At 44.1% G+C, this 144,179-nt stretch overlaps 1 pseudogene; it reads right to left on the bottom strand.

The window, feature by feature from the left end:
• Nucleotides 1–41,144: 41,144 nt before the first annotated feature.
• Nucleotides 41,145–117,847, bottom strand: LOC141086081 (uncharacterized; annotated as a pseudogene).
• Nucleotides 117,848–144,179: the final 26,332 nt, after the last annotated feature.

The raw sequence follows: 144,179 nt of genomic DNA, 5'->3' as shown, positions 1-144,179 counted from the left end.
GGCAAACCGCTTTTAAAGCCAGAGCATCAGGAAAAAGTTTTGTCTTACATTGCTGACTCAGCCTCCAGCTCTATCGCCTCCTCTTCTTCAGTTGTAAAAAGTAAAAGCACTGAGTCGTCATTGGAGGCTCATGTTCATGAACCACACCTTTCCTTGTGTCCTTCACCCCAACCAAGATTGAAGGATGACGCAGGCCATACTACTGATTACTCCATGGAGCTGTTTTCACATACCATGCCTGGATTATCAAGTCAAATGGTGAATTACCCAGGCCAAGATGAATCTGACATGGAGTGCACTGATGCACAGCCGCTGATGGATGATTCTGCTGGTACATTCACTCAGAGCACTACATTGTCCTCGCAGTGTACAGAGCCAGATTCTGACCCTGATGAGACTCAGGTGCCCCTTCCCGCATACTATACCACCATACACGGTGACACAGAGGAAGGTGCACATGACATAGAAGAGGAGGTGATGGATGACCCAGTTGTTGACCCAGATTGGCATCCATTGGGGGAAGAGGGTGCTGCTTCCAATAGCTCAGATGAGGAGCATCCACAGCAGACATCGACATCGCAACAGCTGTTATCTGGCAGGCCCGTAGCACTCCAAAGACAGGTTCCAAACATCAAAAGAGTTGCTGGACAGCTTGTCCAGAGGGTCAAAAGATCACAGCGTGCAAGGCCGCAAAATGTCTGCCAAAGTAGGAAGAGTGCAGTGTGGAACTTTTTTGAACAAAATCCTCATGATCAGGCCAAGGTTATCTGTAAGAAGTGCGCAAAGACCTTTAGCCGAGGGAAAAATCTGAAAAATTTGAATACCAGTTGCACGCTTAGACATTTAACCAAACCTCAAGTGCCACATGTGCAACTGATCACAACGAAGGTAGTCAGCAACGCTACATTGTTTCCCCCACTGTAAGCCCACCGGTTAGCACAGCAGCAAATGTTGAGGTGTCGTTGCAAGGCCACAGCAGTCAGGGAATCCCACTGTTATATCAACGAAAGACTGATTCTAGGCCATCAGAAAGAACACCAACTCCATCACCATCATCAACCCTCTCTCAGTCCACCCTGTCCACCGCTACTTCCACCATATGCAGCTCTCAAGTCCAGCTCACCCTCCCAGACACTATGAGTAGGTCAAGAAAGTACTCAGTCTCTCATCCGCGTACACTGGGTTTGAACACCCACATTGCCAAACTAATCTCGTTTGAGATGATGCCCTTTCGGTTGGTGGAAAGCACAGCTTTCCGCGAACTCATGGCCTATGCAGTACCACGCTATGACCTACCCAGTCGCCACTTCTCTCGCAAAGCCATCCCAGCCCTCCACCATCATGTGAAAGACCGCATTGTCCATGCACTCAAGCAGTCAGTGAGCGGAAAGGTGCACCTCACAACTGATGCATGGTCCAGTCGGCATGGCCAGGGCCGTTACGTGTCCATCACTGCGCACTGGGTTAATGTGGTGGATGCAGGGTCCACAGGGGACAGCGGTGGTGGGACAGTGCTGCCTAGCCCACGGTATAGGAAACAGTTGGCTGTAGGCGTTCGACCCTCCTCCTCCTCCAGAAGCGAAAGCTCGTCCACAGAGCGCAGTCGTACGAGCACTCCATCTGCAGCTGCCACTGTTGCACACGATGTGTCCCCCTATCGAGCAGCTAGTGGAAAGTGTCAGCAGGCTGTGTTGCAGATGATGTGTTTGGGCAACAGACACACCGCCGAGGTGCTGGCCGAGTACTTGAAGCGACAAACTGAGTCATGGCTGGGCAGTGTACATCTTGAGGCAGGCAAGGTAGTTAGTGATAACGGCCATAATTTTGTGGCAGCCATAGCCCTTTCAAAACTCAGCCACATACCTTGCTTGGCTCACACCTTGAACCTGGTGGTGCAGTGCTTCCTCAAAAATTATCCGGAGTTAACAGCCCTGCTCCAGAAGGTGCGAAGACTGTGCGCGCACATCCGCCGGTCGCCTGTACACTCCGTTCGTATGCAGAAGCTGCAGCGATTGCTCCACCTTCCCAACCACCGCCTCATTATCGACATTGCAACAAGGTGGAACTCCACCCTGCACATGGTGGAGCGGCTGTGCGAGCAGAGGCAGGCCATAATGCATTTGTGGGAGGATACACGGCCAGGCACTTTGAGAGCAGACATGGAGTTGACAGGTGTGCAGTGGTCGAAGCTGAAAGACCTCTGTAAAGTCCTTCAGTGTTTTGAGGAATGCACACGGCTGGTAAGCGCAGACGACGCCATCCTAAGCATGAGCATCCCACTTTTGCGTCTGCTCATGCAAACTTTGACGCACCTTAAGGAGCAGGCGTCTGCAGCCAATGTTGATGAGGAGGAAGAGGAGGAGGGAATCCTTGATGACATTCAGCCATTGTCTGCTCAGGGACCTCTCCTGGAAGAGGTGGAGGAAGAAGAGGAGGAGGAGGATGATGATGGGGATGATTACTTAGGGAAGGAGGATGCATCTCGTGGGGCAAGTGAAAATGTTGGCGTGGCAAGGTCTGGTACAGGGTTTGTGCGTGACTGGAGGGATGTGGATTTGCCAGAAAGTGCTCCTCCACCCAGCACTCGCAGTGCATCATTGACACCGGGAACATTGGCCCACATGTCAGATTATGCCTTGCAGATCCTAAAAAGGGATGCCCGCATTGCCAAAATGATGAACGATGACGACTACTGGTTGGCCAGCATCCTGGATCCACGCTATAAAGGCAAATTACAAAACATCATGCCACAGGAGAACCTTGACCTAATATTGGCTAATAAACAAGCAACTCTGGTAAATCGGTTGCTTGAGGCATTCCCAGCACACAGCAGCGGTGATGGTTCTCACACGAGCCGTACGGGCCGGGGGCAGCTTGGCAGAGGTGTTTGTGGTGCACACAGCAGAAGTGGCGTTGGAGACAGGGGTTTCATGACAATGTTGTGGACTGATTTTTCAAATACCGCTCACACAACTGGTAATACTGCATCGATGGAAAGTGACAGGAGACAGCAGTTGTCAACTATGGTTACAAACTACTTTTCCTCCCATATCGATGTTCTCCCACACAGGTCATTCCCCTTTGACTATTGGGCTGCTAAACTGGACACCTGGCCTGAATTGGCCCAATATGCCTTACAGGAGCTCGCTTGCCCAGCTGCAAGTGTGCTATCGGAAAGAGTCTTCAGTGCAGCTGGATCAATCCTGACAGAAAAAAGGACCCGTCTGTCAACCCAAAATGTGGATGATCTAACCTTCATTAAAATGAACCATGCATGGGTTTCCAAGGATTTTGTCCCACCTTCCCCTGATGACACATAGGGTGACAGAAAAATGGCTTGCTTTGGTCCACCTCTTCCTGGGACTTCACCTATTTCGCCTTTTGCATCAGCTGAATGTCCAACATCAACATATGCCACTTTCTAAAACTCCCTAACTGTGCTGCCTCCCCCCCATGGCCGGGGTCACCACCTAGCGCACGACACCGTGCGAGTGCCGTTGCCCTGGACAGGTGGGTAGGCCGACTCTTGGGCGCGGGCACTGGCACAGGGTCCTTCATAGTGCAATCAAGTGTCTCTGACGGTGGTGGTGCACACCCGCCGTCAGACACACCGCTGTACTATGAGGGGCCCAGTGCCAGTACCGATGCCCACGAGTGGGCCCCCCTTGCTTGGGCAGGGCCCCAGCATTTGCAATCTTTACCTCTCCCTGCTCCTCCGCTGTGTAATCTGGGCCGTCAAATCCATACTGTGCCTGACACCGTCTGAGCCTGCCTCCTGATGTATAGACATATATTTTGAATGTGTACGCTATCCATACATGTTATCCGGGGAAACGGTACCCTTTCTAACCTTTGTGCAATCACGTGCAATCCATACTGGGCCTAACACCGTCTGAGCCTGCCTCCTGATGTATAGACATATATTTTGAATGTGTACGCTATCCATACATGTTATCTGGGGATACGGTACCCTTTCTAACCTTTGTGCAATCACGTGCAATCCATACTGGGCCTAACACCGTCTGAGCCTGCCTCCTGATGTATAGACATATATTTTGAATGTGTACGCTATCCATACATGTTATCCGGGGATACGGTACCCTTTCTAACCTTTGTGCAATCACGTGCAATCCATACTGGGCCTAACACCGTCTGAGCCTGCCTCCTGAGACATATATTTTGAATGTGTACGCTATCCATACATGTTATCCGGGGAAACGGTACCCTTTCTAACCTTTGTGCAATCACGTGCAATCCATACTGGGCCTAACACCGTCTGAGCCTGCCTCCTGATGTATAGACATATATTTTGAATGTGTACGCTATCCATACATGTTATCCGGGGATACGGTACCCTTTCTAACCTTTGTGCAATCACGTGCAATCCATACTGGGCCTAACACCGTCTGAGCCTGCCTCCTGAGACATATATTTTGAATGTGTACGCTATCCATACATGTTATCCGGGGATACGGTACCCTTTCTAACCTTTGTGCAATCACGTGCAATCCATACTGGGCCTAACACCGTCTGAGCCTGCCTCCTGAGACATATATTTTGAATGTGTACGCTATCCATACATGTTATCCGGGGAAACGGTACCCTTTCTAACCTTTGTGCAATCACGTGCAATCCATACTGGGCCTAACACCGTCTGAGCCTGCCTCCTGATGTATAGACATATATTTTGAATGTGTACGCTATCCATACATGTTATCTGGGGATACGGTACCCTTTCTCACCTTTGTGCAATCACGTGTAATCCATACTGGGCGTGAGAACGGCTGGCGAGCTGTTAAGCAAGCTACAGCACCTGTGGTTTGCACACGTAAGTTTTTCATTTTTTCAGGAATGACGGTTAGGCCTAATTCCGGAACTGCAGTTGACCTGCACTTACTGGGAAATCATTGTTCGCGGGTAATAATTGTAATCAGTGATCCCCATCACTAACGTTGTTCAGCGGGTTATCTGCACCTGTAAGCGACAAACGCTGGCCTTTTCAGTGTAGCGCACATGCAGTCACGGACATGTAAGGGCATGACACACCAGTTATTGGCCAATCTCATGTGCCAGAGCCTCACGTGTCCCTCTAGTAAGCCGGACTCGGACCGCGGGGCATGACGGAGTCTCGTTAGTTAACGGAATTAAGCTTGCAATGTGTGCATCTGTTCTGTAGCTGGCATGGTTGAGGTTTCCCAGGTGTAATCGAATTTAACCGTAGGCTCCACTCCTGGTGGTGCCCTTCTGGACATTCCTTTAAGGTTCAGCTTTGCAACCATACTGCCCACGTAAAACAAACACTTTGCCTTCATGAACGCTGTTTGGAGGGTCATGACTCGTGGGAATAACGCCGCCCAATCAGTTAACCTGCTAGAGAGATCCTTCGTTGCTCCCAAGCATGACATCACACTCCCTAGGAAGAAGGTAATGCCACTGTGGCGACCGTACTCCTGGGGGCGACACAAGTGCACTGATGCCCAGCCACTGCTCGATGAATCTGCTGGTACATTGACCCAGACCACTACATTCCCCTCGCACGCTACACGACCTGAATCTGACCCTGATGAAACTCAGGTTACCCTTCCCATATACAGTTCCATCTTACACGGTGACAAAGAGGAAGCTGCAGATGAAAGTGCAGGTTCGGCCCACCCGCCATCAGACACACCACCGTACTATCAGGGGCCCTGTGCCAGTGCCGTCGCCAACGAGTGGGCCCCCCCTGCTTGCCCAGGATCACAGCACTTGCAAAGTTGAAATACTGTGCAGTGAGATGGAAGATGGGGACGACGAGGAGTCCAGACAAGTACAGGGATTCCCTAGCGAGGAGACTTATTTGATTGTTTTCAATGTTGGGACAGCAATTTTTGGGGAGCACTATACTCTGGAGAATGATAGATGGGGCCCACCATACACTGGAACATTCCAAAGGTGGACATCAGACACTGGAGCAGCATTTACAGGGCCCATTATACACTAGAGCATTAGAAATGGGGCCCATTATGTTTGGAGCATTATTTGGGCCCATAAGACAGTGGAGCTTCATCCATGGGGACCAACATATACTGTAGCATTATGTGGAGCTCATCATATACTGTTTCAAACATTATATGGGACCAATGATTCTGTATGGAGAAATAGATGGGCCTCGTCATGAGATGTAAAAAGTGAGGTATTTTTCATTGTACTATACCGCTATTTCTCTGCTGTATCGGAGCATGATGAGTTGTGGTATGTGTTAAAGGGGCGCTCTTTCGCCCAGGGCACATGAAAACCTGCAGCCAGCCCTCCCCCCCACAACTTTAGCCAAATAACCCCCATTTTTCAGTGCGTAACTTGTATTATGAAGTTAATTAAGGTTGACAAGCTTAAGTAAGAAGAATTGATGCTTTTGGCATTCAAATGGGCACTGTAGGTGTGTTTCCTGTCCTCCTCTCACTGCCGACTTTTATTCCCCATTGACTTACATTGGGTTTCGTGTTTCGGGACGACCCCGACTTTTCCCTATAATCGGACGATCTTGCTCGACCCGACTTTTGGAAAAGTCGGGTTTCACGAAACGAAACGCGACCCTAAAAAACCAAAAGTCGCTCAACTCTACTTATGACCATATGATATTTCATTTTTTCTTTTTTAATAAATTTGCAAAAATTTCTACATTTGATTTTTTTTTTTAAGTCAACAATGGGGTACAGAGTGTACATTAATGAAAAAAATGAACTTTTTTGAATTTTACCAAATGGCTACAATAAAACAAATAGTGAAAAATTTAAATGGGTCTGAATACTTTTCCTATCCACTGTAAAACCAAGAGATTTTCCTCCAGCACACTAACTGCGGTAAGGGGTTAACAATTTAACTAATTTGTACAATGGGCTGAGTTTTATGTGGACATCCATAGAGCGGGTGGGCGGATATCCACCTTATCTCCACACTAGGGTGTGGTCTGGGGCTTAAGTACCTGGCATCCAGAGACAGCAGCGTTCAATATCTGGAGAGAAACACTCCAGAGAAGTTGTGCTGGAACGAACTTGAACCATGTGTGTTCTGCTACAGTGAGCAGGAGGAACCCCGCTCTCAGAAGGACTGTTCTTTGTGCTTCAATTTTGTTTTGTCTTCCTGTTTTGCCCAGAGGGCTGTATTTCATTTACTGTATTTTGGTTTACGCTGCCTATAATAAGCCAACTGAAGTTCTTAAAGAGACAGTGTTCCTATGTTTACCTCCCTGTACAGCCGAGTGAGCAGATCTATCTATCTATTGGGAGGGGTTGACCCACTTGACTGTTTCCTCAGTTTGGCAGAGAATCACCTTCTGGTTTATTGAGTACTGCATAAACCTTGGCAGGGTTCAGCAAAATAAACAGAGCCTTGGTGGCATAACGGTAAGGCAGGAGTCACACTTAACGTATAAAACAATCGGTTCGATTTTGACGGACAAGAATCGCATCAATGTTTCGTGAACAATGATCCGTATGTAACCCGTTTGCAATGCGAGAATGCGATTTCCTTGCATCTAAGGATCCGTATGACATCGGTATGGCATTCGTATGGCATCCATATGGTGTGATTTTATCACAGCCTTGCAAAATGGACATTTAACTGATCCATGGCCTCAAATATTCATCCAAACATATATACAGTGTGTGTATATATATATATATATATATATATATCTTTATATATATACACTCACTGGCCACTTTATTAGGTACACCTGTCCAACTGTGTGTTAAGACTTAATTTCTAATCAGCCAATCACATGGCGGCAACTCAGTGCATTTAGGCATGTAGACATGGTCAAGACAATCTCCTGCAGTTCAAACCGAGCATCAGTATGGGGAAGAAAGGTGATTTGAGTGCCTTTGAACGTGGCATGATTGTTGGTGCCAGAAGGGCTGGTCTGAGAATTTCAGAAACTGCTGATCTACTGGGATTTTCACGCACAACCATCTCTAGGGTTTACAGAGAATGGTCCGAAAAAGAAAAAAAATCCAGTGAGCGGCAGTTCTGTGGCCGGAAATGCCATGTTGATGCCAGAGGTCAGAGGAGAATGGGCAGACTGGTTCGAGCTGATAGAAAGGCAACAGTGACTCAAATTGCCACCCGTTACAACCAAGGTAGGCAGAAGAGCATCTCTGAACGCACAGTGCGTCGAACTTTGAGGCAGATGGGCTACAGCAGCAGAAGACCACACTGGGTACCACTCCTCTCAGCTAAGAACAGGAAACTGAGGCTACAATTTGCACAAGCTCATCGAAATTGGACAGTAGAAGATTGGAAAAATGTTGCCTGGTCTGATGAGTCTCGATTTCTGCTGCGACATTCGGATGGTAGGGTCAGAATTTGGCGTAAACAACATGAAAGCATGGATCCATCCTGCCTTGTATCAACGGTTCAGGCTGGTGGTGGTGGTGTCATGGTGTGGGGAATTTTTTCTGGGCACTCTTTGGGCCCCTTGGTACCAATTGAGCATCGTTGCAACGCCACAGCCTACCTGAGTATTGTTGCTGACCATGTCCATCCCTTTATGACCACAATGTACCCAACATCTGATGGCTACTTTCAGCAGGATAATGCGCCATGTCATAAAGCTCGAATCATCTCAGATTGGTTTCTTGAACATGACAATGAGTTTACTGTACTCAAATGGCCTCCTCAGTCACCAGATCTCAATCCAATAGAGCATCTTTGGGATGTGGTGGAACGGGAGATTCGCATCAGGGATGTGCAGCCGACAAATCTGCGCCAACTGTGTGATGCCATCATGTCAATATGGTCCAAAATCTCTGAGGAATGCTTCCAGCACCTTGTTGAATCTCTGCCACGAAGAATTGAGGCAGTTCTGAAGGCAAAAGGGGGTCCAACCCCTTACTAGCATGGTGTACCTAATAAAGTGGCCAGTGAGTGTATATATCTTTATATTTCATAGAGATAGATAGCCGAATTGCCGTTAATTCATTTGTCGGCTTCTGTAAAATCACTGCTGAACCAGACAGGGTGGGAGACATGATTTGCATACAGTAAACCCATGCAGAACAGTTAGATTTATATATGTCAGTGTCTAATACTGTTAGTAGTATGTGTGTGTAACGTTTGGGACCTGTATGTATTTACTAAAAGAATGTATTCACGGAAAAAACTGGTGTGGACTCCCGTGCAATTTTCTGTGCTAGAGAGGGAAAGTCAGTGACTGAGGGCAGATATTAATAGCCTAGAGCGGGACCATGGCTATTGCCCCCCCCGGCTAAAAACATCTGCCCCCAGCCACCCCATAAAAGGCGCATCTCTAAGATGCGCCAATTATGGCACTTAGCCTCTCTTTTCCCACTGCCCTGTAGTGGTGGCATATAGGGGTAATAAGGAGTTAATGTAACCTTTCCATTGTAAGGTGACATTAAGCCTGGCTTAGGAATGGAGAGGTGTCAATAAGACACATGCCGAATAAAGTATTTTTTAATGAAATTAAAGAACACACAGTTTTGCCATTTTTATTCTTCTGCTAAATCCAAATGATGCCCTCGATCTCCTGTAAAAAACACAAAATAAAAAACCAACAATATACCATACCTGTCCAGTGAAAAGTCCCACGCAGTAATCCATATTTGAGGGTTAAAAAGTTTACAATCGGGAGTGGTGCTAATGCTAGCTGAAAAACCCAGCGTTGCCCGGGCATAATAACTAACTGTGGTTAGTTATAACAAATTATAATGATTATATTGCACATAAATTAGAAGGTGACGGGGTGCTCACTGCTCCAGTCTGGTGCTCAGAAGAAAAATTAGAACATATTATAGAGAAAACCTCGGCACACAGTATTGCATGAATCCAATATTTATTCTTCCAGAAAAACACGTATCGTTGGACCAAGATAATACAGACCAAAAAAAAAAAAATCGACGTTTCGGCTATTCAGCCTTTCTCAATGCATAAACAGAGGTCCACATATAACACGATTAAGAATCCCTTCACAGTCAATTCATATGCGTGATCAGTGAAAAAATCCTTCACCAAAGTGTCCGTCCTTGAGGCATAACGGCAGACGCCAGTGTGAGTGAGTAAATCAAACTTCTGTGAAATCACACTGTCCAGTTAGGAAGCAACACTGATTGACAATCAATTTCACATGGTGTTGTGCAAATGGAATAGACAACAGGTGGAAATTATTGGCAAATATCAAGTCACCCTCATTAATGGAGTGGTTCTGCAGGTGGGGTCCACATACCACATCTCAGTACCAATGCTTTCTGTCTTATGTTTTGGTCACTTTTGAATGTTGGTTGTGCTTTCACACTCGTGGTAGCATGAGATGGACTCTACAACCCACACAAGTGGCACAGGTAGAGCAGCTCATCCAGGATGTCACATCTATGCGAGCTGTGGCAAAAAGGTTTGCTCTTTCTGTCAGCGTAGTGTCCAGAGGCACTACCAGGAGACAGGCCAGTATACTAGGAGATGTGGAGGGGGCAACAACCCACCAGCAGGACCGCTACCTCAGCCTTTGTGCAAGGAGGAACTGGAGGAGCACTGCCAGAGCCCTGCAAAATGACTTCCAGCAGGCCACAAATGTACATGTGTCTGCACAAATGGTTAGAAACTGATTTGAGGATGGTCTGAGTGCCCGACGTCCACAGATGGGGGTTGTGCTCACAACCCAACACCGTGCGGCCCTCCAAAGAAATGCCACCCCACACCATTACTGACCCACTGCCAAGCTGCTCATGCTGAAGGATGTTGCAGGCAGCAGATCACTCTCCAGGGTGTCTCCAGACTCTGTCACATCTGTTACATGTGCTCAGTGTGAACCTGCTTTCATCTGTGAAGAGCACAGGGCACCAGTAGCTGTAATTACTACCCCCATCTGTGGACGTCGGGCCCTCAGACCATCCTCATGGAGTCGGTTTCTAACCGTTTGTGCCGACACATGCAGAACCACTCTTTTACTGAGAGTGTCTTGATAATTGCCAATAATTTCCATCTGTTGTCTATTCCATTTGCACAACAGCATGTGAAATTGATTGTCAATCAGTGATGCTTCCTAAGTGGACAGTTTGATTTCATAGAATATTGATTTACTTGGAGTTATCTTCTGTTGTTTAAGTGTTCCCTTTATTTTTTGAGCAGTGTATATATATATATATATATATAATATATATATATATATATAATATCTGGTTTTACTTTTGCAATGGTACAGTATATTATTGTATTTGTACATTGAAAATTCATCTATGGAAACAATAGTGGTTGACATTTCAAATGAAACTTGGTGAATAGAGATATGTAATTAGAATGATTTTCCTTTTTAAATTAAGGCCTATATTGGACAGATATACTTTCTAAAATTGCTTATTAAGCGTTTAGTTAGTAGGGTGATGGAAGGAGACTGTATGCAGTAGATACCTCCTGGCAGATATCTGGTTTTGCAAGATCAGCAGTACATGAGTTGTCAGTGTAAATTATATGTATATAGTGCATAAAAATGAAATATCGTCACTGAATGTGGTCTCTGCTCAAATAAAAACCAAATAACTTGGTAACGAAAATTACAGTAAAGAATTACATATCTTGGCAATTATGAGAGCTGACTTGTCAGATCTAGATATCTGACTCAGGCACTCTACTCTTTGTTATGTACCACAGAAAATACTCATGTTTGGGTAGTCAAGAAATTAATTGTTCTTTAATCCTTTAGTGACAGCGCTAATTTTGACCTTAATAACCAAGCTAAATTTTACAATTCTGTCCTTTGTCACTTTATGTGGTAATAACTCTGGAACACTTCAACATATCCCACTGAATCTGAGATAATTTTTTCATGACATATTGAACTTCTTGATAGTGGTAACATTTATTTGATATGATTTGTTTTTATTTATGAAAAAAATAAAAATTAGCCAAAAATGTTGAACATTTTGAATTTTTTCAAACTTTTAATTTTGTGCCCTTAAATCAGAGAGTTAGAGCACACAAAATAGTTAATAAGTAACATTTCCCACACATCTACTTTACATCAGCACAATTTTGGAAACATGATTTTTTTTGTCAGGAAGTTATAGGGGTTAAAAGTTCACCAGCGATTTCTCATTTTTTCAACAAAATTTACTAAACTATTTTTTGAGGCACCACATCAGATTTGAAGTGACTGTGAGAAGCCTATGTGACAGAAAATACCCCAAAGTGAGAGCATTCTAAAATTTGCACCCCTCAAGTTGTTCAAAACCACATTCAAGAACTTTATGAGCACTTCAGTTGCTTCACCAGAACTGAAGCAATGTGGAAGGGAAAAAAATAACATTTAACAAAATGTTAACATTTTTTCCCCCAAAATTTTCTTTAGACCCAAACTCTTTTATTTTCACAAGGGTGGCATGAGAAAATGGACCACAAAATTTGTTGTGCAATTTCTCTTGAGTACGGCAATGCCCCTTTTGTGGTGGGGGGGACCACTGTTTGGACACACAGCAGGGCTCAGAAGGCAAGGAGCACAGTTTGACTTTTTGAACTCAAAATTGTCTGGAATTGAGAGCAGATGCCATTTCACATTTGGAGAGTCCCTGATGTGCCTAAAAAGTGGAAACCCACCCACATTGAATATGTCATCATTAGTATTGAGCGCAAGTGCTCGCAACTCCAGCTTGCATCGGGTGCTCGGGTATGCACCAGGTGCTCGGGTATGCACCAATTATCATGGGTGCTTGAGTGACATGCTTGAGTCCCTGCCCCGCATGTTTCGCAGCTGTTAGACACCCCCCAAAAAATGCAGGAATCTGCGATACTCCTTGCATACCTGAGGATGCAATGCAAACTCTAGTAGTGAACTTGCGCTGAACACTAGCTGTCATATCGTCATTTGAGATGTGCAGACTCCTGGATGTTCAAGTCCATCAGGTTCGGCCAAACATTTAAAAAATGTTTGGGTTTCAGAACAGGACCCGGACCCTATTCACTTGAATGGGGGTCCAGAACATCCAGTGTTTCACACGCTGTCATGTGCATGACAGTGCAGCAAACATTGCCTCTGATCGATGGTAAAATCACAACTGGTCAGACAGCTAGGGTTCCCACGCTGTCAAAGGAAGGATTAGGATATGTTACTGCCCTTTTTAATGTTTGCAGTCCAAGAGGTACCGCATTCTTCAACGTGGTTCTCAACATCTATTATACTGTAGGCATCCCAGTGGTATGCTCAGGCAGCACAGAGCCGAGCATATAATAGGCTACAGTTAGGTCCATTAAACAAGGGGATCAGGTATTAGTTTTAGTGTCCAACGCAGAAAGTAAGCTCATGGCCAAGTGTCAAGGGCCATACGAAGTTTGAGAAAAGGTTATGGAAGTGAATTACAGGGTATATCAGTCCAGGAAGAGGAAACCTGAGCAATTATATCATGTAAATCTGCTAAAAGTATGGAAAGATCAAGAATGTATGGTTGCAGATGCGACTCTGGTTGTAGCATCTGGGAACCCTCCGACACCGGTTCGGAAGGCGGCCAGGGATGACGTAAAGATAAGCAACGTCCTCTCCAAACTGCAGAGAAGGGAGGCTACGGGCATATTCTTGGAAGTGCTTGGTCATATATCCGTGATCCACCATGACATTGTAACTGAGCCTCAGGTAAGGGTTGTTAGGAGTCTGATTTCTTCCTCTCCTATGATGAAATCTAGACCCTTGCATTCTGCAGTCCCCTGCGTTTCATCTGCGGTAGAGGAGATTGCAGAGGAGAGAGCCTCTGGAGAGAGTTGCCGCAAGGCAAAGTCCTCTGTTCCCTCCACTGAGCATGCTCATGGGACGAGCTCCCATTTGAGTTCGGGAGTCACGTGCTCAGGTCCTGTGTCGAATCCTATTGGCTCCTCCTATCTCAGCAGCTAGCGTCCTGCATCGCGCTTGCGATTGAGCGGTGCCATATCTGCGGCACAGTTGACGCCGCACTGCGTTTGCAGTTCTGGGCGCTCGCAGTTGTGACACCACGGACATTATTTTTACGGTAGGTCTAGACGGAGTAGTCCTGACATCTAAGGCTACTCCTGTGACTAAGGATACCGTGACTGCATCGCTGGGGTCTGTGACCTTGAACAGACACAGCGTTTTCTGTATTGTTTATGCCTGCAGCTCTGTGCAAATAACAGAGATTGCTCCAGTGCACAGTGGTGCAGTTTAACCCTGTGCACAATACCGCCATAGTGCTCTGCCTCTTCTAGCAGCGGTTTTTCCATCTGCCGCACGGTGGACCCCGAGTGGCGAAGGCACTTTATTTAGTTTTTATTTAGTGTCTTCCGTCACTCCTAACAAGGGTACAAATGAAACTGTACCAAGGTTGAAGTGAAACAAATGCTCCAGCTAGGAATTATTGAGGCATCCCAGGAGTGAGTGGGCTAGTCCTATTGTACTGATTCCAAACTTAAATGGATTGCTACGATTTTGTAACAATTTACAGAAATTGAATTAAGTGTAAAAATTTGACCTTCATCCGATGCCCTGGGTCGATGAGCTGATTGAGAGACTGGGGCAAGGCCACTATTTCATGACGCTCGATCTGACCAAAGATTATGGACAGGTTCCTCTGACAGAATCGGCGAAAGAAAAGACCACCTTCATAATGCCGGAGGATCTATATCACTATGTCGCCTTGCCTTTCGTGTTACATGGGGCCCTGGCCAAGTTCCAAAGGCTGATGGACATAATTTTAGAGCCCCATCAAAAGTATGCGTCGGCATACTTGAATGATATTATCATCTATAGTACCGACTGACATACCCACTTATCCCAGGTGTAAGCAGTAGTTGATTTGCTCAGAGCTGTGGGCTTAACGGCGAACCCCCAAAAAATGTGCAATAGGTCTCGAGGAAGCCCAGTACTTGAGGTACGTGACTGGCGGTGGGACTATCAAACCAAAAGTAAACAAAATCGAGGCCATCCAAAACTGGCACCGTCCTCTTACTGCGAAACAGGTAAGCGTGTTCCTCAGCATCATTGGGTGTTACCCATTGATTTATACTTAATTTTGGTGGGAGATCAGCACCTTTGACCGATCTAACAAGTGGAAGAAAATCGGTCATGGTTCAGTGGAAGCCTCAAGTGGCGAAAGAATTCCATTCCAGGAAGTTGACATAGTACGGACAGCTCATCTTCACCGGTCCCAACTTCAAGAAAAGCTTTAACGGAGATGGGTGCCTTTGAGGAAGACCTAGGAGCGGTTTTGTCACAGTATTAGGAGGCATTGCTAGTATTTACTTAAATACTGGTACTGCCTCCTATGAAGTAATACAGCAACAGAACCACCATTATTACATGAATACGTCATCAGACCTGCCATCAGTACATGACTACAGTACCAGAACCAAAATCAGTACATGACACAGCATAGGAACCACCATCATTACATAAAAACATCATCAGGTCCAAACTCAGAACAGGAATACATTACCAGAGCCACCATCAGTACTTGAATGCAACACTGGAAACAAAATCAGTACATACATACATCACCAGAATTACCATCAGTACATGAACACAGCAATATAATCTCCAGAACTACCATCAATACATGAATAAAGCACTAGAACCACCATTAGAACATAATTATATCACGGTGGTTCAGTGGATAGCACTGCAGCCTTGCAGCGCTGGAGTCCTGGGTTCGAATCCCACCAAGGACAACATCTGCAAGGAGTTTATATGTTCTCCCCATGTTTGCGTGGGTTTCCTCCCACATTCCAAAGACATACTGATAGGGAATTTAGATTGTGAGCCCCATCGGGGACAGTGATGATAATGTGTGCAAACTGTAAAGCGCTGCAGAATGCTAGCGCTATATAAAAATAAAGATTATTATTATTGTTATATCACCAGATCCACTATCTATAAGTAAATACAACATAAAAACATCAGTGTATGAATGCAGCAACAGAACCATCATCAGTACACAAATACATACATACTTAAAACCAACATCTGTAAATAAACACAGCACCAGAATAATTATCAGCACATGAATACAGCACCAAGCCATTTACACCACAGTGCCTTATAGGTAACGTCTTTATTTGGAGTTGTTTTTATCTCATTGGTTTCTATCTGGTCATTTTGTCATGATGCCTTTTGACATCCACAGCTTGTCTCAGCATACTTGGCTCTTCTCTTGCAGTATATCGCCCTTAAAAATGGAATTATAATACACCTGAATAAAAATAAGTACCCATGTTGTGTCGTTTTGCCTTCATACTGTCTTCTAAAAATATTAAACAATGTCCCCGTTATTAACTACGACCCTCTCACCATCCACCCTTATGAGCTATAACTGACAGATCATCTGCCATATGAACTACAACCTCCACATAGTCTGCCCTCATGAACTATAACTGTCTTTTATACAGGTAATAAGTTCAAACAGGTGCAATTAATAAAAGTAATGAGAGAAGAGCAGTAGGGCTTCTTAAAGAAAAACTAAAAGGTCTGTTAGAGCCAGAATTCTTGCTGGTTGGTAGGTGATCAAATACTTATTTCATGCAAAAAAAAATGCAATTTAATTATTTACAAATCTTACAATGTGATTTTCTGTTTTTAATTTTTAGATTCTGTCTCTCACAGATGAGGTGTACCTACGATAAAAATTACAGATGTCTTTGTAGGTGGGAAAACTTGCAAAATCCTCAGTGTATGGAATACTTATTTTCCCCACTGTAAATTATAACAACCACACTGTGGTCCCCTCTACTGTTTCCCCTTATGCTGTCTCTATAGCCACAGTGCCTCTCCACACAGTCCCCCGCGCTGCTCCCTCTAGTTTGAGCTCATCTTACATTGTCCTCTCCACACTGCCCCCTCTATATACTGTATCCCCATCGCTACAAGGCTCATTCTCTTGACTTAGGAAAGTCTGACTGACGGCTTTCCGCCGACTGCTGCGACAACGTCAAACCTCTTCTTCTCTTCACCATGTCGATCTCCAGAAGATCCTAAAATTAGGGCGGGAGGGCGGGACGATTCCGGACGTCTGCAAGGTAAGGAATGACCATCCCCCCACAGTTCTGCCCTATATATCCATCCCACAACTGACCACTCCCTGCCAACTCACATTACACCATAAGCCCCATAGCTCCATCCCACAACTGACCACTCCCTGCCAACTCACATTGCACCATAAGCCCCATAGCTCCACCCCACACCTTCCCCACAAACACAAAAGCACTACACCTTAACCCTTCACTAACCCTCAGGCCTAGCATCCCTCCTTAGTCATGTGCGCCCTCCCTGTAGCCCCTTTGGGGCAGGCGTCCGGGCTTGCCTTGACTTAGGAAAGTCTGACTGACGGCTTCACTGTAATGACCCATCCCAAAACCCACACTTACCCCTTCTTAACTTAAATAAGACATGACTGTGTGACATTGGATGTAAAAGGCCACAGCAGCCCCGTTTATTAACACCAAACAAGCAATAACATTTTATCCATAAACGTAGAAATATTCCATAAACATAACCACCAGCAAAAGGAGGGGGGGTAAATGAAGAGTCCATTGTACATGATTGCAACACCAGCTCCACCACGTGCCCTCAGCCGCACCACACCGGCTCGAGGACACCCAGCCGAGTGTTGCCCAACCAATGTCCTGCTGGGACCCAGCCCAGCAGGGACCCACGTTAACATGCCCCGCTGTGACCCAGCACAGCAGGGTCCCACGTTAACATGTCCCGCTGTGACCCGGCACAGCTGAAACCCACCTTAACCAAGTATACCATTGCACCACCAGGGGTAACCCGCTCCTGCACTGGGTTCACCCCCCGCTCTTTGTGCAATCCACCGACTTCAAATACCCCCCTCCTTTCCGCCACCGCGAGCACGTATGACACCTTGTACGTGCGAGTACCACCACCAAAAAACCCAACCCGAGCCGACTCTGCGGCTCGAGTAACCAATGCTTCTGTACCAAGACCAATCGATCAAAACTGATCCCCATTAGACCTCACAATGCCAACCTACACCAAACCACCAGTACAACAGGGTCAGCCACACCCAAGACCTGCAACTAGCCAACCGCATCGTCCAATCCTATGCACCGCCTGCGCGACCAGTCCCCAACCTGAGCCGCCGCCTCTGCCCCGTTGAGACCGCAACATTGCAGGCGCCTCCGAAAATTGCACTTCACCTAATAATTAATCAAAGCCAACCATTATTGCCGTGAACTAAAGAACCTACATTGGTTCCCCAAACCTCTGATAGATTCTTGAAAATGTGCCCAGTAAAACCCACTATGTAGTCATTCCAAACAGGAGCCCCTATGAACAACAACACGAGCACGGCTCCCAGGCAGAAAATTGCACTCCACCTGATAATAATCAAAGCCAACCATTATTGACGTAACAAAAGAACCTACACTGGTTCCCCAACCTCGGACAGATTCTTGAAAAATGTGCCCAGTAAAACCCACTATGTAGTCATGAACAACAACACGAGCATGGCTCCCAGGCAGGAAGAAATGAACCACAGCATTCACGCCCGATGTCTCAGATCAAACCCCTTGACGCCCCAGCGACCAAGTCTCCACCACACACGTGCAGTACCAAAACGCTGTTGGTCCCGTCAACCCTGCGTGATAGCATCGATCTTAAAATATCCACCCAACTCGAAAACATAAACCAATCCACCCCGGAATCATCACGACCCGGAAACGAATTAATTGTGTGCATCACCCGTGCACTTCGAACCCAGAATCACAACACTACTGTTGCCACCCTCTTACCAAAAGTGAGATGTACTCTGCACCCATTCCCCGCTGAACTGCGGACTCGACACTACTCACAAAAAGAAAGAAAAGCGACTCCACACCACCTGAAGTCCAGGAAAACTCAGACACACATCATGTCTCCCGAAAACCCCAGACACCATAAACCCGGGCCATCCGTCAAAACATTGCACTCACCGGTGCCCGATGCTTGTCCACCACTCAGCCTTAAAGCACCGCAAAAAACACCCCCAAACGGAGCACAGCCCCAGACGATTACCAGGTCCTTAGAATCATTAAAAGTCAATGCACATCACACTAGCTTCCCATGCCACGGCGTACCACCAGCCCGACATTAATGAAAGTAATGTTATAGTTGCAACCTGCTCACCCACTACCTAAAGTACACCTCCCCCGCAGCTGCACTGCACCACAACCGTGTCCCCATAATACCAGCCGGTCCTGACAAATGCGCATAACGGAATGAATGACATAGCCATGTATTGCCGGACGGGCTACACCCACGCGGGAGACCATTCACACGGCCATCGAAACAACATGTCCTGCCTCATGCTCTATACAGAATTCCTGACAAATGCTGGATAAACAAACCGCTCACCAACCAGGACCCCCGAGACCAGTAAAGCACACGCTGGGTTACCCAACTCAAATGTTGCATCACCCTTGTGCAACACTTCACCCTAGCCTCCCGTCCGGGGGCACCCAAAAAGAAAAGACTCTAAGGAGAGCTGTATACCCAGAAGGCAAAGCAGTGCCAGCTGCACCCACAATAAACCTCCTAGCCCATCGTAACGAAAACTACCCACTCTGTATAATCTCCTACGTAGCTGCCATCAACGGCTGTAACAAATACCACCTGATACAGTCTGCCATCGGCAACCCTAAAGAACCGCAGAGAGAACCCATCAGTCCTTACGTACAAAAGTTGTTAAAACTGCCCCTGGGCAGCCACGACCAGAAAATTACCGTAAGAACGCCATATGACTGCAGATCATGCAAAAGCCCCCAGTGGCTCGTAGACCCACGTATTCAATAACCAAACTCGACCCACAAAACAGCAGCGCGATATACACGGGAACCCAATAACGACCCCCGACCTAACACGATGTACTCGTTAACCTCGTTGACTTATCCAAACACATGATAACCGCAAATACGCCCTGAGCATGAAGAAACCCTAAGTAGTCAAGGGTTGGACCATGAACAGAAAATAAGCACACCACCTTCCCTAATACCAGATAATCCCTTGTAGTCCCAGGTTGGACCATGAACAGAAAATAAGCACTCCACCATCCCTAATACCAGATAATCCCCGACTACCACACAGAAACCAAACCACGGACCTCAACAATCACACATTGACCAACCATAAAACCCCAGCTCCACGCAATATCTACGTACCACAAGAAATTAACCAGGAAAACAAATCCGGTAAAAGGTCAACTCCAAGCCCCCCGGGGGAAATGTCATCCATTGCTGCCAGAAAGGCAGGTTCCCAAAAGATCTGCCGTCCCAAGCATCTCGACCTCTCCTGAACGTCTGCCGCAACAAACCATAATGCCCCTAGTGAACATGAAAACCCTTAGTACACTCAAAGCCCCTATTGGAGAACTGAACCCGGACTGAGGCATATAAATAAAACACACCGTAATGAAAACTCGACCACCTACCCCCTCACCTCTGACCAGCAATAGCACACACCCCACTGTAACGTGAAAGATTAAGCCGCCCGGTGCACTCCCCAAACTGCTCACCACGTCAGTGAACTGCCATCAAACCCTTATCAAATACTAGGCGTGGCGATAAAACTGCTCACAACATCAGTGAACTACCATCAAACCCTTATCAAATGCTAGGCGCGGCGATAATCCTCCAGCCAAAAGACCCTATGTCTATAACAATAAATCATAAAACCGGCATGGATATGGCTATCCACCACCGCTCTGCCAATATCCATATCACCACCTGAATTACTCACAAACCGCCATGGAATCACCACCAGTCATACACAAAGACCCAGAGAATGCAAGCACAATTATACCAACCAAAATAAAATGATGTCGTCACCTATAGATATACCCACTATCATAAAAGCAAACTAGCATGAAAATAAAAAAACCTCCCAACACTCATGAAGTGCACAAAACAGCCTCCTGGACCACAAAGCAACCATTCCCTCACAGATTCGAACGCTGTCCACATGGACCAGCCGCGCATCTTTCTGAACCCCCAGACAAACACACTACCACCCTAGTGCACCCGAAACCATACGTAGCAACACCCTTCCCAACCAATATAATCTAGACATTAATAAAGGTTTAAGTGTGCCTTAGTGAGCCTTACTTACTATAGATATACCCACTATCATAAAAGCAAACTAGCATGAAAATAAAAAAACCTCCCAACACTCATGAAGTGCACAAAACGGCCTCCTGGACCACAAAGCAACCATTCCCTCACAGATTCGAACGCTGGCCACATGGACCAGCCGTGCATAGTTCCAAACCCCCGTGACAAACCAACTACCACCCTAGTGCGAAACCATACGTAGCAACACCCTTCCCAACCAATATAATCTAGACATAATAAAGGTTTAAGTGTGCCTTAGTGAGCCTTACTTACTATAGATATACCCACTATCATGAAAACAAACTAGCATGAAAATAAAACCACCCAACACTCATGAAGTGCACATAACGGCCTCCTGGACCAAAAGCAACCATTCCCTCACAGATTTGAATGCTGGCCACATGGACCAGCCGTGCATCGTTCCGAAAACCCGTGACAAACCAACTACTACCCTAGTGCGAAACCATACGTAGCAACACCCTTCCCAACCAATATAATCTAGACATTAATAAAGGTTTAAGTGAGCCTTACTTACTAGGCTGTCTCCGCGGAACCCCACGGAACAGCCGTCAGGTGTCCTCCGCATCGAGCACCGCAACTGCGATCTTCTCCATGGATCTACGCCGACTGCAGCCCTCCTGGGCCGCAGCGCCAGCTCCCAGACCGACTGTCCGTCCGGGAACGCTTGGCAAAAAGTCACCGGCTCGGAGCCTCAAACAGGGGGGGAGGTTGGCACTCCAGCCGCAGGCAACACCTCCTGAATCTGGCACCCAACGCCGGGGGAACGCGACGCCGGACCACATGACCTGTGGCCCTTGGCTGCTGAAGGGTGGCCACATGACCGTGCCACCGCCCGCTTCCCCCCAGCGCCGCGAGAAAGGAAATGAGGCCGGTGACGTCACACACCACCTCGCCACCGGGCTCCTTGCCGCGTCACGTCACCGCCGTCCACCGATGCCGATGACCGCGCCGGGTCAGGTGACCACGCCGGGTAACGTGGCCGCGACGTGCGCGTCACCACTGTGTGCCACGATCCGAAATGGAGGGGAGGCCGGCCACGTCACTCACCGCCCCGCTGTCTTGCTGCCAGCTTCTTGACTTCTGGCTCCGGCCCCGCGATGTCTTCTGCAACAGGTCTGCTAATGGGGCTCAACCTCCGCTGCAAACTTAACTCCGGGCTGAGGTGCTCAGGAGGCCGTGATCGTCGCTGCCGCTTCGGAGGCAGAGGGGTCCCATCTTCTCCGCCGTCGCCATCACCGGACCATCGCTGCAGCTGTTCCTTCATCCACTGCTGGCCGCGCTGCTCCATCATCCTCTTCATTTGTGCCACGAGGTATTCCATCTTCTGGATCCAAAGATTCAAGCTGAAGTCCCAGATGTGAGGGGCTGACGATTCCGGACGTCTGCAAGGTAAGGAATGACCATCCCCCCACAGTTCTGCCCTATATATCCATCCCACAACTGACCACTCCCTGCCAACTCACATTGCACCATAAGCCCCATAGCTCCATCCCACAACTGACCACTCCCTGCCAACTCACATTGCTCCATAAGCCCCATAGCTCCACCCCACACCTTCCCCACAAACACAAAAGCACTACACCTTAACCCTTCACTAACCCTCAGGCCTAGCATCCCTCCTTAGTCATGTGCGCCCTCCCTGTAGCCCCTTTGGGGCAGGCGTCCGGGCTCGCCTTTACTGTGCCTCCTCTGTATACTTCATTTTCTCTATACTGTGCCTCCCTTCTATACTGTCCCCGCACATTGTCCCTTTCTATACTATGTCCAAACACACAGTAATCTCCAGCGATCTCAGGCAGGAAGGTAGTTATAAAAAATATTCCTTTATTTCTTTTCGTTAAAAGAACATGTTACAGGTAGTAGATACCCCAGTGGATGGTAACAAATCCAACGCGTTTCAACTCAAAAGAGTCTTAATCATGAATTAATCCATGGTAATCTCCATGATTAAGACTTTTGAGTTGAAACGCGTTGGATTTGTTACCATCCACTGGGGTATCCACTACCTGTAACATGTTCTTTTAACGAAAAGAAATAAAGGAATATTTTTTATAACTACCTTCCTGCCTGAGATCGCTGTAGATTACAGTGTGTTTGGACTTGTATCCGCCAGGCCAGGGCAGCTCCATGGGACAGTGTGGTTCCTGCTATCCGGAGGACGCTAAGGCTACTTTCACACTTGCTTTTTTTTGCAGCGCGTTTTTCGCGCAAAAAAAGCATTGAAAAAACGCATACAAATGCTGCGTTCTTTTCAAGCATTTTTATGCGCATGCATGAAAAAATGCAGCGTTTTTATGCGTTTTTAGTGCGTTTTTACCGCGTTTGCGGTTTTTTTCCAACATTAGTTGGCCTCACCAAAAAAATCAAGATAGGGTTAGGATTAACACTAAACCAAACCATGACTTTACTAACCCTAACTGCTAACCCTAAACCCTAACCAAACCCTACTAACCCTAACCCTACTAACCCTAACCCTAAACCCTAACTAACCACTAACCCTTAACCAAACCCTACTAACCCTAACCCTAAACCCTAACTAACCCTAAACCCTAACCCTTAACCAAACCATACTAACACAAACCCTAACCCCCCTTAACTAACTCTAACCCTAACCCTTAATTTCCATTGACTAACCAATGGTCAACAAAAAAACGCATGCGCAAAAAAACGCATACATGCGCATGCGTTTTTTTGAGGCAAGTCGGACGTCCAAAAAATGCAACAGGATGCATTTTGTGCGCCCGAGCGCACACCACAAAAAAAGCATGCGCGCAAAAATGCATACAATCGCATGTGTATGCGCACATAAGCGCATCCCATCAAAATATGGGAAAAAACGCATGCGTTTTTTAGCGCTAAAATACAGCGCAAAAAAACGCAAGTGTGAAACCAGCCTAAGGGATGAGCTGAAACATTTTTTTCTATACTCTGACCTCACTCTCCACCCCTCTTCTTTGAATCTTCGGCTCCATGGAAAGCTTACCTTCTCCGCTGTGTTCATTTCCTCTGTGGTGCTTCCTTGACCTCAGCAGAGTGATGAGGTCTTATCCACTACAAGTCGGGGTGGGGAGCTGATGAGCGCTCCTGTGCCACTGTTGTGCCAGCGCACCACTTATACCTTCAATTGTATTCACATCTGAAGAATACAATTTGTGCCCCGAGCACACCACATAATCTGTTCGTCTTTTTCTCCTAATGGGATATGAGTATAGGATTTTGGTAAAAGGACTTGTACAAGTGAATTTCAAAGCTGTCCACAAGCAGCAGTAATAATACCAAAATATCTAAAAAAAAAATACACTCACACCCACCTCTTCTCCCCTATCCAGCTGTCTCCCCAATTCTGCATGCTGGTCTTCTGTTTACACTGGCTGCATCCATCGCAACCCATACACCCACCAATCACTGGCTGAGGCTGTATATGCATGACCGCTTTTGTCAGTGATTGGCTGCAGTGGTCAAGTGCAGTATACTAGTTGTGACTCCTCCAGTGGATAAAACTGCAATGGAACAGCAGAGAGTGAGTATTTCTTATTTACATATTCTAGCAGTAGCACTGACTGTGGGCAGCTTTTTAATTAACTTGGACAAAATAAGACCAAACTTAAATGGTTAATCGGTCATTATGAGTGCATGTGGAGAACCAGACATACCAGTTGCTAAGCAGCGTAATACTGAGCTATACACAAGCAAAGAGGTTTTTTTTTTCCTACCACTGTACATCCTATACTGAATATTGCTAGATGATCAGATTATTGTTACTAGCTGCATTTACACTGAAAGATAAGTGAATTAACAATTATCAAAACACTTGTTCATCTGGTGAAATGATCTCATGCCCAGGGCAAAATATCCTTGTTCTTGGCAGAGCATGATTCTGCTTATACAGGACTCACACTGCAGAGAACCATGGCGCTCTGTGCGGACCTCTTATCGCTCAATGAACGTCATTTTCTTTGGTCTGTCTGTGTAAACAGGCATTTAAATGTTCAGCGATAAGTAAAGGTTTTACTGATCCACAGTCATATTGTGAATGGACCTTTAGGCTGTGCTCACACATAGTTTTTTTTGCGTTTTCGCTGCGATTTTGCTGCGAAAATGCAAAAAAAAAAGCATCTCATGCAATCCTATGTGATTCCGCACATGCTGTGCTAATACTGTGGATTTTTCCGCTGCGGAATTGCATCGCGGAAAAATACGCAGCATGTTCATTTTTTGTGCGGAATCACAGGAATGCATTGTTCCGCTTACTTTGCATGTGGCTGTGCACACCATGCGAAAAGTAAGCAGAACATTTGTGGATGGTACCCACGAGCTGGAGGAGAGGAGACTGTCCTCCAGGCTCTGGGTACCATATCCCTGTAAAAAATAGAAAATAAAAAAATCGTGATATTCTCACCTTCCGACGTCCCGCGCAGCCTTCCCGGGCCTCAGAGATGCTCCCGGCAAGTCCCGTTCCCAGTGATGCCTTGCAACAATGACCTTCGATGATGTTGCGGTCTCACGAAACCATAGTGGTCTCGTGAGACCGCGACTTCATCAGAGGTCATCGTCGCAAGGCATCACTGGGACCGGAAGATGCCGGGAGCATCGCGATGATCGGGAACGCTGCGTGGGACACCGGAAGGTGAGAAAAACACAATTTTTTATTTTTATTATTATTTTTAACATTAGATCTTTTTACTACTGATGTCGCATAGGTAGCCTCAATACGTTTGACGAGTGTGACTAACCTGTCAATCAGTTTTCCAAGCGATGCTACAGATCGCTTGGAAAACGCTAGCATTCTGCAAGCTAATTACACTTGCAAATCGCTATTTTTTCTGCGGGAAATAGGCGGGAATTTAAAATGCGGTTTTCTCGCATATTTTCCGCGGGAATTCCACACGTGTGCACATAGCCTTAGGCCTGTTTCACACATCCGCTTTTCAGCTCAGTTGTAATCCGCGAAAATGGCGGAAACTGGATCCGTCGGCAGATTGACAGCAACGTGTGGCACCGGACCACTGTTTTAAAGGATCCGGCGAAGGTTGAATTTTAAAGGAACCCGTGCCCGGAAAAAAGGAGAGAGAGACAGAGAGAGAGAGAGAATTTTAGCGGCTCCCGGGACAGCATTTCAGGGTTAAAACTGCGAGCTTTCACCTTTCGGGCATGCGCAGTTAAAAATAGCGGATCGTCAACCAAAAAAAACATTGCAGTGTCCGTCTGATCCGCCGGGAGCCGCTAAAATTCTCACAGATCGTCAAAAAACGGACCCAACGGACAACCATCAGTCAAAATCTGCCTCTAATGCAAATCAATGGGGGAAAATAGGATCCGCCCCTTTTTTGGCGGATCCTTTTTTTAATAAAATTGGCGGATTTTGACTGATGACCAAAAACGGATGTGTGAAGCAGGCCTTAGGCTCGATACTCACTGAGTCTGGGCATCTAGCCAACAGTATTAGATCTTTTTACTTTATCAGACCCTTACATCGTTCTGGAGGACTTTTAGCCCACTCTTTTTTACAATGTTACTTAAGGTTTGTGGGAATTAGTTTATGGACAGCTCCCTTGGGTGAGGTTTGGATTTTGACACATTGTAATACCTTGATTTTTTCCTTGGTTGTCCATTCTGATGTAGATGTGCTGGAGATCATTGTCCCGTTGTCTAACTTAGTTTTGGCCAAGCTTTACTTTTTGGATAATTGGCCTCACATTTGATTTTAGAACACTTTTCATGCAGAGGAGTTCATAGTCCAATCAATGACTGCAAGTGCTTGTGTCTTGTGGCTGCAAAACTAGCCCTCATCATTAACCCTCGACCACAGATTGTATGAAGTATTTTTGTGATGTACTATGTTTAGTTTTCACCCAATGTGGCTGTGCTATGTTCTTTATAGAAAGAAGAGGGTTTTTTCCTTGCAACCCTTCCAAACAAGCTATACTTCAACATGTTCCTAAATGTACTGTCATGAACTTGACTTTGGGGTGAATTTGCTGGGTTGTCCATTTGTGGATAATCGTTCTCACTCTAGACTGACAGACTCCATATTGTTTGGGAAGGGACAGCAACAATTTTCTTCTCTAAGATCATTGCTGATGCATTTGCTCCTTGGCATAGTGTTTAAATGTGAAAGATCAGCAAAGTGCCAAAACTGTGCTTAGGCTGCGTCCACATGCAATGGTCAGCCTTAACCTCTGGTGCTGCCGGGACAGCGGTGAGTCTGTGACAGCCGCTGCTCTTAGTGCAGTGAGGGGTGACTGTAATTGCACTGGGCACGTCTGCATAAATGAAAACTAGAGGCTTCCGGGTGAAATAGATATAGTTAATTTCCTCCCGAGGGAGGAGGTGGTGTAGTGGGTGGGTAGGGCAGCACTGTCAGCAGTGGCGGATCTTAATAGGGGAGGATGGGGCGGTCGCCCCAGGCCCAAGGTTTTTTGGGGGCCCAGAGGCCAATCCGGAGCCGCCGCCGCAGCGCAATTTTGGCTTCCCCCAATAGTCGTGTGTCGTGGCATTTGTCGGCGGCTGCGCTGCGCTGAATGGCTGGTTCAGTCACCTGATCCTCCTCCCCTCTCTCCGCAGCGTCCGCGCTCATTCCGGCCAGCAACTGGCATCACGTGGCTGCATCAGAGTGACGCTGGCCACTCACACTCTGGCAGCGGCTCCTCTGTTCCCTCTCCTTCGTTGGTGTCCATAGATACAGCGGGGCCCGGCAACTGACAGCCCAGCCGACGCCGTGTATCACAGGAGGAAGAAGAACTCTCTGGTGCCTGGTGGACAGTGTTGCAGCAGCAGCAGCACTGCCTGTTCCTCACCTCTCCGAACTTGGGGGTAAGTCGCAGCAGGGTGGGGCGGAGGTATGTCATGACTGACTCATGTGGATGTGGGGAAAAACACTCTTTGTTATACATGTATTTTAGCCCTATGTTGATTTCTCATTAAATATTATAAACTGAATGTACATTTCCTGCCTATTGATGATTACCCTCTAAGAGTACACCGCATAACATCTGGGCCTCCGTCCTTGATCGCCGGCACACGTGTTTTAGTTGCCTACCACATCTTTCTCTCACCTACTTTATGAGGATGTGGGGGGCATGGGGGGGTGGGCAGAGGGGGGCCTTGGTCAAAAGGGGTGCCGGGTGCCCAGACTTTAGGAACAGCCTTGGACCAGTGAGCAGTGGACTGCATGCATTATGTAACGTAACCCATTCAGGTCCTCACATCACGTCCCCTATGGCCAGGTTCACATTGGGCGATTTTGTGCGTATTGGCCGTAGGCCTACAGCTTATGTGCAACGTCTTTTTAGGCCATGTCCACACGTGGCGGAATGGTGGCGGGTTTTCCGTACGGACCCGCAGCAAACCAAGTGCTGCAGTCCGTACGGCTGTCAATTCCCGCACGGGGACCGCAGCGCTCAGCTAGCTGTATTTATGCATGATGGCTTCAAACTGCACAGGTGAGAGATCCTTTTCAAAACTTAAACGAATTAAAAATGAGTTGAGGAGTCAAATGGGACAAGACAGACACAATCATCTCTCTTTAATGAGCATTGAACAAGAGCTTTTGAAGAGTCTAGAACTCTCAGAAATCATCAACGACTTTAGCACCAAAAAATCTCGCCGAAAAAGTCTGTGAGCAGTTTATGATCTTCAGTGTCAAAAAAAAATCCAAGTTTCTAGTCCATTAAGAAATTGTCGCCTGTGCTCATTGCACTTTTCCTGTTAGGCTACCACCCACACAGATATATCTGTATAGATAAATAATTATGTTGAATTATTGTTTAATATTATGTTTACATGTTCTTATTTGCACTTACATGTGGTACGGTGAATGTAGCCTTATGTTTACCTTGTATGAAGAAATACAGGCCAGTATATACCACATTATATATTTTGACTGTTGATTTTGAGGAATATTTCACATTATTTATTTTGTTTGACCATACAATACAATTTCTTGTGAGAAAAAAGTAATTTTTCTTTGTTTCTATGGTCTAATAAATGTTACAATTTGTATACCTAAAAATCAGCATATGCAGTGTTTTTGTGAGAAGAGCCACAAAATTTTGACAGAAAATGTTTTCCTGGGAAGGGGGGTACTGGGGCCCAGGTTTTATGAACAGCCCCGGGCCCATGGTCCACTTAATCCGCCACTGACTGTCAGTCAGCCGGGTACCTTCATAACGCTCTTAACTATTAACCCTCCGTCAGGAACAATGGATCTGACAGGCGCAGCTCTTCTACTTTCATTTCTCCCTTCTCACCAGATTTTCAGGAAACCCCCTCCTTCTAGATAGTCTCCTGGCTCTAGCTGCTGTGTGAAACCTGATACCACAGTTGGTCTGCAGAGCTTCAGGAAGGATGATATAGCTGTGCTGGCTTCTCAGGCTCATTGGTCCTGAACACATCACACTCTATAAGGTTGTTATTTAATGTTTTTAGTCATTACTATTGTTTATTTAGCTTGTTTTATGAATGGATAGAGAAAGGTTTGTGGATATTTCATATAAATAAGGCAGATTTTCTTACAAATGAAAGTGTACTTCTCAGGAGTTTTGAAATTTGTGTATATCAAAGTTATTACTTTTATGTTGAGTAAATGGGTTTGTTTTGCACCTGATAATGTGTAGTCTCTTTTATTACATCCCTATGAAGGTCTCTGATCACTTTTAGATCACTGAAATTGAGAGAATTAGATATTCTAGGCATTTTTCTAGCCTGCGCTTGACAGGCACATTGTTCCATTACGAGTTAGTGCGAATATTGTTCCTGATGGAGGGTTAACCAACATACACAGGATTATGGTACATTACAGGTATCTAAATTATTAATAAGGACATACAGGTTATAGACTGCTGATAAAAGTAGGACTGTTATGGCTCATAGCAGATGCCTTTTTCTTGATAAATCATTTTTTATCACTTTATATAAATGACCTCTGAGGACACTGCCTGGAAGATAACTCCAGAGATTATGGTGTGTAATGGTTACCAGTGTTATCAGTGTGGTGTGTAATGGTTACCAGTGTTACCAGTGTGATGGCCACTCTAAGCTCCTGATCTCACCGCAGAGCTGTGTGTGATTATACCTGTCACATCTGCAGGTTTCTCTCAGCTTCAGCTCCTATCTCACAGGCAGACAGGGCTGTAATATTGTTATAACGCAGCAGAGCTCAGAGAGCTGCAGAAAATGTGTTTGCAAGAAGACAAATTTAATTTCTCCTGTTCTATGTTAGTTACTTGTCTCATTGGTAACTCCCCCTTCCTGTAAAATAAGCTCTGGGGGCAGAGTTATCTATCAGGAACCCTCCGCCCCGAAGCCTGGAAGATGTCACTTATATAAAGTGATAAAAGATGACTTATCCACGACAAGGCATCTGATATGAGGCATACAGGCATCAATCTCCTCAGCAGTCTATATTCTGTATGCCCATTTTTATAGCTTAATGTGGTGACAGATTCCCTTTAATATCTAACTTTTGTTAACTCTTTGTGGGGAGAAACTGAGAAAAAAAATAAAATTCTGTTGGTGTTTTCTAACATTTTAAATTGTACACTTTCATGTGCTGCATGAATAAAGTGTTATTCTGTATGTTGGTACAATTAAGGCTAGTTTCACACTAGCGTTTAAACGACGCGTGCACGGCACCGCTAAGCCACGCCCCCTGCCGGCTCCCTGCCCGCCCCTTCCTGTTATCGCCTCCTCCGAGCGCAGAGGGTTGCATGCGTTATGCGCACCCTATCTTTAGCATAGGGTGCGCAGGCCGTGCGCAACTATGAATATAGCGTGCGCTGCGCATTTTTGGAGGTGCGCCGTGCGCGCTGAACGCAGCATGTTGCATTTTGGCGCGCAGGGGGCGTGGCTTAGCGGCTCCGTGCGCGCGTCGTTTAAACGCTAGTGTGAAACTAGCCTAAGGCGATAAAACATGCCGTAAATAAATCTATATAAATTATTTATTACTTTTGTGCATTTCATTTGTTCATTTTTATAGATTTTTGATTTATTATTACTTTTGACAGATTCAAGTTATTTCAGTCATCATTGTGGGTTTTTCTGTCATTAAACGAGGGGTACCAACAATTTTGACCATGTGTGTATATGATAAGATGTATTATTCAGTGGAACCATATTAAGGCCGGTTTCACACGTCAGTGGCTCCGGTACGGTGGTGACAGTTTTCTGATGTACCGGAGACACTGACACTCATAGACCCATTCAAATTAATGGGTCTATGTACATGTCAGCGTGTTTTCACGGACCGTGTGTCTGTGTGCAAAACATGCTGACATGTGTGTTTTTGAGCAACAGCACGGATCACACGGACCCATATAAGTCAAAGGGTCCGTCTAAACAAGTACCGCACACGGTTGGCGTCCGTGTGCCATCCGTGTGCATTTTAAAAGTCATAGGGTTAACATTGAAGCAAATTGTTTCAATACACGGACACTGACAGCATATGGACAGCACACGGATGCCACACGAATGTGACAAATTGACACACGGATACGGATATCTCCGGTACCGTTTTATCCGGTACTGGAAATATCAGGACGTGTGAAACCGGCCTAAGATACATGATTTATTGATTTATTTATCACTTTTTATTTGACAGCATTCACATAATGATATGGGCGGTTCCATGCTGAGAAGGAATATTTTCAAAATTTTCAAATATTTTGGAAATAGTTAATTTTTTGTAAGTTGGTACTTCATTATACATGACATAAAGTGGCAACGCTGTTTCTTTCAAATTCCATATATTTCCAAGATGGCAGAGGGTTGCATGTGAACACCTACTGTTCTTACTGGAATCATACAGTAACAGGCTATATTGGTAAGTGGATTACTATTAACTAGCAACATGCATAGCTTAAGTTCAGTAAATATAAAAGAAGTACTGTTAGGAAACCAAAATACTATAATATCTTTGGTTCTGTAAGATTATCGTTTACCAGAAATTTTGCACATATAAGTTACCAAAAAGAGAAAAAGTTTTTGTAGGATTGAGAACTAAGCACAAATTAAGTTGTAACTTTCAGAGTTCTTATATTGCATAATGTATTAACTATTCACTAAGTTTCATGTTGCTGCTAAAAGTTTCTCAGTTTCTGTATGAAGTAAACTTATTGTAACGTAAGTTACCATTAGCCTTGTAACGTAAGTTACTTCAGCTTTTCAATGTAAGTTACCTGCCTTTCAATTTTTGGACAACACTTAGTCAGCTTTTTGAAACAATTAAATTCATAATTTTGATGTTCATTTTACTTTATATTATAAGTATTATTATACTTTATAATATATTATATATAGTATATGTATATATTACTATACATTATATTATAATATAATATATTATATTTCCAAATTTCATGCCATAGGGTATTTTGCAGGCAAATTGGCTTTAGAACCACTAAAAACATGGTCTATTACAATGCTAATAACTACAAGTACCCTGATATTAAATACAAAGTTGATGACTGGGTTGAAGTAACGTATGATGGCAGAAAGTATCATGGAGTGGTTACTGAGGTTGTACGCGATTAGATGAAAGTGAAAACCATGGAAATCTATGGCAAGAATAAAAATACCTGGAAATGGCCATCTAAAGATGATGAAATTTATTATGATGTCTGTCAAATTTTAAGAGAGGTTGATCCTCCCGTGAAAATGGTTTCTAGGGACATTTGGGAATTTTTTGATTAGCTAGGAAGTTAAAAGAGCAGTGAGCACAAATTTACATCCTTGTGGAAGTTCTTCATTAGCTGTGTCGGAATTTATTGGACTGGACCACATATGTAGACCTAGATTAAAACTTAGTCTACATTATAGAAAAATATTCAGAATTGAGAGTCCTCAGTGGTTGATACCTTTTAATGGCTAACTGAAAAGATGGTAACACATTGCAAGCTTTCGAGACTACTCAGGTCTCTTCATCAGGCATAGACTAATACAACATCTAAAGAATCACATATTTATACACAACACAGCACAGAAAAAATTCAATAGATAAGACAAGTGACGTGAAGCAGAGCTATCATTATGGAGGAGTGATAGACAGTTATGGCCATAAATATTGGAACAGTTCATAGATAAGGAGTATTTAAGTTTTATAGTCCTCTGATTGCGGTCTGGTTCTGTGTTGTGATGCGCCCACAAAGTCATAGGAGCAAATTCCTTAATTTATGTAAAAAGACATAAATCCATGTGACACATTCATTTCTGCACTTAGTGTGTCAAAGGTTGTCATGAGTTTATACTCCCAGACCCTTCTGTCTCTCTGAGATTTGAAATTACCTTTCAAAATCAGTAATTTCATGTCCATGGTGCTGTGATCAGGCATACAAATATATATTTTTCTATCTACTGGCTAACACGGTACAAAGATATACATCTTTCCTGTAGTCCTACATTATGTAATTGATCAACGGTCATATTTTGTAATTGAAATTTCCACTCTGCAAAAATGTTGACAACTGAAGTATGAATATTGAGTGATTACATTTTTATACTAAATTTTAGTCTACATATGTAGTTCACACCAATGAATTTACATGCAGCCTATGTTTTGTCTAAATAAAGTCAGTTTGCTTTCTCAAATATGAACACTGACAAAGTTGAACACATGCTTTGTTTTGTAACGTAAGTTACTATATTGTGTTGTAACGTAAGTTACCTACATTTCTTGTAATAAAAACTGTTGCATTTAACTTGAGAGGTTAAAATAAATTTGTTAAAGTTGCTTGGACTATGGTGTTTTAATACAATAAAAATAGGTAGTGCTTCTCCCCGGTTTACCAGAACAGAACATTTGGCAGTCTCCTGATATGGACAATTGCCTTTCCTTTTTGTGTAACATAAGTTACCAAGTAATAACACTGTATTTTGTATTTAATTTGTATTGTTGAAAAATCAAACTGTGTTGAAATCTATTGAGAATAGTGTAATGTACAACATATATTCACTCATTTTTGTGCCTGCCTTCAAAGAACAGTCTGTAGCCATAAATAACTCAGTGTTTGGCTTGTGAATGTAAAGTAAGTTACCATGGAATCACCCATATTGTTTTAAAGGTTTGACATGGGCATACATAGAAATCATAAGGCCTCAAAGCAAATGTCCTATCTGGGCCCCCCTGTGTCCCATCACCTGAAAAAAAATTATTCACGGTAGAAGGCGGAGGCACGGCCCATACATAGGCACAGTCAGAGAAGGACAACGTTTAAAAACACAGGGAAATATATTTTGGTATGTACAAAGAAATAGTGCTGTCATACTGCCCCCAACACAGTATGTTCCCATAGCCCCCATCTCAAAATGATGCCTCTATAGTGCCACTCACAGAGTATGATGGGCATATGGTTACCTGGTTTCCCACTCACATTATAGGGACGTGACTATCAACACATTATGATGCCCACAGTGACCCCCCAACAAAATATTCCTCGTAATGGCCTCACAGACCTCATTCAACTCCCTAAACAGTATCATGCCACCACGGCCACCCACACAGTATGATGCCTCCACTTCCCCAAATAGTATGAAGTCCTCACAGTCCCCCATACAATATGATGCCCTTGCTTCCCCCTATACACACAGTCTGATGGCCCTATACACAGAATGATGTCTACTCAGCCCCAACCATGGAGCTTAGTGTCCCCAACATACAGTCAATATCTCCAAAGCTCGCCCCTTGAAACACAGTATGATGTCACCAATTACCCACACACAGTACTTCCACACATCACTCCAGTGTCTTGCTTACACATAGTATGATGCCTCCCACAGACCCCTAAACAGTTTGATGGTCTCTTTAGTTCACCACAAAGTGTGATGCCCTTTAAGTAACTCTCACACACATAATCATTGCTCCAGTGTCATCCTTACACACAGTATAATGCCTCCCAGAACTGCCTCACACAATATAATGGCTCCCGCACAGTATGATGACCACCCCCCACACAGTAGGATAGCCCCATGAGTCCCTCATATAGGTATCTGATATCTTAACAAAGACTTTCAGTCGAAACGCGTTGATCTGTTCACACGCGCGATACACCCGACAATATGTGCCATTTTCAATGTTTTATTTGATGGAATAAAAGCTAATTTATAACTGTTACCAACATCGCTGAATCCTTCCTTCCTGCTCATCTAATCTGTATCTTCTCCCGTTCAGTTTCATTCCATTGCTTCTCATGTTTCCATGTACAAATGAGAATACTGATGATTCCTCTATGCTGTGACATCCCTTCAGAAATTTGTATACATCTATTAATACTCATCAGCCTTCTTTTTTGCAAGCTAAACATTCCAAGATCCTTTATACGTTCCTCAGAGGACATACTTTTCAGTCCGCTCACCATTCTGGTAGCTCTTCTCTGAATTTGCTCCAGTTTTTTAATGTGTTTTATTAAAATGTGGTATCGAAAACTGGACACAGTATTCAAGATGATGCCTGACTAAGAAGGAGAAGATAGGGGATAATTACTTTACGTGATATAGACTATGCTAATACTTTCTAGAACTGTGTTTGCCTTTTTTAATGCTGCATTACACTGTTGACTCATGTGCAGTCTGTGATCTATTAGTACACCCAAGTCTTTTTCACACGTGTTGTTGCTTAATTCTATTCCTCCCATTCTGTAGGTTTAATTTTCATTTTTCTTGTCCAGATGTAGAGTCTTGCATTTCTCCCTGTTAAATATCATTCCAGAACCCCTGGCAAAAATTATGGAATCACTGGCCTTGGAGGATGTTCATTCAGTTGTTTAATTTTGTAGAAAAAAAGCAGATCACAGACATGGCGCAAACTAAAGTAGTTTCAAATGGCAACTTTCTGTCTTTAAGAAACACAAAAAGAAATCAAGAACAAAAAATGTGGTAGTCAGTAATGGTTACTTTTTTTAACCAAGCATAGGGGAAAAATTATGGAGTCACTCAATTCTGAGGGAAAAAATTATGGAATCACCCTGTAAATTTTCATTCCCAAAACTAACACCTGCATAAAATTAGATCTGCTCGTTAGTCTGCATCTGAAAAGGAGTGATCACACTTTGGACAGCTGTTGCACCAAGTGGACTGACATGAATCATGGCTCCAACACGAGAGATGTCAATTGAAACAAAGGAGAGAATTATCAAACTTTTAAAAGGTTAAATCATCACGCAATGTTGCAAAAGATGTTGGTTGTTCAGTCAGCTGTGTCTAAAATCTGGACCAAATACAAACAACATGGGAAGGTTGTTAAAGGCAAACATACTGGTAGACCAAGGAAGACATCAAAGCGTCAAGACCGGAAACTTAAAGCAATAGGTCTCCAAAACAGGAAACGCACAACAAAACAAATGAGGAACGAATGGGTGGAAACTGGAGTCAACGTCTGTGACCGAACTGTGAAACTGCCTAAAGGAAATGGGATTTACATACAGAAAAGCTAAATGAAAGCCATCATTAACACCTAAACAGAAGAAAACAAGGTTACACTGGGCCAAGGAAAAGCAATCGTGGACTGTGGATGACTGTCATATTCAGTGATGAATTGTGAATCTGCATTGGGCTAGGTGATGATGCTGGAACTTTTGTTTGGTGCCGTTCCAATGAGATTTATAAAGATGACTGCCTGAAGAGAACATGCAAATTTCCACAGTCATTGATGATATGGGGCTGCTTGTCAGGTAAAGGCACTGGGAAGATGGCTGTCATTACATCTTCAATAAATGCACAAGTTTATGTTGATATTTTGAACACTTTATTAATTCCATCAATTGAAAGGATGTTTGGGGATGATGAAATCATTTTTCATGATAATGCAAGCTGCCATAGAGCAAAAACTGTGAAAACATTCCTTGAAGAAAAGACATATGGTCAATGTCATGGCCTGCAAATAGTCTGGATCTCAATCCAATTGAAAATCTTTGGTGGAAGTTGAAGAAAATGGTCCATGACAAGGTTTCAAGCTGCAAAGCTGATCTGGCAACAGCAATCAGAGAAAGTTGGAGCCAGATTGATGAACAGTACTGTTTGACACTCATTAAGTCCATGCCTAAGAGACTGCAAGCTGTTATATAGCCAGAGGTGGTGCCTCAAAATACTAGTGATGTGTTGGAGTGTTTGTTTTGTTTATTTTTCATGATTCCATAATTTTGTTCCCTCAGAATTGAGTGATTCCATAATTTTTCCCCTATGCTTGGTTAAAAAAAGTAACCATTACTGACTACCACATTTTTTGTTCTTGATTTCTTTTAGTGTTTCTTAAAGCCAGAAAGTTGCCATTTGAAATGATTTTAGTTTTGTGCCATGTCTGTGATCTGCTTTTTTTTCTACAAAATTAAACAACTGAATGAACATCCTCCAAGGCCAGTGATTCCATAATTTTTGCCAGGGGTTGTATTAGTCACTACCCATTGTTCAAGCTTATCTAGATCCTTCTGGATCCTTTTTCTGTCTTCTCTAGTTTTAACTATCCCTTCTACCTTTGCATTATCTGTAAATTTAATTAGTTTACCTTCAGTTCCCTTATCGAGATCATTTATAAAATTGTTGAACAACACTGGGACCAGGACAGAGCCTTGTGGTACCCCACGTGAAACACTTTTCTTGGATGTGCAACCATTTATTCCCATTCTTTGAGTACGATCACTGAGCCAGTTATGAATCCACCTAGCTGTAGTCATGTCAATCCCATACGTGGTCATTTTTTCAATAAGGATAGTATGAGATACTGTTACCACCGCCGTGGCCGCCTGGTCCATCTCGGCGTGCTGCGTTCCTGTGTCCCGTCGGGCTGGTGGGATAGGGTCGCACCGCGGCTCCTCCGTGCTTCCGATCTCGCGGCCTCCCTTTGATTCCCTCTGATAGTGCATGCGCCCTGCACTCCTTAAGGTTGCGGCCGCGCGCTTGCCTGATGCCTTATGCTGCCTGACCCGGAAGTATCGTCATCCTCTGGGGTCAGGTATATCAGGTGGCTTCCTGGCGCCTGATTATTTCTCTAGCACTTGTTCTGTGCTGGTGTTTACTCAGGTCTCAGTGCGCTTACTTGTTTGCGATCTGCCTTGTCTCATACCCCGTGCTTCCCTGTGTGCTCCCTGTCTTGACCTGATCTCAGTACTTTTCCCTGTTGGTACTCTGCTGTCCTGGATCCTCATACTCCCCTGTGTTCGCTCTGCCTTGTACCGTTCAGGGTGCGTTACTCTGGTCCTCTCTGTATTCTACGAGCCGCCCCTTTGGTACTAGCTATTGCGTTAACCTTCCCCTGGGCCTGCCCCAAACGCTCCCTGTATAGGGGTTGGTTCCACCATTCCAGCTCGCCCAGGGTCGGTTGGTACCACAATCCGGTGGGTCCACTCCAGGATTCGTAACAGATACTTTATCAAATTCTTTGCTGAAGTCAAGATATACTATATCTACCGCATTTCCCTGATTCACCCAGTCAGTGATTACATCATAGAAGGAAATTAGATTAGTCTGGCATGACTTGTTTGCTACAAACCCATGCTGGCTCTGGTTAATTACTTTATTCTTATCCAAGTACTTACATACATGGTGTTTAATATTTTGTTCAAAGATCTTTCCTGGTATAGAAGTAAGACTCACTGGCCTGGAGCAGCTGTGAAACTCCTTTCCATTTCTAAGACTGGGGTCACACCAGCATATATTCTCCCATCTGAGAGAATTGGGCTGATTATGATCACACTATAGTCAAATTCTGATGAAAGTTTGATCATAGTGAAATCCAATTTTTACAGATGTGGAGAAGGAAAAAAATGTGTCCATCTTCTCCATTCTGCCAGTCTGTGAAAATTGGACTGCACTTAGATGACATCCGAGTGTAGCCCGATGTTTTCCACAGACTCATTAAATTGCACGGCCGAGAGCGATACAAATATTGAATGAAACTTGGACATGCAGTGACTTTTTCCTTGGATCGAGGAAAATATCAGACATGTACATGGCACCATAGAATAACATTGGTCTGAGTGCTATGCAATGTTTTGTCAGATCGAACTTGGACTGAAAATACGGTCATGTGCTTGAGCCCTAAAGTAGGTAAATGGTCTCTGTCCTGATGATTGGTGCAGTTACAACCCCACCAAACAATAAGTTATCACTTATCCTGTGGATAAGGATTAATCTGAGTTTGGTGGTTGCTCGGAGAATACTGTAAAAATATGATGGTTGAGGATAATAGCATGGGGTTGTTTTTCAGAGTTTGGATTGTACCCATTATTTCCTGTGTTTAACCCCATACCAACAACTGCCGTACACATACGGTGCAAGTAGTGAACGGGTGTATAGAGTGGGCTCAATGTGTGATCCCCACCATAGCCGGCAAATAAAGGCTGCGGCACAAAGCTAAAATACATGTCTCTAACAGCTGCTGGTTGAGGTTGACCTCTCACCTGTCTGTTTCTGTTGGTCTCTGAGCCTGCTGCAGTAGTTATTCACAATATGACCATATGGGTCTCAGGGAATGGCAACACAAACACAATGTTTTTTTTCCTTTTCTTAATTTCTAATTGAAGAAAAAGTAGTAAAAAAACTATAAAAATGATATTGTCTTAATTATACTAACCGGCAGAAAAAGGTTAACCTGTCAATTTTATTCTATGGTGATTGCTGTAAAACTTAAGCAACAATGACAGAATTTTGTTTTCCTTTTATTATATTCTATAGCTCTTTGAAGATGGGTATGAAAAATAACAATGAAAAAAATAATATAAAAATGACTGTGGTGGCATATGTACTTTATACATACAGGTTTTTGAAAAGAGTAAGATCGCCACCTATTGACATGTCAGTAAACCACATTGGCATATTTCGTTGAAAATATTGAAATGTTTTTTCCTTAGTAGAAAACTTTGTGTATGGGCCCAGGGAGAAGAAAAATAAATATAAACCGGCACTGCTAATGTATCCTGGCATAAACAATGTCCTGCAAAGGCTACAACTAACACATGGTATTATTTATGCAAGATATTTTTTAACCCCTTAATGATCGCTGATACGCCTTTTAACAGCAGCAGTTAAGGGTACTTATTCCTAACGGTATAGCGCCCCCCAGCGTCGGAAAATCTCTGGGGTCTCGGAGAACATAATTCGGGTCGGTTTTTACCGTCCCCAGTGTTGCGCAAAAAAAAAGTCTGAGGAGAGAGAAATGGGGTCCCCTGAGCCCCCTCCCCGTTACCTCCGGTGTCCCTGGACCCTCTGACTCCGTCCCCCGGCCTCTTCTTCAGGGGAGAAACTTGAAGACCGGCACCCGGCAACAGTAGGATATTTTTCCTATTGGTTCTTTTTGATCACTGTGATAGACCCTATCACAGTGATCAAAATATAAAAAAATGTAAATCAAACCCCCCTTTTTCACCCCCTTACTTAGGTAAAAATAATAATTTTTTTATTTTATTTCCATTTTTCCATTACGGTTGGAGCTAGGGTTAGGGTTGGGGTTGGAGCTAGGGTTACGGTTGGGGTTATGGTTGTGGTGTTGGGGCTTACGGATGTGGTGTTGGGGTTACGGTTGTGTTTACTCACCCTTGCTAGGTCTAGCGCTGCCTCTCTGCTGTTGCCCTGGTATTTGCTGATTCGCTGCAAAGCTACTGAGCCCGATGATTGGCAACAGTGCTACAAACGTGATGTCACCGCTGCAGCTAGTCAACAAAGATCAGAGTAGAAGAGCAGAGAAGGATTTCAATTCAGTGTAGACAATGGCACAAGCAAGGTGAAAGGAAGGTCTAACACCTATTGTGATGGCAGAATTCTGACGACAAGTTAAAAGAAAGTTACAGAGCATGAGAATTATGAAAGCTCCTGGACCGATTAGACAGGTATTTGTACCAAAATAAGTTTGTTTCACCTTCTTATGCGGGACAAAGGAAACAATACCATGCTTTTCTATAGGTTTTGCTTGAAAGACAGGTCTGCCGGTGATTTTAAGGCTTTCTATCTTGATAAGATAAGTTGACCTACAGCCGATTTATTATACATCCACATAGGATCTAGATACTATTTTAAGTCTACAAATCCCTGAAAATTGAAATAATGCGAATATGAAATATCTTTTTCATTTGACATTGTTTTATTCAATTTAGTTTAAAAACACATTAAAAATAGATCTATATAAATAGTGGTATAAATAATATCTTACAAATATTTTAGAATTGTTCATATCTGCATGATTGTCACAAGCAGCACCCAAAATACCCCATTCACTATAAGGTTATGTTCCCACAATCAGACTTTTTGGTGAGTTTTTGATGTTACAGATTATTTGCCATAATTATGCAACTATTAGATTACATTTTTTATTGAGTTTTTATTTACATACATTTTTATAGCTTTTTGGCACTGTTTTTTCTCTCTTTTTGATATGCCATATTTTAAATAAAGCTGGTTTATGATATTTCCAGTTTGACAAAACTTTATTGGTACAAACATGTGTAAAATACATGCATTTTTATACCTGCAGCTTTTCCGCATCTAATGCACTTCTATGAGGAAAATGTGCACATAAAACTCAGCGTATCCGCAAGAGAAATTGACATGTTGCGGATTTCAAAAACGTATGGCATTGGTCAATTGGTCATTAGATCTCTATAAATCTCATCCACTTTGCTGGGACTGTAAGACGCTGCGTTTTTTTGTGCAGAGAAAATACGCAGCATCAAAAGCTCACTAATACCTCATTGTGGGAACATAATAATAATAATTTTATTTCTATAGCTCCAACATATTCCGCAGCACTTTACATTTTAGAGACTTGTACAGACAATAAAAGACATTACAGCATAACAATAATCACACAAATCAACAGATACCAAGAGGAATGAGGGCCCTGCTCGCAAGCTGACAATCTATGAGGAAACGGGAGACACGAAAGGAACTTGCAGCCTTTTGTGATGATGTCTCTCATTTTACTGCACAGCATTCTGCACTTTTTCTTCCAGTAAATATGCCTGAATCTCTGATGGAGCCTCGTAATAGAGGGGGAAACGCAGATGTGAATAGAGGATTAGCACATGTACGCTTAGATCTCATTAATTTGTTTTCTTTTTATTCTATCTTCAGAAAGTGGTGGAATTAAATGAATAAACTCAAGGATGTTCAAGAGCAGACCTCTGTCGAATGGGTTGTAAAATTTTCCTTCCTCGTCCATGAGATAAAAGTACTTCTTTGCATTCATTCTCTCATTTGTTGTTGTTTGTGGCTGCCATGTATAGCTGTAAATATAAAATCACATATATCTTAATAAATCACCATGCTCGTCCTGATGCTGTCTGCTGAGCTACTAAGGCTTCCACTGATCCCAACAGCAGGAAAGTTTTCATCAGGGCTGCCGGTTACTCTCTGATTAAATAGCTAGCTGCTATGGAAAAGATCTAGTGTCTATAATGTGAACCTATTGGAAAGTTCCTGATTTAGCTGCGTCTGAGTTAGTGCATCAGACCAGTTATCTCCCTTAGAAGGGTAATGGAAATTATCACTGACTATTAAGCCAGCTTTCTGACAAAAAACACAAAGGGCCCGAATCATTATGACCGACGTTTTGTAAGTCAGTCTTAAAAAAGGGCGTGCAGGAGTAAGAGGAGCCTAGTTCATTAAGAGGCACACGCCACTTAACGAATTAAGACACATCTTATTAGCGGCATGTGCTTCCATGTACCTCGCAAGCAATGTTACTCCAGTCAGAGACTGGTGCAAGATTTCTGGCATGTTATGCCACAACTTTTGATGACATCCTTGGGTGGGCTTCACTATGCTCTTCCAACTCTGGCGTAGCTGGGTGAAATTGGCTTGAAAGCATCAAAAGTTGCAAATTTTTTTAGACACCTTTGTGTTGTGGAACATTTTGTGACATTTACAGGTGTTTTGTGCCTTTATTCTGGCAAAACCTCTTCATGAATCAGTCCCATAATTTGTATGCAAGCCAAATTAGGGCCATAGAGACATAGATAGCATGAACCTCCTAAATTTAGCACATCTAATGGGCTAGTTACGTTGCCTGATTTCAGGCCATTAATGAGTGCTAATGGACTATCTTACAGTTGTTTGGCACTAATATGATTGTTTTGTCCCCTTAATACAGTGTGTTATCGGCAGCGTGTGTCCTGTTTACACGTTGCGCTGTGCTGACAGTAAGACCGCTTTCACACTTCATGCTTTTTGTCCCGGCACGATGCGGCAAAAAAACGGACTACCGGATCCGGCCGCAAACGCAGACACCGGATCCTTCTTTCTGCCGGATATATTCCTGGCAGAGAAGGTTTCCGGGCATGCGCAGTGCGAAAAACCGGTCCGGCGTTGGGAAAAAACGTTGCATGCAACGTTTTTTCCCGACGCCGGACCGGCTATTTTCTCCGGATCCAGAAAAAAACGGACGCGCCGCATTGCCATCCGGCGCAATGCGGCAGCAATGATACAGCACGGGGAAAAAGCCGGATCTGGTCGTAACAGGCGCCGGATCCGGCAGTCCGGTTTTTCGCCGCACCATGCCGGATACCGAAAGCCTGAAGGGTGAAAGTGACCTTATGGTGATTTTTATGTATGCATAAAAATCCAAATCACCCACAAAACTAGTAAATGCTTGAGTGATTGTAGGTGTTAGGTCTGGCGGAACACACCAAATAATAAAATAATAGTAAGGTGCGTTCGCAGCCCGGGGTCCACCGTGCAGGGGTGGTAAACTGCTGCTTAGTAATGGTGGAAGTATAAAGCGGTATACAAAAGGTCATACGTGGGTTAACGTCAGCCAGTGTGAACAGGGCGAACTCTGTTTCCTCTCAAAGCCGCACTACCACAGAACATAAATGCCGGAGCCTGTTTAGCTCACAGAGCTCGGCAACGGAGTGCACAGAATGTGGTCACAGAACTCTGCCCCAAGGACACGGGGTCAGAGTCCCTCTAGACCTTCTGAGCGTGCGGTGTCGCACCTGCGGACGCCACTATAGACGCTGACTATGGTGGACCGTCGAGCACGTGCACCGTGGCGTGCAGAGCCACCGGTGGCCACTGATGCCAGTCTCAGACTCTGCCTCTACCTACACCTAAGCCTGGGTGCTTAACAGGCTAGGCTGCACAACACATGTGTACCAAGGGTAGGGGTTTCTTAATGAGTCATTCACCAGAGACATTCATACATGCATACAACACTCACTCCTCATAGTCTGGTAATGCAGTCTATACTAGCACATGGCCAAGCGGCCATGCGAACCTTTTATAGCAGCGTCCTTCCGAGACCTTCCTAATGGTCCAATCTGAGCTGGAGAAGGACCTGAGCATGTGACCTCCGATCTCCAATGAGAGATCGTTCCACGGGCATGCTCAGTGGACCGAAAGGAGGACTTAGTCCCTGGAGTAGCTCGCTGCTGACCAGCATGTGTTGCTATAGCTGGACCAGAGGTGGCAGCAGCAACCAAACCCACAGAGCTGGTCTGAGCAGAGCGCCGGGATCGACGAGTCTGCTGAGCAGCCTCCTCTGTGGCCGGAGAGGAATGGGAGACTGCCGAATGCAAGGCTCGGGATTCCCGCTGTGCAGCAACAGGATCCCGACGCCTAACATTACCCCACTCCTAGGGCCCCCTCCCCTCTGAGCCTCGCTACGCTCAAATGCCGCAATGAGAAGCGGAGCGCGGATGATCTCCACTGGCTCCCAGGTCCAAGCTTCTGGATCATGACCCCTTCCAGTCCAAAAAATAAAACTTTTTCCACGTACCACCCTGCATCCCACGATGGCATTAACCTCAAGCTCGTCTGAGGACAGGTCTGATGTTCTGGCAGATGACTCGGAGAACCGGGACATGTGGACAGGCTTAAGGAGGGACACGTAGAAGGTGTCAGAGATAGCCACGTGTGGTGGAAGGGCCATCCGATAGACCACAGAGCTGATCTGCTCGAGGACCTTAAAGGGACCAATGTAGCGAGGCGCGAACTTGGTGGACTCGATTCGCAGCCTGATGTTATGGGCGGAGAGCCTCACTAAGTCGCCAGGGGAGAAGGCCGGAGCAGGAACGCCAGTGTGCGTCTGCGGAAACCCTCATTCTCTCCTTAGAGGCCCGAAAAGCATCCTGGGTGCGGTCCCAAATATCACGTACCACCGCTCAGTCTGCCACCCTAGAGTCGGTGGATGACACGGGCATGGGCACAGGGACACGAGGATGTTGGCCGTAGTTAAGGAAGAATGGGGTCTGGCCGGTGGAATCGCCCACAGTGTTTTTCAAGGCGAACTCTGCCCATGGCAACAAGGATGCCCAGTCATCCTGCCTGGCCAAGACAAAATGTCGGAGATATGTGACCAGCGTCTGGTTGGCCCTCTCTACCAACCCATTCGTCTCGGGATGATAGGCTGAGGAGAGATTCAGCTCAATACTGAGCAAGTGACAAAGCTCTCTCCAGAACCGAGATGCAAACTGTGGACCCCGGTCACTGACAATCTTGTCTGGCATGCCGTGTAACCGGAAAACGTGTTTAATGAACAACACTGCAAGGCTCCGTGCGGAAGGTAGCCGAGAGAGAGGCACCAAGTGCACCATTTTAGAAAAATGGTCGGTGATGACCCAAATAACTGTGCTGCCACTGGACTTGGGTAGACCCACCACAAAGTCCATTCCAACCATCTCCCATGGCCTGTCCGCCACCGGTAAGGGGTAAAGTAACCCAGCGGGTCGTTGCCGGGAAGACTTAACATTGGCGCAGGAGACACACGCCTGAATATAGTCTCTGACGTCACGAGCCATATGCGGCCACCAGTACTTCCTCACCAAAAGCTCAACTGTCCGCTTAGTACCAAAGTGTCCACCCACTCTGGACGCGTGAGCCCAAGAGAGGACCTCCAGATGCAAACGGGCAGGGACAAAAGTCTTGCCCGGCGGTACAGACTCAAGGGCGACCGGAGCCACTGTCCTCAGGCTCTCAGATGGTACAATTAGCCGAGGCTCCTCTTTCTCCGCTGACACCATGGAGCGAGAGAGTGGATCGGCCCGGACATTCTTCTCACCGGAAAGGAAATGTAGGGTGAAGTGGAACTGGGAGAAGAAAAGAGACCATCGGGCTTGGCGAGAATTTAACCGCTGGGCGATTTGGAGGTAGACCAAGTTTTTATGGTCGGTGAACACCTGGAAAGGGTACCGAGCACCCTCCAGGAGATGTCTCCACTCCGAGAAGGCCAATTTCATCGCTAGCAACTCCCTGTCCTGATGGAATAGTTCCTCTCCGCCGGTGAAAGTTTTAGAGAAGACGACCCTGAGCGTCCTTCTGGAAGAGGACCGCTCCAGCACCGACGGAAGAGGCATCTACCTCCAAGATGAAAGGTTTTTCTACATCGGGATGATGTAGAATGGGAGCGCTAGCATAGTAGGACTTGATAGGGGAAAAGGCCTTGGAGACCTGTTCCGACCATAACTTGGGGTTAGCTCCCTTTTTGGTGAGGGCAACCAAGGGAGCTACCAAGGTGGAGAAGTGAGGAATGAACTGACGGTAGTAGTTTATGAACCCCAAAAAGCACTGCACCGTCTTGAGGGAGTGGGGCTCCTGCCAGTCCATTACCGCCTGCAGTTTGGCAGAATCCATAGCCAAACCCTGGGCCGAGATGATATAGCCCAGGAAGGGCAAGGATTCCTGCTCAAACAGGCACTTCTCCAACTTGGTGAAGAGGGAGTTCACCTGTAAACGGTCGAAGACCTTGCAAACCTCTCTCCGGTGGGACTCCATATCTGGAGAGAAGATGAGGATATCATCCAGGTAGACCACCACCGAAGAGGAAAGCATATCTCAGAAGATGTCGTTGGAAGACGGCTGGGGCATTACAGAGGCCAAAGGGCATGACCAGATACTCATATTGGCCATCCCTGGTATTAAAAGCCGTCTTCCGTTCATCTCCCTCACGTATGCATATCAGGTTGTAAGCCCCCCGCAGATCGAGCTTGGTAAACACTCTCGCTCCCCGCAACCTATCAAACAGTTCCGATATCAGGGGCAGAGGGTACTTATTCTTAATGGTGATGGAGATAAGACCCCTGTAATCGATGCAAGGCCGTAATTCTCCATTCTTCTTCTGAACAAAGAAGAATCCTGCCCCTGCTGGTGACACAGACTTCCTAATAAATCCTCTTGCCAGATTCTCCCTGATATACTGTGTCATGGCCTCCATCTCCGGGAGAGACAGGGGATACACACGACCCCGGGCAGGCTCTGCACCAGGCAAGAGGTCTATAGGACAGTCATAGGGGCGGTGCGGCGGAAGAGACTCTGCCGCTGTCTTGGAGAACACTGCGTACTGCTGATAGTGTTTAGGGAGCGAAGAAAGATCTGCGGGAGCCACAGTGGAGGCAACGTGTACGCATTCGCTCAGACATCTATCCTCACAGGACTTACTCCAACTAAGAATTCTCCCCGAGGACCACTCTATATAGGGAGAGTGGCAACGCAACCAGGGAACTCCCAAGAGAACCTGATCGATACCCTCGGGCATTATAAGGAGGGACACTGTCTCGTGATGGGACGGAGACAGCGAGAGCCGTAGTGTAACAACCATGCTGGCATCGCTGCATGGCCTCCCACTCCCCATCTTTCTCATTGCTCCGGGCCATGCTGTGAGTTCTGTTTGCTTCCAGCTCCATGCTGTACCTCTTGCCTCCTGTCTGCTGTGTTCATGTTTCCTGACTGTGTGTATAGGGGGGTGGCGCCTGAACTCTCTGCTTCTTACGGAGTTAGGGCGCACCTTGCTAATATGTCCCCGACCAATCACCTGGAGCCCTTTACTATATAGGGCCGCCATACCCACTAACCCTTGCCTGTGCAATGTCTCAACTCCGTTCGCTCCTTGCTGCTGAGTAAGCCAGGCCCTGTCCTATGTCTCGCCTTCTCTGAGAAGCTTTGTCTCTGTACTTTGCCTAGTACTTCCCTGCCTGCCCTTCAGGAGGCAGAATATCCTGGTTCCTGTATCCTTCGGTCCCTGTTCATTGTCTCGTACTGTTTCCCTGTCTGAACTCTGTCCTACCTCTGTTTGTCAGTCTCATTGTCTGTGGTTCCTTTCCCTGTGTCCTCCCTGTCTGCACTCTTGCAAGCTCCGCCTACTTTGCACTCTTGCAAGCTCCACCTGCTCTGCACTCTTGCAAGCTCCGCCTTCTCTGCACCCTTGCGGCTCCGTCTGCTCCGCACTCCTGCGGCTCTGACTACTCCGCACTCCTGCAGCTCTGCCTACTCCGCACTCCTGCTTTTGTCATATTCCACTCTCTCCTATCTGTACCGGTATCTGCACCTCCTATTTGAACAGGACCATACCTGTTCCTCCATATTCCCTTCCTTCCGGCCAGTACCGGCTCCTGCTGTGTGAACAGGACCCTACCTGTTCCTTCGCACACCACACCTACCTGCCCTGTGTCTCAAGCCGTGCTTGCACTGTGTCTCCAAGTCGTGCCTGCTTGCCCTGTGTCTCCAAGCCGTGCCTGCTTGCCCTGTGTTTCCAAGCCGTGCCTGCTTGCCCTGTGTCTCCAAGCCATGTCTGCTTGCCCTGTGTCTCCAAGCCGTGCCTGCTTGCCCTGTGTCTCAGCCATACCAGCCTGCCCTGTATCTCAGCCGTGTCTGCCTGGGTACCAGCCATGCCTACCGTGCCAACCTGCCTGCTTGTCACTCGCCCCTGACCAAGTGTCCTGTCCCCGAGTGGGATCAGCAGTAACAGCCAGACACTACCCTGGAGTGGCACCTGGCAGCTGCCTGCCGCACAACCCTGACCTCACCATTGGAGGCTCCAGAGAAGACCAAGGCAGCTGTCTTAGTCACGCCGCTTCCAGGGTAGTCTGGTCTGTGGCACAGTGGGGCCACAACCCCCCGGCTCGCGCCAATCAGTCAAGGCGCGAGTGTGACAGTTTGCACAGGCCATGGTCCCCGCTGAGTCCCATGTCCTTCCGCTCGCAGAGCGTCATGAACTTTTGTCCTGCCAGTATGAGCAACCGATAGAATTTGTTCCGCCCTGCGTGGTTCCGATTGTTGAGACTTCAGAACCAATCATAGTCTCCAAAGCCATCTACAATCAGCTCCTGGCCTATGAAGAGCACGACCCAGCAGACCCGCCTAGGTTCTATGGGGACCCTAAAGCCAAGGGTTCCTGAAAAAGTGCCTGTGCTACATCCTGCAGAATGCAGCTTGTTTCCCCTCTGACTGGGCCAAGTTGGGATACATCATGTCCTACCTAGCTGGTGATGCCTTGATGTGGATCTGTCCCCTTTGGGAAGCAGGGGATCCTGTCGTCATGAGCCTGGGGTCATTCCTGGTGGCCTTCCGTAAAGTGTTCGACATGCCTCGTCCAGCTGCTCCTGAAAAGTCTTCCCCTCCAAGCTTCCAGAGACAGACCAGACAGGAGGAACCTGTGGGTGAATCGTCTCAACAACCTATGACCGTCCAGCCATCACCTGTTCCACAGTCTGCCGATGCAGCCTCCCGTGCAAGATCCAAGAGGTCTAAAAAGAAGTGGCGGGCAAAGTTGCAGCCAGAATCTGGTCTGGAGAAAGAACATCCTGGCGGTCTCTGCCCTGTGAAGCCTGTACTCCAGAACCCTGGGCCAGTAGACGAGGCCGCCCCTGGCGAGAGTACTCCCTCTCCATTAAAGCCTATGACTGTTTTGTTGCCTTCTGGGAGCTTTGGGGTGTTCAAGCCACCAGTCATGCAGAGTCGGTGTGTGATCTCCATTCTTCAGCTCCAGAACCCGGCGTGGGCATCGTCTAAAAGTGGTCGAGCCATCTTTGAGAACAGTCTAGTCCTGCAAGGACAACTACAGCTGGAAGTTCGTCTTCCACTTGCTGTCTGGTATGCCCAAGGGTCATTCTGAACCAGAGATCCTTGTGCCCATTTATGTTTGGAGACCCAGCAAGGTACCGTGCCTGATACAACCAAGTGACAAGAGGTGTCTGGTTTCCTTGCATCAGATTCAGTCAGCAAAGTCGTCTTCTTTATCCAGTCTGCTGAACGCCGAGTTAAGGTGTGAGGACGCCTCTGAAGAGGGGAAGGCGGTCGCAGTCTCCTCACACATCCCCAGAGACTATCCTGGTGATCTGCCCCCTGGAGCATCCCTGCCTCTTGATTGTCTTCCCCAGGATAAAGGGCTGAAGATGGATCCGGAGTGTATGCCTTCAGCTCCCCTGTGGCCTATGGGTGAAGGTCCCAAGACAAGCTTCACTCAACCTCTAACCAGGAGGAGGTGGTCCAGTTTTTTCAGAGTAACAGGCTGAAATGGCTCCCTGTATGTATGCCTCCAGCCTCCATGTGGCAGGTGGATGTAGAAGTGAAAACAGTGGCCTATGAATCTCTGTTTCTCACCCACCTGGAGGAGGTGGTCAAATTTTCTTTGGATAATGGGCTAAAGATGGACTCTGTGAAGGTGTCTTCAGTTTCTAGCTGGCCGGCTGATGTAGGGGCGAAGTCTGAAGCTGCCAGGGCCCCGCTTTTTGCCAATCTGGAGGAAGAAGTCCTTGTTCCCTCTGTGTTGGAAACTGACTCCGCTGGGCACCAAGAAACTTGGCACTCTGGGATTCCTGATGGCAAACATAATCTACTCTACCTGATGAATATCATGTTAGCCTGGACTGTGTGTGGTCCCACACTCCTTCTGCAGATCATTCTGGCAGGCTTGAGGAAGAGGGGCCGTAAAGGGGGGGTACTGTAACAACCATGCTGGCATCGCTGCATGGCCTCCCACTCCCTACTCACCATCTTTCTCACTGCTCTGGGCCATGCTGTGAGTTCTGTTTGCTTCCAGCTCCATGCTCTGTCCCTCTTGCCTCCTGTCTGCTGTGTTCATGTTTCCTGACTGTGTGTATAGGGGGGCGGCACATGAACTCTCTCTGCTTCTTATGGAGTTAGGGCGCACCTTGCTAATATGTCCCCGACCAATCACCTGGAGCCTTTTACTATATAGGGCCGCCACACCCACTAACCCTTGCCTGTGCAATGTCTCAACTCAATTAACTCCTTGCTGCTGAGTAAGCCAGGCCCTGTCCTATGTCTCACCTTCTCTGAGAAGCTTGTCTCTGTACAGTCATGGCCAAAAGTTTTGAGAATTACACAAATATTAATTTTTACAAAGTCTACTGCTTCATTTTTTCTAATGGCAATTTGCATATACTCCAGAATGTTATAAAGAGTGATCAGCTTAACAGCAATTACTTGCAAAGTCAATATTTGCCTAGAAAATGAACTTTATCTCCCAAAACACATTTCAACATCATTGCAGCCCTGCCTTAAAAGGACCAGCTAACATTGTTTCAGTGATTGCTCCATTAACACAGGTGTGGGTGTTGATGAGGACAGGGCTGGAGATCAATCTGTCATGATTAAGTAAGAATGACACCACTGGACACTTTAAAAGGAGGCTGGTGCTTGGCATCATTGTTTCTCTTCTGTTAACCATGGTTATCTCTAAAGAAACATGTGCAGTCATCATTGCACTGCACAAAAATGGCCTAACAGGGAAGAGTATTGCAGCTAGAAAGATTGCACCTCAGTCAACAATCTATCGCATCATCAAGAACTTCAAGGAGAGAGATTCCCTTGTTGCCAAAAAGGCTCCAGGGCGCCCAAGAAAGACAAGCAAGCGCCAGGACCGTCTCTTAAAAGTGTTTCAGCTGCGGGATCGGGCTACCAGCAGTGCAGAGCTTGCTCAGGAATGGCAGCAGGCAGTTGTGAGTGCATCTGCACGCACTGTGAGGCGGAGACTCTTGGAGCAAGGCCTGGTCTCAAGGAGGGCAGCAAAGAAGCCACTTTTCTCCAGGAAAAACATCATGGACAGACTGATATTCTGCAAGAGGTACAGGGAGTGGACTGCTGAGGACTGGGGTAAAGTCATTTTCTCTGATGAATCCCCTTTTCGATTGTTTGGGACATCTGGAAAACGGCTTATTCGGAGACCAGGTGAGCGCTACCACCAGTCTTGTCTCATGCCAACTGTCAAGCATCCTGAACCATTCATGTGTGGGGTTGCTTCTCAGCCAAGGGAATGGGCTCTCTCTCAGTCTTACCTAAAAACACAGCCATGAATAAAGAATGGTACCAGAATGTCCTCCAAGAGCAATTTCTCCCAACCGTCCAAGAGCAGTTTGGCGATCAACAATGCCTTTTTCAACATGATGGAGCACCTTGCCATAAAGCAAAGGTGATAACTAAATGGCTCAGGGAACAAAACATAGAGATTTTGGGACCATGGCCTGGAAACTCCCCAGATCTTAATCCCATTGAGAACTTGTGGTCAATCAACAAGAGACGGGTGGACAAATAAAAACCTTCAAATTCAGACAAAATAAAAGCATTGATTTTGCAAGAATGGACTGCTATCAGTCAGGATTTGATTCAGAAGTTGATTGAGAGCATGCCAGGGAGAATTGCTGAGGTCCTGAAGAAGAAGGGTCAACACTGCAAATATTGACTTGCTGCATTAACTCATTCTAACTGTCAATATAACCTTTTGCTACTCATAATATGATTGCAATTATATTTCTGTATGTGATAAAAACATCTGGCAAACCCATATAAATACCGGAGGCCAGCAGATCATGTGAAAATATAATATTTGTGTCATTCTCAAAACTTTTGGCCATGACTGTACTTTGCCTAGTACTTCCCTGCCTGCCCTTCAGGAGGCAGAGTATCCTGGTTCCTGTATCCCTCGGTCCCTGTTCATTGTCACGTACCGTTTCCCTGTCTGAACTCTGTCCTACCTGTTTGTCAGTCTCCTTGTCTGTGGTTCCTTTCCCTGCTGTGTCTTTCCCTGTGTCCTCCCTGTCTGTACTCTTGCAAGCTCTGCCTACTTTGCACTCTTGCAAGCTTCGCCTACTTTGCACTCTTGCAAGCTCTGCCTGCTCTGCACTCTTGCAAGCTCCGCCTTCTCCGCACCCTTGCAGCTCCGCCTGCTCCACACTCCTGCGGCTCCGCCCACTCTGCACACCTGCGGCTCCGCCTACTTCGCACTCCTGCTTTTGTCATATTCCACTCTCCTATCCGTACCTGCACCTCCTATTTGAACAGGACCCTACCTGTTCCTCCATATTCCCTTCCTTCCGGCCAGTACCGGCTCCTACTGTGTGAACAGGACCCTACCTGTTCCTTCGCACACTACACCTACCTACTCTGTGTCTCAAGCCGTGCCTGCTTGCCCTGTGTCTCCAAGCCGTGCCTGCTTGCCCTGTGTCTCCAAGCCGTGCCTGCTTGCCCTGTGTCTCCAAGCCGTGCCTGCTTGCCCTGTGTCTCCAAGCTGCGCCTGCTTGCCCTGTGTCGCCAAGCCGCTCCTGCTTGCCCTGTGTCTCCAAGCTGTGCCTGCTTGCCCTGTGTCTCAGCCATACCAGCCTGCCCTGTATCTCAGCCGTGCCTGCCGTGCCCACCTGCCTGCCTGTCACTGGCCCCTGACCAAGTGTCCTGTCCCCGAGTGGGATCAGCAGTCACAGTCAGACACCACCCTGGAGTGGCACCTGGCAGCTGCCTGCCGCACAACCCTGAGCTCACCATTGGAGGCTCCAGAGAAGACCAAGGCAGATGTCTTAGTCATGCCCTTTCCAGGGTAGTCTGGTCTGTGGCAGAGTGGGGCCACAACCCCCCGGCTCGCGCAAATCAGCCAAGACACGAGCGTGACACATAGTGGAGCAGTCTGATGGGTAATCTGCGAGGGTAGCGTCGAGCATTTCACCACTCTGATGGTGACAGGCTGAGGTAGCATAACCAAGGGGATTGCGTGCCAAAGGGTGAAGGTTGAGGACATAAAATTACCCTCCGCTCTGGAATATACGCAAACCTCTACCACCAGAGTGGAGGAACTGAACTCTAGCATCCCCTTGAAGGTTAACTTGAAGGAGAATGGTGAGGTGTCTTGTAGGCCTCCTCCTATTTCCACTAGACGTGGGCGTTTCTCTGAGCGCTGTGGGCATCTATTGGCTAAGTGACCAGACTGTCGGCAATGGAAACGGGCTGTGGAGGTTCGAGCAGAGCGGGACTTAGAGCCTGTCCGAGGCACCTACATAGCCACCTACGGCTCGGACGCTCGATCGGGTGGTTCCAGAGGTTTAGAGAAGGTTGGTGCCAACCTAAACCTCTGTCTGGACTGGGAGCGCTCCTACCCTCGCTCTAAGAAGTGGAGATTAATGCGGGTGGAGATGGTAATAAGCTCCTCCAGAGTGACGGGAACCTCCCAAGTGGCCAGGGAGTCCTTAACATGGTCAGCCAAACCCCTCCAAAAAATTGGTTTAAGGGCCTTGTCTGACCATTCCAACTTGGAAGCCAGCGTCCGAAAATGGATGGCATACTGGTTGACCGGGGATGAACCCTGTGTCAGAGCCAACAACTGGAGCGCAGTACCGTGTGTGACCCGTGGTCTGCTTCAGAGAGACAGGAACTGAGAGGCTCTCTGTATCACGGGGTCACCACGCTCCCCCAGTGGAGTGGCCCACTCCAGAGCCCTGCCAGCCAAAAGGGAAATGATGAATCCCACCTTAGCCAGCTTAGAGGGGAATCGCGCAGCCAGCAGCTCTAACCGAACAGCGCACTGGCTCACAAAGCCCCTGCAGGAGGCACTATCGCCCGAGAACTTCTGGGGCAGCGGGAGGCGGGATAACATCGGTGCAAGGATAATAGTGGGGACACCGGAGACAGCTTCCGCGGCTGCCTGGACAGCGACCGCAGTAACATCCGCTGCTGAGGTTGAACGCTCGAGAGCCGCCAACCTGCCCTGCAGCTGCCGGATGTGCTGCAGTAGTTGCTGTTCGTCCACCATTACTAGCTAGACCCTGGCGCTAGTATAATGTTAGGGCTGGTGGAACACACCAAATAATAAAATAATAGGTCTGTTCACAGCCCGGGGTCCACCGTGCAAGGGTGGTAAACTGCTGCTTAGTAATGGCGGAAGTATAAAGCAGTATACAAAAGGTCACACGTGGGTTAACGTCACCCAGTGTGAACAGGGCGATCTCTGTTACCTCACAGGTTTAGCTCACACAGCTCGGCCACTGAGCGCACAGAATGCGGTCACAGAACTCTGCCCCAAGGACACGGGGTCAGAGTCCCTCTAGACCTTCTGAGCGCGCGGTGTCGCACCTGCGGACGCCACTATAGACGCTGACTATGGTGGAGTGCCAAGCACGTGCACCGTGGCGTGCAGAGCCACCGGTGGACACCGATGCCAGTCTCAGACTCTGCCTCTACCTATACCTAAGCCTGGGCGCTTAACAGGCTAGGCTGCACAACACATGCGTACCAAGGGTAGGGGTTTCTTAATGAGTCATTTACCAGAGACATTCATACATGCATACAACACTCACTCCTCATAGTCTGGTAATGCAGTCTATACTAGCACATGGCCAAGCGGCCATGCGGACCTTTTATAGCAGCGTCCTTCCGGGACCTTCCTGATGGTCCATTCCAAGCTGGAGAAGGACCTGAGCATGTGATCTCCGATCTCCAATGAGATCGTCCCACGGGCATGCTCAGTGGACCGAAAGGAGGACTTAGTCCCTGGAGCAGCTCGCTGCTGACCAGAATGCATTGCTATAGCTGGACCAGAGGTGACAGCAGCAACCAAACCCACAGAGCTGGTCTGAGCAGAGCGCTGGGATCGATGAGTCTGCTGAGCAGCCTCCTCTGTGGCCGGAGAGGAATGGGAGACTGCCGAATGCAAGGCTTGGGATTCCCGCTGTGCAGCAACAGGAACCCATCGCCTAACAGTAGGCATGTTTACCATTGCAAATAATCGGGAATAAACATTTCTGTAAAAGCTTGTTTGGCGAGTATTGCTCGAGTAAAAGGGTCTTTACTACCATGGGCTATGCTCAAAACGGGCATAAAAATTTCTTGATAAGTTCCACCCCTAAAAGTCCTCTTTTTAATTGTTTTAATTACTATAATAACTCAAAGACATTTGCCACAATATCAGGAAACCGGCAAATACTTACACACATTCCAGTCATCATGGCCGAAATAAAACCAATGATGGAAAGGAATAGGAAACCAAATCCAATTAATAGACTCCGACCTTCGACTTGAAACCATTTCCAACACAGGTAGATACCAAGGACGCAGTTGATGCACATGGTAAACAGAAATCCAACAAAATGTGTTCTGTAAAGAGAATATTCCAGATTAATGACAAGTATTAGCATTGCTTGTAAGATCTGGGATTTACCTGAAACACTTCTCAGAACTATAAATCATTTTCTGATAAACAGAGGACAAACCTATTTTCTTGTGCTCTGGGGTCTTACATAAAACTTAAAGGAAACCCAGCTCAGGAATGTAAAATAAGCGCTTCCTGCATTAGCATTACTCAGACTGAGAAATCAATGAAGGAAGTTGAAGATTTATTGCGTTTCATACTATAAACCTCACAGCTTAATGTGAATGAAAGAATATCCAAACCTATTGCGCTGACCGACATCATTGTAGACGTAAGGACAGTAGTGATCGAAATGAGTCACACAGCGGTTTGTCACGCGACAGTGCTTTGAACGCAAAGGCTTCACAAGATGACAGGTATGACACAGTTGGCTTAGAGGGTTTTTACCATTTCTCCAGTCATTAAAATTGATAGCCTACAAGAAAACATTATTCGTTATTAAAAATCATCAGTTGATTATTAACACTGAATGTCACATTCCTGCAGGATAAAAAATGGAGAACAAGAGAATCGTCCATGGGCCCTGGGATCACGTTCAGAGGTGTCCATATCGTTGGACTTGGCAGCTGCTATGGGGCCACTGAGTCCAGTAGAACAAGATAAGTCAGACAATGTTTGGCCTATTTCCTCCCCAATCCAAAATAAACAGGAAGGCCAAGTATGCACACAATGTTTGGCGGATTTTGTGAGCAGGATTTTTAACAATTTTGGTGTCTTGGCATTTTGGCAGCTGTTAGACCTCATTCAGTCGGTTTATTTGATGTACAAGAAAAACGTAGTGAGTTTCATCAGTCTGGTCAGAGTTTCATTAGTTTTTCACTGATGAGAAAATAAAAAGTTTCTCCACCTTCTCCCGTCAGTAGTGTTGAGCGATACCGTCCGATACTTAAAAGTATCGTATCGGATGGTATCGGCCGATCTAAAAAAAATATCGGGTATCGCCGATTCCGATACCAGAAGTCCCATTCAAGTCTATGGGACTTCCGGTATCGGAATAAGAAAAACCCTATTTTTGCCTTGTACAGCCTCTCTGGGGTCTGTACGGGCCTTTCGGGGGGCTGTGCCGGCCTGCCGGGGGGTCTGTGCAGGCTCCGGTGGTCTGTGCAGGCCTGCCGGTGGTCTGTGCAGGCTCCGGTGGTCTGTGCAGGCCTGCCGGGGGTTGTGCCGGCCTGCCGGTGGTCTGTGCAGGCTCCGGGGGTCTGTGCCGGCCTGCCGGGGGGCTGTGCCGGCCTGCCGGTGGTCTGTGCAGGCTCCGGGGGTCTGTGCCGGCCTGCCGGGGGGGCTGTGCCGGCCTGCCGGTGGTCTGTGCAGGCTCCGGGGGTCTGTGCCGGCCTGCCGGGGAGCTGTGCTGGCCTGCCGGGGAGCTGTGCAGGCTCCGGTGGTCTGTGCCGACCTGCCGGGGGGCTGTGCAGGCACCGGGGGTCTGTGCAGGCATCGTCCGATGGGACCACAAGTCCCATCGGGCGATGCCTGCTACCATGACAGTGATTGACACATTAGCCAATGATGGGACAGTAGTAGTCCCATCATCCGGCTAATGTGTTGAATGTAAAAAAAAAAAAATAAATTTACATGCTACATACATACAACATGCATACTACATATATACTACATGTAACATACATACTACATATATACTACATGCAACATGCATACTACATACATGCTACATACTACATGCATGCTACATACATGCTACATACTACATACACACTACATACATAATACATATATACTACAAGCATGCAACATACATACAACATATATACTACATGCATGCAACATGCATACTACATATATACTATATATACTACATGTAACATACATACTACATATATACTACATGCTACATACATGCAACATACATACTACATACATGCTACATACATACTACATACATAATACATATATACTACATGCATGCAACATACATACAACATATATACTACATGCATGCAACATGCATACTACATATATACTACATACATGCAACATGCATACTACATATATACTATATATACTACATGTAACATACATACTACATATATACTACATGCTACATACATGCAACATACACACTGCATGCTACATACATGCAACATACATACTACATACATGCTACATACATACACACTACATGCTACATACATGCAACATACATACTACATACATGCTACATACTACATACATGCTACATACATACTACATATATACCACATGCATGCAACATGCATACTACATATATACTGCATATATACTGCATGCATGCAACATACATATATACTACATACAATACATACATATAGACATACAGTACATATAACATAGAGTACATACTCACCGTCACTTGTCACTTTGATCCCCGAAGCCATTGTCCCCTTGAGGAATAAATATCAAAATAAAAAAACACCAATATACTTACCCCGATCCGCAGAAGTCCACGAGGGTCCCACGTCCATCTTGCGTGGAGAACAGCAGCATCAGCTGATGCTACCGTTCTCTACCAGCTCCAGGAATACAATGACGGAAGGTAGGTATCCTTCCGCACTGTATTCCTCCACCACTTTAAAAAAAAGTCCCTAGTCTCACTTTATGCCATTGCTGCGTGGGAAAATGCGTTCATAGATTGCAAAATGGTTATGATGGAAGAAAGGATTGTATATCATAGTCCTTATTTAACCCCTTCGGCGCCAGGGTATTGAGCTCATGGATACAGTAGGCCTCTCTTCTTTTTAATATATTGATCCGGTTGCCCCCCCTGCGTGATGGATGAATTTGTTCTATAACTTGAAACTTTAGTTGTGCAATAGTGTGTCCAGCAGTGATGAAATGATGAGGGACCGGAAGGAGCATATTTTTACATCTGATAGTAGATTTATGTTTGGATATCCGATCCCTTATATGCTGTGTAGTTTCCCCCACATATAGTAAGCCACAAGGGCATTTAATGATATATATCACAAAAGAGCTATCACAGGTATAATACTCTCTAATGTCATATTTTCTGCCTGTGTGGGGATGATGAAAGGTATGTCCTTTCTGAATGTTATTGCACTGTGTGCATTGAAGGCAAGGGAAGGTACCCTGGCGCCGAAGGGGTTAAATAAGGACTATGATATACAATCCTTTCTTCCATCATTCCATCATAACCATTTTGCAATCTATGAACTAATCTATGGGCTATCATATGATATTATTATTGGGATACGAGGCGGTATGGTCTATATGATAAACATACTATGTATTTAAACTTGCATACCGTATACTAATGTGTTTTCATCTCTATTTCAGAACCAACAATTGTGAATTGTCTTGAAATCACCGTCACCAGAGCACTGTACTTTCTCTACATTATTCTCTGGCACCTCCTGTAACTACGTTCTAGCGGTTACTACTAGAGTTGAGCGATACCATCCGATACTTCAAAGTATCGTATCGGATGGTATCGGCCGATCTTTAAAAAAAGTATCGGTATCGCCGATTCCGATACCGGAAGTCCCATTCAAGTCTATGGGACTTCCGGTATCGGAATAAGAAAAACCCTTTCCTGCCCTTGTACAGCCTCTCTGGGGTCTGTACGGGCCTTTCGGGGGGCTGTGCCGGCCTGCCAGGGGGTCTGTGCAGGCTCCGGTGGTCTGTGCCGGCCTGCCGGTGGTCTGTGCAGGCTCCGGGGGGCTGTGCCGGCCTGCCGGGGGGCTGTGCCGGCCTGCCGGGGGGCTGTGCCGGCCTGCCAGGGGGTCTGTGCAGGCTCCGGTGGTCTGTGCCGGCCTGCCGGTGGTCTGTGCAGGCTCCGGGGGGCTGTGCCGGCCTGCCGGGGGGCTGTGCCGGCCTGCCGGTGGTCTGTGCAGGCTCCGGGGGTCTGTGCAGGCATCGTCCGATGGGACTACAAGTCCCATCGGGCGATGCCTGCTACCATGACAGTGATTGACACATTAGCCAATGATGGGACAGTAGTAGTCCCATCATCCGGTTAATGTGTTAAATGTAAAGAAAAAAAAAAAAAATTACATGCTACATTCATACTACATACTACATACATGCTACATTCATACTACATGCAACATACATACTACATATATACTACATGCATGCTACATACATACTACATATATACTACATGCATGCTACATACATACTACATGCATGCTACATACATACTACATACATGCTACATATATACTACATACATACTACATATATACTACATACATGCTACATATATACTACATGCATGCTACATACATACTACATATATACTACATGCATGCTACATACATACTACATGCTACATGCATGCTACATACATACTACATACATGCTACATATATACTACATACATGCTACATATATACTACATGCATGCTACATACATACTACATATATACTACATGCATGCTACATACATACTACATGCTACATGCATGCTACATACATACTACATACATGCTACATATATACTACATACATACTACATACATACCACATACATACTACATGCATGCTACATATATACTACATGCATGCTACATACATACTACATATATACTACATGCATGCTACATACATACTACATGCTACATGCATGCTACATACATACTACATACATGCTACATATATACTACATACATACTACATATATACTACATGCATGCTACATATATACTACATACATACTACATATATACTACATGCATGCTACATATATACTACATACATACTACATATATACTACATACATGCTACATACATACTACATATATACTACATGCATGCTACATATATACTACATGCTACATACATACCACATACATACTACATACATGCTACATATATACTACATGCATGCTACATACATACTACATATATACTACATGCATGCTACATACATACTACATGCTACATGCATGCTACATACATACTACATACATACTACATGCTACATACATACCACATATATACTACATACATACAATACATTCATACAATACATACATAGACATACAGTACATATAACATAGAGTAACATACTTACCAATACTTGTCACATTGTTCCCCGAAGCCATTGTCGTCTACGGAATAAATATTAACATAACAAACCACAAAAATACTCACCCACGATCCGAAGCAGTCCACGAGTGTGTCCCACGACGATCTTGGGTAGAGAACTGCAGCATCAGCTGATGCTGCCGTTCTCTACGGGCTGCAGGAATCCAATGACGGAAGGTAGGTATCCTTCCGCACTGTATTCCTCCGCCACTTAAAAAAAAAAAGTCCCTAGTCTCACTTTATGCCATTGCTGTGTGGGAAATTCCCACGCAGCAATGGCATAAAGTGAGACTAGGGACTTTTTTTTTTTTAAGTGGCGGAGGAATACAGTGCGGAAGGATACCTACCTTCCGTCATTGGATTCCTGCAGCCCGTAGAGAACGGCAGCATCATCTGATGCTGCAGTTCTCTACCCAAGATCGTCGTGGGACACACTCGTGGACTGCTTCGGATCGTGGGTGAGTATTTTTGTGGTTTGTTATGTTAATATTTATTCCGGAAAGACAATGGCTTCGGGGAACAATGTGACAAGTATTGGTAAGTATGTTACTCTATGTTATATGTACTGTATGTCTATGTATGTATTGTATGAATGTATTGTATGTATGTAGTATATATGTGGTATGTATGTAGCATGTAGTATGTATGTAGTATGTATGTAGCATGCATGTAGCATGTAGTATGTATGTAGCATGCATGTAGTATATATGTAGTATGTATGTAGCATGCATGTAGTATATATGTAGCATGCATGTAGTATATATGTAGCATGTATGTAGTATGTATGTGGTATGTATGTAGCATGTAGTATATATGTAGCATGCATGTAGTATATATGTAGTATGTATGTAGTATGTATGTAGCATGTATGTAGTATATATGTAGCATGCATGTAGTATATATGTAGCATGCATGTAGTATATATGTAGCATGCATGTAGTATATATGTAGTATGTATGTAGTATATATGTAGCATGTATGTAGTATGTATGTAGCATGCATGTAGCATGTAGTATGTATGTAGCATGCATGTAGTATATATGTAGTATGTATGTAGCATGCATGTAGTATATATGTAGCATGCATGTGGTATGTATGTAGCATGTAGTATATATGTAGCATGCATGTAGTATGTATGTAGTATGTATGTAGTATGTATGTAGCATGCAGTATGTATGTAGTATGTATGTAGTATATATGTAGTATGTATGTAGCATGCATGTAGTATGTATGTAGCATGTATGTAGTATGTATGTAGTATATATGTAGTATGTATGTAGCATGTAGTATGTATGTAGTATTTTTTTTTTTTTTTTTAACATTTAACACATTAGCCGGATGATGGGACTACTACTGTCCCATCATTGGCTAATGTGTCAATCACTGTCATGGTAGCAGGCATCGCCCGATGGGACTTGTAGTCCCATCGGACGATGCTTGCACAGACCCCCGGACATCAGCACAGCCCCCCGGCAGGCCGGCACAGCCCCCCGGCAGGCCGGTACAGACCCCCACAGGGTGCACAGCCCCCCGGCAGGCCGGCACAGCCCCCCGGCAGGCCGGTACAGACCCCCACAGGGTGCACAGCCCCCCGGCAGGCCGGCACAGCCCCCCGGCAGGCCGGCAGAGACCCCGGGCAGTCCACACAGCCCCCCGGCAGGCCGGCACAGCCCCCCGGCAGGCCGGCAGAGACCCCCGGAAGGCCCGAAATGACGGCGCATCATGATGCGCACACACCGCGCATCATGATGACGTCAGGCCGTCAATCAACTGAACTTCCGATTCCGATGCCGAATTCCGATATTGAAAAAATATCGGAAGTCGGTATCGGAATTCCGATACAGCAAGTATCGGCCGATACCCGATACTTGCGGTATCGGAATGCTCAACACTAGTTACTACGGTAACCTAGTCATCACCTTGTATCTCCTCTCAATCCATCCTACTCATTAGTATTCATACACACACACTGGCGTCTCTTATCTACGCCCCCTTCTTGTCATAGTTCAGTGCCTGGAGCGCACAATGATGTTAGTGGAACGCACGCCAGGCTCACTTCCGGTTGCGCACTTCCGGTCCGCGCTCCTTCACTCAGCCTCCACTTTTCTCAGGGATATAAACCCTGATGCTCCCCAATCACTTAGCGCCATTGACTTGTGGCGGATACCACGTCCATTTACCATTTATAAGCAACGGTAAGCCCTTATGGATACTTAGTTTATCTATACTTTGATATGGGACCCTTTTCATTAGCTCCATATATTCCTTTTTTTGCAGAGAAACGGCCTCTTGTGCCTCCTCATTTATCGGTATGTAATCTGGGTATGTTAAATACTCCCACCATTCAGTGTACCTTAAGTCCTATAATAATACCCTTCTCCCATAGGATTTCTAGAATTATGCCCAGTTATCTTTGAGCTCACAGTACAGCCTCACGGTATGTTTCTCTCTTACTCAGTAGACCTTGGTTTCCACTACTATTCCCTTTTCATATACACCTTACACATATGTGCATTAATGTTTTTGATGTCTCTGCATATGCTTATGATCAATTCTGTTCGAGCGACCCAGTTTTTGTATATACTTTCTTTGTATCTATGTTTATTGCTGTTTTTTTATTTATTTATTTTTTTGTTTCATGCCTACAGTACACTGATGAAGGTCATAGACCGAAACGTCTATTTGTATGTACTGTACTTTATTAAATTCCATCACTTTTCTGCATCAGAATCCACTAGTGTGTGCCAAGTTTTTGTATATCACGAGTCACGGATTGGGATCCTACTTGAGCACCACCAATACCACAGGGTTGTGCCAACGGTTTTGTTTAATTATAAGAACATGATATGCCACTCCCAGAAGGCATTGTATAAGACGGGCAGAATCTGTACACAGGCAGAGAAAAAGAAAGTGTTTAGTCGGCATTATATTGAAATACATCTCTAAAAACACAGGGATATGCTGCATAATTAGGAGAAAACTCAACTGCAACTATATCAGGGTACATTTGTTGAAATCTGTCACCAGGTTTTTGCTGCCTAATCTGAAAACAGCATAATGTAAAGACAGAAATCCTGATTCCAGTGATGTTTCATTTACTGCGCTGCTTGCTGCAGTTTTAATAAAATAATTGTTTTATCACCAGGAGATTATCACTAGAGGATTACTTAACCAGCTGCCAGGTATTCTAACCACGCCCCTACTACTGATTGGCAGCTTTTTGCTTATGCACAGTGTACACAGAAATCTGCCAATCAGTGATAGGGGTGGGGTTATACAGAGATCAGCATTCAGAGAACTGGTAGATCTGCACCAGATAAAAAATTGTGATAATATAAAAAATACACAGCAGCGCAGTAAGTGATACATTGCTGTAATCAGTCTCAGCCCTGACACCATGCTATTCTCAGATTGCTCAGATTGCTTAGCGAAAATCTGGTGACAGATTACTTTAAACCCCTTACCAACAACCACTGTTAGGGTGTGTGTACATGCTGCGGATTCTGCTGCGATTCCGCAGCGGATTTGGACCTGCGGATCTGCAGCAGTTTCTGCTGCAGTGTACAGTACAGTTATTCCCTATGGGAAATGGAAACCGCAGTGCAGATGCTTTGGAATTTTCCGTGCGGATTTTCTGTGGTTTCTAAACCGCAGAAAGAATTGACATATCAATTCTTTCTGCGGATTCCGCAGCGGTTTACCATCTGGTCCATTGTGGAGATGGTAAAACCGCAGGATAATCCACAGGTCTTTTGACCTGCAGATTCATCTGCGGATTTTGAAAATCTGCGCGGATCAATCCGCAGCAGATTCCGCAGCGTGTGCACACAGCCTTACATGCACAGTGCAAGTTAGTAACGGGTGTATGGAGCAGGCTCAAGGGGTGTCCCAGTCCCATATCTGGCAAATAATGGCTGACACACAGCCATAGCCTGTCTCTAAAAGCCACAGGTGGAGTAGAGCTCTGCCCGCGAATATTAACCGGATAAATGCCACTGTCAATCTCAGACAGAGTCATTAACTCCACACTGGCATTGGTGCACACCATACTTTGCGCCCCCGGGAAACTATGATGGGACGCAAATACCGTATATACTCGAATATAAGTCGAGTTTTTCAGCCCCCTTTTTGGGCTGAAAAAGACCCCCCTCGACTTATATTCGGGTCACGGTTCAAACTTACCTGGTCCCCGTCGTCTCCGCGTTCCCCGGTACGTGTCTGCGGTCCCCTGCAGCCTGTCAGTGTCCCGGCGGCGGTGGCGGCGTTACAAGTCGCTGTGCGCCGCTCTCTCCCGTCCTCCGGTAGTGACGTGCAGGGGGCGCGATGACGTGGATAGCCCGCGCCCTCTGCCTGAGTCACTGAAGAGTCGGTAACGCTCAGGAGCAGCTGTCAGCAACGGAGGTGAGTATATAGTGGTTTTTTTTTTAAATTCCAGCAGGGGCAGCAGCAACATGATAGGATTACCGGTACCGGTAATCCTATCACTTGGCCAGTAAATCATGCACTGTGCAGCATTTATGGGGCATACCTGTTGTGCAGCATTACGGTATTTGGGCCACCATTACTCACTGTGCAGCATTTATGGGGGCATACCTGTTGTGCAGCATTACGGTATTTGGGCCACCATTACTCACTGTGCAGCATTTATGGGGGCATACCTGTTGTGCAGCATTACGGTATTTGGGCCACCATTACTCACTGTGCAGCACTTATGGGGGCATACCTGTTGTGCAGCATTACGGTATTTGGGCCACCATTACTCACTGTGCAGCATTTATGGGGGCATACCTGTTGTGCAGCATTATGGCATTTGGGCCACCATTACTCACCAGTATCTTCGGCAATTCCCACCCTAGACTTATACTCGAGTCAATAAGTTTTCCTAGGTTTTTGAGGCAAAATTAGGGGGGTCGACTTATACTCGGATCGACTTATACTCGAGCATATACGGTAGGTTGCTATGAGGTCTGTCGAAGACCTCTGTGTCTGTTAACATTGAGCTCCTTAGAAATCCAGCCTGTGGCTGGGCCTGAAAGGAGACCCTGTTTTTTGGTATATACAAGCAATTCTGTCATATTGCTGTATATAGTACAAGTGAATAGACGATCACAGGTTCAAGTCCCCTAAGGTTACTGGATTAACAAAGTACGGTAAAAAAAAAAAATTCTAAAAAATATGAAAAAAAACATAACAGTCCTTTTCCCTCATTACAAATAAAGGTAATAAAAACAATAATATAAATAGTTGCCACAACACCACAAAAAAAAGCTGTAAGAAGCTAACAATTTGTCATGTTTACATCAAAATATAAACATGTATCAATAAAAACCTTGTCTTTCCCAGCAAAAAACAAGCCCTCACATAGCTCTATTGACAGAAAAAATGAAAACTTTATGGGTCTGGGAAAATAGCGACACAATAAAAAAAAAATCTTTTTTCAAATTTTTTTTTTAGCACTAAAATAATAAAATTTTGGTATTGCTTTAATCATACTGATGAGTCCAGTCGTACTGCCAGGTCATTTTTACCATAAAATATACACCATTAAAGCAATTTCCCAAAAACTATGTCAGAATTGCATAAATTTCTCTGCACTTGGAATTGCTTTTCCATTTTCCAGTACAGTATATGGTAAAATATATGGTGTCATTCAAAAGTACAAAACACGAGCCCCCAAACATCTCTGTGGACGGAAAAATAATGGAAGAAGGAAAAAACAAAAATGTACGTATATTTCATTTTGATGTCGAGACGCAGTGATATAAGAAAATTACACTGCGCAACAAATTTCAGGGAAGTTCTTGTCCCCTGAGAAATGTTATTGTATCTTATAGATTTTGATATGCTGAACACAAATGTGTGCTAAAAAAGTCTGTATCACGTAAGGTTTTTAACCCCTTCATGAGCGGAGCTTTTTTCAATTTTTCATTTTTCGCTCCCCTTCTTTCAAGAGCCATAACTTTTTTATTTTTCTGTCAAGTCTGAAGGCTTATTTTTTGTGAGACGAGTTGTACTTTTGAACGACACCATTGGTTTTACCATGTCGTGTACTACAAAACGGGAAAAAAATTCCAAGTGCAGTGAAATTGCAAAAAAAGTGCAATCCCACATTTGTTTTTGTTTGGCTTTTTTGCTAGGTTCACTTCGGGTCATGTTCGCATCCAAGAGCACCAAACAACCCTAAGACGTCGTTGCAAAAGGTTAAACTGTCGACATGGTTGAAAAATTGATTAAGGTCTTCTTGACGACTGCGAAACAGAACTCTTGTTCCTGGTAATAAGAGTGGCGACAAAATTTCAAAAATTTGTAAAAAAAAATAAAAAAATTTGCTTGTGTAGCATTTTTCCGAGACCCATAACGTTTTAAATTTTCAGGATATGGGGTTTATTTTTTGTGCCCTGAAATGACATTTTTATTCATACCACTTTGGGGTAGATGCTATGTAACTGTACATCACATGTTAATGAGGAGTTAAAACACAATATTGACACAATAGGGCACATCTGTTCAAATAACATTACCTTAAAAATGTATGTAGGGTAGCCCCAAAAGAATAGATTGCCATAAAAGAATAGTATGGGGACTTTTGATTTGCCTGGACGACCACAAAGCCATGAACTGCAAAGAAAAGTAAATTATCTTTATTAAATGGAATCTTTCATGATGATCTGTCATGATAATCAACTCTACGCCTTCAAAAAACATCCTTATATGATCATATAGCTCTCTGAAAGATGAGATAATTTGTTCCTTTGAAACAAAAAAAAACACGCGTTGCTCTATATGCAAGTGAGGTTGAACTACTCTTGAATGTGCATGAACGGAGCTTTTCCTTAGCCTCTGTCTTTCTCTTCCTATACCTTTTGCCTACTTGTGTACTTGTGTACTCAAATCAGTGAGCCATCAGTCAAGCAGAGTAAGGCCTTAAGCCCCGTTACACACTGCGATATCGCTAGCAATATCGCTTTAAAGTCACCGATTTTGTGACGTGCTAGCGATATCGCTGCATGTGATACTTACCTCCGACCGGCTCCCCCACTGGTTATCGCTGATCGCGCGAGAAGCTGCTGGACCATTCCTCGTCGGTCACTTCCTGCGGCGCTTCCTGCTGTGACGACGAGCGACGTGTGGAGCTGGGCGGGAGGACGCAGGATCGCCGCGTCTGACAGGTAAGTAGCGACCGCCGACCGCTGCTATGTCGCTGGTGAGATCTGCCTGAGTGGCAGCTCACTAGCGACCACCTAGCGATGTACCAGCGATCCTCACCGCGTCATATCGCTAGTCGGGATCGCTGGTGCATCGCTAGGTGTAACGGTACCCTTAGCCAGCTGCCTCATCCTCCTAGCTAGACTTGGCATGCTGCCTCATGCCTAGGCTTGGTCTGCTGTCCAATGGTTAAGTCTGCTGCCTCATGCTGATCTGTCCATTTCTTAGGCAGATATTAGCTACTCACAAATGGCTCCCTTACAAAATCCAGCTGCTGCAGCATCTCAATGAGGATGACCCAGATCGGCACCCTGAATTTGCAGAATGGGCAAAACAAAAATTGGAACAGGACCCTCAGTTTACACAGAACATTATGTTCAGTGATGAGGCAAACTTTTTTGGGTGGGGCATATATATGGATACACCTAAATAAAATGGGAATGGTGACAGTTTTAGGATGTCTTGCATTGAAATCTGCTGCAATGGCCCGGGTACTGCGTTCACCAGACAACACAATTTCTATTTGCTCCTCATGTGTTAACCTCTGCAACATGTCAATGACTGTAAACAAAGAGAAACTTGTAAATAACTCATGAAAGAATAAAGTTACATTAAAACCATGCACACCATTGTTTTTCTTGTGAAATTCTCGATAAGTGTGATGTGTCACATGATCCTCTTCCCATTGGAAAAAATAATGTTGGATCCAAAATGGCCGACTTCAAAATGGTCGCCATGGTCACCACCCATCTTGAAAAGTTTCCCCCCTCCCATATACTAAAGTGCCACAAACAGGAAGTTGATATCACCAACCATTCCCATTTTATTTAGGTGTATCCATATACCTGGCCCACTGTGTATACTCTTCAACATGGGTTAATTTGTTTGCTATCGTCTGTCCATGAAATATTTGCATGGGAAATGGGACAGGAAACTATGCTGACGTCTGTCAAAGTCCTGTCAATGAGCAAACTGAAACAAAATCTGGAGAGAGCAGTTCAGTTTATGTTCTTAATTTGGAGTCAGAGAACGTGCTATTCTGCTCTAGTGCTGAGGAGTGTAGGACTCAATGGGTGAATTAAAGCTTCTTACAGTCCAGCACTTTCTGCAAAGTTATCCTTGGTAAGATAAATAACTTTTGGAAAAACTGAAGTAAGACTGTTCTAACCGTTATGCAAGAATAAGATGAGAAATCCATTAGGTGTTTTTTTTTTTTTAACTTTTTTACTACAATTTGGGACTTGTCATATAAATATTCTAAAATCAGGTTGTGTCCCTGTGTTATATGCTTGTGTAAGGAGTATACTAAGGGTGCTCTTGTAGATATAGTCATTTGTCAAGTTTCTTTTTTATTGGTTCTGCATCTTAAATGTTATGTATAATCATCATTCAGTTGGATTTTCGCTGTCTTTTTTCCAGAGAATTAACTGGATATGAGTTTGGATTTGTCTGCCAATCTCCATGACTGAATGATGTTAAAGTAATGAACTAGATCGATTAAAACATAAAATATAGTCTCTTAATTATCTGTAAATGTATGAATGGATATTTCTGTTCATTTTCTGTTTGTTGTGGAAGACTTTGTGTCTACCCAGCTTTAGAGTACATACATGCTGTAGTAAGGGTTTCTACTGTTGCTCTCTCCCACTTGGCAACATTTTCTGACTGAAGAGGCTCTAGCCTCGGTAGACCTCTACACGGCTATATAATTATTAGGCAATTTGTAATCTATATTCTTTCATATTTAAGGTCTTTACTACCTAGCCAAGAAGTGGAGTACTTCAATGCATGCGATGGAGCACTGTCTAGCATAAAAATGGTTTTCTTGAAAGATGCTTTCAGAGTTTTTCTTGTACCACTGCTTGAAGAAAGTGTCTTCTAAAAGACAGCAGTATGTTTGGAAGTTAATTTTATGTCAATCTTCAACCCCAAAAAAGGTCCAACTAGCTCATCTTTGACCTTTCCCAGCTCACTGGTATTATTAGAGAGGCCCAGCACTGCAGTACTTTACTCTGCCCTCAACTGGACAGAGAAGTATGCCTGCACAGGAGCGCGATGCCGGGGAGCAATGAAGCAACAGGAGGGTGGCATCGCAAGAAGATGGGAGGCACCAGACCAAGACCTGCAACACCCATCGGACCGGACCACACCAGACCACCCCCTCCCCGGGTGAGAATAGTAAAACTTATTTTTCTTATCTTGCAGGTCGGACCGGGGGCTTATCTACAGGATTATAGAATGCTGTAGATAAGCCCTGAAAGGCGGTGGCCGCATCTTATATCGGCCAAAACTGCTGACAGGTTCGCTGTAATGATATACTGACGCCTTGATCATGAAACAGGTGCACCCAAGCACCCACTTTTGTATATGAAATAAAGGTTTATTTCTCTGCCACTAAAAATGTACACTGCTTGTATGATTTTTATATGGGCTAGGTCCCCCGTACCAATTTGTAATTAGTTTCATTTTGGGTGTGATAGACTCCCTTTAACTGGCATGGCAAGTTAACAGAAAATCCAGAGAACAGTCATTGACAAATTTTCATAGTAACCAGATAATCTTATTGTTTACCAATAATTTTTTTTCTCACTTTTAAAATTCCAACAATTTACTTTCATTTTTTGGCTGACAACTACCTAAAGTGTGCAACTATTTATAACAACTGTCAGAAACAGTAGGACAGTGAAAGATGTAATATAAAATATCAATCACCTCCAGCTGAAAGTTGCATGTAGATTTTTTGAATGAATAACAGAGTTTTGTAGAAAAGAAATGATTTGCTTTGATTTCCGTGCCCTAGCTAGGCGCAATGGAGTATTTCTATTGTTATCTTCACTTTCCAGGTCAACACCATCCTACATATGAAAAGAAAGTTTTCTGGTTTTACAAATTAAAATATCTCACACAACAAAGATGATAAAAAAATAACACTGTATGAACAAACATTACAAATTTAGTAGTGTGTTAATACAAGAATTAACCAATTTGATCATTAAGTATCTACATTTTATAAATATACTCTATATGGCTGTAATGCAATTTAGATTTCATGTTTTCAGTGTTTGCATATCCCGTATTTTGCGTATTATAAAACGCACCAGATTATAAATAGGAACATTTTTTTTTAAAATAAAATGGTGTAACTGGTTGGGGTCCCAGTTGGCAGAGTCACTGCTGCAGGAAGGCGGCTGCGGCAGGAGATGCTGCAGACCTCAGGCTGATAGGAGGTGGTGTTCGGCGGAGGTAGAAGTTTGGCAATGATGCAGGCCCCAGGCTGATAGGAGGTGATGTTCGGTGGAGGTAGGAGCGGGACAATGCTGCGGTCCCCAGGCTGGTAGGAGGGGTTGTTTAGCGGTGCGATGGCTTTGGGGAAATGGCTACCGAAGGCGGTGCATCAGGAGATGAGATCTCAATGCCAACCCCCCCACTAGCTTGAGACCTGCAGCAGCGCCCCATTTCTGCTGCCCCTTGAAGCTTCCAACAGAAGCAACGCAGCCGATAATCTACTTTTGGATTAGAAGACGCACCACCATTTTCCCCACAAATTTGAGTGAAAAAAAGTGCATCTTATAATCCAAAAAATATGGTATATTGGTGCGCACAGTGTACTGTACCTATTGTTTTACACACACACACACACTATATATATATATATATATATATATATATATATATATATATATATACAATTGTGGCCAAAAGTATTGACACCCCTGCAATTCTGTCAGTTAATACTCAGTTTCTTCCTGAAAATGATTGCAATCACAAATTCTTTGGTATTATTATCTTCATTTAATTTGTCTTAAATGAAAAAACACAAAAGAGAATGAAGCAAAAAGCAAAACATTGATCATTTCACTCAAAACTCCAAAAATAGGCCAGACAAAAGTATTGGCACCCTCAGCCTAATACTTGGTTGCACAACCTTTAGCCAAAATAACTGCGACCAACCGCTTCCGGTAACCATCAATGAGTTTCTTACAATGCTCTGCTGGAATTTTAGACCATTCTTCTTTTGCAAACTGCTCCAGGTCCCTGATATTAGAAGGGTGCCTTCTCCAAACTGCCATTTTTAGATCTCTCCACAGGTGTTCTATGGGATTCAGGTCTGGACTCATTGCTGGCCACCTTAGAAGTCTCCAGTGCCTTCTCTCAAACCATTTTCTAGTGCTTTTTGAAGTGTGTTTTGGGTCATTGTCCTGCTGGAAGACCCATGACCTCTGAGGGAGACCCAGCTTTCTCACACTGGGCCTTACATTATGCTGCAAAATTTGTTGGTAGTCTTCAGACTTCATAATGCCATGCACACAGTCAAGCAGTCCAGTGCCAGAGGCAGCAAAGCAACCCCAAAACATCAGGGAACCTCTGCCATGTTTGACTGTAGGGACCGTGTTCTTTTCTTTGAATGTCTCTTTTTTTCTCCTGTAAACTCTATGTTGATGCCTTTGCCCAAAAAGCTCTACTTTTGTCTCATCTGACCAGAGAACATTCTTCCAAAACGTTTTAGCCTTTTTCAGGTAAGTTTTGGCAAACTCCAGCCTGGCTTTTTTATGTCTCAGGGTAAGAAGTGGGGTCTTCCTGGGTCTCCTACCATACAGTCCCTTTTCATTCAGACGCCGACGGATAGTACGGGTTGACGCTGTTGTACCCTCGGACTGCAGGGCAGCTTGAACTTGTTTGGATGTTAGTCGAGGTTCTTTATCCCTCATCCGCACAATCTTGCGTTGAAATCTCTTGTCAATTTTTCTTTTCCGTCCACATCTAGGGAGGTTAGCCACAGTGCCATGGGCTTTAAACTTCTTGATGACACTGCGCACGGTAGACACAGGAACATTCAGGTCTTTGGAGATAGACTTGTAGCCTTGAGATTGCTCATGCTTCCTCACAATTTGGTTTCTCAAGTCCTAAGACAGTTCTTTGGTCTTCTTTCTTTTCTCGATGCTCAATGTGGTACACACAAGGACACAGGACAGAGGTTGAGTCAACTTTATTCCACATCATCTGGCTGCAAGTGTGATTTAGTTATTGCCAACACCTGTTAGGTGCCACAGGTTAGTTACAGGTGCTGTTAATTACACAAATTAGAGAAGCATCACATGATTTTTCGAACAGTGCCAATACTTTTGTCCACCCTCTTTTTTATGTTTGGTGTGGAATTATATCCAATTTGGCTTTAGGACAATTCTTTTTGTGTTTTTTCATTTAAGACAAATTAAATGTTAAATGAAGATAATAATAACAAAGAATTAGTGTTTGCAATAATTTTTAGGAAGAAACTGAGTATTATCTGACAAAATTGCAGGGGTGTCAATACTTTTGGCCACAACTGTATCTTCAAAAAAAAGAAGGGAGCACTCACAGTGGCTTCAATGGAATGGACGTAATGTGAGTATAATTTTTTTCTCTCAAATAACAGGAGCCTGTGTCCTTTATTTCAATTAAAGGATTTTATTCTGGCTGTGTGTTTATTTCAAAACTTATTATGGGGTTAGTAATGGAGAAGCGTTCTATAGTCACCTCTCCATTACTAACTTGTGGGCTTGAAGTCAGCAGCTATAAAACAGCTGACATCAACCCCACAAATATTACCCCACTTGGCACCGCACAGGGCAAGTGGGAAGAGCTGGGCAAAGCACCAGAGTTCTCGCATCTAATTGATGTGCCTTTTCTGGGGCAACTGCAGATTGCTATTTTTGAGGATGGATGGTCTTAAAGATGCGCACTCAAAAAATAGGTAGCGGTGCTTGCTAGACTGGGATCAGACCCAAGTACAAAGGCATATAATACAAAGCCACACATGAGGGTTCCTTCAAAATATATACTTTTTTATTATTCTGCACACAAGTTCACCACAGTGATAAATGACAGAAGAGTGAAAAAGAAAGCATTTTTATCCAAGCAATTTCTTAATATTTCGACCTGAGCCAAGGTATTTATCAAATTCGGAAGTGTGAGTAGTAGTAGAAATAAGCTGGAGATGACCTGGTACCTCGTAAATGGCAGTGAGATTCCGATGAGAAGGTAAGTATGTAAGTTAATACATTAGTGGTAGTGTGTTGCCTGGTAGCATCAATGGGGCCTGTGTCATCAGGCTATTCATATGATGTCTGCGCAATATGCCCTGCATTCACAGTGGAAGGAGCTGCTATTTTTAGGCTGGGGGGAGGCAATATCCGTGACCCCTTACCAGCAATGGAATACCAGCCCCTAGCTGTCTGCGTCAGCTTGGCTGGTGGTTAAAATGGGGCAAGACCCTACATTGTTTTTTAAAATTATTTATTTAAATCATTAAAAAAAAACAGCGTGCGGATTCTTGATACCCAGCAATGATTAAAGCTGACAGCTGAGGATGCAGACCACAGCTGTCAGTTTTCCCATGCTGGTTATCAAAAATAGAAAAGACCTCATGTCATTTTTTTTCCCAGGCGCCAGCTGATAAATACTCCCATATGCAGTGCCTGCTCTCACTGTTTTCAGCGACAGCAGGGGTAGTACTCTCTCATCAGCTGACGCCTGTGACAGGAGGTAAACTTTTTACTGCTGGTCATGGCTGATGGCTCATGCTGTCTCTGACCACCGGCGGTAGTAATCATACCGCCTTATATGCAGAAGACAGCGTGGCAAAAAATGGATGTTCGGACCCCTGGGTTCGAGTACTGTTCTTGTACCCTAACCAATACTTTCTTTAAATGCTCAGCCGAACCCACCAGACCTGAACATCCAAGGGTTCGCCCATCATTAATTACAATCAGTTTACCCACAGCCATATTTGTTGAGTTTGCTTTGACATTACTAAAGGCTGCATATTTATGCTATATGGCTTGAAAAGGGTTGTATACAGTCCTAGGAGACTTCAGAGAATCATATGCGTTTTTTCACGGCAGTTTGGGGCTTGGGAGTGCTTTTGATTCAAATTGATTTGCTGTCAATTGAAGTTCTGGGCAAAATTCGGAAAAATTGGGGAATTAAATTTAAACATATTATTATCTCTAATTTATGTATTTATACACTCCTCAACATTGAAATCCCAGAATGGAGAGACAAGTTAATGATATGCAAATAATGAAAAAGGACAATTTTTAAAACATCTCCATTTATTCAGTATCGTTTGCTATCAATGAGGCTATTAATGTTCTCTCTAGAATGTTCTTCCACTCTGAATGCACTTGGGCATGCAAATCATCCAGATCCTCTGCTGGCAGCTCTCTACGCGCAACAAGCGACCTGGAGTTGTCGTATGGAAAAACGGCACACTTTGCAGAATCGGACGTACCAATAATTCCACAACCAAATCAATGTAATAATGAGTTGTTAGTGTAACTGGATTGAAAACTACCCTAAATTATGCCACACCACACCATAATCCCATGAGTAGGAATCATGTGACATCTCTCACGAAGGCCACTTCATGTTTCAATGGCCATTTCCATCATTTGTATGTCATTAACGTGTCTATCCATCCTGTGTTTTCCATAATTCCGTGATTTTTATCTTCCCGATGTTGAAATTTCAATGTTGAGGAGTGTATACATTTTATAACTTAACATTGTAGTTAGACACGGATGCAAAAAAAGGCTTTACTTACTTGTTCACATAAAAGCTGAACAGTAGGGAGATTTCCACTTAATACTGCTAAATGTAGTGGGGTCTGTAGAGAAATAAAATGTACAATTAATAAAGTTCACAGCATTAAATCATCATGACTGAAAGCTGAACTCAACATATGAGCCTTGAGTTTCTGCTGTAATTTACTCACACACAGAATCATAGAACGACTTGCTCAATTTTAAAATATTTTTTCATTTGTACTACTAGTTGAACATGTGGGTTGTGGTTTTGTGTGAAAATGATGCTCAATTTTGCTCTGCTTTTTTGTGTTGTCCCAATACACACAAAGGAAATAAATATGTATGTAATAAAACATGGGTAATTGCAATAATTTTCTGGGATAAGTACTTCATTTTCTAGAAAAATTTCAAGGATAGCAACACTTTTGGCCATGACTGTACATGCATATCTACATGGTGGCTGTCAATCATTATTGTAGTGATGCGGAAGAGAAGGCAGTAGGAGTGTTCTGTTTACCGTATATACTTGAGTATAAGCCAACCCGAGTATAAGCCAAGGCACCTAATTTTGCCATGGAAAACTGGGTAAGCTTATTGACTTGAGTATAAGCCGGATATGCATTGTCCCCTTATCCCTGTCCTGGTAAGCATGGCTCCCCCATCGCTGTCCTGGTATGCATGGCTCCCCGGTTCCTGTCACTGTATGCATGGCACCCCGGTCCTTGTCAATGTATGCATGGCTCCCCGTTCCCTGTCATTGTATGCGTGGCTCCCTGGTCCCTGTAATGCTATGCATGGCTCCCCGATCCTTGTCCTGCTATGCATGGCTCCCCGGTTACTTGTCCTGCTATGCATGGCTCCCCCATCCCATCCTGGTATGCATGGATCCTTATCCTCTATCCTACTCACCCACCAGCGTGCTCCCTTGCAGCATCTCGGTGGTCCCGGCATCTTCGCAGCATCTCCATGGTTCCGGCTTCCAGCGCAATCACGTGGCGCTGCTTTTTAAGGTAATGCTTATGAGATCCATGCCTATGGGAGTAGAGACACGTGCATATTCATTACTTTAATAAGCGGCACCACGTGATCACGCCGGAAGAGCTGCTGGTGCCGGAACCATGGAGATGCTGCAAAGACGCCGGGACCACTGAGATGCTGCGAGGGCACGCTGGTGGGTGAGTAGGAAGTCTTCTGGAAGCCGGCGGCTGTCACTGTGCGCTGCTATAAATGAATATTCATTTCTCTTTAGCAGCGGGCACAGTTACAGCCGCCGGCTCCTGCCTCCTGTGACCCGCTGCTCCCCCTCCTCCGCTGGCTTTCGGGACAATTGACTCGTGTATAAGCTGAGGAGGGCGTTTTCAGCACACGAAAATGTGCTGAAAAACTCGGCTTATACACAAGTATATAAGGCAAGTATAAAGTTGACACAAAATTAGGAGTCTGCTGTATTATTTACTTGCTGCTGTTAACACAATATTTTTGTCTAAATTGGCCTAAAAGTACAGTAACCTGTATCCATAAAATGCTGCACTTAAAACAGGCTGCATAGCATGCTGCCAAGTCCACTTTAAATTCCTTCTACACTGTTTGCAGTAAGGGGGTTAAGTTTTCTTTTAAATAAAGCTTATTGAGCTAGACCAAAATTATGTGTAATAGTGCCTGATGTCTTATATGGGGTACAGTATGCCAAAGAATGTCGTCTTGGCCTATGTTTAACAGGTTTAGGCTGATGCATCTCTTAAATATATATTGATTTTTTAACAATGGTAGTCAATAGACATTACTTACATGCATTTGCATTCATACTGGCAGTACATAAAATATTTATATCACCACAAATTAAATATTTCCCAGCAGATGATCATTGCATCATTCAGCCAAAAAATCTGCCTTTAACAGCAGCAAGTGGAGCCAAGCTCTTCCTGCTGCTGTCAACCTCTGACAGCAGTATTTATTGCACATCCATAGGGAGTGCTCTGTTCTATGTGCTCACAGACACCCATTACATGATTGCAGGGCACTGATGGTTACCATGGCAGCCAGAGATCAGCTGGAGACCTCTGACTGGCATGATGGTGCTCTTATAAGACCAGTAGGATATTGCTCTCTATGGGATTCTCAATCACAGGTTACAATACTTTAAAGGGATTGTCCACTATTCAGACAACCCTGTCTCCATCAGCTAGTTTGTTCCTAGTAAAATAACAACACTTGCTCTCACCTCTCGCTATTCCAGCTTTGTTGGCATTTGCTCTCCCGGGGTTTGCATCACACTGTCACACAAGCCCTGCATCCAATGAACGCAGTGTTCCCTTGCTCCACCTTCGAACGGATCAGGCACCAACAGGAAGTGAGAGCCACTTCATTGTTTTATTAAGCAATAAACGCCGTTAAAACAAAACCGCACAACAATTTTTAGTGTTTTTGCAATTGCAGTTTGTTTTGTTTTTTTTTTGCAGTTTTATTGCACTTGGATTTTTTTTTCTGTTTTCCAGAACATTGTACGTTAAAATGGATGGTGCAATTTATAATTACAATTTGTCTTGCAAAAAATAAGCCCTACTTTGGCAATGCCAATGGATAAATAAAAGAAAGAAGGGGAGTAAAGAGTGAAAGCACAAAAATGAAAAAAATCGCCCAGTCCTTAAAGGGTCTGTATGAGTTTAGAAGAAAAGTTCTAATTTATTTTTGTCAACACTCATCTATGCGCTGCATTTACTATTGCTACTTGGCACCATTTAAATGAATCAGATGCAAAAAGTGGTGCTGTTTTACAGCCTTTGCTTTCATCTCATTATTGCTGAAGACAAGGAAGCTTTCTTTAGCCATATGTTTTAACCCTATTACTGAAGTACCAGAGTCTATTGGTAACTACTATATTTTACTATTGAACTCATTCTACTCCCAGTTGCAGAGCATTTTTATTGGTACTGTAGCAAAATATGTACAGGTATGGATGTATGACTGGCACTAATTACCATCTGTTCTAGGCTGTAGGTCTCACAGGGGTCGCAGCATATGTTATCCTGAGAAGGCAGTCTCCAATCTTGCCAGGGGGCTTTACTGAGAACCACAAAATGGAAACATTTCACACCTTCTAGTGTCTTTGATGGAGAGACACCAATTGCAGCATGACATTATCTATATATGAGAAAGGTTACACAAGGAGTTTCAGAGAAAAATAATGTATTTATTGGTAAAATTGCCATGGTCCAGTCACAAACCAGCAATTAGAATATTAACATGAGAGGCTGGTCTAGCAATCTGATCTCTAGAGTAAGTCTATAAATTAGGCCTACACACAAAGAAAGATGTTCACATGTGGGGGCAGCCTGGAAAGCTGATGTGAGCCATTCCATATTTCTCCCTCCCTCAGAGTACCAGACTGCAAAGTTCGATATTTCTGTAAGTTTTCTCCCTTTTATCACTATTTTTGCATATTTGTATGTCACTTTTTATTTCCATTTTTATATCCTTTTTATTATAAGCACTGTACCTTTTATTTTAAAGCTTAAAACTTTAACAAGTCTGAACTTTGCATGCTCTAAAGAGTCCATAGCCTTAGAGTGTATGCTCCTGGTTATTGGCACATAGTAGTACTACTTTCGGGACTCATCGCCTGTGTGTTCGGTGAGTGATGGCAGCGTGTATGAGCGGGGTGTGTGGTCTGTGTCGGGGTGTGATTTATGCTCCCACTGCAGCATAGAACAGAGGTTGAATGCTGGACTGAGTGAGAGGAGACAGAATAACAATTGCAGGCGCAACCCCAAGTCACGTGCTGAGAAGCAGGAACGTGACAGGTACATTTATACACGGTCTTCAATAAAATGGCGCTGGAAATTGCAGTATGCGTTCACGTTGACTCCGGCACTATTTTATTGAAGTAATGTACTACAATGTCAACATATCAGTGCGCACGTGCAAAGGCTTAGCCACTGTCTATGATAAACCATTATCCAGTATATTGGTAGTGTTTATTATGCAGTTTACAGTACTGCTTTTTTATACTAGACTAGATAATTACATGGGGAAAAACACAACCTATTGGACATTCTTTGGCTAAAAAGATGTAGTTACTTACTGGTAACAGGATTTCTCAGAGCCCATGAGAATCCAATGGAGAGAGGGGATCCGCCCTTCAAGGACAGGAAACCTACAGATAAAAAGGGCGGTACCTCTCGCTCGCATCAGTTGGTTTACATAGCATGAGAGGACCTCCAAATTAATACAATAATAAACATTTCAACAATAAATACTTATAAGGAAACACCCTGTGACCTATACATAATTCACACACAAACAAAAAGAGTGTACTCACCCACACGTGACAGGAGGGAATATAAGGGTGCTCCCATGGGCTCTGAGAAATCCCATTGCTGGTAATTAACTACATCTTTCTCCTTCCCCCATGACAGCACCACTGAGAGAATTATATTTTAGAAAGGGACCACAGCCTCTAGAACCCTTCTCCCAAAGGTGAGATCAAAGGAAGAGGCTAGATCCAACCGATAGTGTTTGTAAAAGGTAGAAGGAGATGACCATGTGGCAGCCTTACAGCTCTGTTCTATAGAAACCTCTGACTTTCCACTCTGGAGGTTGCCACCAAAGATTGAGTTCTCAATACCCCCGGGACTACATTCCTACTAGACGAGTAGGCCAGTGAGATTGCATCTCTTATCCACCTTGCCAATGTGCCTCTTGAGGCCTTGAGCCCTTTTCTGGGCCACTGAAAATACACAAACAGAGACCTATCCCTCCTACAACTCTGGGTGGCTGCTAGGTATTGAACTAAATACCTTTTCACCCAAGGATTGCCTGCCACATCATGATTATACAGGGCTCCTAATGCAGGCACTTCTACATGCTAGTGGCAAGGCTCTGCTTTAATCCCATTTGTAAAAATTCTATGATAGCCATAATTGGAACCCCGTCCTGGACTCTGACCGCTGAGTTGAACAGGAGTTTTTCCCATAGGCAATAGTAGTGATGATTTTTCTACTACGGAGTAGCACAGAAGTCAAATTTGTGGAAAAATCTCTGTCCCTCGAGCGCCCTCTAAAATTCCATGCTGTCAAGTGTAAGCTTGCTGCCCGAGAATGATATACCGGCCCCTAGGAGAGAAGATCCGGATTCTCCGGCAGCACCAAAGGGTCAGTGACAGACATCATACTCATCCGGAGAACCAAGTTCTTTTTAGCTAGAAAGGGGCTATCAGAATTACCCTTGCCCTGTCCTCTCTGATTTTTCTTTGGACCGCCGGGATCAAGAGAAGGCGTAAGACATTGACTAGAGAATCATTCCATGGAATCATGAAGGCATCTAGAGCCTGAGGGTTCCCCCTTGGATCTATAGAGGAAAAAGGTCTCTACCCTTTTGTTCTGGCTGTTGGCAAACAGATCTATAACTGGAAGATCCCACATCTCTACAATCTGGCTGAATATGAACTGAACGGATCTGTGCAGTTTAGCAATGTGAAAAGAGCGTGAGTGCTATACATAGGAGAGGAGAGAACTGAGGGGCTGATGTGGATAGAGTGTAAAGAGGTAATGCATGGACGGTGGATGTGTGTGAATGCAGTAACCAGGATATAAATGATACAAATGCATATGGTGAATATTTGTTGCAATCCAAATGTACTGGGAATGCGTTTGTTTAAATGTCTTACCTGTCTCCTGCCCTGTCTAACTGCTATGTATAACTGTAAGCTACTTTGAAAAATGTACTTTGAATAAATATACATTAATGCCACCGCTACATACTGCAGCCCCCTTCAGAGAATACTGCAGCCCCCCTCATAGAATATACTGCAGCCCCCTCCACACACACAGTATAATGCAGCCCCCCCATCACTACTTTCAACTGTATCGGTGTTAGGGCTGGCGGAACGCACCAAATAATAAAGATGGTAATAAAGTGCGTTCGCAGCCCGAGGTCCACCGTGCAGGGGTGGTAACCTGCTGCTCAGAAATGGCGGATGCTATATGGCGGTATACTATAAAGACACGCGGGTTATCGTCACCCGGTGTGTACGGGGGCGGACTCTGTTGCTTCACAGAGCCGCACTACCGCTGAACATAAACGCAGGAGCCTGTTTGTGCTCACAGAGCTCGGGTAAAAGAGCGCACAGTGTACGGCCACAGAAGGCTACCCCAAGGACACGGGGTTAGAGTCCCTCTAGGCCCACTGAGCGCGCGGCGTCGCTGCCACGAGCGCCGCTAAAGACGCTGGCAGTGGAGTGTGGAGCACATGCACTGAGGCGTGCTGGATCACTGGTGAGGACCAGTGTCTGACTCAAACCCTGACCTACCTACACCTAAGCCTGGGCGCTAGCAGGCTAGGCTGCACAACACATGCGTACCAATGGTAGGGGTTTCATAATGAGTCAGTCACCAGATACATTCATACGTGCATACATCTCTCATACCTTATAGTCTGCAAATACAGTCTATCCTAGCGCATGGGCGAGCGGCCATGCAAACCTTTTATAGCCACGGGCGTCCGGGACCTTCCTGGCTTCTCGGATGGGCCAATCCGAACATGAGCAGGACCTGAGCACGTGACCCTCGATCTCCAATGGGAGATCACTCCACGGGCATGCTCAGTGGCCTGACATGAGGACTTAGTCCTTGGAGAATCTCGCTGCTGAGCAGCATGCATTGTCATAGCTGTGCCAGAGGTGGCAGCAGCAAGCAAACCCACGGAGTTGGCCTGGGCAGAGCGCCGGGACCAACGAATCTGCTGAGCAGGCTCCACTGCGGCTGAAGAAGAATGGGAGACCGCTGGGAGCAAGGCTCTGGATTCCTTCTGTGCAGTGGCAAGAACCCGACGCCTAACAATCGGTATCTATGATGAACAATCAGGGGCGGTGCTGGGCCCAATAGTGGCCGTGTGGTGTGCCGCTATTAGCGGCACGCCATTGACTGAGGGCCCTTGGAGTAGCGGGGGCCCTAGGCAGCTGCCTGGTCTACCTGTCCCTAATGACAGCCCTGGGTATCGGTTAGAAGAAGGGATCAAATCCACATCCACTGATGGGCTACATCTGGAGGCCAGAGATTCATCCACCACGCCAGAGCTCCTGCTATGCTGGGTAGATCTGCATCCGGAATGTCCACTGTGCTGGACCGCCTAAGCTGCTGGGCGCGTCACTTTCCACACTCTACTGTCTATTAAAGGCAAGCAGCCTACGGCACGTCCCTGTATCCCTTACAGTTTCATCGCTGGAAGTCACTTTTGGTCATGTGACTCTGCTGGCAGGGAGCGACTGCTATGCAGAGCATGACGCTGGCACCAGTAGCATGGTGCGATGACTGCCCTACCCCCACACACCCAGAAAGGCCCACCAGCCCCAGCGGTGGTGGCTTCAGGTCACCGCACCTGCTGACCAGGCTTGGAACGACTTCCATCTTCTTGCTTCACTTCTTCTTTCTTCAGGTAATAAACTAAACTGAAGCTTCTCTGTCAAGGACAGGAAAAAACTGATGAGAGGTAGAGATACTGCCCTTTTTATCTGTAGGTGTCCTGTCCTTGAAGGCCAGATCCACGCTCTCCGTGATGCTGACATGGGAGGAGAAAAAACCCTATATTCCCATACATTACAACTGCCCGACATGGTTGACAGTCACTATTGATACAAACACTGACTGAGCTGCCTAACACACAATGTTACCTGGTCTGTAACATTTTTGGGAGTTTCAGAACTACATGCAAGTATCCCTAATTCTAACACGAGGTTATGGTCTGAAGAAACACATTCAAGCTGCAAATATCAATAATAAGGAACTTGGCTTTTTAAATCTATTTTCCACATGTGTCAGAAAGGCAGAGTACTAAGAAGCATGCATCATGGAATACCTCTCTCATGCTATCTGCCAGGGGCAGCAGGCACACAGCCAACTTCCTGATATAAAGACTTGACAAGATGTTCCATTTGTTCTTTATTTAGTAAAGGTTAGAAGCAAATGTCATCAATCTGCAACTTCACTTCCGACTATCCCCTTACATCAGTCAGCTCGGATATACATCGCAGGTCAGTTCATGCTTGGATAAGACAATTAGCATCAAAAATACTTCTATACTCTAGTCATATAAACCATAAGGCTGAGTTCACACGTTGCATTTTTTTCGCGTTTCCGCGGCGGTTTTAACCGCGCGATTTTGCAGCGAAAACGCGAAAAATAAGCATCCCATGCATTCCTATGGGATTCCGCAATGCTGTGCTAATGCTGCGGTTTTTACCGTGGCGGAATTGCTTCGCGGTAAAAACCGCAGCATGCTCATTAATTTGCGGAATCGCGGCGATCCCGCACCCATAGGAATGCATTGTTCCGCTTACTTCCTGCATGTGGCTGTGCACACCATGCGGAAAGTAAGCAGAACAATTGCGGATGGTACCCACGGTCCGGAGGAGAGGAGACTGTCCTCCGGGCTTTGGGTACCATATCCCTGTAAAAAATAGAATTTAAAATAAAAAATATTGTTATTCTCACCCTCCGACGTCCCGCGCAGCCTTCCCGCCTCTCTCCACGCTCCGGTCCCAGTAGTCCTTTGCGAAAATGCTCGCGATGACGTCCGTTCTCGCGGGATCGCGAAGTCTCGCGGTCATTCGTGCGACGTCATCGCGAATTACCGCGAGACGTCGCGATCCCGCGAGAACTGACGTCATCACGGGCATTTTCGTAAAGGATTACTGGGAACGGCTGCGTGGGACGTCGGAGGGTAAGAATAACACCGTTTTTTATTTTTTTTTACATTCTATCTTTTTCTACTGATGCTGCATAGGCGGCCTCAGTAGTAAAAAGTTGGTCACACTCGTCAAACACTATGTTTGACGAGTGTAACCAACCTGTCAATCAGTTCTCCAAGCGATGCTACAGATCGCTTGGAGAACGCTAGCATTTTGCAAGCTAAATACGCTCGCAAAATGCTAGTTTTTCCGCGGGAAAATCGCGGGAATTTAAAATGCGATTTTCCCGCGGACTGGAATTCCGGAATTCTCGCGGTAATTTCCGCGAGAATTCCGGTACGTGTGAACTTAGCCTAAAGGTAAAATAAATTATTCAGTGCTAACTTATCTTTCATTGTAGACTGCAGTACCTTAAATAATAAATTATAATGTCCCTCAGTGGTATTTCATGCATTTGGGGTGGGACGGATATGTTAAGTAAAAAATAGAGTAAAAATACATAATACTAAGACAGGGGAAATTCAAGTCATACAAATAAATATAGCGTTATACACGAGTCCTATTCTAACCCCGATTATTAGAACCTTGTCGACTATATCTCACAATACTGACTCGCATTTGAATACTGATATTTGCATTTTTAAGTTGCATTTTTACTCTCTAAATCTGCTGTTTTTTTTCTGTCTGAGCTTAGTAAGAATTATCGGATCACTGCTTGTTACTACTTCTTCAAATAAATAAATATATTTTGGATGATAGTCCGGTGACATTAAGGCTGGTTTCACATGGACTGACATGTCCAGTACTGGAAAAACTAGTAATAGACATATCAGTGTTCGTGTGTGTAATAGTTGTGGTATAGTAGTGGAAGACGTGTGGCAATCGGGTGCCACATCAGTACCATGTGTACCAGCACCTGGGAAGTAGCGATACATTTAGTGCTATTCCCCAGAGCCAGGCGCTGAAGACGGCTCTCATCATTCTCCCCTGCTCTGCCGGCGATGAGCATGGGAGACTGTTGAGCGTAATATTCAACTGATTCAACCGCGAGATCAGGCAGCAGCTGATGGGACTATTTCTACCATCAGCCTACACCTGCTCCTGCTAATAACAATGAGAGCATGCGGCGCCTGTACTAGAAATAAATAAATAAAAAAAACATTGTGGGTTACCCTGTATTTTAGTTAACCAGTCAGGCAAAACTGACAGCTGCGGACTGCAACACTCAGCTGTCAGCGTTAGCAAGGCTGGTTATCATGAATTGAGGGGTCCTTGCACTGTTTTTTAAATTTATTTAAATAAATAAGTTAAAAAAACGGCGTGAGGACCAACCCCATTTTTGAACAACCAGCATCGCTAAAGCAGACAGCTGGGGGCTGGTATTCTCAGGCTGGTAAGGGGCCATGGATATTGACCCCCCTATCCTAAAAATAGAAGCTGGCACTTTGAAAAACTTCCCACTTGCTCTGTAGCAGTGGCAAGTGAGCTAATATTTGTGGGTTTTATGCCAACTTTGTATTGTCTAGTGACATCAAACCCATAGGTTAGTAGTGGAGAGGTGTCTATAAGACACCCATCCATTACTAATTCTATAGCTGTATTGTAAATAAAGACACAGCAAGCATAAAGTCTTTTACTTGAAATAAAAACAAAACACAATTTTCCATTTTTATTTAACCCTTTAATGTCTATGGAAGTTGTGAGGTAGCGCTGTTATTCGGGTAGGGGATACTCGCTCAGCAGCCACAAAATCAGATCCGGCACAGATTTTCCATGAAGCAAGCATAGTCCAGGCGGTTTATTAAGCATAAACCATGACCAGCAATATATAAACGGCATAGCGTACATGACAGAGCTTCACTCTGTTAGCAATGTCCAATACGCAGGCTTTTCAGCCTCACAGTTATATCTCACCCCGTCAGGGTTCTCTCATGGCTGCTTCTCCATACTGCAGACATTCATTCCCTCCAGGGAACTCTCAGGCACTTGCAGCCATTACTCACAGCGTCCACAAGTGCTGTCAGGCAGGAAGCCCCATCTCAGTGGGACCTTCCACACTGGACGAACGGGTCCAAGCATTCAACACCTGTGACCTACCCTGGCCACATTATATGGTTCATAGCCACGCCCACCGGGTCACATGACTCTGACCTCATCACAGGTCCTTCAAGCATTTACACACTCTTTCCAACAGTGCTTTAAACACACCCCCCTGGGTGGGTTTGTCGGTAACCAGGCCAGCCCATCTTTCTAGTTACCTGGAGACTTCTCCCTTACACATTGAAACAACACCTTAGCAATATCATTGCTGAACAACACATAAGTCTCCATCCCAAAGCCACCCACTTTGGGATACATAATGGCCATTACGTATTCTGCCATTCATCCTTTCTCTTGGCTTGGGACATCCACACAGCACCCCCTAGCGTGGACACAGTGATTACTACACCACAATGTGCACAGTCCGTCATGGCAGGATGTAACTTTCCGCTGGACTGTGCAGGTCCTGCCTTTGAACTGTCACTGCGTGTAAACATGCAGTTTCAGTTCAGTACCGACAGCTGTCTATGACAGCTGAGGCACAGCAAGGGGGCCAGGGACCCTTTCAGTCGGTCCCTACACCCCAGCGCTGTGATTGGTCAGTCAATCTGACAGACCAAACAGCCGCGATCGAGCAGGAGAGGCTGAAATTTGAGCATCTCCTGCCCGATTAGAGAAGGAGCTCAGCACTGCAGTGGCTGAGCATCCTGCACTGACAGATAGGAGCGGAGCCCCCTCCGCCCCTGGCTGTTAACCCCTCACTGCTGCGATCGCAGCGTCCAGAGGGGGAGGCAGAGGGTAAGGGGCTCCCTCTGCCTCAGGTCGGCGTCCCTGCGATGTAATCGCGGGGCCCGACCTGTGCCATGATGACCTGGAGGTATCATGACAACCTCCGGGTCATTTACCTACGGAAGCTGCAGAGACCATGCTCACAGCATGGTGTCAGCATCTTTCAGCATAGGTATAATACATTACAATGCTGGAGCATTGTAATGTATTATACCTAAAGTGAAAGTGAAAGTCCCATAAAGGGACAAGGTAAAAAAACACATTTTTTTTTAAAAAATACGTAAAGAAAAAAAAATCCCCTAAACATTCCCCTAAAAATACACACATTTATGTAAAAAAAATAAAATAAAAAAATACACGTTTCATATCGCCGCGTCCGTAAAAATCCCATCTATAAAAGAGTCACCCTAGTTAACCCCTTCAGTGAACGCCGTAAAAAAAACCAAAAAACCACAAAGTAAGAAATTATACTTTTTCCAAGCGGTATCATCATACAGCTTGGAAAAAGTGCAATAACACGCGATCAAAAAGACAGATATAAATTAACATGGTACCGCTGAAAACGTCATCTTGTCCCACAAAAAACGAGCCGCCATACAGCGCCATCAGCTGAAAAATAAAACAGTTATAGCTTGCAGAATAAAGTGATGCAAAAATAATTATTTTTTCTATAAAAGTTTTTATTGTGTAAAAAACACTAAAACATAAAAAAGATATAAATGAGGTATTGCTGTAATCGTAGTAACCTGAAGAATAAAGCTGCCATACTAATTTTACCACAAGAGGAACAGAGAAAAAAAATTCCTGAATTGCTAGTTTTTGTTCATTCTGCCTCCACAAAAATCGGAATAGAAAGCGATCAAAAAATGTTATGTGCCCGAAAATGGTATCAATAAAAGCATCGGCTCATCCCACAAAAAACAAGCCCATACATGACTCTGTCGGCCGGAATATGGAAAAATTATAGCTCTCAAAATACGGCGATGCAAAAATTTCTTACAAAAAATTCTTACAAAAAAAAGTGTCTTTTAGTGTGTGACAGAAGCTAAACACAAAAAAAGGATATAAATCTGGTATCGCTGCATTCGTACTGACCAGAGGAATAAAGTCGCCTAATCACTAATACCGCATGAGCAACGGCGTAAAAAATAAAACCAATTCTTCACCTTTTGTGGATTTGTGCATTCTGCCTCCCAAGGATCGCAGTAAGGCGATCACAGTGGTTTACCCCCATATATGGGGTACCAGCGTACTCAGGACAAATTGCACAACAACTTTTTGGGTCCAATTTCTCCTGTTACCCTTGTTTAAATAAAAATTGGGGAGCACAAAGATAATTTTTGTGGAAAAAAAATATGATTTTTTTATTTTCACGGCTCTACGTTATAAACTTCTGTGAAGCACTTGGGGGTTCAATATGCTCACCACACATCTAGATAAGCTCCTTGGGGGTCTAGTTAATAAAATGGGGTCACTTGTGGGGGGTTTCAACTGTTTAGGCACATCAGGGGCTCTGCAAACGTAACATGACGCCCACAGACCATTCCATCAAAGTCTGCATTCCAAAACGGCGCTCCTTCCCTTCTGAGCTCTGCCATGCGCCCAAATAGTGGTTCCACCCCACATATGGGGTATCTACGTACTCAGGACAAATTGCACAACAACTTTTGTGGTCCTATTTCTCCTGTTACCCTTGTGAAAATAAAAATTTATGGGCAAAAAGATAATTTTTGTGGAAAAAAATGATTATTATATTTTCACGGCTCTACGTTATAAACTTCTGTGAAGCATTTGAGGGTTCAAAGAGCTCACCACACATCTAGATAAGCTCCTTGGGGGGTCTAGTTTCCAAAATAGTGTCACTAGTGGGGGGTTTCCACTGTTTAGGTACATCAGGGTCTCTCCAAATGTGACATGGCGTCCGATCTCAATTCCAGCCAATTTTGCATTGGAAAAGTCAAACGGCGCTCCTTCCCTTCTAAGCTCTGCCATGCAGCCACACAATGGTTTACCCCCACATATGGGGTATCTACGTACTCAGGACAAATTGCACAACAACGTTTGGGATCATTTTACCCTTGTGAAAATAAAAATTTTGGATGAAAAGATCATTTTTGTGGAAAAAATATGATTTTTTTTATTTTCACGGCTCTACGTTATAATCTTCTGTGAAGCCCTTGAGGGTTCAGAGCTCTCACCACATATGTAGATAAGTTCCTTGGGGGGTCTAGTCTCCAAAATAGGGTCACTTGTGGGGGGTTTCCACTGTTTAGGCAGCACATCAGGGGCTCTCCAAAGGCGACATGGCGTCCGATCTCAATTCCAGCCAAAAAGTCAAATGGCACTTCTTCCCTTCCGAGCTCTGCCATGCACCTAAATAGTGGTTTACCCCCACATATGGGGTATCAGCATACTCAGGACAAATTGCACAATAACTTTTGGGGTCCTGTTACCCATGGGAAAATAAAAATAGGGGATGAAAATATCATTTTTGTGGAAAAAATATGAATTTTTAAATTTTACGGCTCTACGTTATAACCTTCTGTGAAGCCCTTGGGGGTTCAAAGTGCTCACCACACATTTAGATAAGTTTCTTGGGGGGGTCTAGTTTCCAAAATGGGGTCAGTTAAGGGGGGTTTCCACTGTTTAGGTACATCATGAGCTCTCCAAACGCGACATGGCGTCCGCTCTCGATTCCAGCCAATTTGACATTCAAAATCTCAAATGATGCTCCTTCCCTTCTGACCAATGCCGTGCGCCTAAAGATTGGTCTTCCTCCACACATGGGGTAGCGGTGTACTCAGGAGAAATTGAACAACAAATATTGTGATTTATTTTCTCCTGAAACCCTTGACAAAATAAAAAAAATTGTGTCCAAAGAAAAATTTTGGGGAAAAAAGTTAAATGTTAATTTTTTCCTTCCACATTGCTTCAATTCTTGTGAAGTACCTAAAGGGTTAATAAACTTCTTGAATGTGGTTTTGAACACCTTGTGGGGTGCAGTTTTTAGAAAGGTATCACTTTTGGGTATTTTCTATCACATAGACCCCTCAAAGTAACTTCAAATGTGATGTGGTCCCTAAAAATAAAATGGTGTTGTAAAAATGAGAAATCACTGGTCAACTTTTAACCCTTATATTGGTTCTAAAATTGTATTGATGCAAAGTAGGCATGTGGGAAATGTTGTTTATTAACTATTTTTTCTCCTTCTCATTTTTTTTTCTCATTCTCATTTTTCTCATTCTCACTTCTCATTTTTCTATTCTCACCTCGACATGCTTAGCATATCATTCTCCGCAAGGAGAAATGATACTTCTTGGATATCGGTCAGACGCCTCTGTCACAGCCAAACCAGATCTCCCACTTTGCACTGATGAGGGGCAGTACCCCGAAACACAGTGTCTGCAAATGGAGATTCTGGCTTGGCTTTTATCCTAAGTCATGAAACTGGGCTCGTTAAAGGGTCAACATTGACTTTTACGATTGCTACCTCCAATAGGTGGCACTAGAGTTCTAGTCCTCTTCCTCTCTGAAGAGACAATTTGCATAATTAGCATATTTCCCAGAGGAGCATTGCGGCTTTGTCTCCTCACCTCAACATGCTTAGCATGTCATTCTCCGCAAGGAGAAATGATACTTCTTGGATATTGGTCAGACGCCTCTCTCACTGCCAAACCAGATCTCCCACTTTGCACTGATGAGGGGCAGTACCCCGAAACACAGTGTCTGCAAATGGAGATTCTGGCTTGTCTTTTATCCTAAGTCATGTAACTAGGCTCGTCAACATTGACCTTTAGGATTGCTACCTCCAATAGGTGGCACTAGAGTTCTAGTCCTCTTCCTCTCTGAAGAGACAATTTGCATAATTAACTATTTTTTGTGACATATCTCTCTGATTTAAGGGCATAAAACTTAAAAGTTTGAAAATTGCAAAATTTTCACCATATTTCCATTTTTTTCATAAATAAACGCAAGTCATATCGAAGAAATTTTACCACTAACATGAAGTACAATATGCCACGAAAAAACAATGTCAGAATCAGCAGGAGCCGTTGAAGCGTTCCAGAGTTATAAGCACATAAAGTGACAGTGGTCAGCTTTCAAAATTAAGGCCTGGTCATTAACCTACAAAATGGCTTGGTCGTTAAGGGGTTAAAAATAACAAACACAATTATACTCACCTAAAGCCCATTCCATTAAATTCCTCGTCTCGTGTAACAAAACAAAAATATAAAAACAACAATATCACTTACCTGTCCGACATTTTAGTTTTCGACCTGGATGGTGCCAAGATGCGACTGTCCAGGCTGAGAACTACTGATGAATGAGCTGCAGCAAGTGCAGCATCAATGATCCCTATATACAGCACGAGCCCCACACAGCCTCACTATATACACTGCATGAGTCCCACACAGCCTCCCTATACATTGCATGAGGCCCCCATAGCTTCCCCATGTGCAGCATGTCGCCCCTATAGCCTCCCCATGTGCACCATGTTGCCCCATAGTCAGCACCATGTGCAGCGTGTCTCCCCCATGTGCAGCACCATGTCACCCCCATATGCAGCATGTCACCCCCATATGCAGCACCAGCGACTAGGATGAGGATTCGGACATATTTTTATGCATGGGATAAAATTATTTAAAATCGGTGGGTACTGCAGACTAATCAAAGGTTTCAAAATGGAATCTTCATGGAGGGAGCTGGGAAAAGTTCAACAATCACGCAGACTCAATCCTTTCTATCAAAAATCCTTGGAATCCGTAGATAAGCTAGTGCATCCAAAACCAGTCATTCCATAATGCGAAACCAGTCATCATCAGAATGAAACAACTGTCTTCTGAATTATAAATTTAAATCCAGGGTCTCCGCACTTTTCCCAGGTCTGCTCTATGGGGTTAAGGCCAGGCGAGTTTGCTGGACAATCAAGCACAGTGATACTGTTGACCAGGTATTGGCACTTTTGGCAGTGTGGACAGGTGCCAAGACCTGCTGGAGAATGAAATTTCCATCTCTTAAAAGCTTTTCGGCAGAGGGAAGCATGAAGTGCTCTAAAGTTTCTTGGTAGACGGCTGCGCTGACTTTGGTCTTGATAAAACACAGTGGACCAACACCAGCAGATGACATGGCCCCCAAAACATCACTGATTGTGGAAACTTCACACTAGACACAAGCAGCATGGATTGTGTGCCTCTCCACTCTTCCTCCAGACTCTGGGACCTGTGACGGTTACGTGTGAGTGGACACACCGCCTCAAAAAGGGCGAATTTTTCTGACACACGTGACCCTGGATACACCGCCTCCTGCAGGGTGAATTTAAATAATATAGGGAAACACCAGGGAAAACAGTTACAACGGTGGGCCCTGCTCCAGGGAACAGGGACGTGGAGACCTCCTGCACTCCCCTGCCAGTGTCTCTGCACTCCTCATGCTCCCTATACAGGCTCCTCTCCTGTTGCCGAGCAGGACACCTTTAAACCCTAGATCACCCTGCACCTATTCCTAACAGTGAGGTGGACAGTGCAGAGACTATTCCCACCGCTGCACTAATACACACACAATAGGAAAGATACAAACGGGGATAACACCACTTAGCTTTGCTCTGTTGCTCTTGCTCCCAGCAACAGAGTCCACCACCAGAATGCAGCTTTCCTCCTGAATAGCTGCTACTTCGCCAAGCTTTGTCAGAGCTGCAAGGAACTACTCACTGTGGGTCCTTCCACATGAGGACTCTGACTGAGCTGCAAGGAACGCTCTCTAGCTCCTTCCTCCACCAAGGATGGTTGGAAATGACCAATATCACCAACAGTGAGTGAGAAAACAAAACACTCCTATATAGTTAAGCCAGAGCAATCACACCTGCTTCATAATCATGTGCACTAAACTAAAGTAACCAGAGTGCAATGACCCCAACGGCCACCGGGGGCAAAACTAGAACTGAAACCACCAAAGTGCAATGACCCTAATGACCACCGGGGGCAAAACTAACTTTAGGCACACAGCATAAGGAAAAAACAAAGGTTACTAGTGCTTTTATCTGTCATAATCCAGCATGGATTATGACAGTACCCTCCCTTAATGAGGGGCCTCCGGACCCTCAAGACCGCTTCTCATCAGGGAAACACCTACAGCGGGGACGCCCTGGTCCAGAGTTCACCCCAGCAACTACCTGCACTTCAGGTTTATGACAAACGAGCACCGCTGGTATTGGCAAAGTATGTTCTGGAGGCACCACCCATTTCCAAAGCGCCGATCTGGGGAACGAGAGGTGTATGGGCAAGTATGTGGGTAACTCCAGCTGGTAAGTCTCCGGGCCCTGGATAGCTGACACCAGATACAGCCCGATCACCTGAGAACTCCAGACCCCCGCAACACACTTCCACTGGATGTTTTTGGTGGCCACCCATACATGCTTGTTCACACACAGGTCCGGACCTGAACGTTTATTGCCACACATTCGTTTGTCAAAATAGGGTGAACTCTTTCTGGAATTGACAACAGAGGTATCCCCCTGTGTCACCACACTCACACCCCTGCAATTCAGCAAGGGAAACACCACCCTCCAACCCCTCTTACTACGAGGACTGTGCCTCTCAGGGTTGGCTAATGGCGAGGGTTGAGCCTCGCCCCTACTCTCCTGTAGCATCTCCGCTGCTCTCACTGGAGAGGAAGGGGATGATTGTAGAGCGATGGCAGGGACAGTAGCCCCTAGGCAGCAGCCCTCACACGACTGCTCCCAGCTGACTACTTCCCTAATCCGCCAATCTAAGACTGGGTTGTATTTTTTAGACCAAGGGGGGTCCAAAATGATAGGTGCTAGCTTTCCCTCCAAGGCGTAGTATGACTGGGACTCATCCTGATGTCCGCTATGCAGCTCAATGTCTTCTACAACTTGATTTAACCCCCCGGCTCAGTGGGACAGAGTTAATGGCCTGGACGCTTATGGGTTTGTTCAGCATCTTACACCTCAGACTATGAGTCTGGACAACCTGAGCATCCACCAGACTGACTTCTGCTCCACCATCCACAAACACCGGTATGCCCTCAGGTACCTCGTCAACATCACCTCTGTTGTCATAGTACCTTCTGAGGAGGAAATATACACTCCCATGTCGTCTTCCTCCACGTGACCAGGGGGACATGGCTTCTCTGACAGTACAGAAGTTTCTGCGTCTGTGCCAAGGACTAAATCATTAGTCTGCTCACTACAGGGACGTACCCCTTCACCTTGGGGAACATCAGGCAGCACCATGGGGACACCGACTCCACTCACCTGCCTGGGCACGTCCGCCTGTATAAGCAAGTCCTGCTCCCCAGCAGGGACTCCACGGCACATCCTCGCCAAAGCCGTATATGGACCCTCTAGTTGAGGCAGAGGATAGGCCTCAGACCCATAATTCCGCAGCAGGTGCTGCTGAAACACATCATTCAGCTCCTCACTAACCTCAGTGAGGGCCAGCAGCAACTGCTCACCAGTCTGCACTTGGCCATTGGCTCAACAGAGAAAAATGTTATGGTTGGTGATAATGTGACAGTTACGTGTGACTGGACACACCGCCTCCAGCAGGCGAATTTCAAAATTACACGCGTATCTGGATACACCGCCTCCAGCAGGGCGAATTTAAATAATAAAGGGAAACACCAGGGAAAACAGTTACAACGGTGGGCCCTGCGCTAGGGAACGGGGGACGTGGAGACCTCCTGCACTCCCCTGCCAGTGTCCCTGCACTCCTCAGGTTCCCTATACAGGCTCCTCTCCTGTCGCCGAGCAGGACACCTTTAAACCCTAGATCACCCTGCACCTATCCCTAACTAGTGAGCTGGACGGTGCAGAGACTAATCCCACCGCTGCACTAATACACACACAAAAGGAAAGATACAAACAGGGATAACACCACTTAGCTTTGCTCTGTTGCTCTTGCTCCCAGCAACAGAGTCCACCACCAGAATGCAGCTTTCCTCCTGAATAGCTGCTACTTCGCCAAGCTTTGTCAGAGCTGCAAGGAACTCCTCACTGTGGGTCCTTCCACACCAGGACTCTGACTGTGCTGCAAGGAACTCTCTCTAGCTCCTTCCTCCACCAAGGATGGTTAGAAATGACCAATATCACCAACAGTGAGTGAGAGAACAAGACACTCCTATATAGTTAAGCCAGAGCAATCACACCTGCTTCATAATCACATGCACTAAACTAAAGTAACCACATTGCAATGACCCTAATGACCACCGGGGGCAAAACTAACTTTAAGCACACAGCTTAAGGAAAAAAAGGTTACTAATGCTTTTATCTGTCATAATCCAGCATGGATCATGACAGGAACTTAATTTTCAACTAAAATTCAAAATTTACTTTCATCTGAAAACAACACCTTGGACCTCCGAGCAACAGTCCAGTTCTTTTTCTCCTTGGCCCAGGTAAGACGCTTCTGGTGTTGTCTATTGGTCATGAGTGTTTAGACACAAGCAATGTCACAAAGGAGGAAGAAAAAGACCATGTTTTTCAATGCATCCGCGCTGACCACACAAGGACAGAAATATTCTTCATGACTTTATTGTGCTGACGCGTTTCGTGGCAGAACTCCCACTTCCTCAGGGCCAAAGAATTCAGATCTTTTTCTTCCTCCTTTGTGACAGTGGTATCTATGGGAGTCTGCAGCGACCACTGGTTCCTTTCACATTCTGCAAGGGGTTGTGACTGTTCACAACCTGTAAAGGTGAGTGCACTAACCGTGTATTGTCACCCAAAAAAAATCACTTTTATCGCCCTATGTGCACTCTCTTTCCCTAATTTTAGACACAAGGAATGGGACACGTGTAGCCCATGTCCAGGATACGTCTGTGTGTGGTGGCTCTTGAAGCAATGACTCCAAGGGGTCCATTCATTGTGAATCTCCCCCAAATTTTTGAATGGCCTTTTCTTAACAATCCTTTCAAGGCTGCAGTTATCGAAGTTGCTTGTGCACCTTTTCCTACCACACTTTTTCCTTCCACTCAACTGTAATGCTCGCGCCCTGGCTGGTTGGCGCGAGCGAGGGGAGTGGCCCCACTGTGCCACAAACCAGACTACCCTGGAAGGGGCGTGACTAAGCAGCTACCTTGGTGTTCACTGGAGCTTCTGATAGTGAGGTCAGGCTTGTGCGGCAGGTAGCTGCCAGGTACCACTCTAGGGTTTTGTCTGGCTGTGGCTGCTGATCCCACTGAGGGACTGGACACTGATAGTAGGTGTGGGCAGGTGCTGACAGGCATGACTGGTACTCTGGCAGGGAAGCGGGCACTCTGGCAGGCACAGAGGAGGCACTGGCAGGCGGGCACGGCTAAGGCACTGGCAGGCAGGAACTGACTCGGTATTGACAGGACAGAGACACGGACTGGGACGAGTAGGATATGTGAACAGGTAGGGGCTGTTCACACTGGAGGTGCAGGAACTGGTTCGGGAAGGACGGAACATAGACAGATATACATGGTGTGAGGGAACAGGTAGAAAGCTGCTCACACAGAAGATGCAGAAGCTGGTTCAGGAACCAGTACAGATGGGTAGGACAAGGATCCACAGGATACGGTATGGAAACAGATCAGAACCGCAGGGTTGCGGAGCGGGGTAGAACCGCAAGGGGCGGAGCAGGGTAGAACCGCAAGGCTAAGGCGAGAAACTGCAGTTTTCAGCAAGAGGTTCTGCAGCAGCAGGTGCCACAGGAAATGAGAGCAGAGTGGAGCCGCAGGTATGCGGAGAGAAACTGCAGTTTGCAGTAAGAGATTTGTTTGCATCAAGAGGTTCTGCAGCAGCAGATGCCCCAGAGAAGGAGAGCAGAGCGGAACCGCAGGTATGCGGAGAGGAGCTGCAGCAAGGCGTTCTGCAGCAGCAAGAAAGAAGCAAGGCGGAACCGCAAGGTATGCGGAGAGAAGCTGCAGCAAGAGGTTCTGCAGCAGCTGAGCAAAGCGGAACCGCAAGGCATGCGGAGAGAAGCTGCAGCAAGAGGTTCTGCAGCAGGAGCAGAGCAAAGCGGAACCGCAAGAGTGCGGAGCACTGGCAGAGCAAGGAACCAGAGCAGGCAGACGGAGAGGGCTTAAGGATAACACAGCAGGGAAAGGAGCCACAGACAAGGAGACTAACCAACAGAGGTATAGGACAGATTTCAGACTAGGCAACGTACAGAGCAAGGCAGAGACAGGGATAAGACGGACACAGGTAAAGATGGAGTTCAGACAAAGCAAGGTACGAGTCAGTGCACAGGAACAAGGACACAGACCAGGATATTCTGCCTCCTGTTGGATGGAACGAGAAATGCACAAGGCACATGGAAAGAGATCTGGGAATGAAGCCCCCAGAGCAGGCAGAGACAGGCAGGACCTGGCAACTCAGCAGCAAGACACTGAGTAAAGGCATTGCTCAGGCAGCTTCCACCAGGTGGAGTGGCCCTAAATACTAGAGGCCTCTTGGTATTTGCCTGGGAACACCATAGGCAGGTGCACACTGATTCCATAAGAACCAGAGAGTGCAGGCGCCGCCCCCCTATGCACACAGTCAGGAAGTATGCAGAGAGCATGCGTGAGGCAAGCATAGAGCCGGCAGCAGACAGAACTCACAGCATGGCCCAGAGTAGTGAGTAAGGTAGGTGGGGGATGGGAGGCCATGCAGTGATGCCAGCAGGGTTGTTACATCAACTTTCCATTAATATGCTTGGATACAACACTTTGTGAACAGCCAGCTTCTTTAGCAATGACCTTTTGTGGATTACCCTCCTTGTGGAGTGAGTCAATGACTGCCTTCTGGACATCTGCCAAGGCAGCAGTCTTCGCCATGATTGTGGAGCCTACTGAAACAGACTAAGGGACCTTTTTAAAAGGCTTAGGAAGCCTTTGCAAATTTTTTTTGCTAATAATTCTAATTTACTGAGATAATGGCTTTTGGGTTTTCATTGGCTGTAAGCCACAATCATCAACATTAACAGAAATAAACACGTGCAATAGATCACTCTGTAATGACGCTATATAATATTTGAGTTTCACTTTTTGTATTGAATAACTGAATTGAATTAACGTTTTGATGATATTCTAATTTTGTGAGAAGCACCTGTACATCTACGAGAGCCTATAACTACTGTAGTTCCAGTAAACAGCATATGCATTCACCCGATTTTCGCTGCTCAATGTATATTCACTCTATTACGCATATGTAAATAATACATATGTTCTTGACAAATCTGTCAGAAGGAAATCCTGAAATTCTCCCATAATTCATAGAAAACAGGCTCAAATAAACAGTATCTGTCGCCTGCATTGCCTGCTTATTACTTCTGACTGTCAGCAGAGGAGTTTGTAGCGGGAGCGATTACAGCAATGATACTATATTAGGATATTGCTCATGCCACAAACCTATAATAGAAGCGCCTCTTCATATAAAGAAAAGAAATGCAGTGTGACTCCTGCTGTTTGCTGTATTTCTGTGAACATTTTTAAAGAAAAAATTTATTGACATTCCTGTGGTTAGAAATCAGTCTGAACTTTTGTTTCTGCTTTCCTGACACAGCAGACTCCCATGGTAATACATTTTTCATACGCTGTTTAAGAATTTCTTGATGTACAGTGCTTCACATAAAGACATCATGTTTAGAAGTTATTCCTCTTACTAGCCAAAATGGATTAGAGCATGTCTATTTCTGCCAGGAAGCCTGTTTTTTGTCAGGCAAAGTACCATTATCATGTCTAAACAATAACGGCAGCCACTTTCCAATCAGAAGAATGCGGCATTAAAAATCAATTATACACTGATGATGTGTATTATAGACGGGTATGGATACTGATTTCATTATGATAAAGCGGTCCTATGTATATTACCACTACAAGCCCATACTCTTAGTAACTGAAACGTCATGACAAATGATGCCTGGATGAGGGTTCGGTGATGTGTGGTGCGAACTTTGAACCCCCAAGGGCTTCACAGAAGTTTATAACGTACAGCCGTACAATTAAAAAATCATATTTTTTCCACAAAAATGATCTTTTCACCCTCAATTCTTATTTTTCCAAGGGTAACAGGACCCTAAAAGTTATTGTGCAATTTGTCCTGAGTACGCTGATACCCGATATGTAGGTGTAAATGACTATTTGGGCGCATGGCAGAGGTCGGAAGGGAAGCAGCACCACATGACGTTTTTGGCTGGAATTGAGATCGGACACCATGTTGCGTTTGGAAAGCCCATGATGTACCAAAACAGTGGAAACCCCGCACAAATGACACCATTTTGGAAACTAGAGCCCCCAAGGAACTTATCTAGATGTGTGGTGAGCACTTTGAACCCCCAAGGGCTTCACAGAAGTTTATAATGCCCGGGCGTGAAAATAAAAAAAATCACATTTTTTCCACAAACATGATCATTTAGTCCCCAATTTTTTTATTTTCCCAAGGGTACCAGGAGAAATTGGACCCCAAAAGTTGTTGTACAATTTGTCCTGAGTACACTGATATCTCATATGTGGGAGAAAACTACTGTATGGGCACACGTCAGGGCTCGGAAGGGAAGTATTGACGTTTTGGAATGCAGACTTTGATGTAATGGTCTGCGGGTGTCATGTTGCCCTTGGAGAGCCCCTGATGTGCCTAAACTATTCAAACTCCCCACAAGTGACCCCATTTTGGAAACTAGGCCCCCCACGGAACTTATCTAGATGTGTAGTGAGCACTTTGAACCCCCCAGTGCTTCACAGAAGTTTATAACGCCCGGGCGTGAAAATAAAAAAATCATATTTTTTTCCACAAAAATGATATTTTTGCCCCCAATTTTTTATTTTCCTAAGGGCAACAGGAGAAATTGGACCCCAAAAGTTGTTTTGCAATTTGTCCTGAGTAGGCTGATACCCTATATGTGCGGGTAAAACACTGTTTGGGCGCATGGCAGAGCTTGGAAGGGAAGGAGCACCATTAGACTTTTTCAAAGCAGAATTGGCTGGAATTGAGATCAGATGCCATGTTGCGTTTGGAGAGCACCTGATGTGCCCAAACAGTGGAAACCACAGTGTAACGCAGTCCGTTAAACGGACTGCCTCAACGCAGTGTGACCCCAGCCTTAAGTATGATGTATTTTTGAATTGTTGACTACATATGAGCTCATTCACACATCATATTTTCAGTCTAACTGCTGTATGTAAAAAAAGGGACTGCAATCGGACAAATGTTATTCAATGGGACAATACAGATGAGCGTATTTTTTCATTAAGTTAATCTGGGTGTGAAAAAAAATTGCAGCACTCTCTAGTTTCTTTTGTGTGTGGGATGAAACACATGTCTACTTTATATCTGTATCATTTTTTAAACATTTTTTTATTAGGAAGTTAGAAGGGTTAGAAAGATTAAAAGTTGATCAGCAACATCTACAAAATATACAAAACCATTTTTTTAGGGACCAGATCACATCTGAAGTGAATTTTTTTTACCTCAAAAATGTTGTTATAGTCCCAAATTTTAAAATGTTATAAGGTGTGGGGTGCCAAGGGGAGAGGTACTAGAAAACAGGTATATTTCTGCCAGTTTCATTTCATATGTCTCCCTGTACTGATGATGAAGCCAGTTTATTTCACTGTAATCCAGTCCTGGTTTCCTTAGTGATCAGCATGGAAAGGACTGGTAGTTCCCCCTCCACTTATTCAATCCAGGTTTTGGTTTTCTGACTGGTCCAGCTGATATAATCAGGAGGAGCTGGGATCTCTCAATCTATCTCTGGTCTGCTGAGCTGTGAGCTGACACAGTAAGATTACATGGACTTGTTTGCTGTTATATAGGTTTATTTTGTAGTTAGCCTGCTACTGTTAGTTAGTGGCCAGACGGTGTTTTATTTCATGTTTGGCATGTGTAACATTGAATAACAAGTGTGCACAATAAATATGCCGTGTCCATATTCATGTGGAACTTGCTAGTCTGCTGAAGTGACTTCATAGCCACACGCTTGTGCCAAAGCAAAGATCCCAGCTGAGCTATCTATTCCCCACAAAGGGATAAAACTGAACCTCACAGTTTGTTGTGCAATTTCTCCTGAGTGTGCCAATACCCTTCACGGAATCAGGAACTATTTTTGAGGCATTAGTGCAAAGTTCAGAAAGGAAGGAGCACAATATTAGAGTGCAGATTTTACTGTATGGAATATATGAGAAAATTTGGGAACAGCGGAGCAACCCGTGCTCCCACGTAGTGCGAAAGGTGGGAGAGGGTTCCCATGCCGGAAAAATAGAAATTCTGAGTCCTCTAGGCACCAAATTAAGTTTGAGGTATTCTTCCAAGCAGCGAATATTTCATAAAAGTCTAATACCATGCTTCTGTGCTGCAATTAGATCAGTAGTCAGACGGGTAAAATCCTACAGTTGTGGCCAAAAGTGTTGACACCCCTGCAATTCTGTCAGATAATACTAGATCACGTGAAATCATTATTTCCCTCTACTCCTCTTTGGTCAGACCTCATCTGGAATATTGTGTCCAGCTTTGGGCACCACATTTTAAAAAAGACATCAACAAACTGGAGCAAGTTCAGAAAAGAGCGACCAGAATGGTGACCGGTCTGCAAACCCTGTCTTATGAGGAAAGGTTGCAGGATTTGGGAATGTTTAGTTTGCAAAAGAGAAGACTGAGAAGAAACTTAATAGCTGTCTACAAATATCTAAAGGGCTGTCACATTGTAGAAGGATCAACTTTATTCTCATTTGCACAAGGAAAGACTAGAAGCAATGGGATGAAACTGAAAGGGAGGAGACACAGATTAGATATTAGAAAAAACTTTTTGACAGTTAGAGTGATCAATGAGTGGAACAAGCTGCCACAAGAAGTGGTGAGTTCTTCTTCAATGGAAGTCTTCAAACAGAGGCTGGACAGACATCTGACTGGGATGATTTAGCGAATCCTGCTTTGAGCAGGGGGTTGGACCAGATGGCCCAGGAGGTCCCTTCCAACTCTACGATTCTATGATTCTACTCAGTTTCTTCCTGAAAATGATTGCAAACACAAATTCTTTGGTATTATTATCTTCATTTAATTTGTCTTAAATGAAAAAACACAAAAATAATTGTCCTAAAGCCAAATTGGATATAATTCCACACCAAACATAAAAAAGAGGGTGGACAAAAGTATTGGCATTGTTCGAAAAATCATGTGATGCTTCTCTAATTTGTGTAATTAACAGCACCTGTAACTTACCTGTGGCACCTAACAGGTGTTGGCAATAACTAAATCACACTTGCAGCCAGTTGACATGGATTAAAGTTGACTCAACCTCTGTCCTGTGTCCTTGTGTGTACCACATTGAGCATGGAGAAAAGAAAGAAGACCAAAGAACTGTCTGAGGACTTGAGAAACCAAATTGTGAAGAAGCATGAGCAATCTCAAGGCCACAAGTCTATCTCCAAAGACCAGAATGTTCCTGTGTCTACCGTGCGCAGTGTCATCAAGAAGTTTAACCCCTTCACCTCCAAGGGTGGTTTGCACGTTCATGACCGGGCCAATTTTTACAATTCTGACCACTGTACCTTTATGAGGTCTTAACTCTGGAACGCTTCTATGGATCACGGTGATTCTGACATCGTTTTCTCGTGACATATTGTACTTCATGTTAGTGGTAAAATTTCATTCAAATAACTTGCGTTTATTTGTGAGAAAAACGGAAATTTGGCGAAAATTTTCCAACTTTGAATTTTTATGCCCTTAAATCACAGAGATGCGGCACACAAAAAACTTGATAACTAACATTTCCCACATGTTTACTTTACATCAGCACAATTTTGGAACCAAAATTTTTTTTTTGTTAGGAAGTTATAAGGGTTAAAATTTGACCAGCGATTTCTCATTTTTACAACACCATTTTATTTTTAGGACCACATCACATTTGAAGCCACTTTGAGGGGTCTATATGATAGAAAATACCCAAAAGTGACACCATTCTAAAAACTGCACCCCTTAAGGTACTCAAAACCACATTCAAGAAGTTTATTAACCCTTTAGGTGCGTCACAGGAATTTTTTTGAATATTTAAAAAAAAATGAACATCTAACTTTTTTTCATAAAAAAAATAATTCAGGTTCAATTTTTTTTATTTTACCAAGGGTAACAGGAGAAATTGGACTGCAAAAGTTATTGTGCAATTTGTCCTGAGTACACAGATACCTGATATGTGGGGGGAACGACTGTTTCGGCGCATGGCAGAGCTCAGAATGGAAGGAGCGCCGTTTGACTTATTCAATGCAAAATTGGCTGGAATTCAGATTGGACGCCATGTCACGTTTGGAGAGTCCCTGATGTACCTAAACAGTGGAAACCCCCTACAAGTGACCCCATTTTGGAAACTAGACCCCCCAAGGAACTTATCTAGATATGTGGTGAGAACTTTGAACCCACAAGGGCTTTACAAAAGTTTATAACGTACAGCGGTACAATTAAAAAATCATATTTTTTCCACAAAAATGATCTTTTCACCCCAATTTTTATTTTCCCAAGGGTAACAGGACCCTAAAAGTTATTGTGCAATTTGTCCTGAGTACGCTGATACCCCACATGTGGGGGTAAACCACTATTTGGGCGCATGGCAGAGCTCGGAAGGGAAGCAGCGCCATTTGACGTTTTTGGCTGGAATTGAGATCGGACACCATGTCGCGTTTGGAAAACCCCTGATGTACCAAAACAGTGGAAACCCCCCACAAATGACACCATTTTGGAAACTAGACCCCCTAAGGAACTTATCTAGATGTGTGGTGAGAACTTTGAACCCCCATGGGCTTCACAGAAGTTTATAACATAAAGCCATACAATTAAAAAATCATATTTTTTCCACAAAAATGATCTTTTCACCCTCAATTCTTATTTTTCCAAGGGTAACAGGACCCTAAAAATTATTGTGCAATTTGTCCTGAGTACGCTGATACCCCACATGTGGGGGTAAACCACTATTTGGGCGCATGGCAGAGCTCGGAAGGGAAGCAGCGCCATTTGACGTTTTTGGCTGGAATTGAGATCGGACACCATGTCGCGTTTGGAAAACTCCTGATGTACCAAAACAGTGGAAACCCCCCACAAATGACACCATTTTGGAAACTAGACTCCCTAAGGAACTTATCTAGATGTGTGGTGAGCACTTTGACCCCCCCCAGTGCTTCACAGAAGTTTATAACGCCCGGGCGTGAAAATAAAAAATTCGTATTTTTTCCACAAACATGATCTTTTAGTCACCATTTTTTTATTTTCCCAAGGGTACCAGGAGAAATTGGACCTCAAATGTTGTTGTCCAATTTGTCCTGAGTATGCTGATACCCCATATGTGGGAGAAAACTACTGTATGGGCACACGTTGGGGCTCGGAAAGGAAGTAGTGACGTTTTGGAATGCAGACTTTGATGGAATGGTCTGCGGGTGTCATGTTGCCTTTGGAGAGCCCCTAATGTACCTAAACAGTGGAAACCCCCCACAATTGACACCATTTTGTAAACTAGACCCCCCAAGGAACTTATCTAGATGTGTGGTGAGCACTATGAACCCCCCAGTGCTTCACAGAAGTTTATAACGCCCGGGCGTGAAAATAAAAAATTCGTATTTTTTCCACAAACATGATCTTTTAGTCACCATTTTTTTATTTTCCCAAGGGTACCAGGAGAAATTGGACCTTAAAAGTTGTTGTCCAATTTGTCCTGAGTATGCTGATACCCCATATGTGGGAGAAAACTACTGTATGGGCACACATCGGGGCTCGGAAGGGAAGTAGTGACGTTTTGGAATGCAGACTTTGATGGAATGGTCTGCGGGTGTCATGTTGCCTTTGGAGAGCCCCTAATGTACCTAAACAGTGGAAACCCCCACAAATGTCACCATTTTGTAAACTAGACCCCCCAAGGAACTTATCTAGATGTGTGGTGAGCACTTTGAACCCCCCAGTGCTTCACAGAAGTTTATAACGCCCGGGCGTGAAAATAAAAAATTCGTATTTTTTCCACAAACATGATCTTTTAGTCACCATTTTTTATTTTCCCAAGGGTACCAGGAGAAATTGGACCTTAAAAGTTGTTGTCCAATTTGTCCTGAGTATGCTGATACCCCATATGTGGGAGAAAACTACTGTATGGGCACACGTCGGGGCTCGGAAGGGAAGTAGTGACGTTTTGGAATGCAGACTTTGATGGAATGGTCTGCGGGTGTCATGTGCGTTTGGAGAGCCCCTGATGTACCTAAACTATTGAAACTCCCCACAAGTGACCCCATTTTGGACACTAGACCCCCCACAGAACTTATCTAGATGTGTGGTGAGCACTTTGAACCCCCAAGTGCTTAACAGAAGTTTATAACACTCGGACGTGAAAATAAAAAAATCATTTTTTTCCACAAAAATGATATTTTTGCCCCCAATTTTTTATTTTCCTAAGGGTAACAGGAGAAATTGGACCCCAAAAATTGTTTTGCAATTTGTCCTGAGTAGGCTGATACCCTACATGTGGGGGTAAAACACTGTTTGGGCGCATGGCAGAGCTTGGAAGGGAAGGAGCACCATTTGACTTTTTCAACTCAGAATTGGCTGGAATTGAGATGAGATGCCATGTTGCATTTGGAGAGCCCCTGATGTGCCCAAACAGTGGAAACCCCCAATTCTAACTCCAACCCGAACCCCAACATGCCCCTAGCCCTAACCCTAACCCTAGCCCTAACCTTAGCCCTAACCCTAACCCTACCCCAACACACCCCTAGCCCTAACCCTAGCCCTAACCCTAATGGAAAAATTGAAATAAATACTTTTTTTTATTTTATTATTTTTCCCTAACTAAGGGGGTGATAACGGGGGGTTTGATTTACTATTTATGGCGGTTTTTATTTTTGGCAGCTGTCGCACGCTAAAAGACGCTTTTTATTGTAAAAATAGTTTTTGCATCACCACATATTGAGAGCTATAATTTCTCTGTATTTTGACCCACCGGGTCATGTGAGGTCTTATTTTTTGTGGGACGAGTTGACATTTTTATTGGTACCATTTTCGGGCACGTGAAATTTTTTGATCGCTTTTTATTCCGATTTTTGGGACGCAGAATGAAGAAAAACCAGCGTTTCATGAATTTCTTTTGGGGGGGTGCGTTTACACCGTTCTGCGTGTGGTAAAATTGATAAAGCGGTTTTATTCTTCGGGTCAGTACGGTTACAGCGATACCTCATTTAGGTCGTTTTTTTATGTTTTTGTCGGTTTTATGCAATGAAAACTATTTTATATAAAAAATAATTATTTTTGCATCGCTTTATTCTGCGAGCTATAACTTTTTTATTTTTTTGCTGATGATGCTGTGTGGCAGCTCGTTTTTTGCGGGACAAGATGACGTTTTCAGCGGTACCATGGATATTTATATGCGTCTTTTTGATCGCGCGTTATTACACTTTTTGTTTGGCAGTATGATAATAAATCATTATTTTTTGCTTCGTTTTTTATTTTTATTTTTTAAGGGGTTCACTAAAGGGGTTAACTAATGGGACAGTTTTATAGGGTGGGTCGTTACGGACGCGGCGATACCTAATATGTGTACTTTTATTGTTTTTTTTTTTTATTATTTCCAAAAAATGGATTTATTGGGGGAATATATATATATTTTTTTTCTAATTTATTTGGCGATTTTTTTTTAAATTATTTTTACACTTTTTTTTATTTTTTTTTTACTTTATTAAATAGTCCCAGGTGGGACATCACTGTCCTGTGACAGATCGCTGATCTGTCACATCACAGATCACTGTGACAGATCAGCGATCTGACACAGGCACTGCAGAAGGCTTCCTCATGCCTGCGCTATGCAGGCACTGAGGAAGCCAGCTTCCTCAGGCCCCTGAAGGCCCCCGTCGCCATCTTGGATTCGGGGGCCTGGAGGAAAGGAGTCCCCCGCAGCAGCGCTGCACATTGCGCTGCCGTGGGGGGCTCAGGGAAGCACGGAGGGAGCCCCCTCCCTGCCGATGCTTCCCTTTAACTCCCGGTACACCGCGATCATGTTTGATCGCGGTGTGCAAGGGGTTAACGTGTCGGGGGCGGTCCGTGACCGCCCCTGACACATTGTGCCGGGTGTCAGCTGTGATAATCAGCTGACACCCGGCCGCGATTAGCGGCGCTCACCACGTGGGCGCCGCTGATCACGCCCGACGTACTATCCCGTCCATGGGCATAGGGGCCCAGGTCCCATGGACGGGATATACCATCGGATGTCGGGAAGGGGTTAAAGCCCATGGCACTGTGGCTAACCTGATGTGGACGGAAAAGAAAAATTGACAAGAGATTTCAACGCATGATTGTGCGGATGTTGGATAAAGAACCTCGACTAACATCCAAACAAGTTCAAGCTGCCCTGCAGTCCGAGGGTACAACAGTGTCAACCCGTACTATCCGTCGGTGTCTGAATGAAAAGGGACTGTATGGTAGGAGACCCAGGAAGACCCCACTTCTTACCCCGAGACATAAAAAAGCCAGGTTGGAGTTTGCCAAAACTTACCTGAAAAAGCCTAAAACGTTTTGGAAGAATGTTCTCTGGTCAGATGAGACAAAAGTAGCGCTTTTTGGGCAAAGGCATCAACATAGAGTTTACAGGAGAAAAAAAGAGGCATTCAAAGAAAAGAACACGGTCCCTACAGTCAAACATGGCAGAGGTTCCCTGATGTTTTGGGGTTGCTTTGCTGCCTCTGGCACTGGACTGCTTGACCGTGTGCATGGCATTATGAAGTCAGAAGACTACCAACAAATTTTGCAGCATAATGTAGGGCCCAGTGTGAGAAAGCTGGGTCTCCCTCAGAGGTCATGGGTCTTCCAGCAGGACAATGACCCAAAACACACTTCAAAAAGCACTAGAAAATGGTTTGAGAGAAAGCACTCGACACTTCTAAAGTGGCCAGCAATGAGTCCAGACCTGAATCCCATAGAACACCTGTGGAGAGATCTAAAAATGGCAGTTTGGAGAAGGCACCCTTCAAATATCAGGGACCTGGAGCAGTTTGCCAAAGAAGAATGGTCTAAAATTCCAGCAGTGCATTGTAAGAAACTCATTCATGGTTACCGGAAGCGGTTGGTGGCAGTTATTTTGGCTAAAGGTTGTGCAACCAAGTATTAGGCTGAGGGTGCCAATACTTTTGTCTGGCCAATTTTTGGAGTTTTGTGTGAAATGATCAATGTTTTGCTTTTTGCTTCATTCTCTTTTGTATTTTTTCATTTAAGACAAATTAAATGAAGATAATAATAACAAAGAATTTGTGTTTGCAATCATTTTCAGGAAGAAACTGAGTATTATCTGACAGAATTGCAGGGGTGTCAATACTTTTGGCCACAACTGTATTCAGGACATGATTCCGAGGCCCAATCCATGACCGAGTAACACTGGCAAAGCCAAGCAAAAAATAAAGAGAAAACAGAATAAAAAATAATATAACTGATAACATTATAAGTTGCGTGCTACCCAATGAGAAAAACACCCAAAAAGGGGTGTTTGAAGAAATTGATGACAATACTGGATGCATGGGCGCACTGCTGGTATAAACTGCAAATAACCAATATAAATAGCGGGGGTGCAAATCAGTGGTCACATAAATGTGAAATCAAAACCGAAGAGAAAAGAAGGGCCACTATGACTTTTTCAACGCAAAATTGGGTGGAATTCAGATCGGACGCCATGTCACGTTTGGAGAGCCCCTGATGTGCCTAAACAGTGGAAACCCCCCACAATTGACCCCATTTTGGAAACTAGACCCCCAAGGAACTTATCTAGATATGTGGTGAGAACTTTGAACTAACCCCCAAGGGCTTCACAGAAGTTAATAATGTACAGCTATATAATTAAAAAATCATTTTTTCCACAAAAATGATCTTTTCACCCCCAATTTTTATTTTCCCAAGGGTAACAGGACCCCAAACGTTATTGTGCAAATTGTTCTGAGCACGCTGATACCCCATATGTGGGGGTAAATGACTATTTGGGCACAGCTCGTGAGGGAAGCAGCGCCAATTGACTTTTTTGGCTGGAATTGAGATCGGACGACTTGTCGCGTTTGGAAATCCCCTGATGTGCCAAAACAGTGGAAACCCCCCACAATTTACCCCATTTTGGAAACTAGACCCCTCAAGGAACTTATCTAGATGTGTGGTGAGCACTTTGAACCCCTAAGAGCTTTACAGAAGTTTATAATGCCCGGGCGTGAAAATAAAAAAAACATTTTTTCCACAAACATGATCTTTTAGTCCCCAATTTTTTTATTTTACCAAGGGTAACTGGAGAAATTGGACCCAAAAAGTTGTCCAATTTGTACTGAGTACGCTGATGTCCCATATGTAGGAGAAAATTACTGTATGGGCACACGTCGAGGCTCGGAAGGGAAGTAGTGACGTTTTGGAATGCAGACTTTGATGGAATGGTCTGCGGGTGTCATGTTGCCTTTGAAGAGCCCCTGATGTGCCTAAACTGTGGAACCTCCCCACAAGTGACCCCATTTTGGTAACTAGACCCCCCAAGGAACTTATATAGATGTGTGGTGAGCACTTTGAACCCCCAAGTGCTTCACAGAAGTTTATAACGTAGTCATAAAAATAAAAAATCATTTTTTTTCCACAAAAATGATATTTTTGCCCCCAATTTTTTATTTTCCCAAGGGTAACAGGAGAAATTGGACCCCAAAATTTGTTGTGCAATTTGTCCTCAGTAGGCTGATACCCCATATGTGGGAGTAAACCACTGTTTGGGCGCATGTCAGAGCTTGGAAGGGAAGGAGCACCTTTTGACTTTTTGAACGCAGAATTGGCTGGAATTGAGATCAGACACCATGTTGCGTTTGGAAACCCCCCCAATTCTAACTTCAACCCTAACCCCAACACACCCCTAACCCTAATCTCAGCCCTAACCCTAAGGATGTGTGCACACGTTGCAGATTCTGCTGCAGATCCGCAGCGGATTTGTCCTAGTGACTTTGAAACACGTTGGGAATAAAATCCACCATTTGTATCTCCAATATGCCTGGACATTCCTTTATGCAGCAGTGCTGGTAATATCCATGAATCTTCCCATTTGAGTGGTTGAGGGGTTGGCATACGTGGGGAAGGTGGTTCTGCAACTGATAGTGCCTGCTCATCTTGTATTCCAGGCATTTGAAGTTAGTTACTGCTTGATATTTGCCAACTTTCTAGGAATACAAATACTGGTTTGGGATTATTTAGGGGTGTGCAAGCATCGATCAAAATTTGTATGGCCCCTCTGGCCAGCATCCTCACCTCACGTGGAATTGGATGTAGGTAGCATGCCAGACTGCGTGCATAAGCTTCTTCCCCATCGTCATTCAGTCTGTGAAACATAGTCTAACACCACAGTGTCCACTTGTCTCCTGTTGCCTGTGGTGGAAAGCTCCCAGCGTGGGTTTGCGGCAGCCTGGGGTGATGTATTCAGTGGCAATGTTGGACTGCTACTGTGGTCCTGGTCGTTGTCCTCTGGATTGGCCTCCTGTTATGCCGAAGGCGCTGCTGTTGGTGGTGGTTGATGGATGATGGTGCTGAAGATGGGCCAGCCACTTCGTCACCTTCACCAACTGGGTCAATGTTCACCTCTGAGACGGAAGCAGTTTTCCTTTCGGTAAGGTTTGAGTCAGTTCTGTTTTTAAGCACAAAGTAGAAAAAACAAACATATTAAGATTTGGCCTTAAGGCCATGTGTAAAATGTGGGGTCATGCATGCACTTACGGTCTGAGATCAATACCGGGAGCAAGAAAATTAAGTCTGTTGTAAAATAGATATTTGCTTTTTTTTTGGGCTGCATCATCACTATTGGCCCGCTGCTGTCTCTCACATCGGTACTGGTCTCGGCAGCTGCACCACAATCTAGTGACCTCAGACACTGCAAAGTAACACAATAAAGGTTTTAACTTTCAATCACACTGTTTCCCTTGCAAAATGTAGGCTATAGTGTAATGTGGCATGCTACTTACCAAGTGTAATGTCTGAAATTGGTCAGATATTACAAACAACATCACATATGATTATTTTATGCTCATTTGTTGCTTCATCTGTAACTTTTTATATTACTTTTTTATGATTGTACTTAATTTCTTGCTGGACCTCACGAGGACTTTCCTCAAAATTGGGGAACATTTGGGTGCAGATTCGTTTCCATGCGGCATCCTTTCGTGCACGGTCAGAATAATGTCCCATAGTTCTGACCTCTCCTGAACCAGAACTATCACCATCTCGACATTGATGTGTCTGGCCATGCTGCTGGACTCTGTGGAGGCGTGTTCTGGGATTTTTCTAGAGGTTACCAGGGAAATGTGCATGCCAAAGCTTCTTGATAATGGATGAGGCAATTTTCTGTCACCTGGAAAATGCTTGAGGATTTCTTGCAAGTCACACTGATGGTCAGTGTGGTGTCCGATTTTTTCTCGCACCCATAGAATTGCATTGGCGAGTCTCGGTCGATATACGCATACAATTGCAGTGTGCTGCGATTTCACTCGCATGTATAATACAGCCAAGAAAAAGAAACAGTGATGGGAGCTGCCCTATAGATTAACAGCAGTCCGAGTGCTATGCAATGTTTTATCGCATAGCACTCGTCCGTATTCCTCGCTAGTGTGACTCCAGCCTTTCAGAAACTCTGGCGAACTGCACTTTTATGCACACCTAAAAAGATGAACAGCGCTAGATCATAGGCAAGACGCCGTCCACAATGACTATCTGCCTCATTACAGGGAATTTTCTCCCAGGGGATTCTGTCTGAATCACATACTTCAGATATTTACAAAGAAACCCTGATGTAAGCACTCAGCATAGAGTGCAGGATAAATGCTGAGCCTTACTGCGAGCTTTGGGGGGCAGAATGAACAAATCAATAGTAGGTGAAGAATTGGTTTTATTTCTCCTCTTACGGTATAAGTGATTAGACAACATTATTCTTTGGGTTGGTGTGATTCCAGCAATACCAGATTTATACAATTTTTTTGTTTGGCTGGTGGCACACACTAAAAGATGCTTTTTTGTGCAAAAGCTAATTTTTGCATCGAAATATTTTGAGAGCTATAATTTTTCCATATTTCCGCCGACAGAGTAATGTGACTGCTTGTTTTTTGAGGGATGAGTTGACCATTTTATTGATACCATTTTTGGGCACCTGATTTTTTTATCGCTTTCTATGCTGATTTTTAGGAGGCAGAATGAACAAAAAACAGCAATTCAGAATTTTTTTTTCAATATTGTTACGCCTGTGGCAAAATTGATAAGGTAGCTTTATTATTCACGTCAGTACGATTACAACGATACAACAATTTATGTAGTTTTTATGTTTTGACGTTTTTACACAATAAAAACTATTGTATAAAAAAAAGAATTATTTTTGCATCGCTGTATTCTGAGAGCTATAACTTTTTCAATTTTCCGCTAATGGAGCTGTACAGTGGCTTTCTTTTTGTGGGACAAGATGATGTTTTCAGCAATAGCGTTTTTATTTACCTCTGTCTCTCCACTTTTTGTTCGGCGGTATGATGAAAAAACAGCTTTTGCCTTTTTACAGTATTCATTTATTATTTTGTGCTTTTTTAAACAATTTTTTTTCAAATTTTTTGTAACTTTTTTACTTAATCCTTTTATAGCACTTTCACTTTCAGCAGTCTGATTGGTGTTATAAAGCGAAACTGTCATGTGAAAAATTGCTATTAACCTGTAGATATGGGGTTGATCTGCAGGTTAATAGCGTCCTTAACCCACTCGGCACCCACACATAGAACACCACTGCCAGGGGCAAATTAACTTTATTTTCCCAACAGAGTTTGGCGTTTTAGTCATGGGGATATAATGTTCATGGGGAATAAAGTTTATATCCTTACGGTAGCGGGGCTTTAAGTGCAAGTGCTGGGCAGTTTTCAGAATGCTATTAAGCTGCCGATTAAGCCCATATTTACAGGTTAATAGCGCTTTTTCATGTGACAGCTCTCCTTAATATGCAAAATTTGAATTGTTGATCTTCCACTTGATTGGGTCTCTCCATCTGCTGGTTTGGCTGTAGTGGAAGATGTGTTGGTCCCTATTATACTATTTCTACTGTGTTGAAATTGATGCCACTTTGGTGGTGTCTGCCGCTAATTTTTGGAAATGTGTTGACTCCTGGTTGGGTCGCCTTCATGTGTGTTGCCTGTAGCAATAGGCCTCCGAGACAGGCAGGCCTCCACCTTCTTTGAGTCAAATACCCGTCTTATCCTTACATTTTACTGACAACAGTAGTCTACGAAACTGATGTTTGTGCCACCTGAGTGTGGCTGAGCATCAAAGCATTTTGAGCTGTTGCATGTGGTATCAGGGCTCCCAGCACAGCCGACCTACACTGAGCCCTCTTAATTTGAAGTTCAATTCAAAGGTGTAAATGCTGGCCCAGGACCTGTTACCTCACGCATGGCTGATTTCTGCTGTGCCATTATAAAATTTGTACTCTGGGTGAATTGAGGCCACTTTCCTGGTGTCTGCCCCTAAATTGATGTTTATGTTTTTTTGGCAGCTTTTGGGCCTCTTAAGGTGTTATGTATGCGTTTGTTTTTGACTCCCATTGACTTCAATAGCGTTCGGCTGTGTTCAGTGAATATTCGACAAATACACTGGTGAATACTGCTAACTTGGCAATCGTAATCCGAACATTTAAATATTAGGTCATCTCTAATCATTTGTACCAAATTCACCATTAACCCCTTCTCATCAAAGCCGGTTTTCACCAGATCAGGCCAAATTTTTTTACTGTATGTTAATTTATGTGGTAATAACTCTGGAACATTTCACCATATTTCAATGATTCTGTGATTGATTTTTTCATGACACATTGTACTTCACATTATTTGTAAATTTAGGCTGATATGATTTGTGTTTGAGGGGGGAGGACTGAACAGTAGAAAGAGGAAGGATTCAATTTTAGCTGGATGGTTGTGCCAGATCGAATCCTACCTTTTTCTATGATTTGTTTATTTATGAAAATATAAGAAATTTGACAAATTTGAACTTTGAAATGTTATACCCCCCAAAAAATAGACATATCACACAATATAATAATAAAAATATTTTCCTCATATCTACTTTGTCAGCATAAGTTTTGACATTTTTTTTATTGTTAAGAAGTTAGAGGGGTTAAAAGTTTAGCAGTAATTTTTCCTTTTTCAACAGAATTTACAAGTCCACTTTTTTTTTTTTTTATTAGGAATCACTTCACTTTTGAAGTAACTTTGAAAGTCCTATGTGAAAACCCCCAAACGAGAAGCCATTGTAAAATCAGTACCCCTCATGGTATTCAAAACCGCTTTTAGGAAGTTTTATTGCCCTTCAGTTGCTTTACAAGAATGATAGCAAAGTGGAAGAAAATAATGAAAAATTAAGTATTTTTCACTAAAATGTTGCTTTAGCCCCCTATTCTTTAATTTCACAAGGTTAACTGGAGAAAACAGACCATCCAATTATTTGTGCAATTTCCCTTGAATATGATGATGTTGCATATGTGGGGGAAAACTACTGTTTGGGCACACAGGATGACTTGGAAGGAGCTGTATTTGACATTTCAAGCAAATATTTGGCCAGAGTAGTCTGCGGATGCTATGTCACATTTGAAGAGACACTGAGGTGCCAAAACAGCATAAATCTCCCACAAGTGACCCCAGTTGGGAAACTACACCCCTTAATGAATCTATCTAGGGGTGTGGTAAGCAATTGAGCCCTGAGATGTTTCAAAGAATTTTAAAACATTCGACCCTAAATTACATTGGAAATACATTTTTCCCACAAAATTTGTTGTGCAATTTATCCTAAGTACGCGAATGCCTCAAATGTTAGAAATAACTACTGTTTGGGCCCAAGACTGGGCTCGGAAGGGAACGAGCTCTATTTGACTTTTCAAATGCAGAGTTCTCAGGAACAGACTGCAGGTGCCATTTAAAGAGAGGCTGAGATGACAAAACAACAGAAACCCTCACAAATAACATTTTCTAAACTACACCTCTTGAGGAATTCGTCTAGGGATGTTGTGAGCATTTTAAACTCACATAAGATTCACAGAATTGTTTAATTTTGGGCAATGGAAATGAAAAATTACATCTTTTTCCAGTATAATGTTTTAGCCTCTAGTTTTTCATTTTCAAAAGGGCTAATAGGAGAAAATGGACCACATAATTAGTTATGCAATGTCTCCCGAGTACACCACTACCTTATATGTGGTCAGAAACTATTATTTAGGCACAGTGCAAAGCCCAAATGGAAAGGAGACCCATTTTGGAGTTCAGGTTTTGCTGGCATGATTTGCGGGTGTCATGTTACATTGGCAAAGCCTCTGAGGTGCCAGAACAGCAGGATCCTCCATGAGTGACCTAACTATACAACTGCACCCCTAAGTAAATATATATAGTGATGCATGGAGCATATTTAAAACAGAGGTGTGTCAATAATGTCTGTAAAGCACTGTGGAATTCATGGCACTATATAAATAAATAAAACAAATCAACTTTTCTTGTCTGACACTGGCACAATGCCTCTTAGTCCATACTATTGGCATGGTCTAAGAGGCCACCATAGCTGGTACACCCAAAGGTCATTATTTGACCTCAGGCTGCCATGACAATGATCGTGTCCCCTTGATCGCGTTGCGGAGGGAGTGATCGGTTGAGAGGGGGAGCTCCCTCCCTCTCACAACCTTATAAATGCTGCAATTCCTATTGATTGTGGCATTTAGAGGGTTAAACAGCCAGGGGAGGTGTGTATACCGAACTTGGCTGTAACATCCAGTACTTTCATCACTTAAGCCAAGCAGCCGGCGGCAATTGTGCGGGTACAGCATATGCTCCTCCATAATCACGATGACATAATAGTACATCAATTTGCGGGAACGCCTTGCCAATCATGATACTTAGTTACGGCATATGTCAGGAGGGGGGTTAATGTGCAACATTTGATAAATATGTAGTGGCGGAGTTGAAACTCATTAAAGATTTGATGTAAATTACACTATTTTTAATAAATGTGGCCTGTATAATCCTTTACAAAATGATTTCCTGAAGGTGATTTGACTCCATTTAGACTAAAAATGGAAATGTTACAGAAAAAAATTAAAACGTGTAATGCTAACTGGTACTGACTGATGAATCTATCACTGCAGTATGCCTGGACATGCTGCTATAATCATTTCTAATAAAGATAGCTATTCAACAGCATTCATGTAAAATCAAGTTTGGGCAGGTACTCTGCTAGTAATTCACTTGTTGCTCTTCTAAGTAAAACTGACTTTTATAAATTTTAGATTTATCTTCGAGTCGTATTTTTAAGCAAAACACACAATTATATAAGTAGCCATTTCCCGGATAAAAAAAGAAAAAAAATCAAAGCGGCACAAGCCAATTCCTGTTTGTCAGGGTGCCAAGCCTCTAGTTAATTAGCAAACCTCAATAAAAAAACAAAAAAATGAGGCAGCACAACAGTAGTCTTCTCGGATTTTAAGGTGATTTAATAGCTCATGATGATGGCACTTATCATGAGCTATTAAATCACCTTAAATCCCAAAAGAGGACTTGTGTGCTGTCTCAATTATTTGCTCCATTTCCCAGATAAGAGATAATCAAATGCCCTTTTTTTTAATAATAACTCTTTGAATTCTTTCCCTTTAGATTCGCATGTAGGCCCAGGCTGTTTGTGAGTGCAGCCTACTGTCTTGTGGTAATTGGGAGACTTCTTGTTAACACCTAATTATACTTCAAAAGGCGCTGTCTCAACAGACCTTCATAGCATATCCACAGGATATACTGTATATGTGTCACAGTTCCACACCTCAGTGTTTCTGGGATGCAGTTACTGACAGCTCGATCGTCCAGTCCAGTACAGGGGCATGCTAAAGCTGTTAGTACTTTGACAGCTTGGCCATCCAATCTGGTACAGAGGCATGCTGAGCTGTCAGTGCTTTGATTGACAGCTCAACTATCCAATCTGAGACTGGGAGGCATCGACTGTCTCCTAGTGTTCATCATTCTGGGTGATTGCCATGCTACTTAACTGAGCTGTTTCTCCCAGACCTCTGCCAGATGTACATTCAGCTTGTGAGGTATGTGCTACTGTCCCTTTTATTCTGTATGCTTGATCTTTTGTTGCCTGACTTTGGACTTCGTTGTGACCATCTGTCTGCTTAACCCCTTCAGCTCTGCTCCGTTATCCTCCCGGTAGTCTGACCTCGGAACGTTACCTGACCTTCTGTTTATGGCGTACCCTCCTGGCTTCTGATCATGGACTCTTTGACCATTTTGACTCATGTCTTGGCCGTGAGAAGTGACTAGCGCCATACTAAAGTATGTTTAATAAATGTGCATCCCATCTCTGAGACACACCCATATTTTCAGAATGGGGGTCTCTAATTCCTCATTCTGAAAGATACTAGTGAGAACGTGCAAGTGTACTCGACGCTATTCAGAACTCCCATACTAGTGTATTTAGTACTAGCACATGCATGAACATATCTCCTGCCAATATTGTTGTGACCAGTCAGAACAAAGGATTGGTGACACCAAGTCTGGAGAAGGGTGCTTTTCCCAGCATCTATTTGACTTGTGTGGTTAGGCAACTCCCTTAAATTTGGGCATTACAAGTACATAACCCTTATTCTAAAACAGTAAGTTTCCTTCGGTAAGTTACACGTTTAGCTATATATTATAAATATGCTATACAGTGTGGTCTTTTGCCAATTTAACAATGCATTGCACAACATGTTTTCCCTGAGGCATATAAGGTTAAAACAGTGAAAGCTTGCTTAGGTCATCTGATTTGTTTTCACTCTCCAACAATTGGCTTTCTTAGAATGCAGCTAGCTCTAGAAATAGAAAGAAACTGCATATCAAATTGTTTCTCCTGATGTAACTGTATGCCATTTCATATATGTGGAGATGGCTTTAAAGTGCAATAATACACTGCGCTGCTGTAGGTATATTTCAAGAAGCTTTAATGGTGCCACTGATTAGCACTTATAAAACGTGTGTCCCATATTAAAAAAAGGTCATCTATATATCTTTTAAAAAGGATTATGCTTTTTGCAAATTCAACTGTAGTAATAAAAACCTCCTCAAAAACACCCATGAAAAGATTTGCATAAGTAGGTGCGACCCGTGATCCCATGGCTGTCCCATGTGTCTGATGATAAAAAAACCCCTAAAAAAGTAAAAAAAATTGTTGTGTAAAATAAAATCCATACCTCTCAGTAAAAACTTTTTTGAGTATCAGACAGTCTAGCATCAGAATTAACAAATTTCTCAAAACACTTTAAACCTAATTGGTGATCTATATTTGTGTACAGGGCAGATACATCAAAGGAAATAAAACAGTAATGGTCATCCCACTTAATGTTGTTATTTGTAAAGTTAATCAATTGAGTGGAATCTTTTAGATGACTATTTAGACTCATAACATGGTGCTGCATAATCCTGTCAATATAGAAAGCTAGACTGCTAGTGAGTGACCCTATGCCAGAAATAATAGGTCGCCCTGGAGGGCTAGTGGTATTTTTATGTATTTTTGGAAGGTGATAGAGAAAAGGTGTGGAGGGGTTTTTTATGGTAAGAAACTTTTTTTCTTGTTCATGTATGGCATTGCTAAAGAAGGATTTAGTTATTAAATGATTGTATGAAAAAATAACCAATGGCATAGGGTCATTTTTAACAGGTTTATAGAAATTAGTATCTGAGAGGATTCTATTGGCCTCTTTAATGTAATCAGATCTATCCTGTACCACAATTGCTCCTCTCTTATCAGCAGGCTTTATGATGATATCAGTATTTTTCTGCAACTCTTTGAGGGCTAGAACCTCTTTTTTAGTTAAATTAGATTTGTCAGGCATAGAAGAATTCAATTGAAGATTGTGGAGCTGATCTAGAAGGAGGTCAGAAAAAGTTTCTAGATGGTGACCTCTACATTCAACAGGATAGTAATGAGACTTAGCTCTCACATCCAGGTGTACAGAAGAAATAGTATCATCAGTTGGAACATAAGTCTTACTATTATCACTGGTATTGGAGGGGGCAGATAATTTTTGAATCTCATAGTGTCGGATCAAAGTCAATTTACGGATATATTTTTGCACATCTAAAAATTGTTCAAATCCATCACTCTTATTCGTAGGACAAAAGGATAAACCTTTTCTAAGTAGTTTTTCCTCATCACTGGTGAGAGTGTGAGATGACAGATTGACTATATTGGTTTTTACTGGAGAGAGGGATCGCTTTTCCCTTTCTTTTTTCTTTTTGTTTCCTTTCCCTCGGCATCCTCTATAAGATGTTTTCTTTTTAACTGTACTTTTGAAAAAAAATGAGTAATGTCAGGGTTTTTTACAATGGTATTTCGAGGAGTTTTAATGGCTGCAGGCAGAAAAGATACTGCTGCAGAGGTGCCGGCTCCAGAGTTATCAATAATGATAGGTCCAGAGTATTCAGCAGTAGTGCTCGAAAAAGGGTTGTCAGGTGTTTCCATCACCAAATTCGGTGAGGTGGGGTGAATAGATAATTCCAAGAGTTCTTGGATATCTGGTGGATCCAAATCAATGAGGGAAGTGGTAGTAGGGGAGGGGGAACAAGGGGGTTTGAAAAAAGGCAAAGGAAAGGAGGAAGATTTTCTCCTTTCATTAATAATGTTCACCATATCAGTAGTACTGGGTATTGGTGCCTTTTGTGTAATGGCAATTTCAAGAGGCATTGTGCGCAGTGAGTTGAGGTTAGACTCAATGAGTTCAGACATAGTAGGGAAAATTAGTAGTAGTATTTGTACCTCTGCCCTTAAATTAGAGCATGAGACTATTCTTAAAAAAATCTTGAAAATTAATCAGAGACAGAGAAGGTCCTTCATCTTCTCCTGAGAGATCTCCTACTGCAGGTTATGTAGCAACTTCACAGCATTCTATTAATACTGTTATTTCCAAATCCAATCACCCTCGTAGACTTTCCACTTCCCACAATGCTACTCAGCATTTAGACAAAGGGGTTAGAACCTTTTTCAACAGTAATAGAAGTAGGAACCTTCCTACTAATAGAGAGAGAGCCACTAATAATATCCACACTAGACCTAGTAATACTCCAAAACCTTCTATCAAACCTACTATGTCTGAACTCATTGAGCCTAACCTCAACTCACTGAGCACAATGCCTCTTGAAATTGCCATTACACAAAAGGCACCAATACCCAGTACTACTGATATGGTGAACATTATTAATGAAAGGAGAAAATCTTCCTCCTTTCCTTTGCCTTTTATCAATCCCCCTTGTTCCCCCTCCCCTACTACCACTTCCCTCATTGATTTGGATCCACCAGATATTCAAGAACTCTTGGAATTATCTATTCACCCCACCTCACCGAATTTGGTGATGGAAACACCTGACAACCCTTTTTCCAGCACTACTGCTGAATACTCTGGACCTATCATTATTGATAACTCTGGAGCCGGCACCTCTGCAGCAGTATCTTTTCTGCCTGCAGCCATTAAAAATCCTCGAAATACCATTGTAAAAAACCCTGACATTACTCATTTTTTTTCAAAAGTACAGTTAAAAAGAAAACATCTTATAGAGGATGTCGAGGGAAAGGAAACAAAAATAAAAAAGAAAGGGAAAAGCGATCCCTCTCTCCAGTAAAAACCAATATAGTCAATCTGTCATCTCACACTCTCACCAGTGATGAGGAAAAACTACTTAGAAAAGGTTTATCCTTTTGTCCTACGAATAAGAGTGATGGATTTGAACAATTTTTAGATGTGCAAAAATATATCCGTAAATTGACTTTGAGACAACACTATGAGATTCAAAAATTATCTGCCCCCTCCAATACCAGTGATAATAGTAAGACTAATGTTCCAATTGATGATACTATTTCGTCTCTACACCTGGATGTGAGAGCTAAGTCTCATTACTATCCTGTTGAAAGTAGAGGTCACCATCTAGAAACTTTTTCTGACCTCCTTCTAGATCAGCTCCACAATCTTCAATTGAATTCTTCTATGCCTGACAAATCTAATTTAACTAAAAAAGAGGTTCTAGCCCTCAAAGAGTTGCAGAAAAATACTGATATCATCATAAAGCCTGCTGATAAGGGGGGAGCAATTGTGGTACAAGATAGATCTGATTACATTAAAGAGGCCAATAGAATCCTCTCAGATACTAATTTCTATAAACCTGTTAAAAATGACCCTATGCCATTGGTTATTTTTTCATACAATCATTTAATAACTAAAGCCTTTTTTAACAATGCCATAAATGAACAAGAAAAAAAAGTTTCTTACCATAAAAAACCCCTCCACACCTTTTCTCTATCACCTTACAAAAATACATAAAAATACCACTAGCCCTCCAGGGCAACCTATTATTTCTGGCATAGGGTCACTCACTAGCAGTCTAGCTTTCTATATTGACAGGATTATGCAGCACCATGCTGTTATGAGTCTAAATAGTCATCTAAAAGATTCCACTCAATTGATTAACCTTACAAAGAACATTAAGTGGGATGACCATTACTGTTTTATTTCCTTTGATGTATCTGCCCTGTACACAAATATAGATCACCAATTAGGTTTAAAGTGTTTTGAGAAATGTATTAATTCTGATGCTAGACTGTCTGATACTCAAAAAAGTTTTTACTGAGAGGTATGGATTTTATTTTACACAACAATTTTTTTTAAACTTTTTTAGGGGATTTTTATCATCAGATACGTGGGATAGCCATGGGATCACGGGTCGCACCTACTTATGCAAATCTTTTCATGGGTGTTTATGAGGAGCTTTTTATTACTACAGTTGAATTTGCAAAAAGCATAATCCTTTATAAAAGATATATAGATGACCTTTTTTTAATATGGGACACACGTTTTATAAGTGCTAATCAGTGGCACCATTAAAGCTTTTTGAAATATACCTACAGCAGGCGCAGTGTATTATTGCACTTTAAAGCCATCTCCACTTACAAGCCCTTGGACCTCGTGCAGACCGCAGCAGCTGTTTCATGCGTTTATAGGTGTTGTGACCGAAATCTCACAACCTTATCAGGTGAGTCTCTCCTTGCCTCACCATTACAATTGTGTTTTAAAGGTTTCACACAGTGGATGCGCCCTGTTTTGTTTCGTTTATTTCATATATGAACAGAAAAGATAAACATTACTTATTGATGATAAAGGACAATTGCAGTATTTGCCCTTCAGTCTGTTCGCTCTGCTTTCATTAAAAATGCATGATTTAAATATTGTTTTCAGCTAGTACAGTGGAAATAATAATACAGATTGGATGCTATTTTAAGTGCCAGTTATCCTTTAGTGCCAAGGACTTAACATTCTTCAGGCAAACATTATTACTAGATTAACATTCCTTGAATCTGGAAAAATAATTAAAAAAATTATGTTCTACAAGAAAAAAAACAAAAAGCATAATAATACAACTTCCAAAACAATCACCACAAACATATAAAAGCTAAATTATCTAAAGCCTATCAATTCCATGGACAGATTAAGCAATAAGGAAGAATCAGGTACTAAATCTTATGCCTAGGTAATGCATATTGTGAGGTACAGTCATGGCCAAAAGTGTTAATCAATTAATTAAGCAATTAATTAAATATTCCTCAACTTATTATTTGGTTGAACACCCTATGGAATAAATAACTGCAATCAATCACTTACTGTAACCATCCACAAGCTTCTTACACCTCTCAACTGGAATTTTGGACCACTCTTCTTTTGCAAACTGCTCGATGTCTATCATATTTGAAGGGTGCATTCTCTTAACAGCAAATTTAATATCTCTCCACAGGTGTTCAATGGGACTAAGATCCGGACTCATTGATGGCCACTTCAGAACCCTCCAGTGCCTTGTTTTCATCCATTTATGGGTGTTTCTTGAGTATGTTTGGGGTCATTGTCCTGTGAAGACCCATGACCTAGGATGCAAACCCAGCTTTCTGACACTAGGCACTACATTGTCACCCAAAATCAGTTGTTAAGCTTCAAATTTCATGATGCCTTGCACACAGTCAAGGCATCCAGTGCTAGAGGCAGCAAAACAAGCTCAAAAAATCTTTGAATCGCCACTATATTTGACTGTAGGTACGGTGTTATTTTCTTTGTAGGCCTCATTCTGTTTTTAGTAAACAGTAGAATGACTTGATTTATTAAAAAGCTCTATCTTGGTCTTATCTGTATTGCTATACTTTATCTTTTGTTTGCCAGAAAGGCCATGTTTATTTTGTTAACCCCTGCCATGGTTTATGCTGTGCTATAATAAACCAACAGGTGGCTTACACAAGAAGTGTTCCTGTGTCTACCTTTGAAAGCAGTCGAGTGAGTCAACCCCTCACACTTGCCACAGGTGAATTTGAACGAGCATCACATGCTTGAAACAAAGTTGTTTACCCACAATTTTGTGTTGGGGGACACTCGCATGGCACGGATTAATGTAGACAGGCACGGTTTTGTTCACATAAACAGTCTATGAGGTTTATTTTACACAGCATAAACCACATCGTAGGCCTTGTTGCACTTAACAGGCCTACCACCGTCCATAATATTTTAACATATGGCTTTTCCTTGCAGTCCCTAAACATGCCGGACCTCTCTGTCCAGTGACCGTGGGTGACCTCACGCCAAATAGTTCATTAACGTTCATAGAATATACCAAGCACCAACAGTCTGTGGAGGTACCTTACAGGAGCTCCTGCTCCAGACGCCGACTCCTTGTCAGTTCTCTCTCCCGGGGAAGCTGCCTTGATGGAATCACCATCTTTGTGACCAGGGCACTCCTGACAGTCCAGAACCTCAGAAGGTCAGTAGCTCCCCAACGCAGGACTGTCACTGACTCTGCTCATGCATGGACTCACCGGGTGCTATTCAGGACATCTGTCCCCCCCTGGGACCGTCCAACACACAGGCCTCACCGGGTGCTATTCAGGGATCCGATCCTAAGCGTCGGCCTCACCGGGTACTATTCAGGGATCCTATCCTACGGCCAGGAGCTCGCAACACACCAGCCTACAGGTCCAAGGCCTCACCATGTGCTCTTCAGGAATTCAGCAACTCCCAACACACAGGCCTTCCAGGACCTTGCACTCTGACCACTCAGGTTCAAAACACACGACCATATGACCAAAACCACCCCCATATGTGGCCGGTGTATGTGTGGCTAGCCGATCCCAGCTAGCACTCCGACTACCCCTATAAGCCCTCCTTATAGCAAAACTCATAGACTACAATCCCAGCACAACATCATAATTTTTGGACCTACAGCGCAGAGGACCTCTGTGACACGTACCGGCCATTTACAGTCATGCCGGTCACTGTTTCACCATCACAATCAAGGAAACGCCCATATGCATATTCTGAGGAGCACATACAGCGCACCCTAGCTGTAACGGAGTCACTGCATCACAACAGGCAGAATACTAGTCCCTTTTATGACTCTTTATTGCTTTCCTGCTTCTTGTTATTTCTTACATTCAGCATTTTTTCTATAAAAGGTATAGCTACCCTTTTATAATGATTTTAGGACTTTGATTTAAGTTTATAGAAATTGGCAGTTCTTTGCAATAAAGTAGAAAGGCTGCATTTGTACCTCCTCTTGTGTCCAGTTTCAAAAAAAGAAGGAAGGGATGAAGAAGAGATGAACCACACAGCACATACATGACCAGGAGTTGAGTCGACCCAGTCTGTTGTAAACTATACACCGCTTATTCCATACAAGTCAGTATACAAAAGTCTAGATTTAATATTCTATACACATTAAATTAATGTCAGCGGAATCTGATATCGAACGATTTCAGACAAAGGTCTAATGCGTATGAAGGTGTCGGCTGACTGATAGTGGGGAAAAATGTCGATCGCCCATGTCCTATTTTGATCAAGGGGCAGCTTTCTCATAGAGAATGCCAGAGTGCTTGGCTGAACGAGTGCTCCTGTGTATGAAAGTGTCCGCTCAGACAGGTGTTGGCTGAATAATCAACTGACATATCATTCTGTCATCAACCATCTAATGTATATGGGGCCTTAAATGACTACTGTATATGGGGTTTAGATGGTAAATATAGGTGCCTTCTGTAAACTTAATCACAACAATGGTAATTTCAGCCACTCAAACACAGGAGGGTCTATAAATTATATATGAAAATTTGTCAGGAGCCAACTTTTCATTGTAACATTAAAGGGGTGTAACAAAAATATTTGCTCCCTCCCTACTAGAAAACTATGCTATTTGAGCCACCAGAAAGAAGACCTGACAGAATGGATTCCACTGAATGCTAGCAGAAGGCATTTATAAAATCAACACTGAAGTCTCAGGGGCCATTAATGGCCTCGTGTTTTTACATTTTTCTGGAAAAACAGGACAGAATAACGTAGAGAACACCCCGGGGTATGAAGAAGCCTTTTCCCAGTACCAGGAATTATTTTCTTATTTACAATCAATGGCATCAAGCCAGAAAAGTGTATGACTGAATGCGAGCAAAAAGTTGACATTGATTTTTTTGATTGCTGAATTACGGTAAGTCTTCTGTTATTATGGTCCTTTAGTATAGATTGCTTAATACTTCCTGTCTACGGTGTTCCTATATTATTCCTCTGTATTCTCTTTGTAAATGTTATGTTCTGCTATTCTGTACAATCATGGTAATTTTCATATTCACAATCGTGAAATATTACAGTGTAACGCATGTAGATGCAGTCAGTGGCCTGACCACGTTCAGTATTTTATAAAATTCTACTGGTAATACTAATACACAGTTATGTTAGAATATATGAAAACAATATGTTATATATAAGATGGTCTCTTTTTACCATAAAATATAGAAAAGTTGGCACATATACATACACATGGTATTTCTTAAACTACAAGAATGGTCCAAGGACTGGATTACTTTCAGACATGTCAGTAATCCACGTGAGCAGATGACTACCATATGTTCATGTTATTGCAAAGTACAAGTCTCATGCTCTGCATTGTGATGATGCCACACACTAGGGGCTGTGTATGAAACTTGTCTAGGAGGTTTCTGAACAATACTGGGACATATTTACAGAAAGATCCCACAATAATTACAGAATTAAGAACTGTAAATATTTTCTGTAGTAACATTTTAGAACATTTACACAGAATTTGCCAGTGCTAACAAAGAGGTGTTTTATTGCAAACTTGCTTTGGAGACTTTTGGCCCCTAGTCCATATAGTTTTATGTTTTAAGTTTTTTTTAATTTGCTTTGTATAATTGTGTTATGAAGCTCTGGCTTCAAAGAGGCACAGAAGGGAGGAAATAGATGGAAAACAAGTAGGTGGGAAGGTAGACTTAAGTGTTGGGCCATGCCAAGGGTGCATGAGCGCCTGTAATTGGTATGAACAGCCATTTTCTGTGCTGACAGAGTTCCTTTAATCGAGGGGAACTTTTTTTTCTGCCAGGGGCCATTTAGATACAGATATCTCGGTTGCTTGTGCACCTTTTTCTACCACACTTCTTCCTTTCACTCAACTTTCCATTAATATACCTGGATACAACGCTTTGTGAACAGCCAGCTTCTTTAGCAAAGACCTTTTGTGGCTTACCCTCCTTATGGAGTGTGTCAATGACTGCCTTCTGGGCATCTGTCAAGTCAGCAGTCTTCCCCATGATTGTGGAGCCTACTGATACAGACTAAGGGACCTTTTTTAAATGCTTAGGAAGCCTTTGCAGGTGTTTTTTTGCTAATTATTCTAATTTACTGAGATAATGACTTTTGGGTTTCCATGCGCTGAAAGCCATAATCATCAACATTAACAGAAATAAACACTTGAAATAGATCACTGTTTGTAATAACGATATATGAGTTTCACTTTTTGTACTGAAGAACTGAAATAAATTAAGTTTTTTGATATTATAATTTTGTGAGAAGCACCTGTATTTACACCATCACTCGTTGGCCAAACAAAATTATCAACATGAAATTTATCATGTTATATTTGGTCAAACACTTAAATTACCTCACTCCTAATGTGATGGCAGCAGTAAGTTTTGAACACAGATGTATATTACATTGCAGATCTCCTGATAGTGAGAAATTCATCACTGCTCATGTGGAACTGGTAGATATACATCACATAGGAGACACTGGGACTGGACCATATAGATCACAGGAGACACTGGGGCATATACATCACAGGAGCTGCTGGGAAAATACATCACAGGAGAGGCTGGGGCATATACATCACAGGAGACGTTGGAGCAGATACATCACAGGAGGCGCTGCAGCCTATATATCACAGGATATGATGAGGGCATATACATCACAGGACATGCTGGGCACATACATCACAAAAGACACTACAAGTACATACATCACAGGAGATGCTGCTGGCATGTACATCACAGGAGAAGCTGCGGACATGTACATCACAGGAGATGCTACGGGCATGTACAAGAACGCTGGGGGCACATACAGTGGGGAAAAGTATTTGATACACTGCTGATTTTGCAAGTTTTCCCACCTAAAAATAATGTGGATAGGTCAAAGACCTTGAAATGATTCTTATGGAGACACTCCTTAGTTGCTCTGGATTTGATTTTCAGGTCATTGTCATGCTGGAAGACCTAGCCACGACCCATCTGCAATGCTCTTACTGAGGGAAGGAGGTTGTTGGCCAAAATCTTGTCATATATGACTCCATTCACCCTCCCTTCAATACATTGCACTCGTCCTGTCCCCTTTGCAGACAACACCCCCAAAGTATGATGATTCCCCCACCATGTGTCATGGGGCAGTAGGGAAAAAAGCAGGAGACTGGAACCTGGGCCCCTGAACTGCCCCTCAGGCTAAGGGGGTGACCTGACTCTCCTTAACTTGGGGGTACACTTGAAGGTAGTGAGGCCCAAGTCCCTGACCTGTCCCTATCTCCTGTTTAGCCCTGAGCTAAACCACCAACCCCCTCCCCAGGAGGTGAGACAGGGAATAAAGTGAACTGCACCCAATAACACACAAAGGAAAATAAAACAGACACCACGGGGTTAAAGCAACTAAAACCCAAAACTTAGCTTTGCTCTGCTGCAAAAGCTCCAAGCAACAGAGAAAGGATCCGAACAGCATCCAGCAGCAACTCCACTGCTCCAGACAAGCTGAACCCCCTCTCCACCAGGCAGGTCCAGTCTTCACCAAAGTTGGTTAGAAAATGAACAATATTACCAACAGTGATTTACTGCACATGATGACCTTTTATAGAAAGGAGGGGGGAGTAGTCATCACCTGTTGGTTAATTTAAATGTGTAGTAACCCCAACGGCCACCGGGGGCAAAACCAGCACCAAAACAACTACACTTGTAGTAAACCCCAGCGGCCTCCGGGGGAAAAAGGAAAAAGGTTTCTATAAGAATCCACATTCTGCCACGGCTCCAAAAATGGACCGTGACACCATGCTTCATGTTTGAGACGTTGTTCTTGGGGCTGTACTCATTCTTCTTCTCCCTCCAAACACGGCAAGTGGAGTTGATACTAAAAAGTTCTATTTTGGTTTCACATGACCACATGACCTTCTCCCATGCCTCCTCTGGATCATTCAGATGGTCATTGGTGATCTTCAAAAGTGGTCTGGACATGTCCTGGCGTGAGCAGTAACCTTACGTGCCCTGCAGGATTATAATTCATGACAGCGTAATGTATTACCAACGGTAATGTTTGAGATGTTTGTGGTCCTAGCTCTCTTTAGGTCAGGCCAGGTCCTCCCATGTAGTTCTGGGCTGAGTCCTGACCTTTCTCAGAATCATCCTTACCCCACGAGGCAAAATCTTGCAAGGAGCCCCAGACAAAGGAAGATTGACAGTCATTTTTTGTTTCTTCCATTTTCTAGTAATTGTGCCAACAGTTGTTACCTTCTCACCAAGCTGCTTACTGTATCTATTGAACTGTAGCCCATTCTAGCCTTGTGCAGGTGTACAATTTTGTCCCTGGTGTCCTTAGATAGCTCTTTGGTCTTAGTGGAGAGGTTGGAGTGTGATTTATTGTGTGGACAGGTATCTTTTCGACAGGTGATAAGTTCAAACAGGTGCAATCAATACAAGTAATGAGTGCAGAATAGGAGGGTGAGAGCCAGAATTTGTGCTGGTTGGTAGATGATCAAATACTTATTACATACAATAAAATGCAATTTAATTATGAAAAACAATCATAAAATATGATATTATGGTTTTTATTTTTATATTCTGTTTCTTACAGTTGATGTGTACGTACGATAAAGGAGGAGGGGCTGGAGTGTTAAAGAATGGATATTTGCCCTATGTAGCAATTTATGTATCTCTGTTTTTTTATTATCCCATATATGAATCTGGCTTATCAGTGTATGCATTGTTGCATAAACCTGTGATTGGATATTCTATTTGGTGCTCGTTTTTATAAACTAACGGATTCGATATGTGAGGCTTTTTTTATTACTTGTTGAGTAATGTCTTCGTGCTTTCACAAATGTTTAGCTTTATCATGTCTGTATATTGGTATGTTATATTTATGGCACATCAGGGTCATTGAAGGTAAGCCGAAAGTGAGCGGGGGTGCCATGTCGAAATATTAGGATGCCAACCACCGTGCCGGGGAAGTTATATGCCTAAACACTGCTAGACTACCTGCCTAGTGTGATAAGCTGCCCTTTTTAGAAGTATCTAAATAAAACCGTTGTAAATAGTAGGAGGGTCTTTTTTAGTCGTTTTTCATGATTTTGGACCCTAGTTTAATTGACATACGAGTTTCTTTAACCACTAACGCCACCAAAGCTTTAACAATCAATAATGCAATCAGACCTCTAGTCCCATTACCCTGTGGCTGGTGAGCAAATAAGTTTGGGGCTACATGGCGACTTTGGTTAGCAAAAAATGTGTAAAATTTGCCTACAAATTCCTGTTAAGTGACTATTTTCCATTTGCAATTTAGCTGTAAAAAAGTGACAAAATTACAGACAGATTGCAGGCAAATTGCAGTTACCTATGGCTAAAGCTGCAGTCTATTACGATAAAGTCATATGACCTTCACATGTATATAAATGTATATCAAGCGGAGGGACTAACCTTTGAAAGCTGCCCAATGCAATGCGGTATCTCCTTCCAGGTCACATACATGGACTTTGGCACCTTTCCCAATAAGATAACAACAAAGGGCTGTATGTCCATACTGAGCAGCGGTGATTAATGGTGTACACCCTTTCTGGTCTTCTACATCTATTGATACTCCTGCTTTCACAAGCAGATCAACCACACATATATAACCATTGACTGCAGCCCAATGAATGGGATGCTGACCTGTCTCAGACTGACTTGGCAGATCCACGGGTCCTTTACAGTCTAAAAAGAGCCCCATTAGCTCTACAGATCCTGCCAGTGCGGCCCAGTGCACTGGTGTGTGTCCTTTTTCGTCATAATTTTCCAGAACTGAAGGCCCATCCTTTTTAATTATTTGCTGGCAGATCTTTAAGTCACTGTGAAAGAAAGGTAAAATTTCAGTGAGAAGAAAATTTAATTTACAATCTTAAGTCTTCCTATCTGTAAAAGCAAAGGTTCCATTCATAGCTAACTATGGCAAGGAAGATTATCCTTATAAGGGAATGTCTAATATTAGAAAATAAGCTGCCTTAATTCTGGAAGTGGCATACTCAAAGACTTTTTATGGTGAAACAGCCCACCGGTAACTTGAATAGGGAAGACTTGCAATACAGTGATCTGGAGACAAGCAGTTAGATGGGATCTTCAAAGAGTCTGAGGCCAGAAGCAAGGAGGGTATGTCATAAACAGAAGGAAGAGACAAAGGCATAGTCGAGTAGAGTTCTGAGGTCAGAATACCAGGAGATAATGGATTAAAGCAGAAGGGGTAAAACAGACGGATGGCAAGAACAAGGTCCAAGCAAAGATCAACAAACAGAATGCAAGCCACAGACAGAACAAACCACAGCGTAGCGGAATGCATTTCTGGCAGAGGTCTGGGAGAAACAGCCCAGTTACGTAGCCTGGCAATCACCTGGGACAATGAACACCTGGAAACAGCCAGCGCCTCACAGTCTCAGGTTGGATGGCCGTGCTGTCAATCAACACACCGACAGCTCAGCACACCCGACTGGACGAATGAGCTGTCAATCAAGGTATGCTTCAGCACACCCCTGAACCAGATTGGATGGCTGAGCTGTGAGTAACTGCATCCCAGAATTACACAAACCAAAGACTAGAGTGGTGTTATTATTAGTAAAAAATTATTTTATGGTAATCCTGGATAACCCCATTAATTAATTTGTTAAAGTGTTTGTCCACAAGTGGACTACTAGGGGCTCAGGGAGGTGAAAAAAATTGACATTGAACTAATCTGAAAATGATCCTTCAAAGTCAGAGTTGTGTTCCATCTGATCTAGGATCAATAGTCATGGGCAGGGGCGTCACATGACCATGGCAACTAATGTGCATCCGCTGATTGGCGCAGTGTTTATATTTTGCCCAAGTGAAAAAAAAACTGGTGGTCAAATGTAAATATTCAAATATGGACGCGCTTAATCTGGACATCCATCGGTAAATATGACATTTGATTGGGCATTGTTCCATATTATGGTGGGCATTATTGTGAATATGGGTAGTCGGTAGTTAGGTGGCGCTGTCTCTTGTCTATGCATATGCCGTTTAATGGTGTCATGGTTAGGACATGGTTAATGTCCTGTTCTCACAGGGTTAACTTTTGCCGTCTCTCTTTGGATCTGGGAGGGGTATTTATACTCACTCCAGACTAGCATTCTCTGTCAGCTATAGTTATTCTGGCTGTGGGTCTGACACACCCCCCTGGTGTACGTGTACTGCATTGCCTGTTTGATTCCCGTGTATGACCCGGCCTGTCCCCTCACTCTGAACTCAGTCTCACGTTTTAGGTACTATTGTCTTCTCGGGTTCTGACCTCCTGGCTTGGCTATTGTTACTCCGCTACCGTTTGCCCCTATTGTACAGTCTATTGCCCGTTCTGGTTTTCTGATCTATTGCTACGTCCTGACTATCCGCTCTGTCTAACCCTTTGGTACTGTCCTGCTATCTTGTGCATTGACCCCGGCTTGATCTGGTTTCCGCCCCTGTCTATGCCCCTTTATAACTTGTCCCGTAGTTACTTTTCTAGGAGTTTCCCTGCAGCTCCTAGCTCTGTGGAGCTTAGGCCACGCCCCCAGCAGTCACATGCTTCAGGTCCTGATAGTTTGAAGCACGCATTGTCACCGTTGCTGCCCTGTTCCATAGGTATATTTGAGCACGGTTTTTGTACTCAGGACATGTGCACTGGCTCAGTGAGCGAGTGTAGTGCTGTGTTCCTGACATTATAGCTGACCGTTTCAGTTTTTTTTTTTCTCTGAAGGGAAAAAAAGTGTGTTATTCTCATGGATCCCATACAAGCTTTGGCTGATCAGGTCAAGCACCTGACCCAAATGTTCCATAAACTCAATGTGAAACAGTGCACGATGGCCCATAACCAGCAACAGTTGGTGGTTACTGTGCAGGGGGTTGTCGATACAGGGGCTTGTAGTTCTGGGGGTAGAGATGTGTCATTAGCGTCCCCCGAATCTCCGGTCAAATTGCCAGACCCTTTCTCAGGGGATAAAAAGGAGTTCAGGTCTTTCAGAGAAGGATGCAAGCTTTTTTTTTTCTCTAAGGCCCCGCTCCTCCGGGGATGAGTTCCAGAGGGTGGTGGTCATTATTTCCCTACTTCGAGGGCTCCACAGGCATGGGCTTTCTCTCTCTCTTCCTCTGCTCCTGAACGTATGTCTGTGAATTTGTTCTTTGAGGCTCTGGGGCACATTTATGATGAGCCTGATAGAGTGCGTCTGGCAGAGGATATGGTGATTGGTGTGACACAGGGGAGGCACTCTGCTGAATGGTTCTGCTCAGAGTTTAGACATTGGACGTCCGAAGTATCCTAGAACAACGCCGCCCTGAGAGGGTTGTTTCGCAGGGGCCTGTCTGACCGTCTGCAGGACGCTCTGGCATTACATCCGCCTCCTGATACACTGGAGGATGCCATGATGCAGGCGGTCCGTATGGACCGGAGACTCCGTGCTAGAGGAATGATGCAACAAGAGTCTCCCTTGTACCACAAATTGTGTGACACTGCACCTGTATCTGAGCCCATGGAGGTTGGGTCAGTCTCGGATAAGGAGAAAGAGAGAAGGCACCATAGAGACAACCTACTATGCTTTTACTGTGGAGCCTCTGGACATTGGAAAAGGAATTGCCCCTCCTGCCCTTCTTCAGAGAAACCATCAGAGAAATGACTGAGTCTGGGCAACAATCGAGGTTGTCCAGACTCCCAGGTACATTTTTTCTCACGTATAAAAATGGTGCTCCAGGTTGAATTGGAACTTGCTGGCGGTCCTGTTATGACCACCGCCTTTGTCGACTGTGGTTCCTCCATTAATCTGATTGATGCCAAAGTTGTGACTCTTAATAAGATAGGGACAGTCAGGTTAAAAGACCCTGTTAAAATTGTGGCTGTGGATTCATCCCCTCTTACCCGGGATGGAATTTGTTTTATGTCTGAAGTTTTTTCTATGAAAGTGGGTTCCACTCATGTGGAAAATTTAAGTTGTTTCATTATGAATAATCTGCCTGCAGGACTGGTATTGGGAATGCCCTGGTTGCAACGCCACAATCCTCTTATTGATTGGGTGAAGGGGGAGATCACCTGATGGGGATGTAATGATATTGGTCTGTGTTGTAACCCGGTTCCTTTTGTCAATCTGATAAAATCTGTATCTGTGTCATCTGTCGGTCTGGAGGGTATTCCGGAGTACCTGAGAGACTTTAAAGATGTGTTTTCCGAAAGCGAGGCTGAGGAGCTCTGACCACATAGACCATATGATTGTGCTATCGATTTAGTACCTGGAGCCAAATTACCCAAGGCTCGTTTGTTTAATTTGTCCGGGCCTGAGCGCCAAGCTATGAAAGAGTACATTAAAGAAAGCCTTCACAAGGGGCATATTCGGCCCTCTGTCTCACCCATGGCAGCGGGGTTTTTCTTTGTAAAGAAAAAAGATGGCGGGTTTGCGACCGTGCCTTGACTTTCGAGAACTGAACAAAATTACTGTTAAGAACACGTACCCTCTCCCATTGATTCCTGATCTATGCAATCAACTCACATGGGCCAAATGGTTTTCTAAGCTCGATCTACGAGGGGCTTATAACCTTATAAGGATCGGGAGGGGGAGGAATGGAAAACAGCGTTCCTGACAACTGAGGGGCTGTTTGAAAACCTGGTTATGCCCTTCGGCCTCACTAACGCTCCTGTGGTTTTTCAGTACTTTATTAATGTTGTTTTTTCTGACTTGATTGGATGTTACGTAGTCATTTACCTGGATGACATCTTGATTTACTCTGAGGACAGTCAGTCACACTTGCACCATCTGCGTACGGTTCTTATGAGACTCCGGGAGAACCATTTGTATGCTAAGCTGGAGAAGTGCTCATTTTTTATGCAAGAACTATCTTTTCTGGGTGTAATTGTATCCGGGGAGGGATTCCACATGGATCCAGGGAAGGTTCAGGCCTTTACAGATTGGGTGCAGCCTCATGACCTGAAGGGGTTGCAGCGATTTCTGGGCTTCGCTAATTATTATAGGAAATTCATTAAAGGGTTCACGCAGGTGGTGAAACCCTTGACGGACCTCACTCTTAAAGGGGCAGATGTAAAAAATTGGTCCGTAGCCGCAAAAAATTCCTTCCTGGCATTAAAGAAGTGATTTACTACAGCCCCTGTGTTGATACAACCTGATTCGTCAAGAGCTTTTATCGTCGAGGTCGACGCTTCGGAGGTGGGGGTGGGGGCAGTATTGTCACAGGGCCCCTCTACCCTGACTAACCTCAAACCCTGTGCCTTTTTCTCTAAGAAGTTCTCTTCGTCCGAGAGAAACTATGATGTCGGTAACAGGGAATTATTAGCAGTTAAATTGGCCTTCGAAGAATGGAGGCATTTTTTGGAGGGGACCGCTCATCCCATTACGGTCATCACTGATCATAAAAACCTGGCCTATATCGAGTCTGCTAAGAGATTGACCCCCAGACAGGCTCAGTGAGCACTTTTTTTTTCTCAATTTCATTTTACCATCACGTTCCGACCAGGGTCTAAAAATGTAAAGGCGGATGCCTTATCCTGAAGTTTTGATTCTGTGTCCCCTCCAGAACCTCCTTCCTCCATTCTTCAACCGGAAGTGGTTGTAGCCGAAATCTCCGAGTTACAGAGAGAGATTCTGGAAGCACAAGCACAAGCTCCCAGGAATAAACCCCCAGGTAAATTGTTTGTACCCGAACAATTTCATCTCACACTCCTTCAAGAATTTCATGATTCTGTTTTAAGTGCACACCCTGGTATTGCAGCTACCCGGGGGGCAGTAGCTAGGGGTTTTTGGTGGCCCTCTATGGGTACTGATATAAAAAGGTTTGTGAATTCTTGTGGGGTGTGCGCGCGCTCTAAAAGCTCCCAGGTCCGGCCGGGGAATTGGTGCCTTTGCCAATTCCGGATAAACCATGGACACACCTGTCCATGGACTTTATCACTAATCTTCCACCTTCCAAGGGCAACTCAGAGGTATGGGTAGTGGTTGATAGATTTTCTAAGCAAGCCCACTTTGTGCCATTACCTGCATTACCATCTGCTGAAACTTTGGCCCGCTTGTTTATACAGCACATTGTTCGACTGCATGGAGTGCCTGTGAACGTGGTGTCGGACAGGGGTGTGCAATTTGTGGTCAGGTTTTAGAGAGCGTTTTGTATGAAGTTGGGGGTCAAGTTGTAATTCTCCTCTGCCTATCACCCGGAATCCAACGGACAAACTGAACGCACCAACCAGTCATTGGAGCAGATTCTGAAATGCCTGGCCTCCTCCAGACAGGAAGACTGGTGTGAGGTATTACCCATGGCAGAATTTGCCTTCAACTGTCGGATTAATCGGTCTACCAGAAAGTCTCCCTTTCAGGTCAATTATGGGTTTGTTCCGCAGTTTGGGGAATTTTCCCATATGGATTCAGATTGCCCTGGTGCCGAGGGGATGGTACAACAAAAACCCTCTGGAAGGAGGTGCAGGCGAACATCTCCAAAGCCCAGAAGAAGTTCAAACATTTTGCAGACAGGAGGAGGGGGGTGGTTCCTGCGTCGACAGTGGGGGAAAAAGTCTGGTTTTCCACCCGTAACATCAAATTTAAAATACCCTCTATGAAGTTGGGCCCCAAATTTATTGGCCCATACAAGATTGTAGAGGTGATCAACCCGGTGGCATACAGATTACAGTTGCCCACCTCCTTCAAAATCTCTAACGTCTTCCACAGGTCCCTATTAAAACATGTGGGGACAGTTAGAGAAGATCCCTCATTTGTGGCTCCACCAGTGTTGGTAGAGGGTCAACTGGAGTATGAGGTAGGGCACATCGTTGATTAGCGGTGGGTGCGCCGGAGACTTCAGTACCTTATCCATTTCCATTGGAAGGGATATTCCGTTGAGGATCGGTCGTGGGTTTCGGCTAGTTTGGTGCACGCTGATCGACTGGTGCGGGCTTTTCATGCCAGATTCCCTGAGAAACCTGCGGGTCCAGTGGCCCCCCATTAAGAGGGGGTACTGTCATGGTTAGGACATGGTTAATGTCCTGTTCTCACAGGGTTAACTTTTTCCGGCCTCTCTTTGGATCTGGGAGGGGTATTTATACTCACTCCAGACTAGCATTCTCTGTCAGCTATACTGTTATTCTGGCTGTGTGTCTGACCGACCCCCTGGTGTGCATGTACTGCATTGCTTGTTTGATTCCTGTGTATGACCCGGCCTGTCCCCTCACTCTGAACTCAGTCTCACGTTTTAGGTACTATTGTCTTCTCGGGTTCTGACCTCCTGGCTTGGCTATTGTTACTCCGCTACCGTTTGCCCCTACTGTACCATCTATTGCCCGTTCTGGTTTTCTGATCTATTGCTACGTCCTGACTATCCGCTCTGTCTAACCCTTTGGTACTGTCCTGCTATCTTGTGCATTGACCCCGGCTTGATCTGGTTTCCGCCCCTGTCTATGCCGCTTTGTAACTTGTCCAGTAGTTACCTTTCTAGGAGTTTCCCTGCAGCTCCTAGCTCTGTGGAGCTTAGGCCACGCCCCCAGCAGTCACATGCTTCAGGTCCTGATAGTTTGAAGCATGCATTGTCACCGCTGCTGCCCTGTTCCAGGTATCTTTGAGCACGGTTTTTGTACTCAGGACATGTGCACTGGCTCAGTGAGCGAGTGTAGTGCGGTGTTCCTGACAAATGAGTTCTAATTAGAAATTGTGGGTAATATCCTACGTTATTGTAAACTATTTGTGGCGATGCATGTGAGTTATAATGATTTAACTAATTGTTGTTAGATCTTTTTACATAATAATTTGTGGGCAGAGTTTAAGAACCTAATAATTGCAAGTATATTTTATGCCTGGATGAGTGTGTCGCTGTGTGTGAAACTGCACTATTCCCCCCCTTTCCCTATATTGGTGTTATCTACTTTTTAGAAAAGCATTTTTCACTACAATATTTGATATTGATTATTTAATACATTGGCCTTCTGATTATTGTTTTTCTTGATCTGATTCTATGTGGTAGTTGATGATAGACTTTTATTAATCCTTATAAACACATGGAGAGTGTGAATTTGTATGCATTAGCTTATACCATGTGTCTACGTCATACTTAGTGTTGTTGTTTGTCGGAATAACTTTGCGGTCACCAACAAAATGGCTCTGCACTGTGTTATGTGATATGTCATCCACTCATCCCTTAGCAAACACCCAGAAGGGGAGAAGAGTGACATCACACATGTCAGCAGATTCAGACCATAATTACTGAAGTGCAGTAATGTGAGCTAGTTGTACACTAGATTTTTGTCAAATTTCAGTAGCTATTTTTGTCAAATTTCAGTAGCTGCTCCCCCTAGTGTTTAAAAGTGGAAATACCAAACCTTTTAAAAATATTTTTCATACTTCATTAAATTATAAACAAATGATAATATTTAAGAAAATTTAATTCTTTACTTTTTTTGATGGCACCTTCCCTTCTGTTTTTCTTCTTTACAGGGGACAAGGGCTTCAATGGAAGAGGTGTAAGGTGAGTATAACTGTCTTATTTTTAAATAACATATATACTCGAGTATAAGCCGAGGCACCTAATTTTGCCACAAAAAAACTGGGAAAACTTACTGACTTGAGTATAAGCTTAGGGTGGGAAATGCAGGAGCTACTGGTAAATTTCAAAAATAAAAATGGATTCCAATAAAAGTAATTGAGACACCAGTAGGTTAAATGTTTTTGATGTTTTTGATGATGATGTCCTTCTCCAGTGACTCCTTTCTTGGTATGATGTGTCCAAAGTAGGAAATTTATAGCTTGCTGATCGTTGCTTCTAGGGACATGTCCCAATTGATTTGATCCAAAATTGATTATTTCTTCTTCTTGCCTTCCATAGCATTGATAAGAACCTTATCTAGCACTACACTTCGAAGGTGATGATCCTTCTGTCTTGTTTCTTTATTGTCCAGGTTTTGCTTCCGTATGTTATCACATAAACAACCAAACTATTTACACATATTCCTTGCAGATCATTGTGCAAAGTATGTTTCTTACATTAAACATCTTTAAATGTAATAATTATCACAGATTCCTACATTTTATAAACTTTTCCAAAATTATTAACAAACAGATAATTGCACGCATAAATAAGAAGCTAAAAAAAAAACATAGGCCTCCTCCATATCCCCTCAAAGCCTCCTTTCCATCTCCAATATAAGAGTTCTTTCTACCATTTTTATAGAAGAAAAAATAATCTATTTGCTCTTAATTTAGGAAAAGTGCAATGAGAATTTTTTACCAAACACTTCATATGTCTTGATCTGAGGACCATGACTGGTAGTTATCAAAGCCTTGCAAAATGTACATGTGGCTAACACTTCAAAACTGAGGAACAATAAGTCATTTTAAGGTCAAAACATCATGTTAGGGTTGGCGGATAGCACTAAATAAAAATAAATAATAAAGTGGATCGCAACCCGGAGTCCACCGTACAGAGATGTATAAATGCTGCTAGTGAACAATGGCGGAACTTAACAGTAAGCGATCACCTTAAACGCACTGTGTTAAACGCCATGCATTGTGAACAGTACCCAGCTCAGGTACTGCCCGGAATGGTACTGCTAAAAGTAAGCAAGGTACTAAATGCTGTTAAATATCACAGGTGAAATAGCATGTGGGTAGAGCTCGCTCTGCAAGTAAATTGTGCTAGCCGCACACATCTCATGAAGCAGATGCTGAGTCAAGGTAGAGAACACATGTGCCGCTAGGTGCAAGACTCTGTCACCTTCCCGGAGAAATACAGCCTGAGGGTTGGACTTGCTCTGTAACTCAACTGTCCTAACTGCACACATGAAGGAGACAGATGCTAAGCCAAAGGAAAGTTACCCAGTCCTAACCCTTCCTACCCACGTAAGTACTCTCAGAGAATAGAGCGACACACTCAAGCGTGCAGATAGAGTGGTAGAGTATCCACTCACATAACCCACACATAAGTGATACCAATGCACCTGCAAGTGCCGCTGGGGGCCTTTTATACACTAGACTCTACCCGAAACACTCACGCCCAGTCGGCCAAGAGGTCGCCTGCGGACCAACCCGCAGCTGCCACCTCACCAGAGCAGCAAACATCAGAACACCAATGAGCAGACGCCACATCATGGACATGCTCAGTCGGGTGATCTCTGGACTTAGACTCCCAAGTGTCAGGCTGCAGCGGCATAACGCTGGTTACTATAGACTTAGCTAGAGAGCCAGCTGTAACCAAACGAATACCACGAGCCTGTGCAAGACGCTGGGGCCAACATCTGTGCTGAGCAGCATTAGCAGCAGCTGGGTCAGAATGGGAGAACCCAGCACCAGGCAGTGCTTGGGATCTTACTTGCACTGCGGGAGAATCCCAACACCTAACACAAGGTAGGCCGCTTTTGCTCAAATCTGCAAAAGTGGTTGATTTTAGTCTAAAATGTACAGCAACTTTTAAGGTCTGAAACCCATTACAGAAAAAAATCTATTTTTCTTACTTTTTTGTTTTGTTTTAACCCCTTCACTACCAAGGGTGGTTTGCACGTTAACTACCGGGCCAGTTTTTACAATTCTGACCACTGTCCCTTTATGAGGTCATAACTCTGGAACGCTTCCATGGATCCCGGTGATTCTGACATTGTTTTCTCGTGACATATCGTACTTCATGTTAGTGGTAAAATTGCATTCAAATAACTTGCGTTTATTTGTGAAAAAAATGGAAATTTGGCGAAAATATTGAAAATTTTGCAATTTTCCAACTTTGAATTTTTATGCCCTTAAATCACAGCGATATGGCACACAAAAAACTTAATACATAACATTTCTCACATGTTTACTTTACATGAGCACAATTTTGGAACCAAAATTTTTTTTTGTTAGGAAGTTATAAGGGTTAAAAATTGACCAGCGATTTCTCATTTTTGCAACACCATTTTATTTTTAGGGACCACTTCACATTTGAAGCCACTTTGAGGGGTCTATATGATAGAAAATACCCAAAAGTGACACCATTCTAAAAAATGCACCCCTTAAGGTGCATAAAACCACATTCAAGAAGTTTATTAACCCTTTAGGTGCGTCACAGGAATTTTTTGAGTATTAAAAAAAAAAATGAACATTTAACTTTTTTTCACAAAAAAAATACTTCAGGTTCAGTTTTCTTTATTTTACCAAGGGTAACAGGAGAAATTGGACTGCAAAAGTTATTGTGCAATTTGTCCTGAGTATGCTGATACCTGATATGTGGGGGGGAACCACTGTTTCGGCGCATGGCAGACCTCAGTAGGGAAGGAGCGCCGTTTGACTTTTTCAATGCAAAATTGGCTGGAATTCAGATCGGACGCCATGCCGCGTTTGGAGAGCCCCTGATGTACCTAAACAGTGGAAACCCCCCAAGTGACCCCATTTTGGAAACTAGACCCCCCAAGGAACTTATCTAGATATGTGGTGAGAACTTTGAACACACAAGGGCTTCACAGAAGTTTATAACGCACAGCCGTACAATTAAAAAATCATATTTTTTCCACAAAAATGATCTTTTCACCCCCAATTTTTATTTTTCCAAGGGTAACAGGACCCTAAAAGTTATTGTGCAATTTGTCCTGAGTACGCTGATACCCCATATGTGGGTGTAAATGACTATTTGGGCGCATAGCAGAGCTCGGAAGGGAAGCAGCGCCATTTGACGTTTTTGGCTAGAATTGAGATCGGACACCATGTCGCGATTGGAAAACCCCTGATGTACCAAAACACTAGAAACCCCCCACAAATGACACCATTTTGGAAACTAGACCCCCCAAGGAACTTATCTAGATGTGTGGTGAGCACTTTGAACCCCCAGTGCTTCACTGAAGTTTATAACGTACAGCAGTACAATTAAAAAATCATATTTTTTCCACAAAAATGATCTTTTCACCCTCAATTCTTATTTTTCCAAAAGTAACAGGACCCTAAAAGATATTGTGCAATTTATCCTGAGTACGCTGATACCCCACATGTGGGTGTAAACCACTATTTGGGCACATGGCAGAGCTCGGAAGGGAAGCAGCGCCATTTGACGTTTTTGGCTGGAATTGAGATCGGACACCATGTCGCGTTAGGAAAGCCCCTGATGTACCAAAACAGTAGAAACCCCCCACAAATGACACCATTTTGGAAACTAGACCCCCCAAGGAACTTATCTAGATGTGTGGTGAGCACTTTGAACCCCCCAGTGCTTCACTGAAGTTTATAACGTCCGGGCGTGAAAATAAAAAAATCATATTTTTTCCACAAACATCATCTTTTAGTCCCCATTTTTTTATTTTCCCAAGGGTAACAGGAGAAATTGGACCCCAAAAGTTGTTGTCCAATTTGTCCTGAGTACGCTGACACCCCATATGTGGGAGAAAACTACTGTATGGACACACGTCAGGGCTCGGAAGGGAAGTAGTGACGTTTTGGAATGCAGACTTTGATGGAATGGTCTGTGGGTGTCATGTTGCCTTTGGAGAGCCCCTAATGTACCTAAACAGTGAAAACCCCCCACAAATGATCCCATTTTGGAAACTAGACCCCCTGAGGAACTTATCTAGATGTGTAGTGAGCACTTTGAACCCCCAAGGGCTTTACAGAAGTTTATAATGCCCAGGCATGAAAATAAAAAAATCGTATTTTTTCAACAAACATGATCAATTAGTCCACAATTTTTTTATTTTCCCAAGGGTAACAGGAGAAATTGGACCCCAAAAGTTGTTGTCCAATTTGTCCTGAGTACGCTGATACCTCATATGTGGGAGAAAACTACTGTATGGGCACACATCAGGGCTCGGAAGGGAAGTAGTGACGTTTTGGAATGCAGACTTTGATGGCATGGTCTGCGGGTGTCATGTTGCTTTTGGAGAGCCCCTGATGTACCTAAACAGTGGAAACTCCCCACAAGTGACCCCATTTTGGAAACGAGACCCCCAATGAACTTATCTAGATGTGTGGTGAGCACTTTGAACCCCCCAGTGCTTCACAGAAGTTTATAACGACTGGGCGTGAAAATAAAAATATCGTATTTTTTCAACAAACATCATCTTTTAGTCCCCAATTTTTTTATTTTCCCAAGGGTAACAGGAGAAATTGGACCCCAAAAGTTGTTGTCCAATTTGTCCTGAGTACGCTGATACCTCATATGTGGGAGAAAACTACTGTATGGGCACACGTCGGGGCTCGGAAGGGAAGTAGTGACGTTTTGGAATGCAGACTTTGATGGATTGGTCTGCGGGTGTCATGTGCGTTTGGAGAGCCCCTGATGTACCTAAACTATTGAAACTCCCCACAAGTGACCCCATTTTGGAAACTAGACCCCCCACGGAGCTTATCTAGATGTGTGGAGAGCACTTTGAACCCCCAAGTGCTTCACAGAAGTTTATAACGCCTGGGTGTGAAAATAAAAAAAACATTTTTTTCCGCAAAATTATATTTTTGCCCCCAATTTTTTATTTTCCTAAGGGTAACAGGAGAAATTGGACCCCAAAAGTTGTTTTGTAATTTGTCCTGAGTAGGCTGATACCCTACATGTGGCGGTAAAACACTGTTTGGGCGCATGGCAGAGCTTGGAAGGGAAGGAGCACCATTTGACTTTTTCAACGCAGAATTGGCTGGAATTGAGATCAGATGCCATGTTGCCTTTGGAGAGCACCTGATGTGCCCAAACAGTGGAAACCCCCCAATTATAACTCCAACCCTAACCTCAACACACCCCTAACCCTAATCTGAGCCCTAGCCCTAACCCTAGCCCTAACCCTAGCCCTAGCCCTAGCCCTAACCCTAACCCTAGCCCTAACCCTAACCCTACCCTAACCCTAACCCTAGCGGGAAACTGGAAATAAATACATTTTCTTTTAGTTTTATTATTTTTCCCTAACTAAGGGGGTGATAACGGGGGGTTTGATTTACTATTTATGGCGGTTTTTATGTTTGGCGGCTGTCACACGCTAAAAGACGCTTTTTATTGTAAAAGTAGTTTTTGCATCACCACATATTGAGAGCTATAATTTTTCCGTATTTTGACCCACCGAGTCATGTGAGGTCTTATTTT

Source organism: Dendrobates tinctorius, unplaced genomic scaffold (assembly GCF_039654945.1).
Source record: "Dendrobates tinctorius isolate UK_male_01 unplaced genomic scaffold, ASM3965494v1 ptg000030l, whole genome shotgun sequence".
Classification (NCBI taxonomy): domain Eukaryota; kingdom Metazoa; phylum Chordata; class Amphibia; order Anura; family Dendrobatidae; genus Dendrobates; species Dendrobates tinctorius.
Note: the sequence above shows the minus strand (reverse complement) of the source record. Positions and strands in the feature narration are given on the sequence as shown.